This window comes from Cervus elaphus, chromosome X (assembly GCF_910594005.1).
Source record: "Cervus elaphus chromosome X, mCerEla1.1, whole genome shotgun sequence".
Lineage (NCBI taxonomy): Eukaryota > Metazoa > Chordata > Mammalia > Artiodactyla > Cervidae > Cervus > Cervus elaphus.
In genome coordinates this window covers 77,817,740-77,941,538 of record NC_057848.1, presented here as the reverse complement: position 1 = coordinate 77,941,538, position 123,799 = coordinate 77,817,740, and the positions used below count along the sequence as shown (strand labels likewise).

General features: G+C 47.9%; 1 protein-coding gene and 1 pseudogene across 3 annotated transcripts; one reads left to right on the top strand and one right to left on the bottom strand.

Moving 5' to 3' along the window:
• Nucleotides 1–37,520: 37,520 nt before the first annotated feature.
• Nucleotides 37,521–96,907, bottom strand: LOC122690368 (annotated as a pseudogene).
• LOC122689815 (melanoma-associated antigen 10-like) lies at nucleotides 42,440–44,738 on the top strand. Of its 3 annotated transcripts, XM_043896568.1 has the most exons (4): nucleotides 42,440–42,567; nucleotides 43,259–43,351; nucleotides 43,501–43,571; nucleotides 43,704–44,738. In XM_043896568.1, exon 4 carries the CDS (start codon nucleotides 43,724–43,726, stop codon nucleotides 44,516–44,518), a length of 795 nt encoding a protein of 264 aa, XP_043752503.1. In that variant the 5' UTR covers nucleotides 42,440–42,567; nucleotides 43,259–43,351; nucleotides 43,501–43,571; nucleotides 43,704–43,723; the 3' UTR covers nucleotides 44,519–44,738. The 3 variants fall into 3 exon arrangements, 2 of the variants coding, with proteins under 2 accessions (XP_043752503.1, XP_043752504.1); XR_006339934.1 differs by lacking the exon at nucleotides 43,501–43,571 and having other exon boundaries at nucleotides 43,937–44,066; XM_043896569.1 differs by lacking the exon at nucleotides 43,501–43,571 and having other exon boundaries at nucleotides 42,446–42,567.
• Nucleotides 96,908–123,799: the final 26,892 nt, after the last annotated feature.

Sequence of the window (123,799 nt, the reverse complement as noted above, 5' to 3'; positions counted from 1 at the left end):
AGCCAACCATTCTCTAATGATAACCTATTGTTTTATTTATTTGGGGAACATAAGTTACATGGAGTAAAATACACTATTTTCAATGTACACTGCTAAGTTTTGACAAACACATTAAGCTGTGTAACTGCCACTACAAGCAAACTGTGAGTACCTTCTATTGATAACCTAATACTAAAAATATTTTCCTTTCCATGTCTTAGGTTCAAGAAGAATAGCATCTAAACCTTGTATTGAAGAAGCAAGGGCAATATTCTTTTATATTTATATTCAATATAAGTGCACATTACCTGTTTTAGCAGTTTGAGATTTGCATGTTACTGCCCAACATGTTACTAGCATGTTACCAGCCCAACAAAATGCTTCATTACTTTTTTCAACAATATTCTTGATACTTCGCATTACAAACACATTCTTTTTTTTTCAATATTACCCAAGCCATAAATATACTTTCTTGCAAAAAAAAAAAATCATACAGCCCAGAAGTGGAAGGAGCAATCATTCCACACAGCCTGCCCCCACCCTCCTCCCCAGAGGAGGTAACACTGTTAACCACTCAGTCCTTCTGTTTCCAGCCTTTCTTTGCTCTCCCCCTTCTCACTCTCATGCTCAAACACACAGTGCTATTTGTTTATAATCTTCATATTAAGTGGGATTCCACTTTAGATTGCAGAGGGCCAGGAAGGAAATCATAAGTAGAAGAAGTCTCCCAAGGTAGTGGCAGGGCCCTGCTCCCCTATTTTCTCCTGCCCTCAGACACTGCTGGGGAAGGGATGCCTGCAAACCAGGTCTTTAAGCAGATCACTTTGAGTTTATTTTGTGAAATCCTCTGAAGAAAGGTGCTACATGAAGTTCAAAGACTATTTTTAAGAGTCAGGTGGGAAGCACCAGGCATTTGCATACAGGGCAGAGGAGGGGCAAGTTCCACATTTCTGGGTGGCCCACTTCATGACTGCCCACTTCCCCCACGAGTGGCAGCTGGCTCCATTCTTCTTGTTCTGCCCCTTAGGCTGCAGGGTGGAATGCCACATTGGCTGTCCAATGCTGCTGGTGTGGGTTGCTTTTGAACTGGAGACTTCCTCCCCTTACCTACAGAAAGCCCAAAGCCTATCTCTGTGGTCCTGACAGTGCTTCTAGACAGTTCCTCATCAGCAGTGTGGAGGACAGTTTTGAGGTCCTGGGAGTAGAGAGCAATTCAGTACAGTTCAGTCACTCAGTCATGTCCGACTCTTTGCGACCCCATGAACCGCAGCACGCCAGGTGTCCCTGTCCATCACCACCTCCCGGAGTCCACCCAAACCCATGTCCTTTGAGTCAGTGATGCCAACTAACCATCTCATCCTCTGCCGTCCTCTTCTCCTCCTGCTCTCAATCTTCCCCAGCATCAGGGTCTTTTCAAATGAGTCAGTTCTTCTCATCAAGTGGCCAAAGTATTGGAGTTTCAGCTTCGACATCAGTCTTTCCAATGAACACCCAGGAATAATCTTTAGGATGCACTGGTTGAATCTCCTTGCAGTCCAAGGGACTCTCAAGAGTCTTCTCCAACACCACAGTTCAAAAGCATCAATTCTTCAGCGCTCAGCTTTCTTTATAGTCCAACTCTCACATCCATACACGACTACTGGAAAAACCATAGCCTTGACTAGATGGACCTTTGTTGACAAAGTAATGTCTCTGCTTTTTAATATGTTGTCTATGTTGGTCATAACTTTCCTTCCAAGGAGTAAGCATCTTTTAATTTCATGGCTGCAATCACAATCTCCAGTGGTTTTGGAGCCCCCCAAAATAAAGTCAGTCACTGTTTCCACTGTTTTCAGCTGGAATTCCAGACAGAATAAAGTCCTGAATTCAGACCGTGGCCATGGGAGAAAGTGGGGTCGAAATATCTCTGTCTTAGAATTGGTGGACCTTGCTGGTTGGATGAGTGTGGAAGCTCAGGTACTGGAGTGGGTGGAAAAAGGCCAGGAGACACAAACCTGATCCACTTCTAGCTGGGTAAGAGGCCAGTGATGTCATTAACATGTCAGTGTCTCTGGGGACAGGAGGTTCCCTAAGCCTGTGTTCCTGGTTCTTGATAACATTGCTTCCTTGATTTTCCTTCCTCTCATCCTACTGCCCAATGTGTCTAACCAAGAGCCTGGCTCAGAGAGCAAAAGCCTAGTTATACCTCTTGAGGCTTCACTTATTGCTTTGGTTTCTGCAGAGGCCACTGGCTTTTTTCTCACTTGGCAAAGTTATTTGTGCCCACAGATGGGGTCTATGCAGCACTCATGGCATATTGACCAGAATATGTGTGAAAATCAGCTTATACACACAAACAGGTCCCTGTCTGACTGTAAAAACCAGAGCCTAACCCTCTCCTAACTCAACTTAAAGAACAGCCTCTGAACCAATTACAACAGCATGTTCAATCCTTGGTGTGTGACATGGATTATGGAGTTTTCCTTTCTTCCAATTCCTCCTTGAGAATGAACTTGTGTCTTGCAGCACTGAACAGCACATTTGAATCCCTGAAGCAGGTTAGTGAGCTTAGAAGTTCAACTGCACCCACCCCCAACTGCACACAGGTGCTATCACCCTAGAGTGCTGCTCCAAGGTTGGCCTCACTTACTGTCTGCTGGTGCTTGTTCAGGGAAGTTAACAAACACGATGGGTGCCAGGGACCCACACATTTGGGGTCCTGATGTTACTCTTGACATTGTACCTGACAAGCAGTCCGTGGATGCCTCACACAGGCTTTGGAATACCTGCACTTTTGCTATGTCCCTTCAGCCTGAACAGCGAGATCCCTGGGAATTCTGCTGCCCTCTCATGGATTGAAGGCTGTATCTGAGTTGCAGCTATTATCAGAGACAAGCAAATGACTAATATTTTACTAATATTGCACTTTCCTCATATTCTTCTCAAAGTTGTCCTTTATAAAATGTTATATCCCTCCTCTAGTTGTTGCATCAGTAAGTTCAGTCAGAGAGGACCTTTCACGTGTGTGTGTGTGTACATACATCAACTCCCAAGCCCTACCCAACATCTGATCCCCCTCTAGAAAATCACTAGCTGGAAATGACCCATCACATACTTCTCTGGAAAGAAAAGCCATTCTCTGGAAGCTACCCCCATTCAAATAGTTAAAGGATGGTTCGGGTTGGAACAAATATCAGTACTTCTTTCTTTTTTTCCCCTTAAGTTTTTAGTTCATACCATTCTAATGGTTGAATAATATGTCACTGAACAACTGAGCCATCAGGGAAGCCCTGCATAGATACACATTCTGTCTATTCATCAATTTTTGTACATTTGGTTTTATATGAGTATAAATTGGTACACTGCTATATACCAATATATTGGTATACACTAGTATATTGGTATTCATATACATATATCAAGAATGAGCAGAAGACTCTCTGAAGATTAGATAAGAAATGTCAAAGAGAGTCACTCATGGAGGACCAGAATAACCTAGCCTTTCCTGCCTGATGCAATCCCTCAGATTGCATTGCTGGGCTCAGAAGAGCACCAAAATGATGGAACTAATTAGAAGCTTGTCACAAATAATGAGTATTCCTGTTGATATGAATTTTCTACTCAGGCCAAGGCTCCTAGTTACCTCTGATATAACAGCAGGATGTGTTTGATGGGCAATGAAAGCACATGTCCATAAAATGGTGGTGGAAAAGGCATAAATGAGTATTTGGGGATGAGAAACACATGTCAGGGTGTTGATCTAGTGATACTTATGTATCTAAATGAGAAGAGGCTAAGGAATAGCAAACATCTGGTTTCACATCATTACTGTGACCTCTGTGATCTGAAAGGGCAGCAGAGGTGACTGGGAAACTGAAATGCAGCAAGTTATACCCTGAAGTTTAGCTATTGGAGGCTTAAGTCATGGGAAGGGAGACCATCCATGTGTTCTGTCAAAAACTCCAGGAAAATAACTCCCAAAGTATTTATTTGACTCGGGCTCAGTCAGAAGCCAGCATCTCAAGCCTACTGTGCCCTGTTGCTTGTTTTAGCAAAAGAGATCATCTCCGTGATCCACTGTATAACCTGCAATGTACTGGTAAGCAGTTACCATTGTTATTATGATGTATTTGTGCATCCCGCAGTAAGCTGGTGTAGTCATGGACTACATTCAGGATGTTAAGAGGCTTCACCAGAATTGACCACTGGGTGGCTGCAGAAACAGTAAGAACAGTTGAGAGGTGCAATAGCACACTCTGGAGCGTAGGAGGATCTGAGGGCTTCCAGGCGTCTGTCAAGGATAAGGATAACCATACAGCATGCTTTGCAGGGGGCTAAGTGTTTCAAGTTCATCACAGCTCAGTGGAGCACATGTTTTAGCCCTGTTTTACAGACTTTCCAAGTTCCACTTACTGAGCTGAATGAGATTCCTGAGGCTACATAGCAGTGTCTGGTGAGGTCAGAATTTGATTTAAACTGCACTCACTTGGCATTTTTATGTACCAGGTGCTGTTGAATGTGCTTTACAGATATTACCTGGTTTTGTCCTCATAACTGCCCCAGGAGTTAGGTACTATTGCTATCCATGGTTTACAGATGAGCAAACTGAGGCACAGAGAGGTCCAAAGCTTACACAAGATCACACAGCCAGGAAGTGGCAGAGTCAGGATTGAAATCCAGGCTGGCTGGACTCAGAGCCCTTGCTCATAGCCATGTGCTTTGCAAACTCCTTTAAACCTAAGTATGACTAAATATTTCATATATATATATATATATAGTTCAGTTCAGTTCAGTCGCTCAGTCCTGTCTGATACTTTGTGCCCCATGGACTGCAGCATGCAAGGCCACCCTGTCCATCACCAACTCCCGGGGTTTACTCTAAATCATGTCCATTGAGTCGGTGATGCCATGCAACCACCTCATCCTCTGTTGTCCCCTTCTTCTCAAGACTTCAATCTTTTCCAGCATCTGTATGTTTTCAAATAAGTCAGTTCTTCACATCAGGTGGCCAAAGTATTGGAGTTTAAGCTTCAGCATCACTCCTTCCAGTGAATATTCAGGACTGATTTCGTTTAGGATGGACTGGCTGGATCTCCTTACAGTCCAAGGGACTCTCAAGAGTCATCTCCAACACCACAGTTCAAAAGCATCAGTTATTTAGTGCTCAGCTTTCTTTATAATCCAACTCTCACAGCCACACATGACTACTGGAAAAACCAGAGCTTTGACTAGATGGACACTTGTTGGCAAAGTAATGTCTCTTCTTCTTAATAAGCTGTCTAGGTTGGTCATAACTTTTCTTCTCAGGAGCAAGTGTCTTAATTTCACAGCTGCAGTCAATAACTTCAGTGATTCTGGAGCCCACAAAAATAGTCTGTCACTGTTTCCTCATCTATTTGCCATGAAGTGATGGGACCAGATGCCATGATCTTAGTTTTCTGAATGTTGAGTTTTAAGTCAACTTTTTCACTCTCCACTTTCACTTTCATCAAGAGCCTCTTTAGTTCTTCTTTGCTTTTTGCCACAAGTGTGGTGTCCTCTGCATATCTGAGGCTGTTGATATTTCTCCCAGAAATCTTGATTCCAGCTTGTTATTCACCCAGTCCCACATTTCTCATGATGTTTCTCATTTATGCATATAAGTTAAATAAGCACAGTGACAATATACAGCCTTGACATACTCCTTTCCCGGTTTGGGACCAGTCTGCCGTTCCATGTCCAGTTCTAACTGCTGCTTCTTGACCTGCATACAGATTTCTCCGGATGCAGGTCAGGTGGTCTGTTATTCCCATATCTTTAAGAATTTTTCATAGTTTGTTGTGGTACACACAGTCAAAGGCTTTGGCATAATCAATAAGCCAGAAGTAGATGGTTTTCTGGAACTCTCTTGCTTTTTCATTGATCCACCGGATGTTGGCAATTTGATCTCCGGTTGCTCTGTCTTTTCTAAATCCAGCTTGAACATCTGGAATGTTCATGGTTTACGTATTGCTGAAGCCTGGCTTGAAGAATTTTTAGCTTACTTGACTATCAAGAGAGATGAGTGCAATTGTGCGGTAGATTGAACATTCTTCGGCATTGACTTTCTTTGGGCTTCCCTTGTGGCTCAGCTGGTAAAGAATCTGCCCGCATTGCGGGGGACCTGGGTTCAATCCCTTGGTTGGGAAGATCCCCTGGAGAAGGGAAAAGCTACCCACTCCTGTATTCTCTCCTGGAGAATTCCAAGGACTGTATAGTCCATGGGGTCACAAAGAGTCAGACATACTTAGCGTCTTTCACTTTCACTTTCTTTGGGATTGGAATGAAAACTGACCTTTTCCAGTCCTGTGGCCACTGCTGAATCTTCCAAATTTGCTGGCATATTGAGTGCAGTGTTTTCACAGCATCATTTTTAGGATTTGAAATAGCTCAACTGGAAATCCATCACTTTAACTAGCTTTGTTTGTAATGATGATTCCCAAGGCCTACTTGACTTCGCATTCCAGGATGTCTAGCTCTAGGTTAGTGGTTACACCATCATGAATATATGGGTCGTGAAGATCTTTTTTGTATAGCTCTTCTATGTATTCTTGCCACCTCTTCTTAATATCTTCTGCTTCTGTTAGGTCCATACCATTTCTGTCGTTTATTATACCCATCTTTGCATGAAAAGTTCCCTTGGTATCTCTAATTTTCTTAAAGAGTTTTGTTACAACTCTTCACTGTGACCTGTCCATCTTGGCTGGCCCTAAACGGCATGGCTCATAGTTTCATTGAATTAGACAAGGCTGTGGTCCATGTGATCAGATTGGTTAGTTTTCTGTGATTATGGTTTTCTGTTTGTCTGCTCTCTGATGGAGAAGGACAAAAGGCTTATGGAAGCTTCCTGACATATTTGGAATTATCCATTTTTATTGTCTATATGCCTTGGTACTTCTAGAATGTAAAGAAGGAACTTTATTATGTGGCCATTTATTGTTATTCAGTTGCTACGTCATGTATGACTCTTTGTGACCCCATGGACTGAAACACGCCAGGCAACTCTGTCCTCTATTATCTTGTGGAGTTTGCTCAAATTCAGGCCTATCGCTTGGGTGATGCTATCTAACCATCTCATCCTCTGCAGCTTCCTTCTCCTTTCGCCTTCAATCTTTCCTAGCATCAGGGTACCCTTCATGGATCACAGCCTTGTCGAGGCAAAAGGGCTTCCATAACTCAATGAAGCTATGAGCCATGGCATTCAGGGCCACCCAAGAAGGATGGGTCACAGTGAAGAGTTGTGACAACACATGGTCCACTGGAGGAGGAAATGGAAATCCACTCCAGTATTCTTGCCTTGAGAACCCCATGAAGAGTGTGTGGCCAGACCCCCTATTAGATCATGAGTTGCTCAACTCAGAGTTCAAATGCCATACTCTGTGGCCCTAGTGGCCACCACGGGCCTTGGCAGTCAGTAGAAGATCAGAAAATATCTCACAGATCACATGATCTGGTTGAATCAACTTTATTTAGCCCCCAATAAATGTCAACATGACCGTAAACACAAACAGGAACAATGGCACAAGTACATTCCTGCAAACATCTGTGGGAGAGGTGCCTGATACTTACACAGCCAACATAGACAAACCGTTTTAGCCCATGGGTAACTTTAAAACATCCCACTTTCAAGGAAAATCCAATCAATGCTATGAAAGAACAAGATGGTGGAAAGAGAGAGCTCCTCATAGAATGATAAACTGAGCCAGTGTCCCCCAAGTGCTGGGGGAATTGTGGTGGTATTTAAGAGGAAGTGACCCATCAAGCACAATAGGAAGGCAAGGTAAGCTTGGGGCTGGGAGTGGAGTGTGCTATAGAATGGTGACAGAAGTGCTAGATGGAGCCCTTCCCTAAAATATTCCTGAACAAACTCAAATTTTTTAACATCTAATTACTTTCATTGTAGTCCAAATAAGCTGATTTTCACCATTTAGAACCCGCCTTCTTGGTATACCCTGAAAAACTGTACCCCAACCTCAGATATGCAGGTGACACCACACTTGCCACAGAAAGTGAAGAACTAATGAAAGTGAAAGAGGAGAGTGAAAAAGTTGGCTTAAAACTCAACATTCAGAAAACTAAGATCATGGCATCTGGTCCCATCACTTCATGGCAAATAGATGGGGAAATATGACAGCTGTTATTTCTGTGGGCTCCAAAATCACTGCAGATGGTGACTGCAGACATGAAATGAAAAGATGCTTGCTCCTGGGAAGAAAAGTTATGACCAACCTAGACAGCTTATTAAGAAGCAGAGACATTACTTTGTAAAAAAAAAAAAAAAAAGTCCATCTAGTCAAAGCTATGGTTTTTCCAGTAGACATGTATGGCTATGAAAGTTGGATTATAAAGAAAGCTGAGCGTAGAACAATTGATGCTTTTGAACTGGGATGTTGGAGAAGACTCTTGAGTCCCTTGGACTGCAAGGAGATCCAACCAGTCCATCCTAAAGGAAATCAGTCCTGAATATTCACTGGAAGGAGTGATGCTGATGCTTAAACTCCAATGCTTTGACCATCTGATGTGAAGAACTGACTCATTTGAAAAGACCCTGATGCTGGGAAAGATTGAAGGCTTGAGGAGAAGGGGACAACAGAGAATGAGATGGTTGCATGGAATCACTGACTCAGTGGACATAGGTTTAAGTAAACTCCAGAAGTTGATGATGGACAGGGAGTCCTGGTGTGCTGCCGTCCATGGGGCAGCAAGAGTTGGACATGTCTGAATGACTAACACTAACTCTGATCTCAGGGGGCCCAAGTTTCCATGCTGTTTCCATTCTGGAGTTCTACCATTGGATTGCCATGTTTGCTGCTGAGTGAAAGACAAAGCGCAGAAATGGCATACTGGCTCCAGTCGTGACCAACAATGCTCCTGCTCGTATCTCAGTGGCAATGGCTAGTCAGAGGATGCTTCCTAACCACAAGGGGACAGACAATGAAGCATCCCCTGTGTCTGGGGTGGAAGAAAGACAGACAGGATATGGACAAGCACTTGTAGTCTCTCCCATACTGTGATCCAGAGTAGGTGCTCAATTCAGAGTGGCCATTATCATTTGTTATGACTAGCTTCTTCATTTCATGGAAGACTTTCTGAGAAGGACACATTTGCCTTGATATCCTCCAGATATCTAAGTGCCTCCTATATGTCAGATGTTTTCAAACACAATGTCACATTAATCTAAAGAGGATCATGTAAATATCAGTCAGGTGAATTTGCACGTTACCATATAGCACCTTTCTGTACTTCCCTTTGCGATCCTGACTATAACACTGACTGTATCGTCAGTTGACTGAGAATGATCTCTTTCCTTTTAATGCAAGGCTAACTTCTCCTGGGAGGCTGAGCTGCCTCCATACAACTGGACTTGCCTGAGCACCTGCCCAGGTACCATTAGGCACACTGACAACCATGAGCTTCCTGTGGGTCAGGTACCAGAAAAGAGGCCAAGGAAGGTTGGGTAATTACTTTTACTTTTAAAATCTGAGGTACCAAGGAACTATTTTTTCACCTCAGAGGAGGGTCCCACAGTTATCAAGATTTCAGCCTTGAAAACCTTGGCTCCACTTCTGTGGTCCTTCCTCATTTACCCCTAGCATGGACTATTTGGATTTTGACCACCTAGTAAGCTCATTCATCTGGGCATGTGTTCGGTGGCCTGTTTCAAAGATACCCCATTAAAATCCGGCTGCAAGTGTCAGGGAGGTATAAAAATCCCTCTCTTTAACTTCAGGTTTATATCCAAAGAACCAGCTGATTATGTGGCAAATCAGAGTACTCACAAATCCAAAGGGATAACATTTGGCAAATGTGTGGAAGTTGCCCAGAAGGATTACCAGGTGTCTAAAGGTTACTATCCAAAGCAAAGGGACTGTAGGTGTCAGAGGTGTTCCAGAGTGAGGGCTGGGACAGCCGGAGGACTTCTGCAGGAAGTTGGAATGCTCTGTGTGGGGAAGGACAGGAGATCCTCTTGTGCAGCCTTGAGAAGGGGCAGCAGCGAGGAGCTGGTCAGCCTGGCAGGTTCAGTTGGGCAGGAGGTCCCATGGCAGCAGTAGGGACAGGGTGCTGCCCTCACGCGGGAGGCACTGGCATGGGACAGAGATCCCGGCCCCCGGCAGAGTCAGTTCTCAGCAAAGCACAGAGCAGCCCCACAGTGTTTCTGATTCTCCTTGTCACTTTCCATAGTGGCCTAGGGTGGGCGGGAAGGGTGGGGGCTCTGGAGAAATTGAGACAGGGTCTCTCAGCCCATCCTGGCCCTCACTAGCACGTGATCCTGGGGAGATGCCCAAGCCCCACGGCCTCAGTTCTTCATTTGGGAGGTGAACTGGTGTGAGGAGCCCTGTGTGTTGGGCTGCAGGATGTGCCTGAGGGACGAGACAAGAGTTTGCAGTGCCTGGCAGCTGTTGGCACTGTGACAGCCAAGCAGGAATCTCTCACACTGTTGCCCCCAGACACTCCCCTGCTCTCTCCTCCTGCATTTTATTTTATTATCCTGTTCAACACAGAATTCACTCTCCTCCAGAGGCTTCTCATGTTTTGTTGTTTAGCTTTTGGGAACAGAAGACAGCAGACTACACTTCACCACCATCTTGAGTGGTACAGGAAAAGCACAAAATCTATAAATAATTTAAGCAGACTTGACCTCTTTATAACAGTTTTCCCCATAAATGAATATGGTATACTGCTAAAGACTTTTTTCTTACCCATATCTAACCACAAATCTGTATTGTAGCCTCTATTAAGATTTTACATGTTTTTGTTAGACTTCTTAGGCAATTTCTGTATTTTTGTTGTGAATGAGACATTTTTAAATTACATGTTCTAAATAGTCACTGCTTTGTGTGTGTCTGTGGTAAAGCTTTTGGTTTTGCTCTAGTAATCTTCCATACAAAGTTTTTTACCTGGTCTCTTATTAATTCAAGTATTCTGTGTATTGATTTCTGTGAATTCCCTATGTAGATTACCATATTGTCACAAATATTATCTTTTTCAATATTAATACTTCTTATTTTCTTTGATGTGGACAGTTCTAACTGTGTTCCAGTGAATTTTTGCGTTGTCCAAGGGAGAGCATACATCTTTGTCTTCTTCCTGTCTTTAATGGAAATGTATCAGACATTTCACATTTAAGTATGTTTGCTGTAGATATTAAGAAATGGAAGTTCCTTTCTAATCTTACTTTGTCAAAACCTGCACTCATGTTGAATTGATTTCAGAGGCTTTTTCCACATCCACTGGCATGCTTCAATGTTTTTCCCTAAGTTGTTATTGTGGAGAATTTTACTTTAGCTAATTTCAAGTTTGAATCATATTTTGATTCTTTAGTCATAACCTGTTTGTTCATGTAATTCACTACTATATTGAATATGCTATTAGTTTGCTTAGAATATTTGCTACTGTGTGGGTGAACTTTGCTCAAGTGTTCTTTTCATGGTAGGAGGGGGAGTACTCATCTGGTTTTATAGTCAAGGAGAGCTGGTCTGGGAAAATAAGTTTAATAAATTCCCAGTTTTCTTGTGTGCTTCACAAGAGTTTACATAAGCTGGAGACTAGTTTTCCCTGATCATTGGTAGAATTGGCCACCCAAACTGCCTGTCTTGGAACAGTTGAAGGTAGCTTGGGTGTTCACTACAGTTAACGTCTGTATTTTTTAAAGTTTTCTATTTCTTTATGGACTGATTTGGTCCTTTTTTTTTTAAAAAAGTGTCCATTTCACCCAGAATTTCCAATTTAACTGCATGATATTTATAATAAAACTGTATTATTGTAACAGAAACTATAAGACATATAGAGCAGTAGAGAATGGTATAAGGGACCCAATATACTTGGCAGAGAGCATCAATCATCTACAGTACATGGCTGGTCTGGTTCCAATGTATACTCACCTTCCCCACATCTCTGCCAATGGACTAATGTGAAGGTAGTCCAAGACATTAGGATGTTTCATCTCTAAGTATGTCAGTATGCATTTCTAAAAGACAAGGAATCTTTGATAAAACATAAACAGAAAACAATGATCATCCCTAAAAGTTTAAATGTTTTAACAAGAGCAAATATCTAGTAATTTTTCACATTTACCTTATAAATTAAAAAAATTAGTTTGGATCAGAAATAAGGTATATTTATTTTGATTTTCTTTATGTTCCATGAGTCCTTTTTAGTCAGGAGGTTTCCCCTGCATCATCTTTTATTCTTGTAGTTTTTGTTGTGAAAAAAGCATGTTTTGCATTTTTCAAGTTTTCCATTATATAGATTATGTTGAATGAAACAGCTTGATGTCATTTAACACGTTTGGCCACTCAACAGTTCTTTAAACAGGTAGTTACAGGTAGAAGCTTGATTAACTTGTTTATTTACAAGCCTGCTACCTAGGTGACACCATGTACTTCCATTAAGAACATAGTGTTTCTTGTCCTTTGTGCTGAGTTGGCAGTCATTGATGATCCTCACCTTCATTTACCCACTGGGGGTTGTAGAGGGGTAATTTTCAAATTCTCTCATTGAGTTTTAGTTTATTACCTGAAATGCTTTCATATAGAGAAACTTTTCCTTGACCACCGTTTGCTTATCTTGAGGGAATCATATAACATACTTGCTGTGTTTTTACATCATTTAAATATCTTTTGCATCTATAGTTTATAGAGTTTTAACTTATATGGTTTATGTATTATTTTTTTCTTTAGTATCTGGTCATATTTTTTTTTAAAAAATGTACATTTCATAAATATTTTCAAGTAATTAGCATTTGTCTTTTGTCCTTACTGCTTTCTAATTCATTATTTCCATACTTACCTACATTATTTCCTACCTTCTATGACTTAAGGTTTCCTATGATGTTCATACCTAGCTTCTTGGATTTCTTGGATGATTTAAATATTTCTTATTTTCTAATACATCTATTTAAGGCTATATATTTCCCTTTGAGTACCATTTTGTCCCTGTTGCACAAGTCACACTATTTAACTTCATGTATATTGCTGAATTCTTTTTTTTAAATTTGACTAAATCACTCTATAATCACTTATGTTATTAGAATTTTTCCATATATGCCCCAAAACTAGTGAGTGTAAAAATTACTTTTGAGAAGGCTGTGAAGATGATGATGAAAGATACATTATTTGGGGGAAGTTTCAGAGCCCAGGAGTATTTTGTTTTAGTATTTGTTTTAGTATTATTTTTATTAATTACAGAAGAGACAAACATATTTAACTGCTGGTGACAGAGCTGGGTTTATGCCAGGAATGTAAAGAAGTTTAACACTAGAAGATCAGTCATTATAACTGGCTGCATGTAACAGTCAAGGATTGTCCAGGAAAATAGAAGCCACTGCAAATATTTAACATGGAGGGAACTTAATGTGTGGGGTTGGTTACAAAAGTGGTAGGAAGCCAAGCAGGAGAGAATTGGGAAACCCAATTATTATAACATGAGGAAATCACTCACCTCTTGGATGGAACAACAAAGAAAGGAGATTGTGTTACTGGAACCTGGGTGTTGGATGCAACAGGATCCACAGCCAGGAGGGCTCAATCTCATGGCTGAATGGCTGGAGCCATGGAGAATATGGGACCATTGAAGGACAAGCCACCTGATGCAGAGGAAGGAGAAAAATCTTTGACTGCTCTGCTTTCCAGACTTCTAATCTCTTGCCAGTGTTTCTGGTTAGCTGAAGCAAAATGGCAGCCAACTGTTGGCTAGTTTGATTGCAGCCTGCCGGTGTCGGCCCCTGTATAATTTAGAACAGCACAAAGAGGAATGAGGGCTGGATCTGGGAGTGCATAATACCAGGATTGCCTTATTACAATAACAGATTGACTGAGAAAAATCAGACCTACATCGATACAGAAAAGCATCTAATAAATATCAACATCCAGACTTTGGACTCTGTGGGAGAAGGCGAGGGTGGGATGTTTCGAGAGAACGGCATCGAAACATGTATATTATCTATAGTGAAACAGATCACCAGCCCAGGTTGGATGCATGAGACAAGTGCTCGGGCCTGGTGCACTGGGAAGACCCAGAGGGATCGGGTAGAGAGGGAGGTGGGAGGGGGGATCGGGATGGGGAATACATGTAAATCCATGGCTGATTCATGCCAATGTATGACAAAACCCACTACAATATTGTAAAGTAATTAGCCTCTAACTAATAAAAATAAATGAAAATAAATAAATAAATAAATAAAAATATCAACATCCAGTCATCATAAAAATAAGTGTTAGTCCAAAGTATTCAAATGGGGCAATGAGTTTTGGGGAGGAAGACCAGAGAGACAAAGTGCAATTCTTATCACATCATATCAAGGGTACATACTATCAACATGATATATCACATGGATATTTACCTTGATCACCTAGCTGAAATAGTGTTTGTCAGGTTTTCTCCTCTCTTGAGCTCAGAGGCAGAAATAAGGAAGAGAGGAAGCTAGCACTTGGATCATTTCCTAAATAACCAGCCCAGAAATCACTGCTAACTGTAGCTAACTTGTGACACAAATTACAACCCAACAAAAAATATTCAGCCGATTTGTTGCAGTGAAACAGAAGTCTTCCAACATGGAAAGCAATAAATGGGATCATGGTGTAAATAGATAATATATGGGGGTTTGTGTCCAACTTAGAGTGGCCCTGAATATCAGAGGAAGTGGTGTGGACCTTACTTTACATGCTATGTCACTTCAGTCGTGTCAGACTCTCTGCAACCCTATGGACTATATTCCTCCAGGCTCCTCTGTCCATGGGATTCTCCAGGGAAGAATACTGGAGTGGGTTGCCATTTCCTTCTCCAGGAGATCTTCCCAATACAGGGATCCAACCTGCATCTCTTATGTCTCCAGGATTGGTAGGCAGGTTATTTTTCACTGGTGCCACCTGGGAAGCTTTTATTTCATGGGTGGTAGAGAATTAAGCAGCAGAGTGACATGATCACACCTGGGCTCCTCTCATCCTCCTCAGTTCCTTTTGGGTGTGGGATTTGGATCTGTTTTCTTCTATACTATCCTCACTGGGTATGAGGAAGGCTTAAATGTTCTCAGTTTGCGATGTACTTACGAATAGCTCAAAAGAAGGGCAGCATTTAAACTCCCATCTAAGAACAATCCTTTGCTCATTTTGAGGTCAAAGTGTTTCAATAAGACACCCTTTCAGTTCACCTATGTTCTCTTTATTCTTTCAGGTCAAACTCCATCCAGTGACTGCTCAACATCATGGCCCCAAACCCAGGAAAGCATGAAGTCTTCATGAGGAGCTGAAAACACCAGATGAGCATCCTCATTGTGTATTATGGTCTCCCTAACCTATGGTCATGTGAAATATTTCATTTCCATCTGAATTTTGGTCATACGCCTATTTTTGTGCTTAGGTATCTATCACCTTACTCTCTTGACCTCTCTGTTGCTAGAAGGGTGTATTTGCTAACTAAACACAGTCTCAGGTCCTTTTGACTTAAGCAAAAGTGAAACAGAATTACTAAATGCTTGTTTCATACACTCACTTTTCTGTAACAGTGACAGGAAAGCCAGGCCTGGAATTCGGACTGTGCAGACACTTGTTTCTTGTGTACTGACATTTAACACATACACTATCAGGGAAGGGCCAGAATGTTTATCCTGTTACAAGAGTCAAAGTTCTCTGTGTCTTGATATGTGCCAGAGAATACTTTAGGAAAGACTGGGTTTTATACTTCTGGAAGTCATCAGAATATTGTACTCCTCCAAACCTAAATTCCCTTTCTATTGTGCCTGGTTGGTCATTTCCTCCTAAATGCCACTTTGGTTACCCAGCACTTGGAGGACATGGGCTCAGATTGTCATTTTCTGAGGAGCTCTTTCTTGCCATCATTTTGTTCTTTCACAGCGGTGATCAGATTTTCATGAAAAATGGGATTTTTTTAAAGCTACCCTTGGGCTAAAATGTTTCTGTCTCTGTTGGCTATGTAAGTGTCAGGCACCTCTCCTACAGATGTTTGCAGAGGCGTAATTATGTCATTGCTCCTGTTTGTGTTTCTGGTCGTGTTGACCTGTTACATGTATTGGGGGCCAAATAAAGTTGATCCAACCAGATTGCAGGCACCGTGAGTAAGACATTATTTAGCAAACACTTTCTGATCTCCCATTGAGAGCCAAGGCTCATGGTGGACACCAGGACCACAGAGCATGACCAGTAACCCTTACCCAGAGGAGCTCACAATCTTGATAGCTTAGTTGCTACAAACTTTTGACTATTCTTCAGTTCTGATAAAGTTGGCTCTGACAATTTCTGCTTGAGTTTTTTGATATTTCTGAGGTTCTAAAGATTTTCTTTTTAGAAAGTTTGAAAATGTGATATCCATTCTCTAATAGTTGTAGTATTATAAATTGATGCATTTCATCAGGGATGAATAGGGTAGTTTCTGGATTTTGAGGAATTTTACAATTCCATTTAAGTTCTTGAATTTATGTCCTGTACATAGATCTGTTCTTAGTATTTCCTTTTTTTTTTCCTTCTAACATCTTTAGTGTCGGGCTTGTAGAATTGTAGCAATAGTCAGTATTTCATTTCTGATATTAGTCATTTGTCTTCTCTTTTTTGATTTTGTTTATCTGGCTAGAATTTTATCAATTTTGTTGATCTTTTCAATGAACCAGTTTTTTTTCCAGGATTTTTTTTTTCTTTATTTTCCCGATTTCAATTTCTCTCTCTTGTGTTTTTGGTTTGTTTGTTTTCAGATTGCTCTGGGTGAAGTTTTCTCTTCTTTATTTAATCTAAGGTGGAAGTGTAGATTATTGCTTGTGGTCTTTATTCTTTCTTAATTTAAACATTAAATTCTACAATTTTCCCTCTTAACACTGATTTAGCTGCGTGCCATGAATTGCAATATATGGCTCTTTCACTTTAATTCATTCCAATGCAGTTTCTACTTCCTTGAGATTCTCTCTTTGATCTATGAATGGTTGTTTAATTTCCAAGTGTTTTGAGATTTTTCTCCTCCTTCCGTAGTGTTTGATTTCTAGTTTGATTCTTTTCTTGTCAGAGAACAAACTCTGCATCATTTAAATTTTATAAATTTGTTTTGATGATAGAGGATGCTATCTTGGTGAATATTTCCCATGTGCTTGAAATAAATGTGCATGTTGCTGTGGTTGATGCAGTGATACTTAGATGCATAGTCTTTGTGATTCACACAGATCCCAGCCTGTCCATTGGGCAATGGTTCAGTTCTCCCTGCTTTTGGTATTCTGTCTATGGTGAGATTCCTACATGCATAGCTCAGGTTGAACTCAGGAGTTCCTACAGCTTGTTGGAATCCCTTGTTCATATTTGCTCTTCTCCACTCTCTGCCCACGCTCTTTGGCTACCAAGAGGCTCTCCTTCTGGTCCTCTCACTCAGAGTGGGGGTGATTTAGTTTCCTCACTCTGTTGTGTACTTCCCTTGAATGGATTCACCTAGATGACCAAGCAGTGAGGTAATACAAAATAGCACAACAGTCACGTCTCATGAAAGTTTTTCTTTACAGAGAGAAATACCTCCCTCCCTCAAAGTTTTAGGTGTCTGCCATGCTGTTACTGAGTCTCCCACCACAGGGTTACAGATCTAGGCCTGGGGCTTTTGCTTCTACCCATGTTATAAATCCCTCAGTATATTCATGCTATTTTTCTGCACACCAGGTATCAGCAAACTTTCCCAGTAAATGGCTAAATTGTAAATATTTTTGACTTTGTAGGCCATATTTTCTCTGAGATAGATAGATTTTGAATTTTATTTTTGTATTATATTCATAATAATTTTGTGTTTAATGTATTCATATTTGATGTTTATGACTAATTTAGTTACTTAATTGATTGATTTCCTTAGTATTAAGGCTTAATTTATTTAATATTTATAATATTATAATAGTAATTAGCTTATATTATCTTTTTTTATTTAGTCTTTACGTCATGTTCATTTTTGGTAGAGGATCATTTCACATCCAGCATACCACAGTCTATGTAGCTGTCATATTTCCTTAACTTCTCTTTGCAGTGACAGTTTCTCAGATTTTCCTCTTTTTTTTTTGATGACATTGACAATTTTGAGGCATCCTCGTTAAGAATATTGTAAGGACTTTCCTCATCGTCCAGTAGTTGGGACTCTGTGCTTCCACTGCAGGGGGCGCAGGATTGATCGTTGGATGGGGAACTAAGATCCTGTATGCTGAGTGACCAAAATAATTTAAAATATCCAACTAGGTTGTGGCAACCACAAGTCCCTCTTTATCCCTCACCACTTTACTCTTGAGCTCCACACAGTGCAGGACACTCTGACTGTCCACTGAGTTAAGGGTGGGGTGCACAGCTATTTGAGTATCTTGGTCTTTTTTTCAAATAAAAGGACAATTTCATGGACTCGTACAAGAAAGTGATGGAGTTCTAGGAAATCAATCACAACCACTCTCAGTTCAGCACAGCTTCTGCAGACATTGGTGCTTACTCATCACAGGAGCAACTGCTAACACTCGGTGGGAGACATGGAGTTACTATGTTAGAGATCATTTCTCCAGTTCCAAGAGCGGGGAAAGGCTGTCCTCAAGATCTCATCTTGGAGAGCCAGTTCTCTTTGCAGCCCCTTCCATCTGGCAGGGGTTGGGAGAAAGTGTTTTATGGAGGGAGAGTGGGAAAGACCCAGATACAATCAGAGCAGGGGTAGAGTGGCCCTTGTCCTGGCCTCTGTATACCTGGACTTTGGGTTCAACCCTAGAGCTGGGGAAATGGCCTGGGAAGCCCACGGTCAGGGCAATGTGACCTAGAACTAAGGCTCCTCTACATTAAGAATGAAGGTCTCTGTTTATTATCTCTACAGATATTGCAACATAGATGCTGATCTCTTTGGGAGTGATTCTGGCTCCTGACCCTTGGGCGGGGAGGCATTAGCTTTAATCCAGGGCAAGTGGGTCTCCCTCTGTATCTCTTCATTCAGATAACTGGAACCAAGAGTAATTCATCACTTTGTGAAGGATTAATCAAGTGTGTTTCAAGTTCACTTCAAAGACAGGTCAATTGATGAAAGTATAGAAGACCTATTACATTTGAGCGCCATAGACCAGGTGCAAAATTCAGAATAGGACTCTAGGAGAGCAGAGCACTATGGAGATACTGTTAGACAGCCTTCACCTATGTCTGCTGCTCTGTTACATCCTGCTCTGTCATGTGGTGTTTACTAAACTTGACTGTGTGGTCGTAGTTGTCAAAGCTGGAAAATGGACTCACATTGTTCTCTGTTTGTGTGTGGTGGGAGAGGTGACACTTTCTGAGTAACCGATCTTTGAACCAGGAAAGCGATTCTTAACCTGCATGTGTCCTCTAGTCCCATTAGGTATTCCTGCTGTTCAGTCAGGGAAGGTAAGGGAATTTGAAATTTAAAAAGTCTGACAGTGTACAGATGCCAACTGTAAAACATGAAAACAAGCAGAAAAGGATTCTGATCTGCAGACTGGTTTCCAGAGTGTCATGTGGGATGCTGCACTGGAGCCAGAAGCGACAATAGCTCCTAAGGGACGTTTAAAATTTCCCTCACACTGAGAACTGTTTCTTGCTGAAATCTGGAAGCATCACATGGGTGAATGACACCACCAGTGCAGTTAGGATTACTCCACTAGAAGAGAAGCCTCGCTAGCAAGGAGGGATGGAGTTCAAGCAAAAATCTTGACATGTTGCTATGATACATTTATAAATGGTGAAGTGATTACTGACATAGTGCTAGCTACCACCTCCATCCTGTCACATTTTTTTTTTTTTTTGTGGTGAGAATGTAGAAGTTCTATTCTCTTAGCAACAGTCAAGTATTTGACTCAGAATTGTGAGCTATTAGCATCCTGGTGTACACTGGATCCCAAAACTTGTTAGTATTATAAGTGGGGGCTGGTACCCTGTGAACAATCTCTCCCTATTTCCCCATCCCCTAACCCTTGGTAAGCACCACTCTCTTCTGTTTCTCTGTTTGTCTTTTTACTTTTTAAATTTATTTATATGTTTTTATTTTGTTATTTTTGGCCTTGCTGTTCAGCATGTGGGATGTTAGTTCCCTAACCAGGGATCAAATCCATGCTCCCTGAATTGGAAGTGCAGTGTCTTAGCCACTGGACTGCCAGGGAAGTCCTGGTTTGTCCTTTTTAGATTCCACCTATAATTGATAACAAACCATCTTTATCTGTTTCTGTCTCACTTACTTTACTTAGCATAATTCCCTAAAGCTCCTTCCAAGTTGTTGCAAACGACAGGATTCCCATCTCTCGTGTGGCTGTATATTGAATATGTCACATCTTCTTTATCCATTCACATCCACTGCTGGACCCTTATGTTGTATCCATATTTTGGATATTGTGAACATGCTGCAATAAATGTAGGAGTGCAGATATGTTTTCAATATCCTATTTTCATTTCCTTTTGAATATACACTCAGAAGTGGAATTGTTGGATCATACGGTAGCTTCCTTGATTATGTTCTTTGATGCACAGACTTTTTTTTTTATTTTGATGAGGTCCAATTTATCTGTTTGACTTTTTATTTTTTGCCGGTGTTTTTGGTGTCATATCCACGAAATCATTACCATCTAAAATATTTCTAGATATATAAATAAACACAGGATAAGAAGTACACATATAATTCTTTGCCCTGTCAACCAATGTGTGCCCAGAAGCAATGACTCTTCTGTACCAATGAGCATGCTTAGTGCACAGATCTAGTTTTGTCAATACCATTCGACAATAAAAAGAACAAGGGCTCCATGGAAAAATTGATGATTCTAGAATTGGGTCAGGAAATATGGAAAATCAGGCTGGAGCATCTTGTAGGTTGTGAAAAAATAGAAATGTTCAAAGAACTTTCAAAAAAGGAAGCAATATTTCTAGGGGTATGACAAAGGTATATACCAAGGGAGTTGAGAGGAAGAGCTCCCAGTGGCCAATATGAGAACAATTTGAAAATAAAAATATATAATGTTGTATTGGATTTTAACCCAAAGTGTAATAAAAATACCATGAGTCCATACTGAGAAACATAAATGATTTCTTAATTACGCAAACAAGGATAGACAAGTGTTCCACACAGAAGAATTCCAGTTTATGCAGACACTCCCACTTCTAGAAAGTGGAGCATAACTTCCCACCCCTGAAGCATAGACTGCACATTGTGGCTTTCTTCCAAAGAGGATAGGATGGAAAGGGGGCATAGGACAATCACTTTATCGCATGACACCTGACAAGCACTACCTCAGCCACATGATCAATGAGAGCATCATCAGGGATCAATGGTGCTAATAGTATATACACTTGACACAATGTGATGAGAATGGAATTTTACATCTGTAATATGCCTCCACCAAACTTGTAATCCCAGACTAGTCACGAGTAAAGTATCAGACAAATATCAGCCAAGGAACATTGTACCAAACATCTACTGAGTACTCCTCAAAACTGTCAAGATCATCCCAAACAAAGAAATGTTAAAGCTAAGAGGAACCCAAGGAGACATTACAGCTAAATGTTAGGGTGGTTTCCTGGCCAGGATCTGGGAGTGGGTAAAACCTATAGAAATCTGAGTAAAGTATGGGCTTTAATTGGTAATAAATAATGCATCAATACTTTTGCATTAATTGTAATAATGTATCATATTAATATTAGATATTAGGAATAGGGGAAACTGGGCGAGGGGCCTAAGAGATTTCTGCTATTTTCACAATTGTTTTTCCCAAATCTTAAAGGATCACAAGGGTTAAAAAGGTTACAAAGGAAAAGATGAAAATAAAGTCTATTTTCAAAATAAAAAAGACAATGAAACTTCGGGCAAAACATGCTGAGTAGGTTAAAAAACAAAATAGAAAGGAAACCAAACGCAAGCACACAGAACCTGTAAGTGTGAAACAACCCTTGCTACATTTTCTTACACTTTTCCTCTCCCTTACCTCCAATTCCATATAATATACTAACTGGGCCTCTTCCACCAGAGAAACATCTCTGGATCCACTTTCTTCTCAAGGTCCACAAACACTTCCCTAATCCAACCTCATCGATGTTTTGCAAGATATGCGACCCGCATATCTTGCATATCGGATATGGCAAGACCCACCAACCGAGGCCAGGTATAGACCCGGAACCTGTACTTGCTCAAAAACCACTTTAAGATGTCAGCCAGTGTTAGTTGCCACAGAAGAAGTCTGTCAAGATCCAGGCAGGGGTCAGTGTCTTGCCAAAGATACAAGGGTCCAGAGCAAATCTTTAGCTGTGCGTACGTGTGAGTATGCTTAGTCGCTCAGTCATGTCCAACTCTTTCTGACCTCATGGACCATAGTCCCCCCACCCCCACCACCCCCAGGCTCCTGACTCCATGGGATTTCCGAGGCAAGAAGAGTGGAGTGGGATGCCATTTTCTCCTCCAGAGTATCTTCCCACACAGGGATCGAACTTGTGTCTCCCACATTGCAGGCAGATTGTTTAATACTGAACCTCCAGGGAAGCCATGAGGAAACACAGGGACTTCTCAGAGGAGCAGAACATTCACTGAATCCTTAAGCCAGGGGAGGCGCCTGTCCAAGTGGTGATGGCCTGGGCAAGATAAGCTTGGGAACAGGGTGGTGTGTTTCCACAGAGAGGCAGCTGCTGAAGATGCTGGATCCTGGAAATGACCTCCAGATAAGTCGGTGGGGGCAGGGGGCAGTTTGGGCCTCCTAGCAGCCAAAGGCCTGAGGTTCTTATGTACCCAGAGCAAGATCCCAACTACACCTAACAGTCATATCCAATAAGGGGCATGAGGAGTACCTCTCATGAGAGCTGTCACGTGTCCATTCTGGAGTGCCCCCGGGGCTATGGTCCCGGTCTTGGCCCCAGAGCACGGATGTCCTCATGGAGGCCAGGGCAGCAGCTCACCTGCAGTGACCTCTGCTCCCCCCTCACTCTCCTGGCCAGCCCCAGGCAGGTCAGATGGATCTCCATGGGCTTGCTGCTTCCACCTCTCTGGAGTGGCCAATCCTCTTTGCAGCCTGCACCCCTGGGACTCCAGAGTCCTCTCCTGCCTGCTTCCTTTCTGAATCCTCATTGGATTCTGGGGACTCCGGCACCTGGATGAGTGTCCTCCCAGCCATCTGCTAGAGCCAGCCCTATGCTCAAACAGCCCGAGTGGGGACACCAAAGTCCTAGCTGGTTGTGTGGGTGGCTGACCAGACACACCTCTGCCTCTCACAGTCAGGCTCAAAAGCCAGGACCTCACAGTCACATTCACAAGACCCTGAGTTTACTCCAACACATGGGATTCCACAAGGAATGCTCTGATACTCCTCGGGATCAGAGAGATGTGACCTGGACTTCCATAGCAATGACTACGACTGACCCACCATAGAGCAGATTCGACCAGGGGCTGCGTCAAGTCCTGCCGGCTCCACCTGAAGCACCATGGAAGGGGATGCTGCTCTGGGACTTTCAGATAAAGATACACACATAAGGTAATCAGGGCCTAAGCCACTCTCAGTGGGGGGCAGGCAGGACAAAACCCAAGGCCAGGTTCCAGGGGACAGGGAGCATTGTGGGCAGCAGGGTTGGGGGGCCTTGGGGCTGGGGCCCACGAGGAGGATTCACCCAACCCCAACAGGGCCTTTTGGCAGCTAGCTGCTGCCCTCCTGATGGAGGCTGAGCACAGCCCTGAGGGGGCTGACAGTGCAGCTCAGGGGTAGGGAGAATTCCTGCAGCCAGCTCCTTGTGGGGCAGCCTCTCTCAAGGGCCAGAGATGCAGAACTTTAGTCTCTTGGAGAGGAACCACACTCCGAGTGGTCTGTGTCTGTGTGTTGTCCTGGCTTGAGGATTAACCCCCCTGTGCCTGTGTCCCTTCAAAACAAATATTTTTCTTCTCAAAATTCACTGGCCATGGGTCATCACACGATCCATCCTAAGTGAAGAGGTCTGGCAGGCTCATGACCCCATGTGTGCAGGGAGAGAGGAAGACAAAAGGTGGTGGAGCACCTGACATCTCTCCAATTCCACACTGCCTAGCAGATGCTCAACAACGAGCAGTGGTTAAAAATCTCCTTTGTTTTGAGGAGGAGAGTCTGAGCAGGTCACATGGGTCTTGAAATTCTCCACCATTTCCAAGTGTCCATTGACTATGTGGCAGGGGCCACATACGTGGCCAGAATCACATCTCCTGTTCCCATTGTTCTCTGGCACTCAGCAGGGAGAGCTGCCCCTTCAGCCCCCTGCACCTATCTGCACCCCCACTGCAGTGACCTCACTACCTCCTTAGGCCCGGAACTCGCTCCTGCCTTGTGATGCCAGGCACAGCCTTAACTTGTGAGTCTCTACTGCCTCCACACTTCTGAACCTGCCTGAACCTGGGGACGCTGGTTGATGTTGCATCTTTACTGGCTAGTACTTATTTCTCATGTTATTCAGATCTCAGACTCTGTCCCTCTCCCCTCTGGAAATTGTTTTGTTTTCAAGACACCTCAGAGAATTGGCAGCTCAATTGGAAATGGAATAAAAAGCCACTCAAAACTGCTGTTCTGTGTTTTCCTCCTGAAGGACATATTATTCAGTTTGGGTGTTTGTGTGTGCTTGGGGTGGGGAGCAGTGTCTTTCCCAGCTGGGCACAGCTCACTCAAAGATCCCAGGATTCTAGTCTAACAGCAGGTCTTGTCCACTCTTGCAGCTTCTCTTCACTCATTTTGTCCATATGAAAGCTAGACCATGCTCACAAGGGAAAAGAGTAAAATCCAGATGACCAAATAAATTGTCATTTCAAATGTACTTGGTAATCAGCTTCCCATGGCAGAGAGAGGAGTGCCTGCACAGGGAATACAGGGCCATACATAAAACAGCAAGATTCACATTTCTCTAGGATTCCTAGCAGATGGAGGGTAGAAAAAACCTATTTCATCCTTGTGGTCAACAGGTATGCGACAAGAGCCGGGACCCCTTCCTTCCTGCCCCAGAAAGAGATCTCTCTGGGGTTTATCCAAGAAGCAAAAGGACACCTCACAGCAATAATCCATTTCAGAGATTCCACTCACCCCCAAGACAAACCTCATGTGACTGCAGCTCCTAGACCATCGCTCTCAATGTGGGGGTGTCCTGCTTCTACAGTGTCCCCACTGCTAACATAGGGCATGTCATGGAGCAGAGTCCCCATAAAGATCTTTGGAATAAATGAGCCAGTGAGCAGGGGACTCAGATTGCCTGATACTTTCTTTAATAACCCAGGAAAATTGAATAAACAGAGATGGTTACGGGGAGTGACACACAAGAAGGAAACAAGCATGAATTCACTACAATTACTTTTATCATCTAATTCTTCTCCATTCAACACTATTGCTAAGTAAGTTCGTGTTTTCAAAACAGTTCCAATTCCAATTCCATTGTATCATGTTCAGGACCAGAAAACACAATAGAAGAGTTCCCAATCACTTTTCAGTTCAGTTCAGTCGCTCAGTCGTGTCTGACTCTTTGCAACCCCATGAACCGCAGCACACCAGGGCTCCCTGTCCATCACCAACTCCTGGAGTTTACACAAACTCATGTCCATCGAGTCAGTGATACCATCCAGCCATCTCATCCTCTGTCGTCCCCTTCTCCTCCTGCCCCCAATCCCTCCCAGCATCATCCTCTTCTCTAATGAGTCAGCTCTTCACATGAGGTGGCTAAAGCACTGGAGTTTCAGCTTTGGCATCAATCCTTCCATTGAACACCCAGGACTGATCTCCTTTAGGATGGACTGGTTGGATCTCCTTGCAGTCCAAGGGACTCTCAAGAGTCCTCCCCAACACCACAGTTCAAAAGCATCAATTTTTCCCTGCTCAACTTTCATCACAGTCCAACTCTCACATCCATACATGACCACTGGAAAAACCATAGCCTTGACTAGATGGACCTTTGTTGGCAGAGTAATGTCTCTGCTTTTTAATATGCTATCTAGGTTGGTCATAACTTCCCTTCCAAGGAGTAAGTGTCTTTTAATTTCATGACTGCAATCACCATCTGCAGGGATTTTGAAGCCCCCAAAAATACAGTCTGACACTGTTTCCACTGTTTCCCCATCTATTTCCCATGAAGTGATGGGACCAGATGCCATGATCTTAGTTTTCTGAATGTTGAGCTTTAAGCCAACATTTTCACTCTCCTCTTTCACTTTCATCAAGAGCCTCTTTAGTCCCTCTTCACTTTCTCCCATTAGGGTGGTGGCATCTGCATATCTGAGGTTATTGATATTTCTCCCGGCAATCTTGATTCCAGCTTGTGCTTCTTCCAGCCCAGCATTTCTCATGATGTACTCTGCATAGAAGTTAAATAAGCAGGGTGGCATTATACACCCTTGACGTACTCCTTTTCCTATTTGCAACCAGTTTGTTGGTCCATGTCCAGTTCTAACTGTTGCTTCCTGACCTGCATACAGGTTTCTCAAGAGGCAGGTCAGGTGGCCTGGTATTCCTATCTCTTTCAGAATTTTCCACAGTTTGTTGTGATCCACACAGTCGAAGGCTCTGGCATAGTCAATAAAGCAGAAATAGATGTTTTTCTGGCACTCTCTTGCTTTTTCGATGATCCAGGGGATGGTGGCAATTTGATCTCTGGTTCCTCTGCCTTTTCTAAAACCAGCTTGAACATCTGGAAGTTCACGGTTCACATATTGCTGAAACCTGGCTTGGAGAATTTTGAGCATTACGTTAGTAGCGTGTGAGATGAGTGCAATTGTGCGGTAGTTTGAGCATTCTTTGGCATTGCCTTTCTTTGGGGCTAAAATGAAAACTGACCTTTTCCAGTTCTGTGGCCATTGCTGAGTTTTCCAAATTTGCTGGCATATTGAGTGCAGCACTTTCACAGCATCATCTTTCAGGATTTGAAATAGCTCAACTGGAATTCCATCACCTCCACTAGCTTTGTTCATAGTGATGCTTTCTAAGGCCCAATTGATTTCACATTCCAGGATGTCTGGCTCCAGGTGAGTGGTCACACCATCGTGATTATCTGGGCCGTGAAGATCTTTTTTGTACAGCTTTTCTGTGTATCCTCGCCACCTCTTCTTAATATCTTCTGCTTCTGTTAGGTCCATACCATTTCTGTCCTTTATCGAACCCATCTTTGCATGAAATGTTTCCTTGGTATCTCTAATTTTCTTGACGAGATCTCTAGTCTTTCCCATTCTGCTGTTTTCCTCTATTTCTTTGCAATGATCGCTGAGGAAGGCTTTCTTATCTCTCCTTGCTATTCTTTGGAACTCTGCATTCAAATGGGAATATCTTTCCTTTTCTCCTTTGCTTTTTGCTTCTCTTCTTTTCACAGCTGTTTGTAAGTCCTCCTCAGACAACCATTTTGCCCTTTTTCATTTCTGTTCCAAGAGGATGGTCTTGATCTTTGTCTCCTGCACAATGTCACGAACCTCCATCCATAGTTCATTAGGCACTCTGTCTATCAGATCTAGTACCTTAAATCTACTTCTCACTTCCATTGTATAGCCATAAGGGATTTGATTTAGGTCATACCTGAATGGTCTAGTGGTTTTCCCTACTTTCTTAAATTTAAGTCTGTATCTGGCAATATGGAAGTCATGATCTGAGCCACCGTCAGCTCCCGGTCTTGTTTTTGCTGACTGTGTAGAGCTTCTCCATCTTTCGCTGCAAAGAATATAATCAATCTGATTTCGGTGTTGACCATCTGGTGATGTCCATGTGTAGAGTCTTCTCTTGTGTTGTTGGAAGAGGGTGTTTGCTATGACCAGTGCATTGCCTTGGCAAAACTCTATTAGCCTTTGCCCTGCTTCATTCTGTACTGCAAGGCCAAATTTGCCTGTTACTCCAGGTGTTTCTTGACTTCCTACCTTTGCATTCCAGTCTGCTATAGTGAAAAGGACATGTTTTTGGGGTGTTAGTTTTGAAAGGTCTTGTAGGTCTGCATAGAACCGTTCAACTTCAGGTTCTTCAGTGTTACTGGTTGGGGCATAGCCTAGGATTACCGTGATATTGAATGGTTTGCCTTGGTAACGAACAGAGATCATTTTGTCATTTTTGAGATTGCATCCAAGTACTGCATTTTGGACTCTTTTGTTGACCATGATGGCTACTCTATTTCTTCTATGGGATTCCTGCCCACAGTAGTAGATATAATGGTCATCTGAGTTAAATTCACCCATTTCAGTCCATTTTAGTTCGCTGATTCCTAGAATGTCGACATTCACTCTTGCCATCTCCTGTTTGGCCACTTCCAATTTGCCTTGATTCATGGACCTAACATTCCAGGTTCCTATGCAATATTGCTCTTTACAGCATCAGACCTTGCTTCTAACACCAGTCACATCCACAACTGGGTATTGTTTTTGCTTTGGCTCCATTTCTGCATCTTTTCTGGAGTTATTTCCCACTGATCTCCAGTAGCGTATTGGGCACCTACCGACCTGGGGAGTTCCCCTTTCAGTATCCTCTCATTTTGCCTTCTCATATTGTTCATGGGGTTCTCAAGGCAAGAATACTGAAGTGGTTTGCCATTCCCTTCTCCAGTGGACCACATTCTGTCAGACCTCTCCACCATGACCCGTCCGTCTTGGGTGGTCCCACAGGGCATGGCTTAGTTTCATTGAGTCAGACAAGCTGTGGTCCTGTGACCAGATTGGCTAGTTTTCTCTGATTATGGTTTCAGTGTGTCTGCCCTTTGATGCCCTCTCTCAGCACCTACCATCTTACTTGGTTTTCTCTTACCTTGGACGTGGGGTATCTCTTCATGGCTGCTCCAGGAAAGTGCAGCCGCTGCTCCTTACCTTGGATGAGGGGTATCTCCTCACGGCCGCCCCTCCTGAACCTTGAACATGGAATAGTTCCTCTTGGCCCTGCTGCACCAGCACAGCCGCAGCTCCTTGGACGTGGGGTTGCTCCTCTCAGCTTACACCCCTGACTTTGGGCATGGGATTGCTCCTCTCAGCCGCCGCCCCTGCCCTGGGGCAAGTGGTAGCTCCTCTTGGTGGCCGCCCCTGACCTCGGACGTGGGGTAGCTACTCTCGGCCGCACCTGCGCTGTCACAGCCTGGCGCTCTCGGTCGCTACCCCTGACCTTGGGCTAGGGGTAGCTCCTCAAGGCCACGCTTCTGCGCGGTCCATAGCAGCTGGCGTGCTTCAATCAATTTTACAAAATAGTAAAACTGTTGTTTGTGAACTGGGTAACCATAAACATACTGGGATTAACATCATTCACAAAGATAAGACACTGAAGTTAACATAGCCTTCTATGAAAACAGTCAAAGTTTGAAAATTTTCTAAAGAAATCAGAGATGAATCTCCATACCATGGTAAAGAACAGGAACCCAAAGATGCTACACACTGGTTCCCCCAACTGGCCTCAGCCCTCACTTCTGAGAAGGCTGACCACTCCCTGTTCAATCACAGAGGGAAGGACCAGCCTGGCTGTTGCTGTGGCTCAGGCTGCCTCATCCTCCTCCCTGGCAGCCTCTGCAGACAGGGGTGGGAAGGCCCTCAAAGCCCTTTGTTTGACCCTGAGCAGAAATGCCATGAATTGCCACTTGCTGGTCTCTGCATATGCCTGGGGACCCCACAGGAACTCATAGCAGGCAAGGTGGCTGTCAGGCAACTGCTGGTACTCCAGCTTCCCCTCCCGCACCCACATGTGGGGCAGCAGCTCCCTGGACTCCCCAAAGACGCAGTGCTCACTCTCAGCACACAACCACATCCTGCTGAGTGTTCCCCAGACCTCCTCCTCAGGGCCATGGTCTCTATTCCATATGGTGAGGCTGAGGACCAGCACCAGGAGGCTGGCTTTGGCCAGACCCTGCCTACCGCTATGCATCGTATTGCAGGTGAGGCCCAGGGTGCTGACCAGGATGTTGATGTGCTGCCTGGCATCTACCTCCTTCACCTCCATGCCAAAGTCCATCTGCATTCACTGCAAGGTTTGCCTGAAGACCACTGGGAAGTGCTCCTGGTTATCCCTGAAGACCTTCAGCATTTCTGCCTGGGAGGTCAGCTCCTTGGCTTGATAACTGAGGAGCAGGAACTTCATCAGGTTAGCCACCATCTCATTCAGAATTTCTTGGGGCAAGGCCTCCACAGGAGCAGAGGAGGATGCTGGGAGGTAGGAGGCCAAGTGGGATGTGGCCTCGTCCTCCTCAGCCTCCAAGAGCTATGCCTCCATTGGGCCCTGGGCCTCAACTGGGTCCTGAAGGTCTTCTTTGGGCTTGCTCAGCTCACTCATCTCGACCACGAGCATGATGCCTGGGATCAAACAAGACACGGAAGTTGAGGCAGAGGTACAGATGGGGACCACAGGCCTTGGGGCAGAGGGCATGTGAGCAGCCTCGGATGAGAAACGCATCCCAGGTGGTCTGACACAGGCCACTTATAGGTCTCCTCTTGAGGGGTGCTCTCAGACCTCACAGGGGTGCTCCTTCTAGGAAGACAGTCCCCTGGCTACCTGAAGGAGGAAGTGTGGTGGCTTCCCAGGGTGTGGTCAGCACAGCTTGAGATTTCCGGGGCCCACAATGTGGGGGGGGGATTAGGGCCTTCTTGTGCCCCCCTCTGTTCTGGGATGGGGAGCCTCTAGTACACACTCAGGGCACCCTCTCACCTTGACTCCAGATACTGCCTGGGCCTCCTCTGCTCTCTCATCTCCAGGACATAGGCTTTAGACCTCTGCCTTCACTTCCTGGTTCCTGGGGCTCCTGTGTGAGAAATGGAGGGAATATCTAGGGGCTATACAGTGGCACAGCCCTGGGCCTTCTGTGATGGTAAGAGGGGTGGACTCAGTGAGTACATCCAGTTGTGTGTTGGGAGGTGCCCTCGGGGTGCCCTTGTAGTGCTCACCTTTCCCCCCTGGCACGGCTTGGACCCTCCCCTTTGGAGGCACACAGGGAAACTCAGAACAAGACCCGAGACTGAATAGAAAGTGCTGAGGGGCCCCACATGTAGCCACACCTGCCCAAGGCCTCCCGCGGGTCCTTGGCTGGGGACATGCTCTGTCCTCAGCTCCTCCTCACGCCCTGCCTGGCCTCCCAGCACTCACCACAGGGGCGTGGGTCTGCTCAGTCCTCCATCTGGGTTGGGGAGTCCAGCCTCTGCCGACCTGAAGCCTCTGGCCTCTACCCGAGAAACCTTACCTCCCGAGGTCTCTACGCCAGAGGTCAAGAAACTGCTCACCCTGTGCACCCCACTCTGGGCCCTCCAAGACCTTTCTGCAACGGCCAAGATCCCTCCCTGTTGGGGTCTAACCTCCTCAGTCCTTCCTGGCATGGAGACTGGACTCCAGGCAGTACCGGGGATTGTCCTGTCCACCATTTTGAGACCCTGCTGTTTTCACGAGATCCCCAGTCTCTCTGAGACCCTCATGTGAGGAAGACAGACATGCCTAGTGTGCTCTTCTCACCCCAAGGGCTCCCAGGGCCGACTACAGGGGCGGGAATCTGTGGGGTTCCATCAGACCTCACCCAGGGTCCCCTCAGTCCTCACTCAGGGTCCCCTCAGTCCTCCTTCAGGCACCTCACTTTGCCTCTGGGCAGGACCTGGGATTCTCGCCTCTCCGCAACTGAAGCCCTGCCCCTTATACCTGGGACCCAGTCTCTCCAAGACCTGGATGTCAGGAAGTCAGACCATGCATGTTTGGCTCATCCTATCGCAGGGCCGCCAAGGACCAACTGCAGCTACAGCCTTCTCTGAGGTCTCCTCTGATTGGGTTCCAGGGTCCCCTCAGTCCTCCCTCAGGGTCCCCATGTTGAAACTCTGGGGGAGCTGGGCTTCTTCCCTCTGCTCACCTGAGGACACGCCCCCTTTCCCAGATCCTCAGTTTCTCTGAGACTTGGATGTCAGGAAATGCAGCATGAGCTCATCCACCTTCTGTGCTCCCTGAGCCTTGATGTGAGGGTCCCACCTCGGGTCAACACAAGGGGCATCCCCGGATCTGCCTGGGCTCTAGACGAGGTCCCGTAGGGGGGATATAAGGAACCTCACAGATGCCTAACCCTGCTGTTAGGCCTGGACGATCCTGGAGAGGGGATGAGCACTTGGCAGCCTGTTCTGACCTCCGCCTCTGCACCTCAGAGACATGAGGCAACTGTTAGAAGAAGTAGTGCCTCAGATGGGCAGAGGGGAAGATCTTAGTTCTTTGGAGGGTCAAGGTGAGGACGCTGAGGGAGGACTGAGGGGACCCTGGACCCCAGGGCAGAGTGGGCTCTGGGAGGACATAGGGCGGAAGGAACACATGCTGCATTTCCTGACATCTGGGTCTCAGAGAGACTGGGGAACCTGGTATAGGCGGCTGACTACCTAATATCTGGATTTCAGACTGGTGTCCTAGTATAGGGACTGGACTTCCTGACATCCATGTCTCAGAGAGACTGGAGTCCTGATATAAGGGATGGGGCATTAGTAGGGCAGAGGAGCGAATCCAAAGTCCTACACAGAGACAAGTTGAGGTCCCTGAGGGAAGACTGAAGGGACCCCTGAGTGAAGATTCTAGGGACCCCAAGGTAAGACTGATGGAACCCTACAGGTCCCAGGCCCTGTTATCAGCCCTGGGAGCCCTTTGGGTGAGAAGAGCATACTAAATCTGTCCTGACTTCCTGACATCGGGGTCTGTGAGACTGGGGACATGGTGTGAGGAGCAGGGACTATGGTGGGGAGAGGACAGAGCCTAGGTCCTACCAGAAGTCAAGGTGAACACCCTGAGGGAGGACTGAGGGTAGCTAGATCTGAGACCAGAGGGAACCCTGATAGTCCCCAGGCAGGAAGACCTTGTGCTGCATTGCCTGACATCCCTGTCAGAAAGACAGGTGAAAACAGCGGAGCCTCCAAATTGCAGACAGGACATTGCAGGTCTTGCCTGGAGTACAGGCTCCATAAAAGGAACGACCAAGGCAGGCTGCCCACAGATACCAGTCTTCGGCCCCCCCCTTCAGAGGAGTCACCAGGAGCCTCCATGGACAATCACAGCCTCCAGGGTCATGTACCAGTCAGATGAACCAACCTGAAGAAATGCTTTGTCAACCTGTTTAGAAGGGCAAAGGCAACGGAGCAAGCCCAAGTCGAGGCTGCAAGCTCCATTCTGGCCACCAGTCCTCAGGCTGAAATGCCCTGGGAGAGCCTCTTCCACACCCTCTTAGCTCTCCCCTTTCGGACACCAGGCTGTGGCCCTCACACAGGGCAAATGACCCTGCTGCATGGCAGAACTAATGGCAAACTGTCTCTAGGGGCACAGTGCCCTAGGGTCCTCACACGCGGGCCTTTCCAAGGTGCTGTTCTGTCCCCTACATGGTGATTTTGAAGAACAGTGGCCCACAAAGGTCTGAGAACATGCATCTCCAAACCCACTGCACTATCGTCCATGTGTAGTGAAGACAGGTGACTCTCACTTGGGTTTCATCCAGTCCCACACCCAGGCTCTCATCCGTTTTCAAATACAGGTAGACAGGGGCTTCTTTGGTCACATCTAGCTCAACAACTCAGAACTGTCCCTGGGAGTGAGTGTGTGTAAAGGAGGCCCCTTGAAAAGCACCTAACCTGTGAGGCAACAAAATCATTCAATGTACCAGCCATCTGGGTAAGGCAGAACAGGTCCACAGTGGTGGTGGGGACAGGGGCAGGGGCAGGGACAGAGAAGATCAGAGCTGGCCTTGGAGAGGACCAGTGAAGTGCTTGTTTTCAACAGAACAGGCTGTACCTTGAGCCCCCAGTCAACTCCTTCAAAGGGCATGTACCTACGTGACACCCAAGTTGGCCATGGGAGGCCAGGGCCGGGGACAGCAGAAGCCAAACCACCCCACTTATGAAAGGAAACAGAGATTTCGAGGCAGCCTCCAGCGAGTCTGAATCCAAGTCTGAGACTCTGGGAAGGGGGCGGGAAAAGCACACACCCAGGTGTTCCCAAGGTGAGCACTCTAGGGCTATGTGAGCGGTCTTTATAGGAAGAAATGGAAACTGAAGACGACTACCTGCAATATTCAGTGGGATGATGTCCGGGGGCGGGCAGAACTCAGGAAGCTGCAAGTTCAGCAGAGCACCTGGCTGTGCCCTCCCACACAGCATCGTGTGGAGTCTGTGTCTCAGGTGCTTGGGGAACAGTCAAGTGGAATGTGAGGTCATTCCCACTGTGCTCGAGCATGGCCCTACTCTGGGGAGAGCTCGACCTGGGGGGCGGTGGGGGCAGGACAACAGGACTCTGACTTTGGAGCCATCTGAGCAGGACCTACCTACCGGAAGCACCAGCTGGAAGAGACCAAAGCCCGAAGAGGGGCAAGGACAGGGATGGGGGTTGGGGGGGTGGGACCAACAACTCAGGCTAGGCCATCCAGCTTACTACAGACCCCATCTTCTGGGAGGGACATTCGCCAGGGGCCCATCTGAACCCTGGGGTCTCTCTCGGTAGAAGCTGAGCCAGGACTTGCCAGGGCCTGGCCCTTTAACAGAAGGCAGCCACAGGCCTGCTTGTTGGTAGGGAGGGGGGTGGAGCCAGGGGCACGTTTGTCAACCCATCCAGGGCCTGGCCCCCTGAAACAAGGTGCCTGGCAGCAGATGAGAGCCTTTGCAGGCAAACTGAAACACGCTTTTCTGTACTTTCAGACAAGAAACAAGCTGGGGACCCCATCTCTGTCCACATCCCTCCTCCCCCACACTGGGCCAGGGCTGCCTTTCCACATTACTTCTGTGACATCATGAAACAATTAAGGGAGCTGACCACTTAATTGGCTGCCAGATTCTAGAATCTCCAGAGATTACTTATGGGGCACCCCGACCCTGGTCTGAGGTCCTTCTGCCCTGAGTGTTCACTGCTTGGGTAGAGAATGCTCCTCAGCTAGACTGGCTCCATGGATAGTCAGAGTTCCAATGAAGCACACGCAGCCCTGCTGGCCCCATCACCTGACGGGGAGCCCGCAGCAGGGGACCCCCCTGATTCCTCCATAATGCAAATGTGCATTCAGGGGAGGTTTTGGCAAAGCAGGGTGACCAACGCAAGAGCCCAAATCTGGGCTCCCAATACAACCCTCCGCCCACAGGGCCCGAACCCAGAAACAGCCAACAAGCAAGAGAACAACACTGTCCTCAGGCTGTCCTTCCCCAGGAAGCTCTGGATGATCGTAGAGCATGTGGTCTTCACCTCTGTGTACTAGAACGACAAGGGAGACACAGTGGTCATCAAGGCAGATCTCTTCCAGACAGAGGTCCTCCAGGGCAGAGTTGTGGACAGGATCTTCCAGACAGACAGCATCCAGTTTCATCTGTGAACTGAACCTGTATGAGTTCAGTAAAATCCATCCTTCGGGTAGCTCTGTGGGGAAGAAGAGGATGATGGCACCAAAGAAATCCCTTCCAGGGAGACTAGACTAGATGAGCCGAGCGCTAGACAGGTTTAGTTTCCCAGGAGAACTTTTTTCTCATGAGAGGGTGGTCAAGGAAAGAGAAGAAAGCAGGGCCTTTCGTGTTCTACAAACCCCCTTAGACAGGATCCACATGGGTGCCTCCAGACCCTGAGAGGCCACTTGATGTCAGGGACGGCCAGTAACACCTCAAGTGAGGCTGGCCCCGGGGGAGCTCTAGGGAGCACACTCACTAGGGCCTCATAACCTACCAGGAATGAAGAGACCTTGTCTCCCTCCTTAGGGAAGTCCAGGGCTGTGGTGGGGAGGAAGGTGGCAAGGAATGGCTTTTCTCCCCCACATTGGCTAAAGTAATCCATTTCCTTTCAGATCTATCACAACTCCAACTTTCAGAGAGACAAGCCTCTCTTCCTGCAGAACATCTGGACAAAAGGCGACCCCATAACAACTGCTCAGCCCGCCACCAGCACAACAATGACTCCAAAGAGAAAGAAGCGAGTGTTGATGACCAGACACTCTCCTCGATTCCATCACAATGAGTCCACCCAAGAAGCTGACAAGAAGGCCCCGAAGGGATCCCCAACTGCTCACAGAACCCCCTGCACTCTTTCGTGTTCTGTGGCCTTTGGTTTATGGGCAGTGTAGCCGTGCAGGCCGGGGCAAACCATCTTCCCAGTGAGCAGGGTGGCCCCAGTGGAGAGGGTACATCCAGCAATGCCACGTCTGTACCCCCAGCTACTGCTGGAAGGGACACCACAGGGGAACTGCTGGAGAGTTCCCAGAGTACCCAGATTATGGTTCAGTGATGAGATGATTATGTACAGCACCTATTATTCCATCGTGAAGGCGGCTGTTTCAGTTGTGGCCCCAAACGAGGCCCCTGAAGTGGACAAGGAGAAGGAGTCCTCAGATTACAAGTGTGCCCTCTGTGAGCAGTTCAAGGACAACCCCAATCCCTGAGCTGCCAGGTCCCCAGGGACACTCAAAAGCACGGCCTTGTAACAAAACAATCTATTTCTGGCTCTAATAAAGTAAAGCAAAACTTCACTGGAGTAAATAAAGAATTGAACAAGAACTGTGAGTCTGTGTTCTTTCTGTCTGTCCATGCTATTCACACATGACACTGGATGAGCCATATGAGGCTGGAAGCCCACACCCCAGGCCAGCTTCAGTCCAGTCCTCAAGGTCCATTTTCATCTGAAGCAGCAGCATTTCACACGCTCGGCCAAAGTTCTGACCCACAAGCTGAGTGCTGATGCGAGCCCAGGACGGGCTGGTCCCTGTGCCTTGCCTGCCACTCAGCAGACAGCCCAGCCAGGCTCCTGACCTTGGGGGTGTCACCTTCCATGAGTCATGCACCCTAAAGCAGAAGGGGCTCCTCCTGGGTCCCCCAGTGATGCCACAAGTTTCTGATCAGTAGTTGAGAGTCTCTAGCTCCCAATCCAGGGGTCTCCCCAAGAGGCCTACTGGAAAGCAGGGTGACCCCGCCAGCCAAAGGCCTTGCAAACACATGACCCCAAACGCAAAGCCAAGTACAAGGTTTCCAAAGTCAAGTACAAGGGTGGTGAATGCCAGCCCTTGTCTTTGGACGTGGAATAGCCAAGCAGCACGTCCAATACACACTTTGTGAGCCAAGGGACACTCTACAGCAAGGCAAGGGCCACCTGCAAAGACAAACCACGGCCTGTTTCTGGGCCTGCAGACCTCTCCACGTGCCCGAGGCCTCGCTGGCTGCTGACACTCAGCCAAGCCCCTGGCCTTCCCCCATCACCTGCTGGACACTTCCAAAACTGGGGAGTTTGGACCAGAACATAGAGGGAAAAACACTAACTGGTTTCTTTTTTTTTTTTTTTAATTTATTCATTTATTTATTTTTTCAGTGGGTTTTGTCATACATTGACATGAATCAGCAATAGATTTACACGTATTCCCCATCCCGATCCCCCCTCCCACCTCCCTCTCCACCTGATTCCTCTGGGTCTTCCCCTAACTGGTTTCTTAACAACACATTCACAATCACCCAGACCCAGCAGGGCCAAAACGAGTGGCGATGCCATTTTTTCATAAAGGGCAAAGTCCCGGGGACTCTCGCTGAGTCCAGGGCAGCAACACACGATAGGAGTCTTGGGCCCAGCCCTGCCCCAAGTGGGCAGCCCACCACAGGGCGGGGCCAATTCAGACCAAACCAGACGAGCATGACTGGACGGTGTCACCATGACCTGGTCTCTCAGTCACCTTCCACTTGAAAACCTAGTCTGGACAGGCTTCCTGCCCAAAGGGGATCAGGTGCTCGGGGATGTCCACCTGGAAGATGTCCTTCCCAGCCCTCCCCGGGACAGGATGCAGCAGCCACTGGGAGTTGGCAAGCGCAGTCATTACTTCTGTTGCAGGTCGGGCAGCAGGGCTTGATTCTCCAGCTCCTCCACCTCGTCAGGACCTAGGTTTTCTGGGCACAGCAAAGTGACCCCAATGTCCACGAGATCTGTGTGTCAAGACAGGACACAGAAGGAGAACAAGGTGATTCAAAGTCACGCCTGCTAGAGAGTAAGATCGCATTACGGAAGGGAACCTTGGTGAACTGGATCCTCTGTCTGAGCCTTTCAGCGGGCTCACCTCGGCAAAGGGAATTCAGGGCAATGCCAAGTGAGGGAGGGAGAAAAATGAAAGGGAGAGGCCTGGCGCTCCAGGAACCCACCAGGATGTGGGCAGCTCTCAGTCTGACCACTGCAGGCCGCAGGGTCAGAGCAGGAGGGCCCCGGCGGGAAGCCTGTGGATATCAGGTCCCCAAGTGATTCACCAGCAGAGAGGTGTTGCTGTGGGGCCTCACCTCTGGGGAGTCAGGGGACTTGCTCAGGCCCTGCTGCACGCAGTGGGGATGGGGAACCCAGGCTGGGTGCTGTGGTGCCTCTCATGTTCTCTGCCGGGCACACACACACACACATATGTACATGCACAGAGACAAGTGCCACATGCAGACCTGGATCTGGGCGGGGCCCATCCCAAGCCTCTGCTCCAGGAGCTCCCATGAGGCCGCATCCTCCCAGTCCGCTGCCTGATGTGGACAGCCGGGGTACAGTGCCAGGTCTGCATAGCACAGGCCACGGACCGCGTTTCCAGGTTCTTGACATCATTTAAGAAGAAACCTGGATAAGTCTTTCAGGACAGACAACTGAACTTCATCTCCCAGGGCTCCCAGGGCCTCACATGGCTGTGGAAACACAGATCCACAAGGGCCAGCAGCCTGACACAGCGGCCTGCAAGCTCACAGCCTTGGGCCGGACATCAGCCCCACGTGTCTGAGCATCCTCCAAGCCTGCTGACACAGAGGGGAGGGTCACAGAGGGCTGGCTCCTTCCACCCATCTCCACACTGTCTGTTGACAGGGGTTGGCGAGCCAGAGGACCCATCCATCACATGCAGTCTGTGGGGAGGTCAGGAAGGAGGGCAGGACAGCGGGAGAGAGGCATGAGGTGAGTTTGAAGAAAGAGGGAGTTAAAACCCTGGGAGCACTCAGGAGGGAGGGTGGGTTCCCTGGCTTCACAGCCCAGTGGCTGGGCTCTGGTCCTCTCCCAGCACAGACAGGGACAGTCTTGGGCTTGGTTTCCCCCAACACTGGGCCCCACCCCACCCCTCAGCTCCCTGGCCCCATCACTGCCCATGCTCTGCAGATCCCCCATCTTAGCCCAGGGCTGCTGGGTGCAGATCTGTGCTAACCAATCTGGCCTCGACCCTGGGGCTGCCCTGGACCTCAGACGCCCTGCCAGGTGTCTTTCCTGGGTGTCTTCATCTTTGGGAGCCACCTTCCTCCCATCCCTTCTCACACCATGGCCTCCACTGTCAGCAGATGCCCTGGTCCCTGCCCAGAGCCTAGAGTAGAACAGAGAGCAGAAACTACTGGGACGGTCATGTCCTTGCCAGGGCCTGGGATGGCACCACACAAGGATCACAGAATTCAAACCTCAAATAACCCGCTAGGTTACTGTCACCTCATTTGACTGCTGAGGAGGAGCCGAGGGATAGAGAGATAGCCCATGACTGCGAGGGACCTGACCACTCGCCCCTCCATTCTCACTTCTTTCCTTGTACCTGGTTGGGGTTCCCTGTTTACTCGAGGGGGGTGGAGGCAGAGGAGCAGAGCCACGGGCCTGAACATCAGCAGCATCTCAGCACCTCGCACTGAGCCTCCGTTTCCAAGTTTCTGTGATGACGGGGACAAAGTCCCAGAGGCACCCAGCTCAGGGCCTTACAGGCCTTTCCTTCCCCGAACACAGCAAAGCCACAGCTCCCACAGACCCACAAGGCCCCACCTGATCTGGCTCCTATCCTAGTGGCCTGCTCTCCTCACCCCTGGATTCACCCCCAGTAGCTATGCAGGCCATCCTTTCATCCTTAGAACAATCCAGTGTGTTCTTACTTTAGAGCCTTTGTAGGGTGTGAGGAGTAACACCCTGTCCCCTCAGAGTCAGGTGCTGGAGTCTCAAGCCCAAGTACCTCGGCGTGACCTTACAGACAAAGGAAAGGTCTTCTCAGAGCTGACAGTGGTCAAGTGAGCTCATTCGGATGGAACCTCCTCTAACAGGACGGCTGTCTCCATACAAAGGACACATTTAGAGACAGACAGACACAGAGGAGAACTCCAGGTGAAGAGGAAAGTGGAGCTCTCCAAGCCCAGACACGGCCACCATGGCCAGCAAAGCCCCAGAAATGAGGGGGGAGAAATGGGACAGACCCTCCACCTCCGTCATGAGAACCAGCGTCAGTCAAAACCTTGACCTCAGTTGCTGGCCTCCTGAACCAACACGGTTCATAGTTTGAGCCACCCCCTCTGTGTGACCCTGACACAAAACCCTTTCTCCAAAGAAGACCCTTTCTTCAAAGACGACATAGATGGCCAACAGGCATGTGAAAAGAACCTCAACATTCCTAATTAACATCCAAATACAAATCAACACTCCAATGAAGTATCACCTTACACTGATCAGAATGGCCATCATCATAAAAACCTGTGAAGAATAAATGCTGGAGAGGGTGCAGAGAAAAGGGAACCTTTGTACACTGTTGGTGAAATGTAAATTGGTACAGTCAATAGGGAGAACCATATGGAGGATCCTTAAACAACTACAAACAGAACTACCAGATGATCCAACAATCCCACTCCTAAATATATACCTGGAAAAGACAGAAACTCTAATATGAAAATATACATGCACCCCAATGTTCCTTGCAACACTATTTACAGCAGACAAGATATGGAGGAACCTAAATGTCCATCAACGGATGATTAGATAAAGAAGGAAGAAGATGTGGTTTGCGCACACACACACATGCACGTGCGTGCGCGCACGCACACACACACACACAGGAATCCTTCTCAGCCACGGAAAATAATGAAGTAATACCATCTGTAGCAACATAAATGGACCTAGAAATTATCATATTAAGAGAAGTAAGTCAGAAAGAGAAAGACAAATATTGTATGGCATCACTTATATGTGGAATCTAAAAAGATGCTACAAAAGAAATTATTTACAGAGCAGAAACAGACGCAGAGAACAAATTTATGGTTACCAAAGAGGAAAAGCAGGGGAAGCGATAAATTAGGAGTTTGAGATTAACAGATACACACGACTATGTATAAAATAGTACTACTGTGGTGCTGGGGAAGACTCTTGAAAGTACCTTGGACAGCAAGGAGATCAAGCCAGCCCATCCTAAAGGATATCAACTGTGAATATCCATTGGAAGGACTGATGCTAAAGCTGGTCACCTGATGGGAAAAACCGACTCACCTGGGCTCTGTCCTCTCCGCCCCTGAGTCCCCACTCCTCACACCAGGTCCCCAATCTCTCAGAGACCGGGATGTCAGGAAGTCAGGACAGGTCTAGTGTGTTCTTCTCACCCCAGGGGCTCCCAGGGCTGACAACAGAGGCGGGAATCTGTGGGGTCCCTTCAGTCCTCCGCAGGGACCTCATCTTGTCTCTGGGTAGGTCTTCGGATTCTCTCCTCTCCCCTACTAAGCCCCCAGCCCTTAAACCAGGACTCCAGTCACCCTGAGAACCAGATGTCAGGAAGTCTGCTCCCTATATCAGGACCCCAGTCTGAACCCCGTATGTTAGGAAGCCAGTTGCCTATACCAGGTCCCCAGTTTGAGACTGGATGTCAGGAAGTCAGCCCCCTATACCAGGTCCCCAGTCTCTCTGAGACCTGGATGTCAGGAAATGCAGCATATGTTCATCCACCCTATGTCCTCCCAGAGCCCACTCTGCTTTGGGGTTCAGGGTCCCCTCAGTCCTCCCTCAGCATCCTCACCTTGACCCTCCAAAGAACTAAGATCTTCCCCTCTGCCCATCTGAGGCCCTGCCCCTTCTGACAGTTGCCTAATGTATCTGAGACACAGATGCGGAAGTCAGAACAGACTGCCAAGTGCTCATCCCACCAGCAGGGTGGCTCAGGGCTGACAGCAGGGGTAGGGATATGTGGGGTTCCTTATAATCTCCCTCAGGGACCTCATCTTGAGCCCTGGCAGATCCGGGGATGCCCCCTGTGTTGACCAGAGGTGGGACCCTCACATCAAGGCTCAGGGAGCACAGAGGGTGGATGAGCTCATGCTGCATTACCTGGCATCCAGGTCTCAGAGAAACTGAGGACCTGGGAGAGGGGGCGTGTCCTCAGGTGAGCAGAGGGAAGAAGCCCAGCTCCTGCGGAGTTTCAATTTGGGGACTCTGAGGGAGGACTGAGGGGACCCTGACCTCAATCAAAAGAGACCTCAGAGAAGCCTGTACCTGCTGTTGGTCCCTGGCGGCCGTGGGGTAGGATGAGCCCAACGTGCGTGGTCTCACTTCCTCACATCCGGATCTCAGACTGGGGACCTGGTATGGGGGCTGACTTCCTGACATCCGAGTCTCAGACTGGGTACCTTGCATATGGGGTGGGGCCTCAGGTGGTCCAATTCCCAGGTCCGGTGGGGTGTCAGGTTGAGGACCCTGAGGAGGAGAACTAGAGGACCCTGGACCCCAATCACAGGACACCTCAGAGAAGCTTGTTTCTGTTGTCAGTCCAGGGCAACCGTGGGGGTAGAATGAGTGCAGCAGGCATGGTCTGACTTCCTGACATCCGGGTCTTGGAGAGACCGGGCCCTGGTGTAAGGGGCGGGGCTTCAGGTGGGGAGAGCCGAGAATCCCAGGTCCTGCTCGGAGGCGAGGTGAGGTGCCTGAAGGAGGGCTGAGGGGACCCTGCGTGAGGACCGACGGAACCCCACAGATCCCCGCCCCTGTAGTCGGCCCTGGGAGAGCTTTGGGTAAGAAGAGCACACTGCCTGTCTGCCTTCCTCACATGCTGTTCTCAGAGACTGGGGATCTCGTGAAAGCGGCACGGTCTCAAAATGGTGGACGGGACAGTCCCCGGTCCTGCCTGGAGTCCAGGCTGCATGAGACGATGGAAGGAGGCAGAAACACCCCAACAGGGAGGCAGGGATCCTGGCCCTTATGTGGACTCTTGGAGGCCGTAGAGCGGGGTGAGCAGTTTCTTGGCCTCTGGCTTAGGGACCTTCGGAGGTGAGGTTTTTCCAGCGGAGGGTGGAGACTTCAGGTCGGCAGAGGCTGGACTCCCCAAACCCGAGGGAGGACTGAGGAGACCCCCGCCCCTGTGGTCAGTGCTGGGAGGCCAAGGCAGGACGTGAGGAGGAGTTGAGGACTGAGCATCTCCCCAGCCTAGGACCCACAGGAAACCCTGGGTAGGTGTGGCTGCATGTGGAGCCCCTCAGCGCTTTCTGTTCAGGCTCGGACCTTGTTCAGAATTTCCATGCAGGTCCCCAGAGGGGAGGAACCAGGTCGTGCTAGGGGAAAGGTGAGCACTACAAGGGAGCCCTGAGGGGACCTCCTACCACACAACTTGGGGGACCTCACAGAGTCTACCCCTCGTACTGTCATGGAAGGCTCAGGGCTGTGCCACAGGATACCGCAGAGCTGCCCCCTCCCTTTCTTTCACAGGAGCTCCAGGAACCAGGAGAGGAAGGCAGAGGACTGAGGCTCCAGTCCTGAGGTCAGAGGGCAGAGGTGGTCCAGGCAGTCCCAGGAGTCAAGGTGAGGAGGGTGCCCTGAGTGTGCACCAGGAGCTCCCCATCCCAGAACAGAGGGGACCCCACAAGGGCCTAATCCCCCACCTTGTCAGCCCTGGAAATCTCAGACTGTGCTGACTGCACCATGGGGAGACACCTCACTTCCTCTTTCAGGTAGCCAGCGGACTGGCAGCCCTGGAGGCTTGCCCCTGTGAGGTCTGAGAGCACCCCTCAAAAGGAGACCTGTAAGTGGCCTGTGTGAGACCGCCCAGGGTGTGGATCTCAGCTGAGGCCATTCACAGCCCCTCTCTCCCCTAGTCTGGCCTGTGATCCCCATCTATTCCCCTACCCCACTCCTGTCTGTGGTTTGATCCCAGGCATCGTGCTCGTGGTCGAGATGAGTGAGCTGAGCAAGCCCGAGGAAGACTTTCAGGACCCTGGCGAGGCCCAGTGCCCAGTGAATGTGCAGCTCTTGGGGGCTGAGGCAGGGGTGGCTGCATCCGCCTCAGCCTCCTCCCTCACAGTGTCCTCCGTAGCCACTGGGGAGTCCTTGCCCCAGGAGGCTCTGAAGGAGATGAAAGCTAACCTAATAAAGTTCCTGCTCTTCAAGTATCTAGCCAAGGAGCTGACCTCCCAAGCAGAAATACTGAAGAAGGTCCTCAGGGATAACCAGGAGCACTTCCCGGTGGTCTTCAGCCAAGCCTCACAGTGCCTGGAGCTGGTCTGTGGTGTGGAGGTGAAGGAGGTGGACCCCAGGGAGCACATCTACATCATGGTCCCCAACCTGGGCCTCACCTGTGATGTGATGCTGAGCGGTGGGCAGAGCATGCCCAAGGCCGGCCTCCTGGTGCTGATCCTCAGCCTGATCATGAGGAATGGAGACCGCGCCCCTGAGGAGAAGGTCTGGGGAGCACTCAGCAGATTGGGTGTGTGTGTTGGGAGTGTGCACTGTGTCTTTGGGGAGCCCAGGACACTTCTGACACACGTGTGGGCGCAGCAGGGATACCTGGAGTACCGGCAGGTGCCTTACAGCTACCCTGCTCGCTATGAATTCCTGTGGGGTCCCCGGGCCTATGCAGAGACCAGCAAACGGGAAGTCATGGCATTTCTGCTCAGGGTCAAAGAAAGGGCTTCGAGGGCCTTCCCACCCCTGCCTGTAGAGGCTGCAAGGGAGGAGGATGAGGCTGCCTGAGCCAGAGCAGGATCCAGGTGATCCTTCCCTCTGGGATTGAAGACGGAGCGGTCAGCCTTCTCAGTAGTGAGGCCCTGGGGCACTTTGGGGAACCAGTGTATAGCATCTTTGGGTTCCTGTTCTCTATGATGACTTGGAGATTCACCTGTTTTCCTTAGAAAAATTTCAAACTTTGCTTGTTTTCATAGAAGACTAAATAAACTTCAGTGTCTTAGCTTCATGAATGATGCTGATCACAGTGTGTTTGTGCTTATCCAATTCATGAACAAGAGTTTTGCTGTTTTGTAAAAGATAGTGGAAACTCTTCCATTGTGTTTTGTGGTCCTGAACAGAATGGAGTGGAATTGGAATTAGAACTGTTTTGGAAAAGTGAGCTTACTTAGCAGTAACATTGATGGGGGACGAACTAGATGATAAAAATAATTGTAGAGAATTCATGCTTCTGTCCTTCTTGTGTGTCATTTTCAAAAACTAAATTATCTCTTGTGCATTTGGATTTGCCTGGGTTATTTAAGGAAGTAGCAGATAATTAATTGAGCCCCCTGCTCACTGGCTCATGTATTCCAAAGACCTTTACGGAGCCTCTGCTCCGTGAAAGGCTGGGTTTGCAGTGGGGACACTAGGAGAAGCAGGACACCCCCACACCTAGAGCGATGCTCTAGTAGCCCTAGTCACACAAAGAAGGTGGAGAGAAGTCGTCTAGTCCCACTAAACAAGGCAGCATGGGGCGGGGCAGTGAGGCTCCAGGAGGAGCACTGGAATGTCAGTGTCTGAGCCAGGGTGTTCTGGGGCTTTGGGAAGCTGGGTTCCTTCTGTGGGAGGTCATCGTGATGAGGCTGCATGATGGCATCCCTCAGACCTGCCGACAGTCTATCTTGGGGGTGACAGGAAAGTCTGAAATGAATCGTTGGTGTGAGGTGTCCTTTTGCATCTTGGATAAAACACAGATCTCTTTCTGGGGTGGGGAGGAAGGGGTCCTGACAGTTGTTGCATTGCTGTTAACCACAGGGGCAAAGGAGGTGTTTTCTACCACTGCCCCACCATCTGCACAGAATCCTGGAGAAATGTGAATGTTGCTTTGAAGTATGGCCAAGTATTCCCTGGGTTGGCCCTCTTCTCTCTGTCCTGGGAAAGCTGATTACCAATATATTGAAATGAGCATTTACTTGGTCATCTGGACTTTATTTTGGCCACTTGTGAGCATGGTCTAGATTTCAGAGGGGTGAAATGAGTGAACATGGAGAAATCCTGCTGGCTGACTGGATCCTGGGAACTTTGATTCTCAGCCAGGAAAGACACTGTTTCCCACCCCCTCAAACACACACTAACAGCCAAATTGAATAATATAACCTCTAGGAGGAAAACACACAGAACAGCAATTTTGACTGGTTTTCTATTCCGTTTCCTATTGAGCTGCCAATCCTATGAGGTGTCTTGAAAACAAAACTATTTCCAGAGGAGAGAGGGACAGAGTCTGAGATCTGAATAACACGAGAAATAAGTGCTAGCCAGGAAAGATGCAACATCCACCAGCGTCCCTGGGTTCACGCAGGTTCAGAAGTGTGGAGACAGCAGAGACTCACAGGCTAAGACTGTGCCTGGCATCAAATGACAGGAGCGAGTTCTGGGCCTAAGGAGGTGGTGAGGTCACTGCAGTGGGGTGTGCGTGTGGGTGCAAGGGGCTGAAGGGGCAGCTCTAAGGGGTAGCTCTCCCTGCTGAGTGCCAGAGAACAACGGGAACAGGAGATGTGATTCTGGCCACACATGTGGTCACTGCCACATAGTCAATGGACACTTGGAAAAGGTGGAGAATTTCAAGACCCATGTGATCTGCTCAGACTCTCTTCCCCAAAACATAGGAGATTTTGTCATTTTTTTTTTTTTTAGATTTTGTCATTATAAATTCTAACTGCTGCTCTTTGTTGAGCATCTGTTAGGCAGTGTGGAATTGGAGAGATGTTAGGTGCTCCACCACCTCTTGTCTTCCTCTCTCCCTGCACACATGGGGACATGAGCCTGCCAGGCCTCTTCACTTAGGAAGGGTGATGCCATGACCCATGATCAGTGAACTTTGAGAAGAAGCATCTTTGTCATGACCATTTGTTTTGAAGGGACACAGGCACCTGGGAGTTAATCCTCAAGTCAGGACAACACTAAGACACAGAGCACTCCAAGTGAGGTTTTTCTTCCAAAGACTAAAGTCCTGCACTTCTGACCCTTGAGAGAGGCTTCCCGCGGGGTGCTGGCTACAGGAATTCCATGCACCCCCAACCCACAGCATGCCCCCACACCCGCTAAGCTGCACTGTCAGTCCCCTCGGGGTTCTGCTCGGTCTCCATCGGGAGGACAGCAGCCAGCTGTCAAAGGTCCCTGTTGGAGTTGGGAGCATCGTTCTCATGGGCCCCAGCCACGAGCCCCCCCCCGACACACCCCTGCTGCCCACAGTGCCCCCACTCCCTCAGAACCTGGCCTTGGGTTTTGTCCTACCTGCCCCCCACTGAGAGTGGCTTAGGCCCTGGTCCTGATGACCTCATGTGTGTATCTTTATCTAGAAGTCCCAGAGCAGCATCCCCTTCCACGGTGCTACAGGTGGAGCTGGCAGGACTTGACTCTCCTTATGGTCGGTCAGTAGTAATCATTGCCGTGGATTCATGGGGTGCATCTCTATGATCCTGAGGTGTATCAGACCATTCCCTGTGGAATCCCACGTGTTGGAGAAAACTCAGGGTCTTCTAAATGTGACTGTAAGGTCATGGCTTTTGAGCCTGAGTATGAGAGGCAAAGGGGTGTCTGGTCAGCCACCCGCAGAGCCAACTAGGAGCCAGTCGGGCTGTTTGAACAGAGGACAGGCTCTAGCAGATGGCAAGGGTGGTACCCAGGATGCCCTCCTAGGTGCCAGAGTCTCCAGACTCAAATGAGGATTTGGAAAGGAACCAGGCAGGAGTGGACACTGAGGTCCCAGGGGTGCAGGCTGCAATGAGAGTCGGCTGCCCCAGAGAGGTGGAAGCAGCAAGCCCCTGGAGATCCCATCTGACCTGCCCAGGGCTGGTCAGGAGAGGGAGGGGGGAGGAGATGCTGCTGCAGGTGAGCTGCCTCCCTGGCCTCCATGAGGACATCTGTGCTCTGAGGCCAAGGCTGGGACCACAGCCCCGGGGGGTCACTCCAGGATGGACATGTGACAGCCATCATAACAGGTACTCCTCATGCCCCTTATTGGATATGACTGTTAGGTGTGGATGGGATCTAGCTCTGGGTACATGAGAACCTCAGGCCTTTGGCTGCTAGGAGGCCCAAACTGCCCCCTGCCCCCACCGACTTATCTGGAGGTCATTTCCAGGATCCAACATCTTCAGCAGCCGCCTCTGTGTGAAAACACACCACCCTGTTCCCAAGCTTATCTTGTCCAGGCCATCACCACTTGGACAGGCGCCTCCCCTGGCTTAAGGATTCAGTGAATGTTCTGCTCCTCTGAGAAGTCCCTGTGTTTCCTCATGGCTTCCCTGGAGGCTCAGTGTTAAACAATCCACCTGCCATGTGGGAGACACAGGTTCGATCCCTGTGTGGGAAGATACTCTGGAGGAGGAAATGGCATCCCACTCCGGTATTCTTGCCTGGGAAATCCCATAGACTGGAGCCCAAGGGCGTGGGTGGGCTACAGTCTGTGGGGTCACAAAGAGTCGAACATACTGAGCGACTAAGCACGTTCACACATACGCACAGCTAAAGTGTTGCTCTGGACCCTTGTTTCTTTGGCAAGACACTGACCCCTGCCTGGAACTTGTCAGACATCTGTGGCAAATAACACTGGCAGACGTCTTAAAGTGGTTTTTGAGCAATACAGGGTTCTAGGTCTATACCTGGCCTCGATTGGTGGCTCTTGTCATATCCAGGGAAAACATCTATGAGTTTGGATAAGGGCAGTGTTTGTGGGGCTTGAGAAAAATTGGATCCAGAGATGTTTCTGTGGTGGAAGAGGCCCGGTTAGTGTATTATATGAGACTGGAGGTTAAGGGAGAGGAAAAGCTGAAGATAATTTAGGAAGGGTTGTTTCACACTTGCAAGTTCCGTGTGCTTGTGCTTGGTTTCCTTTCTATTTCCTTTTTTAACATACTCAGCATGTTTTGCCATAAGTTTCCTTGTGTCTTTTATTTTGAAACTGTCAATAGACTTTATTTTGACCTTTTCCTTTGTAATCCTTTAAGATTTGAATAATATTTGTGAAAATAGTGGAATTCTCATATGCCCTCTCCCAGTTTCCCCTATTCCTAATATCTTACATTAATATGATACATTTATTACAATTAATGAGGAAGTATTGATGCATTATTTATTATCAACTAAAGCCCACACTTTACTCAGATTTCTATAGGTTTTACCTGCTCCAGGATCCTGGCCAGGAAACCACCCTAACATTTAGTTGTAATGTCTCCTTGGGTTCCTCTTAGCTTTAACAGTTCTTTGTTTTGGATGATCTTGACAGTTTTGAGGAGTACTCAGTAGATGTTTTGAACAATGTCCCTTGATTGGGAGATTTATCTGATATTTTACTCATGACTAGTCTGGGATTACGAGTTTGGGGGAGGAATATTACAGATGTAAAATCCCATTCTCATCACAGCATAGCAAGTGTGTATTCTCTCAGTACAATTCATCATTGGTGATGCTCTCATTGATCATGTGGCTGAGGTAGTGCTTGTCAGGTGTCTATGCGATAAAGTGATTGCTTTATGTCCCCTTTCCATCTGTCCTCTTTGGAAGAAAGTCACGATGTATGGTCCATGGCTTCAGGGGTAGGGAGTTACGCTCCACTCTCTAGAAGTGGGAGTGTCTGCATAAACTGGAATTTTTCTCTGTGGGAGATTTGTCTATCCTTGTTTGTGTAATTAAGAAATCATTAATTTTTCTCAGTATGGACTCATGGTATTTACACTACACTTTGGGTTAAAATCCAATACAACGTTATATATTTTTATTTTCTAATTGTTCTCAGATTGGCTATTGGGAGTTCTTCCTGTCAGCTGCCTTTGTAAATAACTTTGTCATATCCCTGGACATTTTGCTTCCTTTTTTGAAAAAATTTTGAGTACTTTTTTTCACATGCTACAAAGATGCTCCAGGCTCATTTTCCATATTTCCTGAGCCAATTCTAGAATCATCAATTTTTCCATGGAACCCCTTGTTCCTTTTATTGTCAAAAGGTATTGGCAAATCTCGATCTGTACACTCATTGTGCTCATTGGTAGTGAAGGGTCATTGGTCTGGGGACCTCTTGGTTGAGAGAGCAAAGAATTATAGATGTACTTCTTATCATGTGTTTATGTATATATCTAGAAATATTTTAGGTGGTAAAGATTTCATGGATATGACACCAAAAACAAAGGCAAAAAAAAAAAGAAAGACATATATAAATTGGACCTGATCAAATAAATAAATAAATGAATAAAAGACTGTGAATCAAAGAACACTATCAAGGAAGCTACCATATGATCCAGCAATTCCACATCTGAGTGTATATTCAAAAGGAAATGAAAATAAGATATCGAAAAGATATTTTCACTCCTACATTTATTACAGCATTGTTCACAGTATCCAAAATATGGATACAATCTAAGTGTCCGTCAGTGGATGAACGGATAAAGAAGATGTGACATATTCAACATATTCTGCCATTTGCAACAACTTGAAAGGAGCTTGAGGGCATTATGCTAAGTAAAATAAGTGACATTGAAAAAGATAAATACGGTTTGTTATCACTTACATGTGGAATCTATAAAGGACAAACTGGGACTACCCCGGTAGTCCAGTGGCTAAGACTCTGCACTTCCAATCCCGGGAACATGAATTTGATCCCTGGTTGGAGAACTAAAAACCCACATGCTGAGCAACAAGGACAAAAATAAAATAACAATAAAAATAAATTTAAAAAGTACAAAGGACAAACAGAGAAATGGGGAAGAAAGAGGTGTTTACAAAGAATTAGGGGATGGGGAAATAGGGAGAGACTGTTCACAGGGTACTAGCCCCCACTTATCATACTAACAAGTTGTGGAATCCAGTGTACAGCAGGATGCTTATAGCATCAAATACTTGACTGTTGCTAAGAGAGTAGAACTTCTACATTCTGAACACACACACACACACACACACAAATGTGATAGAATGGAGGTGGTAGCTAATATGACGTCACCATTTATAAATGTATCATATCAACATGTCAAGATTTTTGCTTGAACTCCATCCCTCCTTGCTAGCAAGGCTTCTCTTCTAGTGGAGTAAACCTAACTGCAATGGTGGTGTCATTCACCCATGTGATACTTCCAGATTGGAGCAAGAAACAATGTGAGTGAAATTTTAAACGTCCCTTAGGAGCTACTGTCGCTTCTGGCTCCAGTACAGCATCCCACATGACACTCCCACATCCCACAAGGATTCTGCAGATCAGAATCCTTTTCTGCTTGTTCTAATTTCTTAAAGTTGGCATCTGTACACTGTCAGGCTTTTTAAATTTCAAATTCCCTTACCTTCCCTGACTGAACAGCAGGAATACCTAATGGGATTAGAGGACACATGCAGGTTAAGAATCGCTTTCCTGGTTCAAAGATCGATTACTCAGAAAGCGTCACCTCTCCCCCCACATGCAAATAGAGAACAACGTGAGTCCATTCCCCAGCTTTGACGATTACCACCACACAGTCAAGTTTAGTAAACACCACATGACAGAGCAAGATGCAACAGACCAGCAGACATGGGTGAAGACTGTCTAACAGTATTTCCATAGAGCTCCGCTCTCCTAAAGTCCGATTCTGAATTTTGCACCTGCCTATGGCCCTCATGTGTAATGGGTCTTGTATATTTTCATCAGTTGAACTGTCTTTGAAGTGAACTTGAAACACACTTGATTAATCCTTCACAAAGTGATGAATTACTCTTGGTTCCAGTTATCTGAATGAAGCGATACAAAGAGAGACCCACCTGCCTTGGATTAGAGCCAAGGCCTCCCTGCCCAGGAGTCAGGAGCCAGAATCACTCCCAAAGAGATGAGCATCTATGTTGCAATATCTGTAGAGATAATAAACAGAGACTTTCCTTCTTGATGTAGAGGAACCTTTGTTCTAGGTCACATTGCCCTGACTGTGGGCTTCCCAGGCTATTTCCCCCACTCTAGGTTTGAACACAATGTCCAGGTTTACAGAGGCCAGGACAATGGCCACTCTACCCCTGCTTCGACTTACCTGGGTCTTTCCCACTCTCCCTCCATAAAACACTTTCTCCCAACCCCTGCCAGATGGAAGGGGCTGCAAAGAGAACTGGCTCTCCAAGATGAGATCTTGAGGATGCCCATTTCCCCCCTCTTGGAACTGGAGAAATGATCTCTAACATAGTAACTTCATGTCTCCCATCGAGTGTTAGCAGTTGCTCCTGTGATGAGTAAGCACCAATGTCTGCAGAAGCTGTGCTGAACTGAGAGTGGTTGTGATTGATTTCCTAGAACTCCATCACTTTCTTGTACGAGTCCATGAAATTGTCCTTTTATTTGAGAAAAGGACCATGATATTCAAATAGCTGTGCACCCTACCCTTAACTCAGTGGACAGTCAGAGTGTCCTGCACTGTGTGGAGCTCAAGAGTAAAGTGGTGAGGGATAAAGAGGGAGTCATGTTTGCCACAGCCTAGTTGGATGTTTTAAATTATTTTGGCCACTCAGCATGCAGGATATTAGTTCCCTAACGAAGGATCAAACCCACACCCCGTGCGGTGGAAGCACAGAGTCCCAACTACTGGACCATGAGGGAAGTCCCTACAATATTCTTAATCAGGATGCCTCAAAATTGTCAAGGTCATCAAAAAAAAAAAAAAAAAAAAACCACGACGGTCTGAGAGACTGTCACTGCAAAGAGAAGTTTAAGGAAATATGACAGCTACATAGACTGTGGTATGCTCGATGTGAAATGATCCTCTAACAAAAAAAGAACACGGGGTAGAGACTAAATATTAAAATATAATATAAGCTAATTACTATTATAATATTATAATAAAGTAAATCGATCAATTAAGTAACAAATCATAAACATTAAATATGAATACATTAAACACAAAATTATTATGAATATAATAAAACATAAAATACAAAATCTGTCTATCTCACAGAAAATATGGCGTACAACGTCGAAGGTATTTACAACTTAGCCATTACCGGGAAAGTTTGCTGATCCCTGTAATAAAGCAAAATAGCATGAATATACTGAGGGATTTATAACATGGGTAGAAGCAAAAGCCCCAGGCCCAAATCTGTAACCCTGTGGTGGAAGACTCATTAACAGCATGGCAGACACCTAAAATTTTGAGGGAGGGTGGTATTTCTCTTTGTAAAGAAAACTTCTGTGAGAAGTGACTGTTGCACTGTTTTTGTATTCTCTCACCACTTGGTCATCTAGGCGAATCCATTCAAGTGAAGTACACAACAGAGTGAAGAAACTAAACCCACCCACCCACCCCCGCCACTCTGAGTGAGAGGACCAGAAGGAGAGCCTCCTGGTAGCCAAAGAGTGAGGGCAGAGAGTGGAGAAGACCAAATATGAACAAGGGATTCCAGCAAGCTGTAGGAACTCCTAAGTTCGACCTGAGCTGTGCATGTAGGACTCTCACCAGAGGCAGAATACCAAAAGCTTGGAGAACTGCACCATTCCCCAAGGGGCAGGCTGGGCCCTGTGTGATTCACAAACACTATGCATCTAAGTATCACTGTATCAACCAGAGCAAAATGCACATTTATTTCAAGCACATGGGAAACATTCACCAAGATAGCATCCTGTATCATCAAAACTAATTGAAAAAATTTAAATGATGCAGAGTTTGTTCTCTGACAAGAAAAGAATGAAACTGGAAGGCAAACAATATGGAAGGAGAAGAAAAATCTCAAAACACTTAGAAATTAATCAACCATCCATAGGTCAAAGAGAGATTCTCAAGGAAGTAGAAACTGCACTGGGATGAATTAAAAGGAAAGTGCAATGTATTACAATTTATGGGATGCAGCTAAATCAGTGTTAAGAGGGAAAATTATACCATTTAATGTTTAGATTAAGAAAGAATAAAGACTAATAGATCAATAATCTATGCTTGCACCTTAACTTAGAAAAAGAAGAGAAAACTTTACCCAAAGCAATCTGAAAACAAACAAACCAAAAACACAAGAGGAAAAGAAAAAACTAAAATCAAAAATAAGGAAAGGAATTATGGGGAAAAAAGAAAACTGATTCATTGAAAAGATCAACAAAATTGATAAAACTCTAGCCAGATAAGCAAAATTGAAAAAGAGAAGACAAATGACTAATATCAGAAATGAAATGCTGACTAGCACTACAATTCTACAAGCCCTACACTAAAGATGGTGGAAGGATAAAAAGGAAATACTAAGAACAAATTTATGTACAGTAGATAAATTCAAGAACTTAAATAGAATTGTACAATTCCTCAAAATCCAGAAACTACCCAACACACCCCTGATGAAATGCATAACCTGTATAGTACTACAACTATTAGTGGGAGATCAGAAAGTGTTCGCTAAGTAATGTCTTACTCACAGCTCCTGCAGTCTAGTTGGATCAACTTTATTTGGCTCCCAATACATGAAACAGGTCAACGTGACCACAAACACAAACAGGAGCAATGACAAGTACGCCTCTGCAAACATCTGTAGGAGAGGTGCCTGACACTTACATAGCCAACAGAGACAGAACTATTTTAAACCATGAGTAGCTTTATTTATTTTTTTTCCATTTATTTTTATTAGTTGGAGGCTAATTACTTTACAATATTGTAGTGGTTTTTGTCATACACTGGCATGAATCAGCCATGGATTTACATGTATTCCCCATTCCGATCCCCCCTCCCACCTCCCTCTCTACCCGATCCCTCTGGGTCTTCCCAGTGCACCAGGCCCGAGCACTTGTCTCATGCATCCAGCCTGGGCTGGTGATATGTTTCACCCTAGATAATATACATGTTTCGATGCTGTTCTCTCGAAACATCCCACCCTCGCCTTCTCCCACAGAGTCCAAAAGTCTGTTCTGTTTATCTGTGTCTCTTTTTCTGTTTTGCATATAAGGTTATCGTTACCATCTTTCTAAATTCCATATATATGTGTTAGTATACTGTAATGGTCTTTATCTTTCTGGCTTACTTCACTCTGTATAATGGGCTCCAGTTTCATCCATCTCATTAGAACTGATTCAAATGAATTCTTTTTAATGGCTGAGTAATATTCCATGGTGTATATGGAGCACAGCTTCCTTATCCATTCATCTGCTGATGGGCATCTAGGTTGCTTCCATGTCCTGGCTATTATAAACAGTGCTGCGATGAACATTGGTCGTAGGCCTATTTTTTGTGCTTAGGTATCTATCACCTTACTGTCTTGACCTCTCTGTTGCTAGAAGGGTGGATTTGCTAACCAAACACAGTCTCAGGTCCTTTTGACTTAAGCAAAAGTGAAACAGAATTACTAAATACTCGTTTCATACACTCACTTTTGTGTAATAGTGACAGGAAAGCCAGGCCTGGAATTCAGACTGTGCAGGCACTTGTTTCTTGTGTACTGACATTTAACACATACACTATCAGGGAAGGGCCAGAATGTTTATCCTGTTACAAGGGTCAAAGGTCTCTGTGTCTTGATATGTGCCAGAGAATACTTTAGGAAAGACTGGGTTTTATACTTCTGGAAGTCATCAGAATATTGTACTCCTCCAAACCTAAATTCCCTTTCTATTGTGCCTGGTTGGTCATTTCCTCCTAAATGCCACTTTGGTTACCCAGCACTTGGAGGACATGGGCTCAGATTGTCATTTTCTGAGAAGCTCTTTCTTGCCATCATTTTGTTCTTTCACAGCAGTGATCAGATTTTCATGAAAAATGGGATTTTTTAAAGCTACCCATGGCAGTTCTATTTCCAGTATTTTTAGATAGAAATGCAATATTGCACATGACCATAGTTTAGGGAGTCCATAATACACAATGTGGATGCTCATCTGGTGTTTTCAGCTCCTCATGAAGACTTCATGCTTTCCTGGGTTTGGGGCCGTGATGTTGAGCAGTCACTGGATGGAGTTTGACCTGAAAGAATAAAGAGAACACAGGTGAACTGAAAGGGTGTCTTATTGAAACACTTTAATCTCAAAATGAGCAAAGGATTGTTCTTAGATGGGAGTTTAAATGCTGCCCTTCTTTTGAGGTATTCGTAAGTACATTGCAAACTGAGAACATTTAAGCCTTCCTCATACCCAGTGAGGATAGTATAGAAGAAAACAGATCCAAATCCCACACCCAAAAGGAACTGAGGAGGATGAGAGGAGCCCAGGTGTGATCATGTCACTCTGCTGCTTAATTCTCTACCACCCATAAAAGAAAAAGCTTCACAGGTGTTGCCAGTGGAAACAAACCTTTCTGCCAATGCTGGAGACATAAGAGATGCAGGTTCGATCCTTGGGTTGGGAAGATCTCCTAGAGAAGGAAATGGCAACCCACTCCAGTATTCTTCCCTGGAGAATCCCATGGACAGAGGAGCCTGGAGGACTACAATCCATAGGCCTGCAAAGAGTCTGCCACGACTGAAGCCCCTTAACATGTAAAATAAGGTCCACACCCCTTCCTCTGATATTCAGGGTCCCTCTAAGTTGGACACAAACCCCCATATATTCTCTATTTACACCATGATCCCATTTATTGCTTTCCATGTTGGAAGACTTCTGTTCCACTGCAGGAAACAGGGCTTAATATTTTTTGTTGGGTTGTAATTTGTGTCACAAGTTAGCCATTGTTAATAGTGATTTCTGAGCTGGTTATTTAGGAAATGATCCAAGTGCTAGCTTCCTCTCTTCCTTATTTCTGCCTCTGAGCTCAAGAGAGGAGAAAACTTGACAAACACTACTTCAGCTAGGTGATCAAGGTAAATATCAATGGTGATAAATCATGTTGATAGAATGTACCCTTGATATGATGTAATAAGAGTGGCACTTTGTCTCTCTGGTCTTCCTTCCCAAAACACATTATCACAGTTGAATACTTTGGACTAACACTTATTTTTATGATGACTGGATGTTGATTTTTATTTGATGCTTTTCTGTATTGACATTGGTCTGATTTTTCTCACTCAATCTGTTATTGTAATAAGGCAATCCTGGGCTTATGCATTCCCAGATCCATCCCTCATTCCTCCTTGCTCTGTTCTAGTGTATACAGGAGCTGACTCCGACAGGCTGCAATCAAACTAGCAAACAGTTGGCTGCCATTTTGGTTCAGCTTACCAGAGACACCAGCAAGAGATTAGAATCCTGGGAGACAGAGAAGTCAAAGATTTTTCTCCTTCCTCTGACTTCTCCCCTGGTGGCTCAGATAGTAAAGTGTCTGCTTACAATACGGGAGACCCGGCTTCAATCTCTGGGTCAGGGAGATCTCCTGGAGGAGGAAATGGCAACCCACTCCAGTACTCTTGCCTGGAAAATCCCATGGACAGAAGAACCTGGTAGGCTACAGTCCATGCGGTGGCAGAAAGTCGGACATGACTGAGTGACTTCACTTTCACTTTCTGCATCAGGTGGCTTGTCCTTCAATGGTTCCATATTCTCCATGGCTCCTGCCATTCAACCATGAGATTGACCCATCCTGGCTCTGAATCCTGTTGAATCCAACACCCAAGTTCCAGTAACACGATCTCCTTTCTTTGTCCTTCCATCCTAGAGGTGAGTGATTTCCTCGTGTTGCTAATAATTGGGTTTCCCAATTCTCTCCTGCTTGGCTTCTTAGCACTTTTGTAACCAACCTCATGCATTAAGTTCCCTCCATTTTACATATTTGCAGTGGCTACTATTTTCCTGGACAATCCTTGGCTGTTACATGCAGCCAATTATAATGACTGACCTTCTAGTGTTAAACTCCTTTGCATTCCTGGCATAAACCCATCTCTGTCACCAGCAGTTAAAAATGTTTGTCTCTTCTGTAATTAATAAAAATAATAATAAAACAAAATACCCCTGGGCCCTGAAACTTGCCCCAAATAAAGTATCTTTCACCATCATCTTCACAGCCTTCTCAAAACTAATTTTTTACACTCACTCATTTTGGGGCATATATTGAAAAATTCAAATAGCATACATAATAGAGTGATTTAGTCAACTTGTAAAAAAATTCAAGCAATATACATGAAGTTAAATAGCATGGCTTGTGTAACAGAGCCAAAATGATACTCAAAGGAAAATATATAACCTTAAATAGATGTATTAGAAAACAAGAAATATTTAAATCACCCATGAAATTCAAGAACCTAGGTAATGAACATCATATGAAACCTTAAGTAATAGAAGGTAGGGGATAATGAGGATAAGTGTAGAAATAATGAATTAGAAAGCAGTAAGGCCAAACAAGAAATGCCAATTACTTGAAAATATTTATGAAAAAGACTTTTTTTTTCCAAAATATGACCAGATACTAAAGAAAAAATATAACATGTAAACAATATAAATTAAAAGTGTATAAACTATAGATGCAAAAGATATTTAAATGCTGTAAAAACACAGCAAATATGTTATATGATTCCCTCAAGATAAGCAAATGGTGATCAAGGAAAATTTTCTCCATACGAAAGTATTTCAGGTAATAAGGTAAAATTGAATGAGAGAATTTGAAAATTGCCCCTCTGCAACCTCCAGTGGGTAAATGAAGGTGAGGATCATCAATGACTGCCAACTCAGCACAAAGGACAACAGGCATTATGTTCTTAATGGAAGTACATGGTGTCACCTAGGTAGCAGGCTTGTAAATAAACAAGTTAATCAAGCTTCTACCTGTTACTACCAATTTAAAAAACTGTTGAGGGGCCAATCTGATTTTGGTGTTGATGATCTGGTGATGTCATGTGTAGAGTCTTCTCTTGTGTTGTTGCAAGAGGGTGTTTGCTATGACCAGTGCATGCTCTTGGCAAAACTCTATTAGCCTTGCCCTGCTTCATTCTGTACTCCAAGGCCATATTTGCCTGTTACTCCCGGTGTTTCTTGACTTCCTACTTTTGCATTCCAGTCCCTATAATAAAAAGGACATCTTTTTTGGGTGTTACTTCTAAAAGATCTTGTAGGTCTTCATAGAACTGTTCAACTTCAGGTTCTTCAGTGTTACTGGTTGGAGCATAGGCTTGGATTACCGTGATATTGAATGGTTTGCCTCGGAAACAAACACAGATCATTCTGTCGTTTTTGAGATTGCGTCCAAGTACTGCATTTTGGACTCTTTTGTTGGCCATGATGGCAGAGACATTACTTTGTCAACAAAGGTCCGTCTAGTCAAGGCTATGGTTTTTCCGGTGGTCATGTATGATGTGAGAGTTGGGCTGTGAAGAAAGCTGAGTGCGGAAGAATTGATGCTTTTGAACTGTGGTGTTGGAGAAGACTCTTGAGAGTCTCTTGGACTGCAAGGAGATGAGAGGTCAACAGGCAGGAAGGCCAGGGGTCTCCAAACGGAAGAAATAGGCTGTAAGTGCCAGACATTTTTATCTCTCTTAAGCGGCAGGAGGAAACAAACCAGCGATATTTTTTTCTTCTCTATACAAATTTAAAAGGAGGTTTCTCTTAAAATGCTGTGTTGCCATGACACCTGGTTTCACCTGAAGCTAACTATTCTCAAACCTTGAGTTAACCAATACATTTTTTATGGAAATGTTTATCGTAAAGCTATGTTGATTTACCCCAGACTCTGTAAGTTCCGCCAAATGGCCTAACCTACTTACTTAGATATCGTTCCCCTAATCTATGTAAACGAAACTATTTGTTTGGTAATCTGCCCTTCTACAAGATTCAAGTCAATTGTTTTATGGCCAGCGATGAATTATCTGGTGCCATTCTAAATTCTAAGACATTCCTTTCTTTTCATTAACAGACTGTGAGTGACTGTATAACTTACAGCTAAAGACTAGGAGGTGGGTACTCTTTCCTCCCCCTTCTGATGCCTATGTCAGAAGCTTTCTCTATTTCCTTTATACTTTAATAAAACTTTATTACACAAAAGCTCTGAACGATCCAGCCTCGTCTCTGGCCCTGGATTGAATTTGTCTCCTCCGGAGGCCAAGAATCCCACGTCTTATTGTTCAGCAACAACCTTTCAGAGATCCAACCAGTCCATCCTAAATGAGATCAGCTCTGGGTGTTCATTGGAAGGACTGATGCTGAAGCTGAAACTCCAATACTTTGGCCACCTCATGCGAAGAGTTGACTCATTGGAAACGACCCTGATGCTGGGAGGGATTGGTGGCGGGAGGAGAAGGGGACGGAAAAGGATGAGATGGCTGGATGGCATCACCAACTCGATGGACATGAGCTTGGGTAAACTCCGGGAGTTGGTGATGGACAGGGAGGCCTGCCATGGTGCGATTCATGGGTTTGCAAAGAGTCAGACATGACTGAGCGACTGAACTGAACTGAACTGAGGGGCCAAACGTGCTAAATGACATCAAACTGTTTCATTCAACATAATCTATATTATGGGAAACTTGAAAAATACAAAACCTGCTTTTTTTCACAACAAAAACTATAGGAAAAGAAGATGATGCAAAAAGTTTCCCTATTGATTAAAAAAGACTTAAGGAACATAAAAAAAAATTTTTTTTTTAGTTGATTTCAGAGGCTTTTCAGAATGAATACGGTCCTTCTGGTTGTTGTGATACAAACAAACTAAAAAACAAATTAAGGTATAAGATAAATGTGGGAAATTGCTATATATCTGCTCTTGTTAAAACATTTAAATTTGGGGGAATGATCATTGTTTTGGGTTTATGTTTTATAAAAGATTCCTTGTGTTTTAGATATGCATACTGACATACTTAGAGATGAAACACCCTGATGTCTTGGACTACCTTCACATTAGTCCATTGGCAGAGATGTGGAGAAGGTAAAGGTACATTGGAACCAGATTGGCCATGTACTGCAGATGATTGATGCTGGCTGCAAAGTATATTGGGTCCCTTAAGCCATTCTCTATTGCTCTATGTGTCTTGCAGTTTCTCTTATAATAATAAAGTTTTATTATAACTATCATGCAATTAAATTTGAAATTCTGGGTGAAATGGACAATTTTATTTTTTAAACGACTAAATTGGTCCATAAAGAAATAGAAAATTTTAAACAATATGAACTTTAACTGTACTCAACACCCAAGCTACCCTCTGATGTTCCAAGACAGGCAGTTTGGATGGCCAATTCTACCAATCGTCAGGGAAAGTTAATCACCGTCTTCAGTAAACTCTTGTGAAGCACACAAGAAAACTGGGGAATTATTTATTTTCTCAGACTAGCTTTCCTTTACCATAAAACCAGATGAGTACCCCCACTCCTGCCATGAAAAGAACACTTGAGCAAAGTTCACCCACACAGTAGCAAATATCCTAAGCAAACTAATAGCATATTCAGTATAGCAGTGAATTACATGAACAGACAGGTTATGGCTAAAGAATGAAAATATGATTCAAACTAGAAAATAGCTCAATTATAATTCTCCAAAATAGTAAATTAGGGGAAATCATTGAAGCATGTAAATGGATGTGGAAAAGTCTCTGAAATCAATTCAATATGAGCACAACTTTAACAAATTAAGATTAGAAAGGAACTTCCATTTCCTAATATCTACAGCAAACATACTTAAATGTGAAATGTTTGATGCATTCCCATCAGAGTGCCAACAGCCACCAGGCCCTGCAAGTTCTGCCCAGTTCCTCAGGCGCATCCTGCAGCCCAACACATGGAGCTCCCCACACCCGCTTGCCTCCCCGATGAAGAACTGAGGCCGCGGGGCTTGGGCATCTTCCCAGGACCAAATGCTAGTGAAGGCCAGGGTAGGCTCAGAACCCTGATCTCAATTCCTCTGGAGACCCCTCCCTTCCCGCCCACCCCAGGCCTCGGCCTGACCTTCCAACTTCTCACACCTTCCTCCTCTCAGTGCTATACGATGCCTCTGCCTCAGAGGTGACAAAAAGCAGGCCCGTGGAAGGAAGGGGACAAGGAGAATCAGAAGTGCTGTAGGGCTGCTCTGGGGTTTGCTGAGAGCTGACTCTACCAGCGGCCAGGATTTCTTTCCAGTCCCAGCGCCTCCTGTGTGAGGGCAGTGCCCTGTTCCTGCTGCTGCCATGGGACCTCCTGCCTAACTGAACCTGCCAGGCTGACCAGCTCCTCGCTGCTGCCCCTGCTCAATGCTGCACAGGAGGATCTCCTGTCCTTCCCTAGACAGAGCATTCCGACTCCCTGCAGAAGTCCTCCGGCTGTCCCAGCACTCACTCTGGAATCCCTCTGACATCTACAGTCCCTTTGCTTTGGCTAGTAAAATTTAGACACCTGGTAATCCTTCTGGGCAACTTTAACACATTCTCCAAATGCTTTCCCATTTGGTGTGTGAGTGCTCCCATTTGCCATGTAATCAGCTGGTTCCTTGGACATAAACCTGAAGTTAAAGAGAGGGATTTTTACTCTCCCCGCCCCCGACATTTGCAGCCAGATTTTAATGAGTGTCTTTGAAACTGGCCACCGGACCCATGCCCAGATGAATGAGCTTAGTAGGTGGTCAAAATCCAAAGCCTCCACCTTACGGGATAGATGAGGAAAGACCCCAGAAGTGGAGCCAAGGTTTTCAAAGCTGAACTCTTGAAAAGTGAGGGATCCTGCTCAGAGATGAAAATATAGTTCCTTGGTAGCTCAAATTTTAAAAGAAAAAATAATTAGCCAGGCTTCCTTGGCCTCTTGTCTGGTACCTGACCCACAGGAAGGTCATGGTAGTCAGTGTGTCTAATGGTACCCGGGCAGGTGCTCAGGGAAGTCCAGTTGTGTGGAGGCAGCCGAGACTCCCAGGAGAAGATACCCTTGCACAAAAGGAAAGAGACCCTTCTCAATCGACTGACGCTACAGTCAGTATTACAGTCAGGAACACAAAGGGAAGTACAGAAATGTGCTATGTGGTGATGTGCAAATCCACCTGACTGACATGTACATGCTCCTCTTAAGATTAATGTGACACAATGGAATATTACCTATTAAAAAGAATGCATTTGAATCAGTTCTAATGAGGTGGATGAAACTGGAGTCTATTTATTATACAGAGTGAACTCAGTCAGAAAGAAAAACACCAATATATATGGAATTTAGAAAGATGGTAACAATGACCCTATATGCAAGACAGCAAAAGAGAGACAGATGTAAAGAACAGACTTTTGGACTCTGTGGGAGAAGGCAAGGGTCGGATGATTTGAGAGAATATCACTGAAACATGTATATTACCATATGTGAAATAGATCGCCAATCCAGGTTCAATGCATGAGAGAGGGTGCTCAGGGCTGGTGCAATGGGATGACCCTGAGGGACAAGATGGGGAGGGAGGTGGGAGGAGGGTTCAGGATGGGAACACACGTTCACCCATGGCTGATTCATGTCAATGTATGGCAAAAAAAACCACTAGAATGTTGTAAAGTAATTAGCCTCAAATTAAAATTAATTAATTAATTTAAAAAAAAGATTAATGTGACATTGTGTTTGAAAACATTTGACATATAGAAGGCACTTAAATATCTGAAGAATATCAAGGCAAATATGGCCTTCTCAGAAACTCTTCCAAGAAATGAAGAAGCTAGTCATAACAAATGATAATGGCCACTCTTAATTGAGTGCATATTATGGATCACTGTATGAGAGGGACTACAAGTGCTCTTCCATATCTTGTCTTCCTTTCCTCCACCCCAGACACAGGGGACGCTACATCGCCTGTCCACTTGCAGTTAGGAAGGGTCATGGGACTAGCCATCGCCACCAAGATACAAGCAGGTGCATTGTTGGTCACATCTGAAGCCAGTATGCCATCTCTGTGCTTTCTCTTTCACTCAGCAGCAAACATGGCAGTCCAGTGGTAAAACTCCAGAATGGAAACAGCATGTGAACTTGGGCCCCCTGAGGTCAGAGTTAGTGTCAGGTGCTGTCATGTCCGATCCTTTGCAGCTCCGTGGATTGAGGTTCACCAGGCTCTTCTCGGATGCTCCAGGCAGGAATACTGGAGTGGATTGCCATTCACTTCTCCAGGGGATCTTCCCAAACTAGGGATAGAACCTGCATCTTCTGTCTCCTGTGTTGCAGGTGGTTTCTTTACAGTCTGAGCCACCAGGGCAGCCCACGTTGAGCCATTCAAATTTCAGGTTTTGCCTGTTGTGTCAACTAGCAGTTACTTTAGCTGATATATAGCTACTATTTTGGCTTTCCTGATGGCTCAGATGGTAAAGAAACCACCTGCAGTGCAGGAGACCTGGGTTCAATCCCTGGGTCGGAAAGATCCCTGGAGAAGAGCACGGCAACCCACTCCAGTATTCTTGCTCGGAGAATCCCATGGACAGAGGAGCCTGGCGAGCTACACCCATGGGGTCTCAAGGAGTTGGACATGACTGAGTGACTAACACTAACTAATAAAGGTGTTGTTAGAGTTACTTAAGTATTGTATTTACAGTGATAATAGTGCATGCACTCTTCTCGAAGAAACTTTTAATTAAAACTTCAGAGAAATCATATTTTTCCATCTACAAAGTTTCTTCAAATTTCAGCCTCATCTTCAGAAATATCCACAACTAACGATCTGGTGTATGTAATTTTAAAGCTGATTCTAGACTCACACAAATAATTGTTTGTGAGTCTGAGAATGTGAGGACTGATTATGACCATAGCATGGCAGTGGCATGTGACAAGTTTATGTGGGCAGTACTTCGACAAGATGGCAGGTGAAGGGAAGTCCCTCACAACAAGAGATCTTGCAGAGATATGGTGGCAAAAACTCAACACCCAGAAGGACAAGATGTAATGGAAGTCCCAGAGGAAAAGGAATCAGAGAGTGATGTCACCTTCTTGCACAGTGGGGAATCCCTGGGTCAGAGAGCTCCAAAAGGCAGCAGTGGCTTGAAGTCTTACGGTTGCAAGTTATATTTATCTCATCTATGCCCAGTTACTGTTATCTATGCCCAGCAGGTTTCAGTTCAGGTCAGTCCCTCAGTCATGTCCGATTCTTTGCAACCCCATGGACCACAGCAAGCCAGGCCTCCCTGTGCATCACCAACACCCAGAGTTTACTCAAACTCCTGTCCATTAAGTCAGTGATGCCATCCAACCCTCTCATCCTCTGTCATCCCCTTAGGTCCTCCCACCTTCAATCTTTCCCAGCAGCAGGGTCTTTGCAAATGAGTCAGCTCTTTGCATCAGGTGGCCAAAGTATTGGAGTTTCAGCTTCAACATTAGTCCTTCCAATGAACACTCAGGACCAATTTCCTTTAGGATGGACTGGTTGGATCTCCTTGCCACCCAAGGGACTCTCAAGAGTCTTCACCAACATCACAGTTCAAAAGCATCAATTCTTCGGCACTCAGCTTTCTTTATAGTCCAATTCTCACATCCATACATGACTACTGGAAAAACCATAGCTTTGACTAGACAGACCTTTGTTGGGAAAGTAATGTCTCTGCTTTTTAATTTTTTAATGTCTAGGTTGGTCATAACTTTTCTTACAAGGAACAAGTGTCTTTTAATTTCATGGCTGCAGTCACCATCTGCAGTGATTTGGGAGCCTCCAAGTCTGTTACCGTTTCCACTGTTTCCCCATCTATTTGCCATGAAGTGATGGGACCAGATGCCATGATCATATTTTTCTGAATGTTGAGTTTAAGCCAACTGTTTCACTCACCTCTTTCACTTTCATCAAGAAACTCTTTAGTTCTTCCTCACTTTCTGCCATAAGTGTGGTGTCATCTGCATATCTGAGGTTAGGGTGCAGTTTTTCAGGGTATGCCAAGAAAGCAGGTTCTAAATGGGGAAAATCAGTTTATCTGGGCTATATTCAAAGTAATTAGATGTTCAAAAATTTAATCTTCTTGGGGAATATTTTAGGGGAGGGCTCCATCTCACACTTCTGTAACCATTCTGTAGCACACTCCACTCCTAGCCCCAAGCTTAACTTGCCTTCCTATTGTGCCTGATGGGTCATTTCATCCTAAATGCAACCACAGTTCCCCCAGCACTTGTGTGACACTGGCTCAGCTTGTCATCCTATGAGGAGCTCTCTCTTGCCACCATCTTGTTGCTTCACAGATTTGATCTGAGTTTCCTGGAAAGTGGGACTTTTTACAGTTACCCATGGGCTAAAATGGTTTGTTGATGTTGGCTGTGTAAGTTTCAGGCATCTCTCCTACAGAGGTTTGCAGATATGTACTTGTGTCATTGCCCCCTTTTGTGTTTATGGTCATGTTGACATGTATTGGGAGCCAAATATACTGATCTGACCAGATCATGTGATCTGTAAGAAATTTTCTGATCTTCTACTGACCGCCAAGGCCCAAGGTGGCCACCAAGACCACAAAGCATGACATGTGAACTTTGACTTGAGCAACCATCATCTAATAGGGGATCTGGCCACATACTCTTCACGGAGTTCTAGAGGCAAGATTATGGAGTGGATTGCCATTTTCTCCTCCACTGGACCACGTTTTGTCACAACTGTTCACTGTGACCTGTCTGTTTTGGGTGGCCCTGAATGCCATGGCTCATAGCTTCATTGAGTTATGCAAGCCCCTTTGCCTCAACAAGGCTGTGATCCATAAAGGGTACCCTGATGCTGGGAAAGATTGAAGGCAAAAAGAGAAGGAGGCTGCAGTGGGGGAGATGGTTATATAGCATCACCGAATCAATGGGCATGAATTTGAGCAAACTCCGCGAGATAGCATAGGACAGAGGAGCTTGGTGTGCTGCAATCCATGGGATTACAAGGAGTCGGACAAGACTTAGCAACTGAATAACAATAAATGGCCACATAAGAAAGTTCCATCTTTATGTTCTAGAAGTGCCAAGGCATATAGACAACAAAAATGGGTAATTACATATATGTTTGTTTTTGAGTAAGAATATTTAGTCAGACTTAGGTTTAATGGAGTTGTCAAAGAACAGAGGCTCTGAATCCAGCCAGCCTGGATTTCAATCCTGACTCTGCCACTTGCTGGCTATGTGACCTTGTGTAAGCTTTCAGCCTCTCTGTTCCTCAGTTCCATCATCTGTAAACCACAGATAGCAATAGTACCTAACTCATGCAGCAGTTATGAGGACAAAACCAGGTAATATCTGTAAAGCACATTCAACAGCACCTGGCACATAGTAAATGCCAAGTGAGTGCTTATTAAATCAGCAAATTCTGACCTCACCAGACACTGCTGTGTAGGATTCTGTCATTCAGCTCGGTAAATGGAACTTGGAGAGTTTGTAAAACAGGGCTAAAACTTGTGCTCCACTGAGCTGTGATGAACTTGAAACACTAGGCCTTGTGCAAAGCATGCTGTATGGTTATCCTTAACGGAGGCCTGGAAACCCTCGGATCCTTCCATGCTCCAGAGTTTGCTATTGCACCTCTCGACTGTTCTTACTGTTTCTGCAACCACCCAGTGGTCAATTCTGTGAAGTCCCTTAACATCCTGAATGTAGTCCATGAATACACCGGCTTATTGCAGGATGCATAAATACATCATAATAACAATGGTAACTGCTTATCAGTACACTGCAGGTTATACAGTCCATCATGGAGATGATCTTATTTGCTAAAACAAGCAACAGGGCACAATAGACTTGAGATTCTGGCTTTTGACTGAGCTGGAACCAAATAAATACATCGGGAGCTTTATTCCTAGAGTTTTGACAGAACACATGGATGGCCTCCCTTCCCAAGACTTAAGCCTCTATTAGCTAAACTGCAGGGTATAACTTGTGTTTCACTGTCCCAGTCATCTCTGCTGCCATTTCAGATCACAGAGGTCACAGTAATGATTTGAAACCAGATGTTTGCTATTCCTTAGCCTCTTCTCATGTAAATAAATAAGTATCAGTAGATCAACATCCTGACATGTGCTGCTCATCCCCAAACACTCATTTATGCCTTTTCTACCACCCTCTCATGCTGGAATCAAGATTGCTGGGAGAAATACCAATAACTTCAGATATGCAGATGACACCACCCTTATGGCAGAAAGTGAAGAAAAACTGAAGAGCCTCTTGATGAAAGTGAAAGAAGAGAGTGAAAAAGTTGGCTTAAAGCTCAACTTTTTTGGCCTAAAGCTCAAAGATTCAGAAAACTAAGATCATGGCCTCCAGTACCATCACTTTACAGCAACTAGAGAGGAAAACAGTGGAAACAGTGGCTGAATTTATTTTTTGAGGCTCCAAAATCACTGCAGATGGTGACTGCAGCCATGAAATTAAAAGACACTTACTCCTTGGAAGGAAAGTTGTGACCAACCTAGGGAGCATATTAAAAAGCAGAGACATTACTTTGCCAACAAAGGTCCGCCTAGTCAAGGCTATGGTTTTTCCAGTAGTCACATATGGATGTGAGAGTTGGACTGTAAAGAAACCTGAGAGCCCAATAATTGATGCTTTTGAACTGTGATGTTGGAGAAGACTCTTGAGAGTCCCTTGGGTGGCAAGGAGATCCAACCAGTCCATCCTAAAGGAGATCAGTGCTGAGTGTTCACTGGAAGGACTGATGTTGAAGTTGAAACTCCAACAATTTGGCCACCTGATGCAAAGAGCTGACTCATTTGAAAAGACTCTGATGCTGGGAAAGATTGAGGGCAGGAGGAGAAGGGGACGACAAAGGATGAGAGGGTTGGATGGCATCACTGACTCAATGGACATGAGTTTGTGTAAACTCTGGGCATTGGTGATGGACAGGGAGGCCTGGCGTGCTGCAGTCCATGGGGTCACAGTCAGACAGGACTGAGGGACTGAACTGTATTGACCTGAACATCCTTCTCATGGGCATGTGCTTTTGTTGGCCATCAAACACATCCTGCTGCTATAGCAGAGGTAACTGGGAGCCTTGGCCCAAGTGGAAAATTCATATCTACAAGAATACTCATTGTTTGTGATCAGCTTCTAATTAGTTCCATCATTTCTGTGCTCTTCTGAGCCCAGCTCTGTGTTTTTCCATATGTCTGCTTCCCTGGTACCTGAAAATGCATGTTGCTTTCCAGCACTGGTGGTCAGTAGCCCAGGGTAGACAAAATAACCCAGCGCCTGCAAAGACAGTTCCCTACAGGGACGGAGCGCCAGTGAGATGAGCCAGACAGGCAGCTTCCTGTGATGCTCTCAGAAAAACAGCTCTTTTTAGGGGCCACTTCTGTTATAGGGACCCCAAACAAGTTGCTTTAAAATTAGTTGTGAATACATTAAAACTGCCATTACTCAAAATCACCCAGTGTCTCAAGAAACTTTGCAGGCCTTACCTTGGGGCTTAATTCCTGAATCACATCAAGAGCTGCCACACTTCCAGGCACGTGGGAGGTAGCCAATCAACTGTGACCCAATTTCCTGGGAGATGTCAGGCTGATGGAGAAGCTGAAGGATTCAAGGGCATGCTAGTAGGTTTGTCCACACTTGTGTTTTCACTTGTAACATAATGGAAACTCCTCCTTCCGTCTTCCCTGCCACCTTTGCTTTTAGATGTATATGATGTTGAACCTGGAAAGGCCCTGAGGGATTGTATATGGCAAGAAAAGTTATCTTGGTCCTCCTAGTTTATTCTAGGTTATTCTGGTTATTCTGGTCCTCCATGAATGACTCTCTCTGACTTCTCTGATCTAATCTTCAGATAGTCTGCTGCTCACTCCTGAAACATGTATATAATACCATTGTACCAGGGTATACCAGTATATTGGTATATACCAGTGTACCAATTTATACTGATGTAAACCCAAATGTACACTAATTGATGAATAAATAGAATGTGTATCTATGCAGGGCTTCCCAGTTAGCTCAGTTGCTCAATGACTTATTATTCAACCGTTAGAAACGAATGAACTAAAAACTTAAGGGGAAAAAAGAAGGAAGTACTGATACTTGTTCCAACCGGAACCAACCTTTAGCTAATTGAATGGGTTAGGTTCCAGAGAATGGCTTTTCTTTCTAGAGAAGGATGTGAAGGGTAATTTGTAGCTAGTCATTTTCTAGAAGGGGATTCAGATGTTGGGTAGGGCTTGGAAGTAGAGGTATATATACACTCACACACATGAAAGGTTCTCTCTGGTTGAGCTTACTGGTGCAACACCTAGAAGAGGGATGTAACATTTTAAAAGGACAACTTTTGGAAGGATATGAAGAAAGTGCAACCCATGGCTCTGATAACAGCTGAAACTCACCTACAGCCTCCAATCCATGACAGGGCAGCAGCATTCCCAGCATTCTTGCTGTTCAGGCTGAAGGGATGTAGCAAAAGGGCAGGTATTCCAAAGCCCTTGTGAGGCATCTGCTGACTGGCTATCAGCTGCAGTGTCAAGAGTAACATCAGCATCCCAAACACGAGGGTCCCTGGCACTCATCATGTGTGTTAACTTCCCTGAACAAGCACCAGCAGATGGTAGGGGAGGCCAGGCTTGGATCAACACTCTAGGGTGGTAACACCTGTTCGGGGTTTGGGAAGGGGGAGTTGAAGTTCTAAGCTCACTGACCTGCTTCAGAGATTCAGATCTGCTGTTCGATGCTGCAGGACACAAGTTCATTCTCAAGGAGGAACTGGAAGAAAGGAAGACTCCATAATCCATGTCACACACCAAGGTTTGAACACGCGGTTGGAATTGCTTCAGAGGCTGAGTTAGTAGTGGGGAGGCTCTGGTTTGCACAGTCAGGCAGGGACCTGCTTGTGTGTACAAGCTGACTCTCACACATATTCTGGTCAATATGCCATGGGCTCTGCGTAGGCCCCATCTATGGGGACAAATACCTTTGCCAAGTGAGAACAAAGGCAGTGGCCTCTACAGAAATGAAAGCTACAAGTGAAGCCTCAAGAGGTATAACTAGGCTACTGCTCTCTGAGCCAGGCCCTTGGTTGGACACATTGGGTGGTAGGATGAGAGGAAGGAAAATCAAGATGGCAATGTTATCAGGAGCCAGAAACACAGGCTTAGGGAACCGCCTTTTCCCCAGAGCCACTGACATGTTAAGTGGCCTCTTACCCGACTAGACTGGCCAAAACTGGATTGGCTTTGTGTTTCCTGTCTTTTTCCCACCCACGCCAGTACCTGAGCCTCCACACTCATCCAACCACCAATGTCCACCAATTCTAAGTCAGAGATGTCTCGACCCCGCTTTCTCCTATGGGCCATGGTCTGAATTCAGGCCCTCATTATTTCTGGTCTTCTAACTGCTGTCTACTCCCAGGACCTCAAATCTGCCTTCCACACTGCTGATGAGGAACTATCTAGGAGCACTGGCAGGACCACTGAGATAGGCTCTGGGCTTTCCGTAGGTAAGGGGAGGAAGTCTCCAATTCAAAAGCAACCCACATCAGCAGTGTTGGACAGCCAATCTGGCATTCCACCCTGCAGCCTAAGGGGCAGAACAAGAGGCACGGAGCTGGCTGGCACTCCCGGGGGAAGTGGACTCTCAAGAAATGGGCCACGCAGAAATGTGGGCCTTGCACCTCCTCTGCCCTGTATGGAAATACCCAGTGCTTCCCACCTGACTCTTAAAAAAGAGTCTTTGCACTTCATGTAACACCTTTCTTCAGAGGATTTCACAAAAGAAGCTCAAAGCAATCTGCTCATAGACCTGGTTCGCAGGCATCCCTTCCCCAGCAGTGTCTGAGGGCAGGAGGAGAGGACAGGGGAGCAGGGCCCTGGCACTTACTTGGGAGAGTTTCTTCTGCTTGAGAATTCCTTTCTGGTCCTCTGAAATCTAACATAGAATCCCATTTAATATGAAGAATATAAACGAATAGCACTGTGTGTTTGAGCGGGAGACTGAGAACGGGGTGGGGGGTGGGGCGCAAAGAAAGGCAGGAAACAGAAGGACTGAATGGTTAACAATGCTACCTCTTCTGGGAAGCAGGATGGGGGTGGGCTGTGTGGAAAGATTGCTCCTTTCAGTTTTGGGCTATATGATTTTTTGTTGTTGTTGTTGTTTTCAAGAAAGTTTTTTTTTTTTTCATTTGTTTTTATTAGTTGGAGGCTAATTACTTTACAATATTGTAGTGGTTTTTCTCATACATTGACATGAATCAGCCATGGATTTACATGTATTCCCCATCCTGATCCCCCCTCCCACCTCCCTCTCTACCCGATCCCTCTGGGTCTTCCCAGTGCACCAGGCCAGAGCACTTGTCTCATGCATCCAGCCTGGGCTGGTGATCTGTTTCACCATAGATAATATGTTACTCAGCCATTAAAAAGAATTCATTTGAATCAGTTCTAATGAGATGGATGAGACTGGAGCCCATTATACAGAGTGAAGTAAGCCAGAAAGATAAAGACCATTACAGTATACTAGCACATATATATGGAATTTAGAAAGATGGTAATGATAACCCTATATGCAAAACAGAAAAAGAGACACAGATGTACAGAACAGACTTTTGGACTCTCTGGGAGAAGGCAAGGGTGGGATGTTTCAAGAGAACAGCATCAAAACATGTATATTATCAAGAAAGTATTTTTATTGCTCGGGTGATGTAAAAAAAATACAATCTCTTTTTAACGTAAAGTATCATGAATATTGGTGAAAAATGTAATGAAGCATTTTCGTGGGGCAGTAAACCAATACCATGCAAATCTCAAACTGCTAAAATATTAAACAAGTAATGAACATTTATATTGAATATAAATATAAATGAATATTGCTCTTGCTACTTCAAAGCAAGCTTTAGATCCTGGTTTTCTTGAACTTAAAGACATGGAAAGGAAAATATTTTTAGTATTAGATTATCAATAGAAGGTACTCATATCTTGCTTGTAGTGGCAGTTACAGAGCTTAATGTGCTTGTCAAAACTTAGCAGTGTACACGGAATATAGTGAATTTTACTCCATGTAACTTATGCCCCCCAAATAAGTAAAAGAATAGGTTATCATTAGAGGATGGTTGGCTGTCCACAAGTAACTACCGCTGCTAATTGCAGATTTTCTGCATGTAAGACTGTTTATCAGTTTAAATATATTAGTTCAAGTAATCTCCTCAATAAGTGTGACATCAATGGGTCATTAATTTCCATTTACAGATAAAATAATAGATGTGTGGAGATGTACTGTGAGCAATGGCACAGCTGGCAATCAGCTGGTCTGGGACGGGAATCCAGCTCTCACACCATGCACCTGCACTGCCCTACACATGTCCATCCAGAGTGTCCATTGGTGATGCCATACTCCTTCCTGCTGGACATCCTTGGCCTCTCCAGGGAGAATCTGGGGTGAACTCCCTTCAAGTCACTGTTCAACCGTGTCTTTGGGTCCACCTTCATGTCTGAGTGATGCCAAGGCCACCAAAGGCAGCAGCCTTGCTCTCCCTGACCACGTTCCCACCTACTTCTCCCAGAGCAGCCTTAGTGGATGATGTCCCAGTGTCCACCTGGTCAAGTTCCAAATAACCATCTGCCCACAGATGGACCCGCCCCATTGGAAGAGCAAAGCTAGAAGGATTGATCTAACTAGCGTGGTCCAGCCTCTATTACTCCATGTCCACCAAAGAATTCATCCCTGGTGCACCCTTTAATCTCCAGGGTCGAGCTCAGCCCCAGTGTCAGGAACCTCTTTGTGGGAATGAACCTCATGTGAGGCAACTCAGGACACAGGAGCGATGTGTCCAATCACGATTTGCTTGCTGGTGTATAGGCTCAAGCAACTCCGGTGTTCTACTTCCAGGAGGGAGGAAAGCACATCAATGCCAGGGACAAGCAAGGGCAGTGTGGAAAGCCAATGGTGTGGGGGGTGGGTACAGGAGGGCCCTGGCCACCAAAAGTTCCCCCACTCACCTTCAGTCACCTGCTGCTCAGACACAGAACCCAACAGCAGAGTGGGAGGGGTAGTGAAGTGACTCTGTGCACCTGCCAGGAGCTAGAAAGGGGAGCAGGGACTGGGGCTGGGGACAGGGGTTGGTGGGGGCAGAATCCAGAGAAGAGCAACAGACCCCGGGAAGGGTACAAGCTTTGGAGAAGGCCCAGGTGCCCTGGGAAGGTCATGAGAGAGGGGGGCTCGGGGCCTGCGGAGGGACGAGGGGTGCTGGCCAGTGGCCTATGAGTTTTTGAAGACAGACGGTGGGCTTCTCCAGTGTCTGGAGAAAGCTGCAGAGTGTGGGGACAGAAGAGGATGCAGGGCTGTGGTGGGGAGTTGGGGCAATAAGCAGATTTCAGAGATGGGGAGAGGGCCTCAAGGCTTGGGAGAGGGAAGAGTGCTCCATGGAAGAGAGGGGTTCCGGGGAGAGGGCTCAGGATCAGAGGATCAGGATGGAGCCACAGGGTCTTGGGAAGAACTGGAGTCCTGGGAATTTCCAAGAGGACTCCAGGGGTCCAGGGAGGTCAACGGGGTCCAGGGAATGGATGCTGAGCTTAATATAGGGCACTAGGGTCTTGGGAAGGAATTCAGAAACAAGGGAATGGCAGGCGCTCTCAGGAGGAAGAAGCACGAGGTCAGAGATGGGAGCACCCAGAGTACGGGGAGGGATGCGGGACTGGGAGAGGGCTTGGGGTCCTGGGGAGCAACACAGAATCCATAGGAAGAGCGTGGGGTCTTGGGAAGAGATGCAGATTCCAGGGATGAATGCCGGTCAAAGGGCTGGGGCCTCAGGGGGCTGAGGCAGCGCTTTACCTGCTTCAGATGGGGTCGTTGTCCAGGTCCCAGCAAATGTACCACAGGTTCACGTAGAGGATGAGCAGGATAGCGAAGAGGAACAGAGCCACGAAGATGGCCTTGGTCACCGGAGAGACCAGGGTCTGCATGGTCCCCCCGAGGGGGCACCGTGGGGTCCTGGAGGAGGGACAGCAAAGAGAGCAGTGCGGGCTGCCACCTGCACCCATGGAGAGACGCCCTGACAGGGAGGAAACTTCTGTGGGCCAGCATCCCTGGGGCACCTGCGTGCTTGGGGCCAAGGACTTGCCTGGTCTGGTGGAGACATCAGGTCCCCTGGACCCCCAGCCCCCAGGACTCCTTCCGTGTGGTGCAGCCTGGAGGCTCTGCCCTTGGCCGGTGGGAATCAAAGAAGCTTAAGGATGAGGGAGAACTGTCAGGCGCTGCAGGGCGCCTCCAGAGTGGACCTGGGGTCTCCTTGAGGAGAGAGACTGGGGAGAGGTGTGGGGGTCTCCCCTATGTTCCCCAGGCCATCCCTAAAAGACGATCCCACTCATCTCCCTGGCACTTCGGGAAAGGACAGAGTGGGGAGATCATTCGCCAGACCCAGCCTGTCCCATCCTGTGGCCAACGCTACACACAGACATTTTCCTGCTCACAGTGACCGGTTCCAGGGCCATCACCATACTTTGGTGAATCTTTAGGAAAAAGTGAAAGTCACTGTGTTGTGTCCGACTCTCTGCCAGTCTCCTCCGTCCATGGAAATCTTGAGGCATCACTGGAATGAGTTTCCACTCCCTTCTTCAGGGAATTGAACCGGGGTCTCCTGCACTAACCCCGGAATTGAACCCAAGTCTCCTGCACTGCAGGCAGGTGCTTTACCATGATTCCTAGACACCAGGGAATCTGATCTCTAAGAAGGGAGGATCCAAAAGTAGCCGCGAGGAGCCAGGGCTGCTTGAACAAATCCCGAACCTCTCAAGGACCACCAGGGTGTGTCCACCTGTGTCTGGGGAGAGCCAAGGCCCACTCTGGCTGCTTTGTCTCCATTGCAACCCACGCCCCTACCCCCACCCCAACTCCTGCCCTCCTGTGCAGTCCACCGCTGGATTGGACCAATAGCATCCGCATCACCTGGGTGCAGAGAAGAGAACTGCTATCTCAGGCTCCACCCAGCTTCGCAGCGAGGATCTGCATATTAATGAGATCTCCAGAAGGCGGAGGGGCTTCCCTTGTGGCTCAATGGTAAAGAATCTGCCTGCAATGCGAGAGACCCAGGTTCGATCCCTGGGTCTGGAAGAAGCCCTGGAGACCGGAATGGCAACCCCAGAATTTTATGGACAGTGGAGACTGGCCAGGCTTCCATGGGGTCACAAAGAGTCAGACACGATTGAGAGACTGACATGTTCACTTCCAGGAGGGGAAGGGGGTAAGTTACCACGTGTTCACTGCCCCTTGTGCTGTGGTCCTCTGCCTTGTATAGTCTGTGAATGCAGGGTCATTGTGTCTTCCACAGTCAGGAGTGGTTTCCCCAGTGGCTCCTGCGTGCCTGCTATGTCGCTTCAAGCCAGTCCTGCGTTGGTCAGCGGGTTCTTTAACCCCTACCGCCACCTAGTGGCAAATAATTCGCCTAAATGCAGGAGCTGGGCTGGGAAAATTCCTTGCAGGAGCAAATGGCAACCCACTCCAGCATTCCTGCCTGGGAAATTCCATGGACAGAGGAGCCTGGTGGGCTCCATGAACAACTCAGCAAGAACGAATAGTCAGAAGTAATTGAGCCTGATTTCTTCAGTGGAGACTCTGGAAGCTCCAGTTAGTTACTCACCTAGCAAGAGTTGTTATCAGTTCCTTAGGAGCGTGATTTCATTCATTCTTGAGAAGAAATTTCTCCCTGACTGAAGAGCAAGGTCCACGGAGAAAAAAAATGATCTTAATGGTTTAAAGGAAAAGAGAAGTTAGGGATTCTCTTCCCAGCCCCATCCCACTTCCGAACCTCTGTTCTTGGCTTTCTCCTACTCTCCAGGTGGTTTCTCAGGTGGAGACAGGCAATAAATAGTGATTTCTGTGCTCTGTACATCAACCCTGCAGTCTAGCCTGTTCTAGTGGGAGGGAGAAGTAGCGCTTTGCCCATGGGATTGTCAGAAAGCATGATTGTCGTATTTGCAAGCACTGGCTGCACAGGCCAGGTCACCTTTCACTCCCTCAGCTGCCAACATACCATTTACCAGCCACTGTCAGCCACTGTTGGATGGAATGAGGCCACTTCCAATCTGAGTGAGATCCTGTGTGCTCAGTCGCTCAGTTGTGTCTAACTCTTTGCGACCCCATGGACTGCAGCCCGCCAGGCTCTTCTGTCCATGGGATTTCCCAGGCAAGGATACTAGAATGGGTTGTCATTTCCTCCTCCAAGGGCTCTTCCCAACCCAGGGATTGAACACTCATCTCCTGCATTGCAGGCAGATTCTTTACTGCTGAGCCACATCATGAGATATCTCTGAATTGTCATATCGCTGAACAAGCTTAGCTCAGTTCAAGCAAGACGTGTTTTCCCATTGTCTTTGCTGCTAAATCCCTTCACTTGTCACTGCTCCTCTGAGTTAGTGTACCATGAGTTTCTCTGCTGAATGTTTTCCTATGGTGATAGCAACTTTCCTTCCTCAGCATCAGGCCAGGTGAGCAGGACCATCCAGTGTGTCAAATATTAGGCACCTACTGATGAGATGGTTGGATGGCATCACCGACTCAATGGACATAAGTTTGAGTAAACTCTGGGAGTTGGCGATGGACAGGTAGGCCTAGCAAGCTTCTGTCCAATGGGTGGTAAGGAGTCAGACACGACTGAGGGAATGAACTGAACTGACTATGTGCAGGGTATCTAGGGGGTACGACAGAAACCAGGATGGGAGTCTAGTGAAGGCCTTAGAACAGCATGCAGATACCTAGGGCAGAGGCAGGTGTGGGGTTTGCCTACTCAGATCTGAGCAAAGTTCAGAAGAGAGACTGAAGAGTGAGGTCAGATATGGATGGCAGAATGGAAGGAGGCGTCGTGGAAGAGCTAGCAATAGGAGAGAGGGGGGAATGTCACTGCATGTACCACTAACCCAGAAGGGTCAAGTGCAGTCCTATGTGAGCAGTCCCAATAGGGTCATTCTGTGGCTAGAACAGAAGGTTGTGGTGCAGGGCAAGACAAATGGAACACAGAAATGCAGATGCTGGTGGGGGCTCGATGGCTGATAAAAATGCATGAAGCTGCCCAGCTGCAGGAGAAACACTGGCCCGACACAAGAGCCGAGTGGTGTCAGTGCTCCACCCCCACCATTTGTTTTTAATTGAGCTGTAAATCCAGATTTTGATGTGGCCTCTCCCAATTTTAAATGGTTAGCAACCGTTGTGGAAATGCTAAAAGCATCCTTTCTCTCATACTGACTTGTCTCCCAGTCCTGTTCCCCCACATATGACTCCCTTTGCTTTTCTCTTCTCTCCTTTCCCAGGGTCACACTGTGCCGAGCCAAGATGGTACCTGTGGGTAACAGGTGGTGGGTGGGAAAGGGTGAGGGGTAGAGAATGTGCCATGGTGATTGAAACTACCAAGCTCAGTTACTCTCCAGAGAGGCAAGCAACAAGTTCCTGGTAGGTGCTCATCCTCTCTACCAGTCAGAAATAGCACCCAGGAGACCAAGACGAACAACTGTTCTACCAATTTTATTGACATATATTTTACATACCAGAAATTTTACTCTTCCCTCATTTTCAGTGTATCATTCAATGCATCTCAGTATTGAGTATGATGTTTGCTCTAAGTTTTTCTTTATAGATACCCTTATCAGGTTGAGGAGTTATTCTCCTATTCTTAACTCATTGAATAGTTGTTATTATAAAAGGGTGTTGGATTTCGCCAAATGCTTTTCCTGTATATATTGAGGTAATCCCGTGGTTTTTGTCCTTTCTTCCATTAATAAATACATGACATTAATTGATTTGCACACGTTAAAACAACTGCATATCCGGGATAAACCCAACTTGACTATGCCGTATCATCCCTCTTATGTGGTGCTGGATCCAGTTGATCAGCATATCATTGAGCATTTTCTACATTTGTCATGGTGTATCATTGTCTTTCCTTGTGCTGACTTTATTCAGTTTGGTATATAATACTGGCTGGGTAGAAAGAGTTGGGAAGTGTTTCCCCTCTCTTTAACACTTTGGTACAGTCTGGAAAAATCAGTCTTCATTATTTTAATGCTTGGCGGAATTCACCAGTAAAGCCATCTGAACAAGGGCTTTTCTTTGTGGAAAGAATTTTTACATACTAATTCAAAATTCTTACTATTAAAAGAAATTTCTTTTATTTTTGACTGTGCTGGGACTTTTTTGCTGCATGCAGACTTTCTCTAGTTGCAGCTAATGGAGACTACTCTCTTGCTGTGGAGCATGGGCTCTAGGGTGCACGGGCTTCAGTACTTGGGGCACATGGGCCCAGTTGCTCCATGGCACACAGAATCTTCCAGAGATCAAACACCTGTTCCCCTCTGTGGCAGGCCGATACCTAATCATTGGATGACCAGGGAAGTCTCCAAAATCCTGACTTTTAATAGTTTCATTTAGATATTCTATTTCTTCTTTTTAAACATTCTTTGAAATATGTCTATTCATACAAATTCATATAGCACACAATTCACCCATTTAAAGTGTAAAATGCAATTATTTTTGGTGTGTTTGAAGAGTCAGACAAGCATAACCACAATCAATTTTAGAAAATTTCCAGCACACCAGTAAGAACCAAAGTGGATGAACATTTACAGAGACTGTATCCACCACCACCTTCCCCCAGCCCACCCCAGCCATGTATGTGTGTGTGTTCAGTTGCTCAGTCATGTCTGACTCTTTGCAATCCCATGGGCTGCAGCCTGCCAGGCTGTTCTGTCCATAGGATTTCCCAGCCAAGAATACTGGAGTGGGTAGCCATTTCCTTACCAGGGGATCTTCCCAAGCCAGGTATTGAACCTGTGTCTCCTGTATTGGCAGGCGGATTCTATACCACTGCACCACCTGGGAAGCCCCCAGCCTGAGGTAACCATTAATCTTCTTTCCTTATCTGTAGATTTCCCTATTCTGGATATTTCATATAAGTGGAATCATAATATGTGGTCTTTGGTGGCTGGCTTCCTTCACCCTAGCATGGTGTTTTCGAAGTTCACCCGCACTGTCTTTTTTCATTTTGTTCTTTATGCATTTGGTGTCACATCTAAGAATCTACTTCTGAAATCCAACGTCATAAAAATGTACCTCTGTTTAGAGACACAGATGGACAGAACAGAATTTTGGACTCTGTGGGAGAAGGCGAGGGTGGGATGTTTCAAGAGAACAGCATCGAAACATGTATATTATCTAGGGTGAAATAGATCACCAGCCCAGGCTGGATGCATGAGACAAGTGCTCGGGCCTGGTGCACTGGGAAGACCCAGAGGGAATGGGTGGAGAGGGAGGTGGGAGGGGGGACCAGGATGGGGAATACATGTAAATCCATGGCTGATTCATGTCAATGTATGAGAAAAACCACTACAATCTTGTAAAGTAATTAGCCCCCAACTAATAAAAATAAATGAAAAAAAAAACAGCAGAAAAAAAAATGTACTTTTGCATTTTCTTCTGAGAGTTTTAATGGCTCGAGTCTGGGGATTGATCAAAGGACTGAGACTCTCTGCTTTTGTCATTCAGAATAGACTTTTGTTCATTTGACTGGTGACATCTCTGCTTGTACAGATCATGTAAGAACTTACTGGGCTTCCTAACTCTTTTACTTCTAGGAAGATTGTGAACAGCTAGATAAAACCATAGAGCTGCCCAAGTCAGATTCTTCTGATTGGTGCTTTGACTCTGCTCTCCATTACTGTAACCAGGCCTACCATGCCCTTGGTGGTTGTGTGCAGCCACTTTGCTCTGGCCATCTGGGGATCTAAATACTCCCACTGCCTTTAGGTTTCCCAGTTCAGAGACTGCAGTTCCTACCGTGAGTTCTGGCCTGCAGAGAAGAGCAATCACAGAGTTCTTCAAGTGGCTCCCCTCACAGTCTTGGTAAAAGGCATGTCTTTGGGATTCTCCCAGTATGGGTGAACAGGTGTTAAATGACAAATCCACACCAACAGTCAAATCTCCATAAACCTCTGAATGGCTTCCTCTGTATTAAACCAACACAGGTCTGACATTTCCACTCACTGTGGGTCAACTTTTGGCGCATAGTTCAACCAACCGGACAAACTAGTAAGAGCCCTTTCTAACTCCCTGAGTTGCAATATTAAATACAGAATTTATGCTTAGTGAATCATTTTGGCCTGATCTAGCTTTATATGGGGAGGCTGATCCCACTGGGGTCAGGAGGCTGCTTCCCACAGACAGTGGGGAGGATTCTTCTACTGGCAAGAATGACTCACCAGACTCAATGGGCTCAGTGTCCCCAGCTTCATCAGGGTCTTCCCACACAGCTGTATCACAATGTACAGAATCCCATTCTTTCTAAGTCAGGGCCCTCATTTTAACTGGAAACTCTAGGGGCAGAATTCAAGTTCAAGTCTAATTCAACCAGTTGAATGATGAGCATTTGCATGTGATCATTAGCAATCTCAACCCTGTATCTATAGGAGATTCATGTCTCCTTATGGGTACACATAGAATCTTTTGGGTCTTTTACTGTAAACTGAGCTAATCCTTTTCTTTCACCACTCTTTCCAACTACACTGGGGGCAACCAGAAAGCTCATCATATGTTTCAATATTCCAAAAATGTTCATAAGTATCATATACACAGTCACAGAACACCTTGCATCCAGCACTTCTTTTAAGTGGTTCATCAGGCATATCCAAAGGAGATATTTTCCATATATCTGTTGCCATAGACTATCGATGCTGTCTTTAGTACAGAATCATTAGCACCTTTAATCCTAATCAGATTACAGAGCTAATTCTAGAAACCCCAGAACCAATTAAGAAAACTCACTTTTTAAATTAAGTATAGTGGTTATACAGAACTATATGTTACAGATGCACACTATAGTTATTTACAATTTTAAAGGTTATACACCATTTATAGCTATCACAAAATATTGGCTATATTCCCCATGTTTTGCAATATACCCTTGTAGCTTATTTTATACATAATAGTTTGTACCTCTTACTCCCCTATTCCTACCTTGCCCCTATCTCCTTCCCTCTCCCAACTGGTAACCACTAATTTGTTCTTTGTGTCCGTGAGTCAGCTTCTTCTATTTTAATATTCAGTTGTTGTTCAGTTGCTCAGTCATGTCCAACTCTTTGAGAACCCATGGACTGCAGCACTCCAGGCTTCCCAGTATTCACAATCTCCCGAAACTTGCTCAAACTCATGTCCACTGAGTTGGTGATGCCGTCCAAACATCTCACCCTCTTCCCTGCCCTTCTTCTGCTGAATTCAAGATTTCCCAACATCAGGGTCTTTTCTAATGGGTCAGTTCTTTGCATCAGGAGGCCAACATATTGGAGTTTCAGCTTCAGCATCAGTCCTTCCAGTGAAAACTCAGGACTGATTTCCTTTAGGATAGACTGGTTGGATCTCCGTGCAGTTCAAGGGACTCTGAAGATTCTTCTCCAATACCACAGTTCAAAAGCATCAAGTCTTCAGTGCTCAGTCTTCTATATGGTCCAACTCACACATCCATGCATGACTACTGGAAAAACCACAGCTTTTACTAGATGGACCTTTGTCAGCAAAGCAGTGTCTCTGTTTTTTCATACACTGTCTAGGTTTGTCATAGCTTTTCTATGTCCATGGAACTCTCCAGGCAAGAATACTGGAGTGGGTTGCCATGCCCTTCTCCAGGCTATCTTCCCAACTCAGTGATTGAAGCTTCTTCTCTTATGTCTTCTGCCTTGGCCAGCAAGTTCTTTACCAGTAGTGGCACCTGGGAAGCCCATTTGTTAATTTTTGCTGTTATTTCCTTTAATATAGGAGCAAGCATCTTTTAGTTTCATGGCTGCAGTCACCATCTTCAGTGGTTTTGGAGCCCAAGAAAATAAAGTCTGTACAGTTTCCATTGTTTCCCACCTATTTGCTGTAAAGTGATGGGACCGGATGCCATGATCTTCATTTTTTGAATGTTGAGTTTTAAGCCAGCTTTTTCACTCTCCTCTTTCATCTTCATCAAGAGTGTCTTTATTTCCTCTTCACTTTCTGACATAAGGGTAGTGTCATCTGCTTATCTGAGGTTATTAGTCTGTTTTATTTTTTAAATTCAACATCTAAGTGAGATCATGCAGTGTTTGTCTTTCTTGGTCTGACTCATTTCACTTAGCATATTGCCCTCAAGGTCCATCCATGTTGTTGCAAATGGCAAAATGCCATTCATTTTCATGGCTGTGTACTATTCCATTATGTGTATGTGGTGTGTGTGTGTGTGTGTGCGCGCGCCATGCCTTATTTATCCATTCATCCATTGATGGACACTTAGATTGCTTCCATATCTTAACAATTGTAAATAATTCTACTGTGAACATTGGGGTGCATGTATCTTTTCAAATTAGTGTTTTTGTTCTTTTCAGGTACATACCCAGGAATGAAATTGCTGGATCACATAGCTCAATTTATTTTTCTGAGAAACGTCCCTACTATTTTCCACAGTGACTGCACCAATTTACATTCCCATCAACAGTGCACAAAGATTCCCTTTTTGCCACATCCTTGGTACCATTTGTTATTTGTGTTCTTTTTGATGATAGCCATTCTCACAGGTATGAGGTGACATTTCATTGTGATTTTGGTTTGCATTTCCCTGATGGGTTAGTGATGTTGAACACCTTTTCATGTGCCTGTTAGCTGTCTGTATATCTCCTTTGGAAAAGTTTCTATTCAGTTTTTCTGCCCATTGTTAAAGTGTGTGTTTGTGTGTGTGTGGTTTTTTTTTTTTTTTTTTTACTGACACTGTGTTGTTGTTTTTTTTTGACCCTGTGTTTTTAAGCTATTTATATATGTTGGATATTAACCCCACATCAATCACTTGCAATATTTTCTCTCATTCAGTAGGTTCTTCTCACTTTTTTCAGTGGTTTCTTTTGTTATGCAGTGGCTCTTAGGTTTAATTAGGTCCCTGTGCTGTGTTAAGTAGCTTCAGTCATGTCTGACTCTCTGCCACTCTATGGACTGTAGCCCACCAGGCTCCTCTGTCCATGGAATTCTCCATGCAAGAATACTGGAGTGGGTTGCCATGCCCTTCTCCAAGGTATGTTCCCAACTCGGGGATTGAACCTTCTTCTCTTATGTATTCGGCCTTGGCAGGCAAGTTCTTTACCAGTAGTGCCACCTGGGAAGCCCATTTGTTTATTTTTGCTGTTATTTCAGTTACTATAGGAGATGGATCCAAAAACAAGGCTGTTGTGATTTATGTCAAAGAGTGTTCTGCCCATGTTTTCATGCAGAAGTTTTACATAATCAACCTTACACATCGGTCTTAAATCCATTTTGAGTTTGTTTTTGTATATAGTGTTAGATAATGTTCTAATTTCATTCTTTCACATGCAGCTGTCCAATTTTCCTAGCACCACTTACTGGAGAGAGTGTCTTTTCTCCGCTGTATACTGTATTCTTGCCTCCTTTGTTGTAGATTAATTGACCATAGGTGCATAGGTTTATTTCTATGATTTCTATCCTATTTCATTGATTTTTATGTCTGTTTTTGTGCCAGTACCATAGTGTTTTGATTCCTATAGCTTTGTAGTATAGTCTAAGTTCAAGAAGCTTGATTCCTCCAGTGCTGTTCTTTTTTTCTTTTTACTTTATTTGACAGAGCCTGGTCTTTGGTATGGCACATGGGATCTTTGATTTCATTGAGGCATGTGGGATCCTCAGGCATGGCATTCGGAACCCTCAGTTTTGGCACTTGGGGTCTTTTTAGATGTGGCATGCAGGGTCTTTACCTGCAGCCGCAGCATGTGAACTCTAAGTTGTGGCATGTGAATCTCAGTTGGAGCCTGCTAACTCTTAGTTGCTGCATGTGGAATCTAGTTCTCTGATCAGGGATCAAACCTGGGTCCCCTTTCTTTGAGAGAATGGAGTCTAAACCACTGGACCACCAGGGAAGTCCTTCCAAGGCTATTCTTTTTTCTATAGATGGTTTTGGCTATTTGGGGTCTTTTGTGTCCATGAAAATTTCTAGTTATGTGAAAAATGCCATTGGTAATTTGGTAGGGATTACATTGGATCTGTAGGTTGCCTTGGGTAGTATAGTTATCTTACAAAACTGATTCTTCCAATCCAAGAACATGGTATAATTTTCCATCTTGTGCTGTTATATTTCTCTCAATATCTTACAGTTTTCCAAGTACAGGTCTTTTACCTCCTTGAAGTGAAGTTGCTCAGTTGTGTCTGACTCTTTGCAACCCCATGGACTGAAGCCTACCAGACTCCTCGGTCCATGGAATTTTCCAGGCAAGAGTACTGGAGTGGATTGCCATTTCCTTCTCCAGGGGATCGTCCCAACCCAGGGATTGAACCCGGGTCTCCCTCATTGCAGGCAGATGCTTTACCATCTGACCCACCAGGGAAGCTTTACCTCCTTAGGTAGGTTTATTTCTGAGTAGTTTATTCTTTCGGATGCAGTTAAATGGGATTATTTAATGGTAAATGGGATAATATCCTGAAGTTATCTTTCTGCTTGTCACTGTTAGTGTACTGAAATATGAATCAACTTTTACATATTGATTTTGTATACTGTCACTTCACTGAATTCATCGGTGAGCTCTAGTAGTTTCTGGATGAAGAAGATGGGAGGTCTCTCGGCCAGAACAAAAGGGAACCTCAAGCTGCCATGGGCAGCCAAGGGGTGAAGGGGTGGTTGAGCATCTCTTAGGAGTATGCAGGGACAGCCAGAACATACAGAGAGGGAAGCGGGGCCTGGGGATTCAGCCATTGGCAGGGCGTGCCCTGCCACAATCCTGATAGCTGAGGAGGCAGCCGTGAGTGTTTGCGGGGTCCCAGACAGTCTAAAATGGAACTCGGCTTTTCAGGGATCTGAGGCATCCCTGGGTCACATAGGAGGCACTGAGTAGGGCTTCTGTCTATGGGAAACACTGGGCAATTCTATCTAGCTCACCTGAGCTGTCTCTAGAGACATTTAATTCAGGAGCTGTTTCAGCCCCCAGTTTGCAAGAATCGACAAGGAAGCCCCTCACTGATGATGGGAGGCTTCCAGCATGGAGTCAAGGTCCACTGGGAGATCAGTCCTTATGCAGACTTGCTGTGAGATACAGCCCACTTTCCCATAACCACATGGCAGGCTTAAGTGTCAGGAACCTCACCACCTCCTGTACCTCCCCTGAGTCCTCAGGACCCCGTGAGACAGGTGCCCCTAGGATTACCCATGTGGGGAAGCAGAGGTCACAGTGGGTGAGCCAGGCAGCTGGGGATCAACAGCACCGAGGTGCCTGCTTTGGCATCTCCTCACCTGAGCCCTCTCTCTCATCCACTGGGCTGGGCTCCTGGGCCCCAGCTGGCTGATACCTCAAGGTCAGAGGCATTTCTGATTCTGGAAATCTCAGGAAAATCCTCAACCCCAGGAGCGGAGTTGGAGTGGAGGGCATTAACAGGGTGGACCGCCCATGTGAGTTGCCCTGCATGCCTGCCTCTTTGATGCTAGAGCATCAGGCCCCAGAGCAGGACGGCAACTGTCACAGCCTGGACACAGAGCCAGATGGAGGTCCCATGGATGGCGGTCTCAAGAAAGGGAGCCACACTGTGTGTGAAGGCTCAGGTGACTGCCCCCTGCCATGTGCCTGGGACCGCGGTGTGCAGAGCAAGGGCAGCCGGGGGTGGACATGGGCAGGCTGTGGAGCCCAGAAGATGATGGCCTGTCCTCCTCCTGTGTCCCTGGGACTTTAGCCAATTTCTCTACAGCCCCTACCCTGGGGTTCCCGCAGACCAATGGCAGGGCCCGGAGAGGGTCTGTGTGGGGGCTGGCTGCTTGGCCAACAACAGTGCACAGAGGGCCGGGTGGCTGTACCCTTGACTATGGACCCCCCACCCTGGACGTGCCTGTGTTTGAGCCCAAGGTTGCCATGCACAACCCTCAAGTCAACCGTGAACACAGAGGAGGGGCTGACTTTGAGGGTCACACCTCTGTCTGTATGTGTCTGCCTGGCCCCAGGGCTCCAGGACCAGAATGCCATGCATGGTTTACACAAGGGCTGGGCCTGAAACTTCCCACCTGTGCACTAGTGTCATGGTGCCCACTGCCATGATGACCGTGGACCAGGAGGCTGGCACTCTGACTAGCCTGGGTGCAGCCGGCCCTTTATTAGGTCACTTAATGACTGTCTTGTGATGTCAGCCCCGAGCAAGCAGAGGCCTTTGGTGAGGGGCCAAGCACCCTTGTGAGCCTGGACTGCTCCTGGCCACTGTACTGTCCCTTTTCCAGGAAAGAGGGATGCACCGCAGTCCACATGGTTGTGGACAAGAAGGGCCCCGTGATGCACAGGGTGCCCGACTTCGGGGGGCTTTGCTTTCTTCCAAACACAGGGGCTCCAGCCCTCAGCTCAGGGAGCTGCACTCCTCCCTGTGGATCTTTCAGTTGCCCTGGCCTAGCCCGTGCCCACGGGCCACCGCAGCTTCAAGCTGCTGCTGGAAGAGAGTGCTTTCCTGGCTTTGAGTGGAAAGCGTTTGTTGAAGAGGCTGCACACCAATGTGGTGCCCTGCCTGAGGGGAGAGGGCAGCCTCCTCCCCCTCCCCTTTCCCAGGAAGAGGTGGACCATCGTCAACAGTCACTGCTTTGTGTCCATCTTCTGGGAGGACGGCACTTGCATAGGCATCAGTGAGGGGCTCTTAGAGAACCTTTTGGAGAGGGTGGGCTCAGACAAGCTGTTTGAGACAGACTGTATGAAGAGCTTCATCCACCAGCTTAGCCTGTATGGATTCAGCAAAGCGTGCCAGGGTTTGCTCACCTCGCTCTGCCTGACCAACCTGCTCACAGAGGAGCCCCCTGTCTATCTCCTGAGCAAGGTAAAGGCAGGGGAGTACCTGCTGGGCCCTGGGGGCAGGGTGGGTGCCAACCTCAGAGCCGCCAGGGACGGTGGCAGGTCTGCCGGGAAAGCTATGTGTAAAGATAGGACTGGGACCAGCGTATGGTCCCTGGGTGGAAGCAGGTGGGGAGAGGGGTTTGTGTGCCTCTATGACTCCCTCGTGGCTCAGACCTGAAATAATCCACCTGTAAGGAGGAAGACCTGGGATCTATCACTGGGTTGAGAAGATACCCTGGAGCAGGGCAGAGCAACCCACTCCTGTATTCTTGCCACGAGAATCCCCATGGACAGAGGAGCCTGGTGAGCTATTGTCCATGGGGTGGCAAAGAGTCACACATGACTTAGTGACTAAGCACACGACGCACATAGCTGTGGAACAGAAGTCTAGTGCAGGGAACACAGGCCCTTTCCTGGGAAGTGTCCTGGTCAGCCGAGGAAGTGCAGGCCAGGGATCAACAGCTGCAGAGAAAGCAGAGAAGCTTCTGCAGTCTGCCCGCTGCAAATGTCGAGTCCCCTCTCTGGGTCTTGTATCAATACTCTTGGGCCACTCTGAGTCATTTTCCAAGTGCGAGAGTCAATGTTGAGTTCATGAGTGTTGAGGATAGGCAAGCTGGGACAGTGCCTCCTGTGGGACAGGGTCCCACTTTCTCCATGAGGCCTGGGAATGGCTGGGTGGGAGCATCCAGGGGCCTAGCCGGGCAGGTGCTGGATTCAGTAAGTCTTGTGAGACTCGGACTTTGCTATTCTCTCTCTCTCTCTCTCTCTCTCAGTGAACCCCCATTACAGTTCTGCTGCAATTCCCTGATTAAGAGAGACAGCTCACACCTCCTGGGGCAGATGAAGAGGAGAGAGGGCATAAGTCTGCATCTCGGCAGGTGGAGGTCAGGAGGACAGCCCTGGGCATCGTTCCTGCACCAAACACCACACAGACACAGGACGGCCTTTCCCCTTGGCCTGAGGGTGCCCACGGGACTGCAAGCCACCTGGATCTTACCCCTGCCACCGCCATGGCCAGGACCTATGCCGTCCCTGCTGCTGGTCCGGGGACAGCAGCCACACCCCTCTTGATGGGTCCTGATGCCTGGCAGCCCTAGGGGACACAGACTCCAGTCTCAATAGTCCCTGTCCTGAGGAGGTGGCCCTGCCCATCGAGAGCCTGTGGCTCTGCTTCACCTGGCCTCCTGCCCAGATGGCTCCTTCTGTGATGGTGGTGGGCCCCACCACTGTGCCCACCCAGATCTTCAGCCTGCCCCCTGGCAGCTCCCAGTGGCCACGCTGGTGCTTCTGTGCACCTCCTTGATGCACATCGTGGCTCAGCCCCAGAACCCCTTCTATTACTGCTCAGGTAGCCCCTCTTTCCCATAATCTCCAGCCATTCTTTCCCGTAATCCCCACCCCCTTCAGGTGCGTCCCCAGAGGACGCCAAATATACACCCTATTCAGAGAGGTAGAGGCAGCCCTGTGGTCAGAACACTGCACGGCAATAAAGCGCTTGATAACATGAGGAATTTCCCGCCCAGCCCACGTCTTCAGTGCCTCCATCCTGGGCCTGGCTGATCATTTTGAGTCCCCTCAGGCAGCTGCTTGCCCTTGAAGGCAAAATAGATAGCCAGCCACCCTCAGCACAGTGCGCGCACCTCATATACAGCTGGGGAAGCCCTTCAGATGCTCTGGACCCACTCATTTAAAAGACACATCAAGGGCTTGACAAGAGCCTGGTGGAGTGACTTCACAGGTACAGGGACACTGTCCATCCAGCAGGCTACTCACCTGACAGAAGAGGAGAAATTAGGCCTCCCCTTCTTGGGGGCCCCAAAAGAGCCCTTACTGTCCTGAGATGCACAGGGCTGGAGCCTGTGGTCTCTGCCCGAGGCCTGCAGGTGTTCAGTTTGGGGGCTCGCTGGTGTCTGGACAGCAGGCTTGAGGCTTGGCTTCATTGCAGGGTCTGCACCTGGTGACATTTTCTTGTTTCTCTTTTCTTTTCCCTTTTCAGCTGAGCACTCCGAGGGTGTGACACATCAGCACACTTTGCTTGCTGGGGTGTCCAGTTTATAATGCAGTTTCTCTTAAAAGAGTGTTTGTCCTGAGGAGCATAGCAAATAGCCCTCCAGGGTCGTGCTGCAGAGGCAATGGCTCCAAAGTCAGGGGAGGGGAGAGCGCACACAGCAGATTACCGGAACCGGAAGGCTGGGTCTCCCTTGTTAGCAGTCTGCCACAGGCAGAGGAGGCCCCTGAGAAGTGACACAGGGCGATGCAGCCCAGGGCTCTGTCAGCCTCAGCACTGAGCTGCTGTGACGCCCGACCGGGCTGCTCAATTCCAAGCCAAAATGCAGCCCCTTATGAAGGTTCACAGCCTGGGGAAATGCTTAAATTCAGAAGGTTTCATTGGCTTTTCTGTCTTGACATCCATATGCCATATGTGACCTGGAATCACATGCAGACGCTGCTACTTAAAGACCACGTCCCCAGAAACCTCAGCATGTGTGGCACCTGCTTACCTTTAAATCTATAGAGAAAGGGGAGACGTGCAGATTGCAATCACAAGTCATCTGCTTGTCACAAAAAGCAACTTTTATTTACAAAGTCAAGACTGCCTGATATCAAAAGAGACCCATGTGGTACTTCACCCCCACCACTTCAGTCCTTGGTAGATTTTGACTGATGTCTGCAGAGTGAAGTGGCTAAGCACACATCCTCCTGGGCCAGGCAGAAGTGGCAGCCTGAGGTCACACAGGATTGCAGGGAGGGAGCATGGTCTTGATGAGCTGGCCCTGGACAATCAAACTGTCTCAAGCCCCACACATGCCCAGGTCACCAGCGAGGCCAGGCAGCTCCAGAGGCACAGGTTTAATTCAGTCCCCAGGGCCGAACAGGTGACAGTGTCTAGGAGAGTGGAAATGCAATTTAACCAGACAGGGTGTCTCAGAGAGGGGGCCTGCCTCACAAGGGCTCCAAATAGGTAACGGTGACCCTGGAGGCCCAACCAGGAAGACCCTGGGGAGCCAGTGATCCATGGCCAACTCACTTCCTACCAGCTTTGCCCGAGCCTCCCTCGGCCCAGTGTTCATCTTGGGTCCTCAGTGGCCCCTTCTTCCCCTGTGCTCCTTTGCTCTGTCCCTTCACAAAGGGAGGTGCCATGGCCAGACATGGATGAGGTGGGGAGGCTGGAAGAGGCTGATTTCTGGATGACAGAAACAAGGCTTAGCCTGTGGTGAGCAAAGCTGGCAGTGCTCTGGATTGCCAGGTCTCTGCAGGAGGAACCGCCTGGGACTCCCTGGGAACTGTCAAGAACCAAGGCCCTGGGATGACTTGAGCTACAAACTGCCAGGGGAGGGTGATGAGTCCCCACGGCCTGTGTCTTGTGAATGCCCGACCCCACAAGCAAGGCCTGTGACTGGGCAGCAAGGTGCTCAGCCATCTGCTGAGCCTCTGGAAAGGAAGGGAAGGTCCCCATCTCCAGGGTCTGAGGTCATGGCCAGGGGGCCTCCCAAGGCCCAATGCAAACCCCTCAGATGATGAGCTCTGCATGCCCCCACCCTCAGCAAACCTGGGGATGCTCAAGCCTCACTCAGGCAGCACCTCCAGCCTCTGAGCGTTGCTCTGGGGAGTTGTAGAGGGGAGACGGCAGCCAGGCTATCGTGGAGGCTGGGCCGAACTGCAGTTGGCCCTCAGAGGCCCCAAGGGCAGGGCAGGGCAGCGACCCACCCTCCTCCTGAACATCTCTCCTTCCTGGGGGAAGAGTCTAAAGTCGCCCGACCAGTGGGGACTCTGAACCCACGACTCACAAGTTGTGGCCCCCGAGTGACCCTCTGGCCACTCTGCACAAGAAGGGCTCATGGCGGGGGGGGGGGGGGGGGCATCCATGCAGACCAGCCGAAGAGAACCACCAGGAGACAACCCTGGGGATGCCCCAGAGAGGAGAAGTGTGAAGTCACTATGAGCGGCCAAGGCCATCTCCAGGCTGCTGAGTTCTTGCTAACTCACCTGCCGCTGCCCACACTCTTCAGCTAAAACATCATTTATACAAAAATTTCCAAAGTGTGGTGACACTGAGGGGCCCTGGTGGGAAGGTGAGTGGATCCCGGTGCTCCCCCAAGGTCATGGGCACCCCCCATCCAGCATCTGTGCTAGGACTGCAGCCTTCTCTCAAAGGTTAACGAGGTGCCCTCCTGAGAGAGGACAATGGGGTCCAGTCACCCCGGAACAGAGGATCCTATGAAACACAACTCCAGCCCAACTGGGACTCCTGGGGGCCCCGGTCTGGGCTGTCAGGCTGAGTCTCCACACCGCCCCCCCCCCCCACTTTGTCAGTTAACTCAGGGAGTCATAGGCTTGGTCTTTGGGGCCAGTCTCAGGTGGGCAGAGGGAGGGGCCCATGTGCTGTGGAGACTCGAGGTGAGGACCAGAGGAGACTGAGGGTCCCCAGGGGGTGCACGTGCAGCCCTGCTGACAGCCCTGGATGACTGTGGGGCGTGGTGTCCAGATGTAATGTCACTGATCCCGCTGGGAGGGGAGAGGTGAGGGCCTGGGTCAGGTGCCCGGGTTCAGGTCAGCAGAGTGAAGGAACCCAGCTATGCTAGGAGTCAAGGTAGAACCCTCTGGGGCCCCAGGACATCCAGGTCGACACTGCTCTCAGCCCTGGGAGACCACGGCAGGGTTGTAGGAATGAGCCCCCTACTCCCGCTTGCTTCTCAGGGGTCCTGGCTAGGGAGGGCCTGGTTCTAAGGGGAGCAAGGTCAGGGACAGAGGATGGTGCTCAGACCTGCTGAGAGTCAAAGTGAAGAGCAGAAGGAGAGTGGAACTGAGACCTCACATGTGAGGTGGGGACTCAGGAAGACAATTTCCCAGGTCCTGCGGGGTGTCAAGTTGAGGATCCTAGGAGGGACTAGGGGACCATGGACCCCAATCAGAGGGCACCTCAGAGAAGCCCATCTCCGTTGTCAGTCCAGGGCAACAGTGGAATAGAATGAGTGAAACAGGCATGGTCGGATTTCCTGACATCCGTGTCTTCGAGAGATTGGGGCCCTGGTATAAGGGACAAGGCTTCAGTTGGGGAGAGGCATGAATCCAGGTCCTGCCCGGGGGCAAGGTGAGGTGCCTGAGGAGAACTGAGAGGACCCTGAGGGAGGATTGATGGAACCCGAGAGATCCCTGCCCCTGAAGTCATACGTGGGAGCCCTTGAGGTGAGAAGAGCACACTAGGCCCGTCTGCCTTCCTCACATGCAGGTCTCAGAGAGACTGGGGGCCTCATGAGAGAGGGAGGGCCTCAAAATGGAGGACAGGATAATCCTGCATCCTGCCTGGAGCCCAGCCTCCATGAGAGGAAGGAATGAGGCAGTTAGACCCTAACATGAGGAGGGATCCTCGCCTTTGATGGGGGTCTTGGAGGCCGCAGAGTGGGGCGAACAGGGTGAGCAGTTTCTTGACCTCTGGCTTAGGGACCTCGAGACCTGAGGTGATCAGGCGGAAGGCTGAGGCTTCAGGTCCACAGAGGGTGGGCTTCCCCGACCCCGAGGGAGGACTGAGCAGACCCCCACCTCTGTGGTTAGTGCTGGAAGGACAGGCAGGATGTCAGGAGGAGCTGAGGGCCTACGGGAGGCCCTGAGCAGGTGTGGCCACATGTGGGGCTCTTTTGCACTTTCTGTTCTTTTTCTGAGTTTCTATGCAGGCCCCCAGAGGGAAGGGACCAGGTTGTGCCACGGGAAAGGTGAACATTACAAGGGAACCCCAAGGAGACCTCCCACCGCACAACTGGGAGGACCTCACAGAGTCCACCCCTTGTACCATCCCAGAACGCTCAGGGCTATGCCACAGGATACTGCTGAGGTGCCCCCTCCATGTTTCTCACAGGAACCAGAAGGCAAAGGCAGAAGTCTGAGGCCCATGTCCTGAGGTCAGAGAGTAGGGGAGGTCCAGCCAGTGCTAGGAGTCAAGTAAGGAGGGTGTCCTAAGTGTGCAACAGGGCTTCCCTTCCCAGAATAGAGGGGACCCCACAAGGGCCTAACCCTCACACCTTGTCAGCCCCAGAAATCTTGGACTGTGCTGTCTGCACCCTGGGGAGCCACCTCACATCCTCCTTCAGGCAGCCAGGGGACTGGTCGCCCCAGAGGCATGCCCCTGTGAGGTCTGAAAGCACCCCTCAAGGGAAGACCTGTAAGTGGTCTGTGTCAGACCACTAAGGATGCATTTCTCAGCCGAGGCCACTCACAACCCCTCTCTCCCCCAGGCCCATCATCCCCATCTATTCCCCTGCCTCACTCCTGTCTGTGGTTTGATCCCAGGCATCACACTCGTGGTCAGGATGACTGAGCTGAGCAAGCCCAAGGAAGACCTTTAGGATCCAGGCGAGGCCCAGGGCCCGGTGAATGTGCAGCTCTTGGGGGCTGAGGCGGGGGAGGCTGCATCCACCTCAACCTCCTCGCTCCCAGTCTCCTCCTTGCTCCTGCAGACAGAGGATGAGATGGTTGGATGGCATCACCGACTCAATGGAAATGGGTTTGGGTGGACTCCAGGAGTTGGTGATGGACAGGGAGGCCTGGCGTGCTGTGGTTCACAGGGTCGTAGAGTCGGACATGACTGAGCGACTGAACTGAACTGAACTGACACAAATTTTAAAAGGAGGTTTCTCTTAAAATACTGTGTTGCCATAATGACACCTGGTTCCACCTGAAGTTGACTATTCTCAAACCTTGAGTTAACCAATGCATTTTTCTTATGGAAATGCTTGTCTCAAGCTGTATTAACATACTATGCATTTACCCCAGACTCTAATGGCTCAGAACTGACTTGACAAACCATTATGTTATACTCAGACATTGTTCCCCTAACCTATGTAAACGAAACTATTTGTATGGTGATCTGCCCTTCTACAAGATTCAAGTCAATCGCTTTATGGCCTGGGATGACTCCTCTGGTGCCAAGAGTATCCCAAAATACATCTTATGGATGAGAGGCCTGGTGCCATTCTGAGTTTTAAGACATTCCTTTCTTTCATTAACAGACTGCTAGTGACTATATAACATCCAGCTAAAAACTAGCAGGGGCGAACTCTGTCTGCCGCCTTCAGATGCCTATGTCAGAAGCTTTCTCTATCTCGTTTATACTTTGATAAAACTTTATTACACAAAAGCTCTGAGCGATCAAGCCTTGTCTCTGGCCCCGGATTGAATTCTCCTCCGGAGGCCAAGAATCCCAGAGTCTTTTCATGGGTCAGCAACAACCTTTCAACCTGTTACTCCATCCTGATGGCGCTCTTTTCAGTCATGGTCCCAGTCGAAACCCCTGAGTCAAAGGAGGAGCAGGGAGAATCCTCAGATTATAAGTGTGCCCTCTGTGAGCAGGTCAAGAACAAGCCCAATCCCTGAGCTGCCAGATCCCTAGGGACACTCAAAAGCACTCTTTTGTAATCAAAATAGATTTCTGGCTCTAATAAAGTAAAGCAAAACTCCAGTGGAGATAATAAACAATCAAACAAGAACTGCGAGTCTGTGTTCTTTCTATCTGTCCATTGTATTCACACATGGCACAAGATGAGCCAGAAAAGGCTGGAAGCCCACGCCCCATGGAGGCTTTGGTCCAGTTCCCACGGTCCCTTTTCATTTGAAACAGCAGCATTTCACAGATTCATCCAAGCATCTGACTCATGAGCCGAGTGCTGAGGCAAGCCCAGGACGGACAGGTCCCTGGGCCTTGCCTGCCACTCAGCAGACGGCCCAACTGGGCTCCCGACCTTTGGGGTGTCACCTTCCATGAGTCATGCACCCTGAAGCAGAAGAGATCCTCAAGTGTCCCCCAACGATGCCACAAGTTTCTGATCAGCAGCTGAGTGTCCCAGCTCCCTATCCAGGGGCCTCCCCAGGAGACTCACTGGAAAGCAGGGTCACGCCAGCCGCCAAGTGCCTTGCAAACACATTACCCCAAACCCAAAGACAAGTACAAGGTTTCCACAAGGTGAACACCAGCCCTAGTCGCTCTGCCCTCACAGCTGTATTTAGGAGCCTCTCTTTGGGCGTGAGGCAGCCAGGCACTGTGTCCAACACACATGGTTTGAGAGCCAAGGGACACTTTACAGTAGGACAAGGGTCACGTGCAAGGATAACCAGTGGCCTGTTTCTGGGCCTGTGGGCCTCTCTGCCTGCCAATGTGCAGCCCTGCCCCCAGCCTTCCCCCATCACCCCCTGGTCATTGTTCCAACATCCAGGACTTTGGACCAGAACAGAGAGGGAAAAACACTAACCTGTTTCCACAACACATTTCTCTCAACCACCCAGATCCAGCAGGGCCAAAACAACTGGCAACGCCATCAATTCATAAAGGTCAAAGTCCCAGAGACTCTCACTGATTCCAGAGCAGCATCACATGAGGGGAGTCCCTGCCCCCAGCCCCGCGCCAAGTGGGCACCACAGCACAGGGCCGATTCAGACAGAACCAGATGGGCAAGTCCGAGCACAATGGTGACTGCATGTTATCAGCATGTCTGGTCTCTCGGTCACTTTCCTCTTGAGAGCCCAGTCTGGACAGGCCTCCTGCCCAAAGAGGATCAGGTGCTGGAGGATGTTCACCTGGAAGATGTCCTTCCTGCCCCTCCCATCGATGGGCTGCAGCAGCCAGCGGGGTTGGCAAGCGCAGTCATGTACTTCTGTTGCAGGTAGGGTAGCAGGCCTTGATTCTCCAGCTCCTCCACCTAGTCGGGACCTAGGTTTTCTAGGCACAGCAAAATGCCCCCGATGACCACGAGATGTGTGCAAAGACAGGACACAGAATGAGAACAAGGTCATTCAAAGTTGCACCTGCTTGAGACTAAGACCGTATCATGGAGGGAACCCGAGGTGAACTGGGTCCTCTGGCTGAGCATTTCAGACGGGCTCACCTCGGCAAAGGGAACTCACGGCGAGGCCAAGCGAGGGAGGGAGCAAAATGAAAGGGAGAGGCCTGGTGCCCCATGAACCCACCAGGCCACGGACAACTCTCAGTCTGCCCACTGCAGGCCACAGGGACAGAGCAGGAGGGCCCCAGCGGGGGCCAGCAGATATCAGGTCCCCAAGGGATTTACCAGCAGACAGGTGTTGCTGTGGGGCCTCACCCCTGGGGAGTCAGGGGACTTGCTTAGGCCCTGCTTCAGGCAGTGTGGGTATGGAACCCAGGCTGGGTGCTTCACTGCCTCTCACGGTCTCTGCCGGGCACACAGACACACGTGGGGACACAGACACACAGACAAGTGCCACGTGCAGACCTGGACCCACCTCTGCCTCAAGCACAAATGGGGACTGAGGCCCAGAGTGGTGATCAGGCACCTCGGGCAGCTGGTTCCCAGCCCAGGGACCCTTGCTGTCCCTCTGAAGAAACCTCAGCCGCCATGCCCAACCTCATAAACTAGTTCAACAGAAAACAAACAAGCACAATCCGGCCAAGATCCAGGGCAGTGCTGGGGGCCATGCGGGCAGCAGGAGGCAGGGCATCACTTACCCATGATCACTCCATGACTGAACTTTACCCCGTCCTGCAGCAAGGCCTGGATCTGGGTGGGGCTCATCCCCAGCCTCTGCTCCAGCAGCTCCCGCCAGGCCGCGTCCTCCCAGTCCCGGTGTGCCATGTGGACGGTGCTGGTGGCCATGTAGCATGGGCTGCCACGGCATCTCCATCTCCAGGGTCTTGACACCGTTTAAGACAAAACCTGCATAGGCCCGTCAGAAGAGCAGACAGCCGAACTTCATCTCCCAGGGCTCCCAGGTCTTCATGTGGCTGCAGAAACACAAAACCACAAAGGTCAGGAGTGTGATTCAGTGGCCTGCAAGCTCACAGCCCTGGGCTGGAACTCAGCCCCACGAGCCTGAGCATCCTCCAAATCTGCTGACACAGAAAGCATGGGTTGGAGAGAAGGCTGGCTCTTTCCATCTGTCTCCACGCAGTCCACTGATAGCAGGGTGGCAACCCAGAGGACCCATCCATCCCATGCAGTCTGTGGGGAGGTCAGCAAGGAGGGTGGGACAGCGGGAGAAAGGCATGAGGTGAATTCCAAGACAGAGGGCCCTGAAACCCTGAGAGCACTGAGGAGGGAGGGCAAGCCCCTGGCTTCACAGCCCAGAGGCCAGGCTCTGGTCCTCTCCCAGCACAGACAGGCATTGTCCTGGGCTTGGCTTCCCCCACTCCCTGCCACCACCCCACCTTTCAGCTCTGCGGCCCCATCATTGCCCATGCTCTGCAGATCCCCCGTCTTAGCCCAGGGATGATGAGGGCAGATCTATGCTAACCAATGTGGACTCGGCCATGGGGCACCCTGGACCTCAAAAGCCCTGCCAGGTGTCTTCCCTGTAACTTTGGGAGCCACTTTCCACCCAGTCCTTCCCATACCACTGCCTCCACTGTCAGCAGATGTCCCGGGCCCTGCCCAGAGCCTAGAGAAAGAACAAAGAAGAGCAGGAACTCCTGAGATGGGTGCACTCCATGTCACCACCAGGGCCTAGGATGGCACCATGCAGGGATCACAGAATTCAGACTTCAAATAATCCACTAGGTTATCGTCACCTTGTTCGATGGCTGAGGAGGCACAGAGGCATAGATATGTAGCCCATGACTTCAGGGGACTTGAACACACGCACCACCATTCTCACTTCTTTCCCTGTACCTGGAGGGGGGTGGTCCCTGCTCACTGGAGGCGGGTGGAGGCAGAGGAGCAGAGCTGTGAGCCTGAACGTCAGCAGGGTCTCAGCACCTTGCAAGGGGCCTCCGTTTCCACATGGCTGTGAGGATGGGGACAAGGTCCCAAGGGCACCCTGTTCAGGGCCTTCTGGGCCTTTTCCTCCCCGAGCACAGCAGAGCCACAGTTCTCACAGGCCCACGAGGCCCTACGTGATCTAGCTCCTACCCTGGTGGCCTGCTCTTCTCGACCCTGGGTTCACCCCCAGTGGCCACAAAGGCCATCTTTCCATCCTTGGAACATTCCAGTGTGTTCCTTCCTCAGAGCCTTTGTAGGGTATGAGGACTCACATCGTGTACCCTCAGAGTCAGGTGCTGGAGTCCCAATCCCAAATACCTTGGCGTGACCTTACAGACAAAGGAAAGTTCTTCACAGAGCTGATGGAGGTCAAGTGAGCACAATAAGGATGGACCCTCCTCTAACAGTAGAGCTGTCCCCATATAAAGGGCACATTTAAAGACAGACAGGCACACGAGGGAACTGGGGTGAAGAGGAAGGCAGAGCTCTCCAAGCCCAGACACACCCACCAAGGCCAGCAATGCCCTGGAAGAGATGGAGGAGAGATGGGAGAGACGCTCCACAGCCTTGATGAGAGCCAACATCAGCCAACACCTCGACCTTGGCTGCCGGGCTTCCTGAACCAACATGGATCCTAGTATGAGCCACCCAGTGTGATCCGGATGTGACTGCCAGCAAATGAAGCCAGAGGGTCAGCCCTGTCCGGACATCTCTCTGCAGGGGCAAGTGGGGAGTGGGGGGATGGCTTCTCCACTCCCAGCACCTCGGGCACACTCTTCCACGTCTGCGCATCTTCATGTGTCTGTTTACACCTGCCAGTGTCAGGGGTCCCACAAGTTACTGATGCTTCCCTCTTGATGGAAGGGAAGGGAAAGCTCATTCTGCCAATACAGCCACTCGACATGACCACACACTCATTGAAAAACCATGCAGGAGGTGGCCCAGGGCACATGGCACACACCCGAGGTGCTGACACACACCAGCAAATGGCCTCCCACAAAGGCTTCCCCTGTTTCCACTCCACCAACCACAGGCTAGGGTGTCATGGCCTCATGCACTGGCTGGCCCTGAGCATCATCATTCGGTTGAACGTTTGCCCACCTGCTGGGTGACAAAGGGTCACACTCTTCACCAGGTCTGGCTTGGTTACAAAGGACCTGGCTGGCGCCGGGGCTTGGCCATTGCTGTGTCACATACTGGGGTATGTGACTGGATCCCAGGCTTGCCCAGTGGCCAGCATTCAGTTTCTCAGCCAACCCAACCCCTTCCTCCAGAGAGCCTCCAAATCTCACCTGTGTGGGTGGAATCCCTGAGCAAGAAGTGGCTGCAAGCACTCCTACAGCCTGAAGCAGTGGGTGCCTGCTTGGTGGCCAGAGGAGAAAACACTCTTCTGCCTGCTTGACTGGGCATCTTCACCTGCACGAGGACCAGAGCAACAGGGAGAAAGTCACCAGTGACAATACAGCAATCTTGGACAACAGCTACCACGGTCTTCTCCTTGGCAGGGGCCTCAAGCCACGGGTTTCCAGGAGGGCCCAACTGATGAGAAACACACGAGCAGGTTCCCTCAGGGTGGGTTCTGCTCATCACAGCAGCTTGCCTGTCCTCATGTGGCTGGGACAGGGACCCCACGATGTCTCAGTCCATAGCACATAAGCCCATCTCCCAGGAGTGATTGTGATTTACAGCCCAGGAGACCCTGCAATACAGGAGAAAACAACTGCTTCCCTCACCCTGCCACTCTGGAAGGATCCAGGGGCCGCCACAGTCAGTGGGCTGCCCTCCATGGACTCGTGGTTGGGCCCCACCAGGAGGGGAACTGGGGACAAGCAGCTGAGCCCTGCAGGGTCAAGCTTGGGTCGGGACGACTCGCAGCGGGAGGGTGGGCCTTGTGTGAGGTCATAGTCCAGGGGCAGGGTAGGAGGCTGGAGGGCAAGTCTGCTGGCATCTTCCCATGTGGCCCAGGGCATCACTGGGATGCACACGTGGAAAGAAAGCGGGCAGGGACTGTGGCCCTGGAGGGGCCCAGACGGTCTGCCTCGGCCCCCTGGCAAGCACTCCTTGTCCCAGAGCCTGGAAACCCCCGCCTGGAGGTATCATCTATATATGAGGCAGGCTCCGCCTTCCTGCAAGCAGAGAGAGTCACAACCGCTTTGGGATGGCTGGGCTGCGGCCACCAGGCAGGACAGTGATCTGCCACTGGGACCGAGACAGCTGACAGCACCGGCTGGCCTCAGTCGCATCGTGCCCACAAACACTGACGCCCATCATTTCCAGTGTATATGGCTTCCCTTACTCACGTAGGCACGCAGGTACGTAGGCACGCAGGCACGCAGTTACATAGACACGCACGTAGGAACAAAGGTGCATTCCCTCACTGGCCCTGTCTGCTAGGAGACAAACTAAGATCCGCCAAGCTCTGAGGCACCTGGAAGGTCAGACGGGGAGGAGCCTCGAGACCAGGGGCCTGGAGTGGGACCCGGAGGAGGACCAGGAAGTGAGCAGCCGAGTGGAAGAGAGGGGAGGAGGTGGGAGGAGCAGTGTGGGAGGAAGAGTGTGGGAAAGACCGGGGTGAGGTGGAGCTTCTGGAGAAATACTTGGGGCTGGGGTGGGGCGGGGTGGAGCAGAGCTGGACTGGGAAGGAAAGGGGCTGGGGCTGGGCTGGGGTGGGGTGGGACTGGGGTGAGGCTCCTGCCGGGCTGTGGGTGGGGTGGAGCCATCAGAGGCAGGCGTGGCTGCAAAGATGGAGCTGTTTGCCTGGGAAACCCACGGAGAGTGGGCCTGTCCAGCTTCATGGCAGAGGCCAGGCTGTGCCCTTTTGAGTCCTTGCCATAGGTGTCCAGTCTGCGAGAATCGGCGAGAGTCAAAGTGACCATGACCCAGTGTCTTCAGCGACTGCACCTGAACTTCAGAGTGGACCCCAGGGGCCAGGGAAGCGGAGAGAGGCACGACCTCTGGGCAAAGTTCCCCATCGCTGGGCTGAGGCTGGCTCCCCTCCAAGCCACCCTGGGACTGCTGGCCCGGTGCTGAGCAAGTCTATCTGTTTTTTTGCAGAGGCAAAAGAAAATCCTCAATGTGTTTCCTGCTGCCCCTGGGACCTGAGATGTCTCAGAGAAAGGCAGCTTTGCCTTCAGAACTGTTTCCTGAACTCTTCCTTTCGTCTAGGAGCTCAGCTCACCCAGGGCAACCATCTGACTCTGTTCCTATCCACCGCCCTGCCAGCTGTGTCCCTGCCTCCCAAGTGCCTGATCACGGTAAATTCTCCTCTTCCTGTCCCCACTGCTACTAGCTGAACTCAGGCCTCATGGGCCAGGGTGGTGCTGTCAACCTAGGCCCCCCACCAGCCTGGAAACCTGTCTCTCCATCTCCAGCTGGTGTTGTACACACCATTGATTCTGTGTCACACTGCATGCACATCTGTCCTCAACCCCGGATGGAAACCACAGTTGAGCCCTCTCCTGTTTAAGCCCCAACCTGACTGTGGTGCCCTGGGGAGCTTCCTGTGGTCCCAGGTCTCCTTCCTCATCGCCCAGCACTCTGGGTGGCTGTGCTGGCCCTGGGCTCTGTGCAGAGCACATCCAGGACCCCACAGTTCAGCTCGTGCAGTTCCTGCCCCTAGACCGCTGGCTCCTCTTGTCCTGACAACCCTCTGTCCTCCTTCCAGGCACAACCGTAACATACATTTTCTGTCTGCCCGAGTGTCCCTTGCTCTCATCTGGTAGTTCTGGGGCGCCCTGCATCTTCCTGCTGATGCCTTTGCCCCCCTCTTCCACCCAGGCTGTGGCTGCTGTGCACCAGTCTGGACCCCTGAGGGTCACCGAGTCCCTGGAAGGCAGGGTCAGTGTCTCACTGGTTCCCGTTAGCTGGGCGCCCATGCAACTGCTGCTGTGGGAATGTTGAGTCCGAGCAGTGCTTTCCCTTCTAGCATGCAGCCTCCTCTCTCCATGCAGAAGCCTCCCAACCACGAGTTGAGGGGCAGAGGCTGCCTCCTGGATTTGAGGCCTCAGTGCTGCAGGGACCCAAGCGATCACCACACCCAACTCCCTCATGCTGGTGCTCTCCTCCTTGCCCCAAGAGTGGTTATCAGCTAACTCCATATACCCCAAAACTTGCTGGTAGTGGTTTCAGATCATGAGGGAGGGTCCTGTGAATGGTAGGTGAGCTGCTGCTGTTCTTCCCTCATCCTGGCTATGAACAAGACCTTGCCCACTGAACTGGACACCTATGATGTGTGGCTGCTGATGGGGGCAGCTGTGAGGACCTAATCTGTGGCATTTCTCTGTACCTGTCCCTTTCCAGCTGCTGGCGCCAGCTCTCCTCACGTGCCCAGATGTGCAGACTGAGCCCCGGGGAGTGCTGCCTCCCACCCCATCTGCGTCTCCGAGGTTTGGTGAGGGTTCCACTTTGCTCCTGCTCTGCATTTGCGGCAGCACTGACCTGGGAGCGCTCGATCCAGATTCTCGGTTTCCCTCGTGTCCTCCTTGGACGATGTGGTTTCCTCTCCGAAATGCCTGTTGCCCATTTCTTTGCTGAGCTGTGTGTCCTTTCTGTGCCGAGTTGTGGGCACTTCTTTTGGGCGCTCATCCCGCCCTGGTGTTTGTATTGCAGATTTGTCCTCTTCTGTTTGCAGGCTAGCAATGGACTCAGTATTTGCCTAGTGTCTCAGAGCCATAAGTGCCCCACAGGTCAGCATGTGTCCATCATTCCCTCCTAATGGGGGTCGCCATCCACCTCCAGGCTTGGCACCTGGGGCGAGCAGTCCCCAAGGAGACACTGCCCTGGTGTCCAGCACTCTGCCCATGAGAGAGGGGCCCTTCACATCCGTGTCAGTCCCTCGGTCCCTGCCTAGCTTTGGTTCTGGGTCTTGGACTCTCACATGCAGGACAAGCCCAGGGGCAGCTGTGTAGCTCCGGGAGGTCAGCCAGACCTACTTTCCCTCTGTCCCCAGGGCAGCTCCCGTTGACCACAGCCCTTTCCATACAGGCCAGATGGAGGGACCAGCCTGAGAACCAGACGCATTTCTGATTTCACCTCAGTTCCACTGCAGTTCTTTGAGAAGACGCAGCACACATGGGACCTGCGGACACGGGTGGCCATTCTGCTGCCGCTACTTGGGGTACTGATTGCCCAGGGGATGGGGCACCACCCAGGCTGACTGGGGGAGCTTTTGTAAGCCTCTGGTGCTGCCCTGCTCACATTCACATCACAGGCCTTTATATCACGTTTGACCCGGGGGTGTGAGGTGCTGGCTTGCACGTGTCCATCACTCCTAAGCTCTGGGGTCTACATGTTCTTCACTGTCCTCCATCTGGGCAGGTTGGCCACGACCCAGGTGCCACACCCCCCAGCACTGGAGGGGGCTTCCAGACACCATGCTCAGGCGCACAGACCAGATCCAGCTATTTAGTTTTTGAGAACGAGGAGCAGGGAGGGCAAACTGGAATGCACGTTGCCATCCCATACCAATGGTGAGAGGACTTCAGTGAGGGGACTCTTGTACTCTGGGTAGGAGCCCCATTGGTTATCCTTTGAGTACCTGTGTGCCCACTGTGGTGACTTGGCCAAGCAGAGTGGGTGTGAGGGGTCAGGAGCAGAGGATGCCCATGATTTGCCACCAGAGGTGAGAAGGTTCCCCAGTTCATGAGTGGGGCGTGTATCCCCCCTCTTTTTCTGTATTTCTCTTTCACTCACTGGAGTTCACACAAAGTTTCCATTTGGCCTTACCGTCTTTCCCTCACATCACATGTTCCCCCAGGTTCTGAAGGACTCCTCAACAGACGTCTCACTAAGCCCTGAACCTGGCTCTGGGGGATACTGCATTCTAGGCCTCAGGCCCTCCCAGCTCAACCAACTGACGAATCCTCAGGACTGGCCCCATGTCTCTTGACCGCTGAGCCCCTGTGCCCAGAAAGCCCAGCCCAGGGGGTCGTCCCAAAGAGGCCACAGAGTCAGAGTTAACCATGTCTCTCACATTGCTGTCAAGTTGACCCTGTGTCTGGCAACCTCCATTCCTCTGGTCGTCCCACCTGCCTGTGTGGGTTCACCATATCAGAGCCCGAGATCCCTTTGGGAGGGCCTAGGGTTGTTCCCATGTCTGTTTGCTGTGGTGTAGTAGCGTCCTTCATCCAGGGATCTGCCCCATCCCTGTTCCTCAGTTCCAGACCTGAGAACTGGCTCAGGGGCCAAACATGGGTGAGGTATTTTGACCTGTTTACCGGGGTGGCTGCCCTTGTCCTCAGTGTCGTTTTGGACTGTACCTTGATTGGTTGCCTACCTATCAAGGCTCTGGGAGCCCGCGTTGTATGGACCACCTTCCCTGCTCTGTGGGTCCGGCCTCCTGGGAGGCAGCAGCCCTCATCATGGTCCCTGGCTCCTGGCCGCCCAGTGCAACCCCATGACCTCTGCTGCAGTCTCTGCTTGGCGGCCGGGCAGTAGGTGGCCAGTTCTTCCCATGCTTCCTTGTTCTCGTCCTGGTAGTGCTGTGGGCCCTGCCACAGATCGGGGTGGCCAGTTCCCCTGCTTCCTGGGATGGAGGGCACCTGTGAGGGAGGCTTCCGGTCCAGTTTGCTCCATTGAGGGTGCGGGGCACCAGCTCTTTATGGGGTGGGGGAGTTGGGCTGCTGCCGCAGGCTCAGAAGTTCAGAGATGTCTGGGATGTCCCAGTCTTCTGGGGCTTGCCTTCCAGTCTCCCGGGCCTTTGTGTCACTGATGCATTTTTTCCTGAGAGGACATCTGATGCCAGTGGGTCAGTCCTGCCTTGGCGGAACATTCAGTGTCTTTAAGTTCAGCCGCTCCTGTCGAATCCTGGGCCAATGTTTAACCCTGCCTGAAGCTTTGTCAGCTACTGGGGAGACCCTGCCCCCTCCCTTGGTTCTCACTGTTCTTCCTCCTAGGCTGGTCAGCTCCCTGCAGACAGCAAAGCAAAGAAGTCACTTTCCTCTATTCCCCCCCTCCACGTTCCACACACCTAGATCTTCTCACCTGCCAGGGAATTCCTCTCCCCTTGCCAGCCCAGCACAAGTTCTAGCAGCTGGGCTGTGGCCTTGAGCCCAGGGCTGAGTACACACTGACTACCCCCAGGATGGGTCCTCATAACTCATGGGGCAGGGATGTCAACCCCCTACCAAGGCCCCATCATGCCACTTCTCCTCAGACCACTCCAGAGCCAGCCTTCTTGGGATGGGTCCTTCGTGAGGCTGTTCCCAGGGGTGGGGAGGGTAGGGAGTTGGTGCAAGAGGCTGGCTGGGGACTTATTACCAAGGGGACAGGGAGCAGACATGGCTGGGCAGGGCACCCATCACCTGCGATGCTGACCTGACAGTTCCTGCCAGCCCGTCGGGAGGTGCAGAGCACAGACAGGCATTGAGGTGTCCACAGTGGGCCCTGATGGTAGGGCGTGCAGGGCGTCGGGTGTCCATTCACACCTGCATCACTCAGGGCTGGGGATGGGGAGGCTGGAGTGCATCTTCCAGGCAGACCTGTAAAGCACAGAGCCTGAAATGAGGCAGAGGTTGGGGGGCATGAAGCCTGGGGAACCAATCCCTGAGTCACATCGAGGGGCCATGGAGGGCTTTTCAGATGGGAGGGCTGTCTGGGCTGGGTCTTGTAGTGAAGAGGGTCTCCTTGGCAGGGAAATGGGGGAAGGGCCCCCAGAAGGGTCAGACCAATGGAGGGAACTGAGCCCAGGTGTGTAGCTGGAGCAAGTGAGCTTGTGGAGGGCCCCCAGCCTGACACTATCTCTATAGGTTCCTTGAGGGATTTTCGGCAAAGGATTTCTAGAGCCTTTGATGCGCTGTGAAGTTTCATCCACTGCCTGCAGAGGCAAGGCTGCGTGCAGGCATGTGCAGCAGCCAGGTAGGCTGGGCAGGCTCTGGTCCTCCACAGAGGTGGTGTGGGAGGAAGCAGACACTCTGCTCTGCCATCTCAAAGCTGGATTGGTCCCCAGCACTACCATTGCTGGAGTGTGAGTCTCAGCAAATCACTCCCTCTCTGAGTCTCCGTTTCTTTATCTGAACGATGAGCACGGTGTGAAACGTCCCCATTAGGAATAGTCCTATTTGCCGGTGTATCTGATGAGAGTGAGGCAGTCTGGGATGATTCACACAAAAGCAGTCTGTAAACCAGAAAGCACCTACTCTGAATAGTAGTTGAAGAGGCATCTCTTGCCAAGAGAGGTTTCCCCAGAATGAGTGGGAATGCAGGCATGTACCTTGAAGCCTGCAGCTGGGAGACAGGGAGACAGTGAAGAGCCTCCAATTAGGAAAAGAGGAGAACATGGACACCATTGGCCCCCAGTGCCAAAGGTTCTATAGGATGTGGCCTGGGTTGGGACTTGAGGGCCATTGGCGGATTTTGAGCAAAGATGTACACAGTGGCACCTGGGACAGAAGGCAGTGTGAGCTGAGTCAAACTGCCAGGCTTTGTGAACTGGGGGCTGTAGCAGGACCAGGAATCCATGAAGCTGGAGGCCTCTTCCCTGAACTGTGCAGGAGACAGCATCTGGCTACTGCCTCAGGTCCACGATCTGCTTTCCACCACTCCATCACCCAGAACACTTCAGCAGCCAAGTGTTTTCACCAGCTTGACCTAAACACTTTTGGTAGTAAAACCAAAAATGGATGATACCAAGAAGCTATTTATAGTATCCCGAATTTTCCCTACGTAGCTCACTTGGCATTAAGAGTCACATGGTTCACTGCAGCCACGTCAGTGTGTTTGCCAGCCCCTGCCTGGGTGTTGATGATCTCTGTGTCCCCGTCAATGATTTCTAAATCCATAAACTCTTGTGGCCCCCAAGGCTTTTGGACAAAGCATTGGGAACAAGTGATCCTAGCCCCAATAAGACCCAACACTTTCAGAGGACTGACAGAGGCCCAGGGGTACTGGATGTGTTACCTTCCTCCAGCCTTCTTCCTAGAGGGATGCCCTTCCTGGGACAGGCAGGACCAAGGGCCAGCCCCAGGTCAACCTAGATAACTACACACCCCACCGTCTGCTAAACAACCTCAGTATGTGGTATCTTTTGGTACCAACCATGGTCTTCTGTGGTAGAAATGGGAGGACCTAGAGCAAAAAAGAAGGACCCTTGGCAAGCACGTGTAGTCACTAGTTTGTAATGCTGAAAACCTGTCCACTGTCTTGTTTCAGGAATCCAGAGCCCTGTGCGGCCTCCCAGTACAACCCCAGAAAACCTGGGTCCATGCACACAATTTTGGGGTGTTAACGTGATTCAGGAGTCTTTGGTTTTGAGATACAAGCAATGACACCGGAAGCTCAGGAGCATTAGGCTCACCTGGTTGACTTGCTTTCATAGCACACTTTTCAAGTGTCGATAGGAAATGCATGTAGAGGAGGTGAGCGGAAAGGGCACTGTGCTGCTGCTGGTGCTACTTGCCCTGCTGGGCTGCCTTCTCTGTCTCGGGGAAACCTGGGTGTTACCTCTGGACAGGATGGAAAGCTGCCTTTAGGGAGTGGCACCTGGGCCTCACTTGCTCCATGCTTGGTAAGTAATCATTTTCTTAGGATTAACCTGGACCCTAAATTGCAAAGGCCAGGTTTTTCCTGAGCAAAAGTGTGGTTTCCGGTCAGCCCATGATCTGGAAGCTGCCTCTTGCTTGCCCACCCCAACCGGCTTCTGTGCCCCAGTGATCCTCCAGGTACCCAGGTTATCCATGAGGGTGTATGGCCATCAGCCTCACAGCACGGGGCTGAGCAGCCCAGATCAGTGTCCTTGCCTGGGTTTGTCCTTGGCATTGTGGCATCATGGCTCAGAGGCCAGGGTTTTAGATCTTGAGCCAGTGATGACCCTTTTCCAGCCTCAGTTTTCACATCTGTATGCTGGGTGTAGTAGCATTGCACAGTCACTAGGATACCAGGGAGGGTTCCATGTGTTGAAAGGCTGGGATAAATTTGGTGCACAAAGATGTTATGGGGAAGGGGACCAGGAAAATTATGCTGGGGTCTTTCATCTGCTTTTGGGACTTACCTTTGGCTGACAAGGGCAGAAAAGTGTGCTCCATGCCACCTGGTCTCCAGCCTGCTATTGTGTCCCTCTGGGGATCTGGGCACTGGTTTTGAGCAGTTTGCTGTTGGCATAGCAACATTGCCAGGAGAAATATCAGTTACCTCAGATATGCAGATGACACAACCATTGTGACAGAAAGCAAAGAGGAGCTGAGGAGCATCTTGGTGAAAGTAAAAGAGGGGGATGAAAAAGCTGGCTAAAGACTCAACATTCAAAAAATTAAGATCATGGCATCTGGTCCCATCACTTCATGGCAAATAGATGGGGAAACAATGGTAACAGTGAGATTTTATTTTCTTGGACTCCAAAATCACTGCAGATGGTGACTGCAGCCATGAAATGAAAAGACGCTTGCTCCTCAGAAGAAAAGCTATGACCAACTTAAACTACATAGTAAAAAGCAGAGATATTACTTTGCTGACATAGATCTGTCTAGTCAAAGTTATGATTTTGCCATAAAGAAGGCTGAAGGCCAAAGAACTGATGCTTTTGAATTGTAGTGTTGGAGAAGACTCTTGAGAGTCCCTTGGACTCCAAGGAGATCCAACCAGTCAATCCTAAAAGAAATCAGTTCCAAACATTCATTGTAAGGACTGATGTTGAAGCTGAAACTCCAATACTTTGGAACCTGATGCAAAGAACTGACTCATTGGGAAAAAACCCTGATGATGGGAAAGAGTGAATGCAGGAGGAGATGGGGGTGACAGAGGATGAGATGCTTGGATGGCATCACCAGCTCGATGGACATGAGTTTGACCAAGCCCTGGGAGTTGGTGATGGACAGGGAAGCCTGGCGTTCTGCAGTCCATGGGGTCACAAAGAATTGGACACGACTGAGCAACTGAACTCAACTGATGGGTCCAGATGCTATGCTAAGCAAATCACACATACTGAGTGGTTGCTATAGATTTGAGTATATCATTACACCCACTTAACAGTTGAGGAAGCTAAGGTAACAGGTAGTAAAATCATAGTGACAAGATTTGAGCAAAGAACCTGTTGACCTTGTTAGTCCTCTGACTCACCATGAGACTCAGCCAAGTGACAGTGTCCCTGCTGCTCCAGGGCCCTGGCAGGTAGCTTGAAGAAGTGAGTCAGCGGGGGAAAACCACAGGGAGTGAGGGGGCTAGAACATACAGAGAGAGCATGATCTAGCCCAGGAGGAGTTGCCACTCACAATAGGCGGGTGTGCAGGCCAGGTGCCTGGTCTTTTGATTAGCCCAGAATGGCCAACAAACCTGAAGTTCAGTAAGAGATCTGGTTTTTGAATGTTGGCTTCCTAATTTTATAAAGGCACTCTCCATACCAACCGACTACACCCAGCACTCACACAGAGCCTACAGGTGGCCCTCTCCTTCCTCCACTGCACTGGCTCCACACAGTGTGCCCCTTGCCAGGGGTTTGCTCTCAGACATTGATCTTCTGTCTGAAAGTGCTCCCACCTGGGCTCAAACTGTCTGCTCAGCTTCAGGAACTTAACGCTGTTAAAGAATGGAGAAAGATTTGGGGAACCCGCCTGCTTCCATGTCTCTTGTGGTTTACTCAGCTCAGTTCGGACTGCACCTCCAAGCTTTCCCACATCCTCTCTGTAGGGATCAGTGTTCTCTTGGCCAAAGTTCTCCCAAGGCTTTGCACCGCATCTGGCTGTATCCTTTCTTTCTTTTACCTGGTCATTTTCTCCTCTCTCCCAGTTACACAGTCAACCTCTTGGGGCAAATCCAGCTCAATCCAGTTCAGTTCAGTTCAGCTCACTCAGTTGTGTCTGACTTTCTGCAACCCCATGGACCACAGCATGCCAGGCCTCCCTGTCCATCACCAACTCCCACAGTTTACCCAAAATCATGTCCATTGAGTCGATGATGCCATCCAACCATCTCATGCTCTGTCTTCCCCTTCTCTTCCTGCCTTCAATCTTTCCCAGCATCAGGGCCTTTTCACATGAGTCAACCCTTCACATCAGGTGGCCAAAGTACTGGAGTTTCAGCTTCAACATCAGTCCTTCCGATTACCTTTTAAGGACTGATCTCCTTTAGGGTGAACTGGTTGGATCTCCTTGCAGTCCAAGGGACTCTCAAGAGTCTTCTCCCACACCACAGTTCAAAAGCATCAATTCTTCAATGCTCCACTTTCTTTATAGTCCAACTCTACATCCAAACATGACTAATGGAAAAACCATAGCCTTAACTAGATGGACCTTTGTTGGTAAAGTAGTGTCTCTGATTCTTAATATGCTGTCTAGGATGGTCAAGACATCCAAGAAATAAGTGTCTTTTAATTTCATGGCTTCAGTCACCATCTGCAGTGACTTTGGAGCCTTAAAAAAAAAGTCAGCCACTGTTTCCACTGTTTCCCCATCTATTTGCCATGAAGTGATAGAACCAGATGCCATGATCTTAGTTTTCTGAATGTTGAGCTTTAAGCCAACTTTTTCACTCTCCTCTTTCACTTTCATCAAGAGGCTGTTTAGTTCTTCTTCACTTTCTGCCATAAGGGTGGTGTCATCTGCATATTTGAGGTTATTGATATTTCTTCCAGCCATCTTGATTCTAGTTTGTGCTTCATCTTGCCCAGTGTTTCTCATGATGTACTCTGCATATAAGTTAAATAAGCAGGGTGACAATATGCAGCCTTGACATACTCCTCTTCCTATTTGGGATCAGTCTGTTGTTCCATGTCCAGTTCTAACTGTTGCTTCCTGACCTGCCTACAGGCTTCTCAAGAGGCAGGTCAGGTGGTCTGGTATTCCCATCTCTTTCAGAATTTTCCACAGTATATTGTGAGCCATACAGTCAAAGGCTTTGGCATAGCCAAGAAAGCAGAAATAGATGTTTCTCTGGAACTCTCTTGCTTTTTCAATGATCCAGTGGATGGTGGCAATTTGATCTCTGGTTCCTCTGCCTTTTCTAACCAGCTTGAACATCTGGAAGTTCACAGTTCACATATTGCTGAAGCCTGGCTTTTGAGCATTACTTTACTAGCATGTGAAATGGGTGTAGTTGTGCAGTAGTTTGAGCATTCTTTGGCATTGTCATTTTGGGACAAGTCCAAAGTCTTACTAATTACCTCACTCTTCCCATCTTCCCCCAAGTCTGATCTCAGTGCTTAATAGGTTGACCTTTCTAATGCTTGCTGAATTAAATATTAAAAATTGCAGTACAGATGAGGCTTGCCTTCATATTCTTATTAATGACAAGGCACGTTCTGTTGTTTTAATAAAGAACTAAAAATACAGTTATGTTGCCTCTTTAAACCTGCTTTCCCATCTATTAAGTATTATCAAACCTATAGGAATCACTTAATAGGTGTAGATTGCATAGCACAGCACCTGATGCATAGAATGAACTCAGAAGAGGTCCATTCATCTTGTTGCCACAGCTTTTATGATTTAATACAATTGTTGTTTAGACTCTTTTCCATCCCATGAACTGTAGCAGTCCAGACTTCCCTGTCCTTCACCATCTACCGGAGCTTGCTCAAACTCATGTCCATTGAGTCGATGTTGCCATCCAACTGTCTGATCCACTGTTTTCCTTTCTCTTCTTACTGTCAGTTTTGCCCAGCAACAGGGTCTTTTGCAGTGAGTCAACTCTTGGCATCAGGTGGCCAGAGTATTGGATCTTCAGCTTCAGCATCAGTCCTTCCTATGAATATTCAGGGTTGCTTTCTTTAGGATTGAGTGGTTTGATCTCCTTGCAGTCCAAGAGTCTCTCAAGAGTCTTCTCCAACACCACAGCTCAAAAGCATCAATTCTTTGGCACCCAGCCTTTTTCTGGTCAAACTGTCACATCCACACATGACTACTGGAAAAACCATAGCTTTGACTAGACAGACCTTTGTCAGTCAAGTAATGTCCCTGCTTTTTACTGTGCTTTCTAGGTTGGTCATAGCTTTTCTTCCAAGGAGGAAGTGTCTTTTGGTTTCATGGCTGCACTCACCATCTGTAGTGATTTTGGAGCCCAAGAAAATAAAGTATGTCACTGTTTCCATTGTTCTCCCATCTATTCACCATGAAATTATAGGACTGGATGCCATTAGGTTCATTTTTTGAATGTTGAGTTTCAAGCCTGCTTTTTCATTCTCCTCTTTCACTTTTATCAAGAGGCTCTTTAGTTCCTCTCTCCTCTACCATAAGGGTCATTGTCAGCTGCATATCTGAGGTTATTGATATTTCTCCTGGCAATCTTGATTACAGCTCAGGCTTCATCCAGCCCAGAATTTCACATGATGTACTCTGCATAGAAGTTAAATGTGTGACAATATACAGCCTTGATATACTCTTTTCCCAATTTTGAACCAGTCCACTGTTCCATGTTGAGTTCTAACTCTTCCTTCCTGACCTGCCTACAGGTTTCTCAGGAGGAAAACAAGGTGGTCTCGTTTTGCCATCTCTTTAAGAATTTTCCACAGTTTGTTGTGATCCACACAGTCAAAGGCTTTATAACGTGGTCAATGAAGAAGACATAAATGTTTTTCTGGAGTTCTCTTGCTTTTTCTATGATCCAACAGAAGTTTGCCATTTGATCTCTTGTTCTTCTGCCTTTTCTAAATCCAACCTGTACACCTGGAATTTCTTGGTTAACATACTGTTGAAGCCTAGCTTGAAGGATTTTAAGCATTTTGAGTATTAACTTGCTAGCATGTGACATGAGCACAATTGTGCAGTAGTTTGAACACTCTTTGGCATTTCCCTTCTTTGGGATTGGAAAGAAAACTGTCCTTTTGCAGTCCTGTAGCCACTGCTGAGTTTTCCAAATTGGCTGGCTTATTGAGTGCAGCACTTTAACAGCATCACATTTTAAGATTTAAATAACTCAGCTGGAATTCCATCACCTCCACTAGCTTTGTTTGTAGTGATGATTCCTAAGGCCCACTTGACTTCGAATTCCAGAAAGTCTGGCTCTAGGTGACTGATCACACCGTTGTGATTATCTGGGTCATTAAGACATTTTCTGTATAGGTCTTCTGTGTGTTCTTGCCACCTCTTCTTAATCTCTTCTGCTCTGTTAGGTCCTTACCATTTCTGCATTTCAGGATTTAATACAATAGAGCTAAGATTTACTGAAAGGCAAGGCTGATCTTATTGAAGGTGATCCACACATCCTGAACTGAGATCCCAAGGAACTCATGAAAGTTCTCTTCCAAATTAAGACAGCAGTTAAAGTTCCACCTATTCGTTTTTTGCCTGTAATTATTTGCTTGAGACTGGTATAAACACTGCTTTCTTTCTTAACAGAAACTTTACAAATCTAAGTGTTGAATACGCTCATTACTCTCTGTCATAGGCTGAATTGTGTGCCCCCCTCCAAATTCACATGTTGAGGCCCTAAGCCCAGCAGTTGAGAGTGTGCTTCTGCTTGAAGATAGGGACTTTAAAAGGGTAATTAAGGTTAAATGAGGTCACATGAGTGGGCCCTAATTCATTCTGACTGTGGTTCTTATAAGAAGAGGAAGTTTGGAGAAATAAAGGGACACAGGGTTGGGCATGCACAGGGAAGGTGCCATATGAAGATTCAGGATGAAGACCACAATCTACAAGCCAAGAAGAGAGGCTTCAGGAGAAACCTGACCTGCTGACTCCTTAATCTTGGACTTCCAGCCTTCAGAACTGTCAGAAAATGAATTTCTGGGGCTTTCCTGGTAGCTCAATAGTACAGAACCTGCCTGCTAATGCAGAAAACACAGGTTTGATCGCTAATCTGAGAAGATCCTACATACTGAGAAGCAACTACCCCATGCACCACTACTGTTGAGTCTGTGCTCTAGAACCCATGGGCTGAAACAGTTGTAGGCTGTGTGCCCTAGAACCCATGCTCTGCAACAAGAGAAGCCACCACATGAGAAGCTTGTGCACTACAGCTAGAGAGTAACTGCCGCTCACCACAACTAGAGAAATGCCTGTGCAGCAACAAACACCCAGCACAGCCAAAATAAATTTTAATAATTATTTTTAACAACAGAAAATGAATTTCTGTTGTGCATGCTACCCAGTCTGTGACACTTTGTTCTGGCAGCCCTAGCAAACTAATACCTGTTTCTTCTTTTGGATCTTTGCCTCTTCCTAGTGATGTAACTCCAGAAAATGGGGATCTGCTTGAAGGAAATGGGAGAAAACTATACTTTGGGAGAAACAACACGTTTGCCTAAAAACTCTGTCTCCTGGCTTAATATTTGGGAGTTTTTCTGAGGAAGCCCTCTGTGGCAGATCCTGCCCATGTCCCCTCTGCCTCATGGCGATGGTACATACCAGCCAGACATTAAACTGCCAGCATCTCATCAGTGGCTTGAAGGATTATTCCTCATGCCTGAAACCTACTTTGTCAGTGCTCAAGGCAGACTGAAAATGTCAGAGAATTGATGCTTCATGACCCATAGGAACTGGAGTATAAATACCCCAGCTCCCTCATCCTCAAACATGATAACTCAGATAACTCTCCATAAGCTTGTGGAGTTCTCCAGCAGGATAGAGCTCCCTTAATCTTTCTTGAAATGCACCTTTTCTTGGCTCCCTTCCTATTTCTAGGGAAACTCTCCATCCTTCCTCTGCAAAGCACATCTCCAAAGGAAACAACTTGCTCTAGAATTCTTATCTTAGGCTGTGATTCTGGTGGACCCAGAACTAGGTCCATCTGCCTTCTAGCTACCTGTGTGTGCATATGAAACATCTACAGTTAAAGATGTTGCTGTGGTTTCTAATTTAACGAGATGAGATACTGCATTGGGGCTTTCCTGGTGGCTCAATGGTAAAGAATCTGACTGCCAATGCAGGAGACTCGGGCCCAGGCCCTAGGTCAGGAAGATCCCCTGGAAAAGCAAATAGCAACCCATTCCAGTATTCTTTCCTGGAGGATTCCATGGACACAGGAGCCTGTTAGGCTACAGTCCATGGGGTCATGAAAGAGTTAGACACGTCTTAGTGACTAAATAACAACATTGCATCAAATTCTTTCTGTGGTAAGGTAGTTGCTCATCAACTGATGAACACTGGGGCCTCTTCTTTCAGGAAAGGGTGTTCTAAAGTCCTGCCTTGTGGAAATGCCTTTGCATCAAATCAACTATGCTGCAGTTTTTTTCTTCTATAAACCCTAAAGCCCAATCTTTTCAGTACTTGTGAGCTTTTTCTTTTAAATTTTTTAAATAGAAGGATAATCGCTTTGCAGCATTTTGTGGTTTTCTGTCATCCATCAACAAGAATCAGCCATAGGTATACCCATGTCCCCTCCCTCCCGACCTCCCTCCCATCTCCCTCCTCATCCCACCCTTCAGTCTGTCTCAGAGCCCCTGTTTGAGTTACCTGAGTCATATAGAAAATTCCCATTGGCTGTCTATCTTACATGTGGTCTTGTAAATCTCTATGTTACTCTCTCCATGCATCTCACCCTCTCCCTCTTCTCCTCCCACCGTGTCCTCATTGGCTTTGCTTAGCCTGTGCTCTTGCATCACATCTCCATGATGGGTAGGTGTGTTTGTATCAGGGTGGGGTGGTTTTAGTAAGTTGTCTTGGGCCTGAACTGCAGCTTCCCTTATGCGGCTGCTCTAATACCTGCTGTGATGTTTTCATGGTCCATGGGGATGCAGTTGGGGGCGGGGGTGGTTGTTTCTGAAAAGGAGTCCAAGTGACTATGAGAGAAACAGACTTCTGAGGAAGAAAGCAAGCTGCCCTGGGTGTTCAGTAAAGCTTCTGCTAAGCCGGCTGACCCTAAGCCATTTCTCGTTACTCTCAGGCTGCTGTTGAGCATCTCAGAGTTTGAGGTCTTCTCATTGACTACTCAGAACAATGCTATGAATGCTCCACACTGAGTAACTTTCAACCTTCTAGGCTCCCCTACCCCCGTGAAAACTATTTATAGCCAGGCCCACAGTTCTCAAATGAGGAGCCCTGGGACAAGGCTGTGGATGAATATGTTAGCCAGGCCTCACCTGACCGTGCATGTACCCTCTGCAGCTGGTTTGCTGACAGGGTCACTTGTCTTTGCCCAGAGAGGAAAGGCTTTGTCAAAGAAGCTATTTCTCTGTCACAACTTTTGTGAACCTTTTTTAATTAGTGCATTAATCCTAACAAGTATTGCTGGCTTAGAGGATTTATGTGAGTCGGCCAGGGATCTACCATCATAGTGTTTAATCACCTTCATTGCCATGTGATCTTCAGCTCACAGGGGTTAAACAGCAGTTTAAAGGGCCATGAGTGTCTCACTCCATGCATCCCTGCCAAATTACTACCTTCTGCTCATTGACGTAAAAAGGATCCCAGGCTTGCCCAGTTTCCACCATTCAGTTTCTCAGCCAACCCAACCCATTCCTCCTGGACATCTCCTAATCTCAACTGTGTGGGTGGAACCCTGGAGCAAGAAGGGACTGCAAGCACTCCTACCTCTGGAAGCAAAAGGTGACTTCTTGGTGGCCAGAGGAGAAAACACTTTTCCACCTGCTTGTCTGGGTGTCTTCACCTGCACAAGGACCAGAGGAACAGGGAGAAAATCACCAGTGACAAAACAGCAGTGTTGGACAACAAGCCACCACAGTCTTCTCCTGGCCAGGGGCCGCAGGCCACAGAGACCCAGGAGGGCCCAAATGATGAGAAACACACGTGCAGGTTCCCTCAGGGTTGGTTCTGCTCATCACGGCAGCTGGCCTGTCCTCACATGGCTGGGACAGGGACCCCATGATACCTCAGGCCTCAGCATAGAAAGCCATCCCCCAGGAGTCTTGGTGATTTACAGCCCAGGAGAACCGTGCAACTAACAAGAGGACACAACTCCTCCCCTCACACTGCCACTCTGGAAGGATCCGAGGGCCACCACAGTCAGCTGTTCTCCATGCACTCATGGTTGGGCCCCACCAGGAGAGGAGATGCAGACAAGCAGCTGAGCCCTACATGGTCAGGCCCAGGTTGTGGCAGCTCACAGCAGCCCACCATTGGAGGGGTGTCCAGACACCAGGCTGCGACCCACTGAACTTGTTCAGCTGTTTAGTTTGTGAGACTGAGGAGCAGGGAGTGAGGTCTGGAGTGTGCCTTGCGACCCCATAGCCATGGTGAGAGGACTTCAGTGAGTTGACTCTCATGCATTCTAGGCTCTCCCAGCTCAAGACCAACTGACGAATCCTCGGGACTGGCCCCATGTACCCTTGCTCCTTGACTCCTTATGCCTAGAAACCCCAGCCCCTGGGGTTCTCCTGAAGTGACTGCAAAGTCAGAGTTAACTGGGTCTCTCATATCAGTGCCTAGGTGACCCAAAGTCTGGCAACCTGCACCCCTCTGGTGGTCCCACCTCCTTGGGTGGGTTCATCATTGCAGAGCCCGAGGTCCCTTTGGGAGGGGCTGGGGTTGTTGCTGTGTCAGTCTGCTGTGGTCCTTCCCCTGGGGACCCAACCCATCCCCGTTCCTTGGTGCCAGATCTGAGAACTGGCTTTGCAGCCGAACGTGGATGAGGGATTGTGACCTGTTTACTGGGGCGTCTGCCCTTGGCTTCAGTGTCATTTTGGACTGTACCTTGGTTGGTTGCCCATCCATCAAGCCCCCAGGAGGCCACATTGTATTGACCACATGCCCTGCTCTGTGGGCCCAGCCTCCTGGGGGGCGGCAGCCCTCGTCATGACCCCTGGCTCCTGGTCACTCAGTGTGACCCTGCGGCCTATGCTGTAGTCCCTGGGCAGTGAGGATGGGGATTGGGGGGTGTCATCCGTCTCCTCCGTCATGTGACCCAGTGAGCCCAGCCTGTGTTGCACAGTGTCTTTGCTCTGCTTGGCAGCTGGACAGTAAGTGACCAGCTCTTCCTGTGGTTCCTGGGCTCTTGTGCTGGTAGTGCTGTGGGCCTTGCCACAGATCAGGGCAGCCAGCTCCCCTGCTTCCCGGGATGTAGGGCACCTGTGAGGGAGGACTCCAGTGCCATTTGCTCTCTTGGTGGTGTGACTGGGGGGGGGTACCAGCTCTTTATGGGGTGAGGGGCTGGGCTGCTGCCACAGGCTCAGAAGATCAGAGATGTCTGAGATGTCCCAGTCTTCTGGGACCTGCCTCCTGGGCTCCCTGGCCCTCGTACCAGGGATGCAGGTTTTCCAAAGAGGACTTCTGATGCCAGCAGGTCAGGCCTGCCTTAGTGGAACATTCGGTGTCTTTAAGGTTCAGACACTCCTGTCAAATCATGAGCCCATGTAGGTCCACTGCCTGAAGCTTTCTCAGCTGCCAGGAAAACCCTGGGAAAGCCCCCCCCCACCCTGGTTCTCACTATTCTTCATCCTAGGCTGGTCATCCCCCTGTGGACAGCAAAGCAAAGAAGTCACTTCCCTCTATGCCACCCATGTTCCACATGCCTGGATCTTCTCACTTGCTAGGAAATGCCTCTCCCCTTGCCAGCCCAGCTAAAGTTGTAGGAGCTGGGCTGTGGCCTTGAGTCCAGGGCTGAGTACACACTGACTATCCCCAGGATGGGTCCTCATAAGCCGTGGGGCAGGGGATGTCAACCCTGTACCAAGGCCTCATCTCGCCACCTCTCCTCGGACCATGCCAGGGCCAGCCTTCTCAGGATGGGTCCTTCATGAGGCTGTTCCTGTGGGTGGGAGGAGGGTAGTTGGTGCCATAGGCTGGCTGGAGACTTACCACCAAGGACTGGGAGCAGACAGGAGTGGGTGGGGCATCCCTCTACCTGCGATGTTGATCTGATAGTTCCTGCCAGCCCATCAGGAAGTGCAGAGCATAGACAGGCATTGGAGGTGCCACACTGGGCCCCAGTGGTCAGGCCCTCACAGTGCCTGAGGCCTCGTGATTGCTATTGACCGAGTGGGAGAACTGAAACCAGGAACTGGTGCCTGAGTGGTGGCTGTGTGCACACACAGAACACCAAGTGCCTTTGCCTGGGTGGCACTGTGCTCTGCCCTGCATGCAGGCTGGAAGGAGGGGTTCTTGGTGTTTTTTGCATCAGACAACTGCTGGGTGGGGCAGGAGAACTGCTTCCAGTGTTCTGGCCACCCGGCCATCTGCTAGTTGTGGTGTAAGCACAGCCTGATGGGAGAGGGCAGGTCTGGGTACCAGAACTCACAAGGCAAAGTGCATTCAACTCCAAGGACATCCATCCTACAAGAGGCTCCTCCACCGCGCAGGGCATCAGGTGTCCACTCACCCCTGAATCACTCAGGGCTGGGGGGTGGGGAGGCTGGAGTGCATCTTCCTGGCAGACCTGTCAAGCTCAGTGCCTGAAACAAGGCAGAGGTTGGGGAGCATGAAGCGTGGGAAAGCAAACACTGACTCCCATTAAGGGACCATGGAGGCCTTTTTAATGGGAGGGCCATCTGAGCTGGGTCTTGTAATGAAGAGGGTCTCTTCGGCTGGGAAATTGGAGAAGGGCCCCTAGAAGTGTCAGACCCATGGAGGGAACTGAACCCAGGTGTTCAGCTGGAGCAAGGTCATGGGAAAGGGCTGGGATACTAGACTGGGTCAAACTCAGACGCGACTCTTAGGGCATCTGACCTGTGCCCTGCGTACAGTTGCCCTCATTTGCAGTTTTAAAGGTAAGCCATTGCTTCTCTCCCTGAGAAGAATTCATTGATTCAGTCATTTAGTTAGTCAGTGACTGGAAAAAAAAAAACTTTGTGTGCCTCCCATACACAGGGTCAGGCAACAAGTACACAGGTGAGTCAGGCGATGACCAGCATGGTTCTTTCCAGGATGAGCGGCCCTGGCAGCTGGTGCCTATCCTCACTAAACTAGACAAGGGCACTGTCTTCTTCAGGCTGACTTCTCCTGGCTTGTGTGGAGGTTTCCAATTCTTCCTGACTCCAGAATGAGGTTTAGAGAGATGACATTAGGTCTTTATGTTCTGAGAGTTATTGCTGGGATAGAGGGTGAGATTGTTAGATAGCATCACCAACTCAATGGATGTGAATTTGAGCAAACTCTGGGAGGTGGTGAAGGACAGGGAAGCCTAGCATGCTGCGGTCCATGGGGTCACAAAGAGTCACAAACGACTTGGTGACTGAACACACACAGAGGTGAAGGTGTTGAGCCCAGATTCTCCTGGCCCCCAGAAGAAGGTTGATTTGCCCTCTGTGGCACCCAGGGTCCCCCAGGCTGAGCAGAGTGGCTCCTGCTGATGCATTGTGCAGAGAAGGAAGATGTGGTACAGGTTTCCCCAGACCAACTCCCCAGCAGCATGAACCATGGTAGCTTCAAGTGCCAGGGGGAGTATAGCAGTGTGGGCCCCTCACTTACTGCCTTTGAAGGAATAGTGCAGGCAGTGAAGACAAGACGATATGGGAGGCTGGCCTTGGCCTGTTGTATTTCCCAACTAGAGTGTTCCCAAATGACACTTGGAGGAGGCTTTAGGAAAGGGGCCAGCTTGGTGTCTGAAATGACACTAGGGTTTGACAGTAATGTGCTGCTTGCTCATTGTGCCATTTGCTGGCCCACTCTTCCAACTTCACTTTTTTTTTAAATTGAAATATAGTTAGGGCTTCCCTCATAGCTCAGTTGGTAAAGAATCTGCCTGCAATGCAGGAACCCCAGTTCAATTCCTGGGTGGAAAAGATCCCCTGGAGAAGGGAAAGGCTACCCACTCCAGTATTTTGGCCTGGAGAATTCCATGAACTGTATACTGCATAGTTCACGGGGTTGCAAAGATTCTGACATGACTGAATGGCATTCACTCATATTCACATAGTTGATTAACAATGTTGTGTCCATCTGCTGTATAGCAAGGTGATTCACTTTATATATATATAAACACTTCCAGATTCTTTTCCATTATAGGTTATTGCAGATATTGAGTATAGTTTCCTGTTCTTTACAGTAGGACCTTATTTATGCATTTTATACATTTTTGTTCAGTCGCTCGGTTTTGTCTGACTTTGTGACCCCATGGACTGTAGCACACCAGGCTTCCCTGACTTTCACTGTCTCCCAGAGTTTACTCAAACTCCTGTCCATCGAGTCGATGATGCCATCCAATCATCTCACCCTCTAGCACCCTCTTCTCCTTCTTTCTTCAGTCTTTCCAAACATCAGGGTCTTTTCCAGTAAGTTGGCTCTTCACATCAGGTGGTCAAAATATTGGAGCTTCAGCTTTAGCATCAGTCCTTCCAATGAATATTCAGGCTTGATTTCTTTGGAATTGACTGACTTGGTCTCCTTGCTGTCCACAGGGCTATCAAGAGTCTTCTCCAGCATGACAGTAGTACTATTTTATACATAGTAGTGTGCATCTGTTAATCGTAAAGTCCTAATTTATCCCTTCCCCTTCTTTTTTCACTCTGGTAACCAAAATTTCTTCTCTGAGTCTGTTTCTGCTTTGCAAATAATTTCATTTGTACCATCATTTTAGATTCCATCAATATGTGATATCATAGAATATTTGTCTTTCTCTTTCTGACATACTCCACTTAGTATAATAACCCCTGGGTCAACACATGTTTCGGCAAATGGTATTACTTCATTATTTTTCAGGGCTGAGACGTATTCCTGTGTGAGTGTGTGTGTGTGTACCACATCTTCTTTATCCATTTATCTGTTGATGGACATTTACATTGTTTACATATCTTGGCTATTGTAAATATTGCTGCAATGAACATTGGGATGCATGTATCTTTTCAGAGTAGAGTTTTGCCTTTTCCAGGTGTATATGCAGGAGTGGGATTGCTGGATCATATGGTACTTCTATTTGTAGTTGTTTAAGGAACCTCCATACTGTTCTTCATATTGACTGTACCAGTTTACTTTTCCACCAACTGTGTACAAGGGTTCCCTTTTCTCTGCAACCTCTCCAGCATTTATTCTTTGTAGTTTTTTTGATGATGGCCATTCTTTCCAGTGTAAGGTGATACTTCATAGGAGTTTTGATTTGCATTTGTCTAGTAATTAGGAATGTTGAGGCATCTTTCATGTGTCTTTTGGCCATCTATGTCTTCTTTGGAGAAATATCTGTTCAGGTGTTCTGACCATTTTTTGATTGGATTGTCTTTTTTTTCTTTTTTTTTGCAGCTTAAGTTTTAATTAAAGGCGGTTAGTAATAAGAGCTTCCATGGCAAAAAGCTCCAGGCAGTGCTTGGAGGGTATGAATATAAAAATGAGGTGCTAAATAAATGTCAATACATTGTAAAATATTACTTTTCCCTTTCCTCCCCTGACCATTTCTGCCTTCTTAATCTTTCTAACTTTCCCAAGGCATGGAGATGTCAGATACATAGCAATGGATATTGAAATGGATTCTTAACTCTCATTACCACAAAGATATAGCAACCAAATTTGCATGTCCCTTGCCTTGCACTTATAGCAGGAGCCCAGGCATTGGCATAGATGCCCATTATTTGTATTCCAAAGGTCCATGAGTGTAGATGGCTCCTTTTTTGAGTGAATGTGTGTCTGTGTAGCTCATAGGCTGGGCCGATGCTTAGGGCACACAGAGGGGCTGTCTATTTGTGCTCATGATTCAAATGACATGATCCACAGCCTGGGCTTTGGGATCCAGGGGCCTAGGTTTGGACATCAGTTCCTCTCTTGCTGTGTAGCTTTGGCACTTACTATCTCTGGGTGTTTTTCTCCTCTGCTGAAAACCAGGTAGCACAAAATGCCACTCATGTCGCAGGGCTTTTCCAGGGCACAGCCTTGGACATCATGTTGTCTCCCACTGGGTCTCAGGGACTGTCTTTGCTTCTACTTCTGCAGGTGGGAGGTTATTCCAGCAACACTGCATATGAAGATTTTTCTTGATTCCCAGGCTTTGTAAACTTCAAAATTCTCTAACAGTGTTCAAGGGACTATAATGTGATTTTGGTAAAATTCCCTTATGTTATTTGGAAGATTTCGGTTGTGCATTTAGAAAATGAGATGATTGGTCCAGAACTGTGATTCTCCAAACTTTGTGTCCATGGGATATCTGACCGGGGGATAGGGTGGGGTTCAGCTTTCCAAACAAATCAGAGGCAAGCTGCTCAGCTGAAGTGAGGCCTGTTCTCCACCCGCCTTCTTCCTAATCTCTTCCCGGCCCACTCCTCGGATCAGTTCAGTTCAGTTCAGTTCAGTCGCTCAGTTGTGTCCGACTCTTTGCAAACCCATGAATCGCAGCACAGCAGGCCTCTCTGTCCTTCACAAACTCCCGGAGTTTACTCAAACACATGTCCCTTGAGTCGGTGATGCCATGCAGCCATCTCATCCTCTGTTGTCCCCTTCTCCTCCTGCCCACAATCCCTCCCAGCATCAGGGTCATTTCCATGAGTCAACTCTTTGCATCAGGTGGCCAAAGTATAGGAGTTTCAGCTTCAGCATCAGTCCTTCTAATGAACACCCAGGACTGATCTGCTTTAGAATGGACTGGTTGGATCTCCTTGCAGTCCAAGGGACTCTCAAGAGTCTGCTCCAACACCACAGTTCAAAAGCATCAATTCTTCGGTGCTCAGCTTTCTTCACAGTCCAACTCTCACATCCATACATGACCACTGGAAAAACCATAGCCTTGACTAGACGGACCTTTGTTAGCAAAGTAATGTCTCTGCTTTTTAATATGCTATCTAGGTTGGTCATAACTTTCCTTCCAAGGAGTAAGCATCTTTTAATTTCATGGCTGCAATCACCATCTGCAGTGATAGAGGTCCCCCAAAGAACACAGTTTGAAAACCAGTGACCTAGAACTCAGATTTCAGTGTGCATTCAGATCCCTTAGTGATCTTGTCAAATGTGGCCTCTGATTCACATGTTCTGAGGTGGACCTGAGATTCTGTGCTTCTGACCAGATCCCAGTTGATGCCTAAGTGTCTGGTGTATGGATAGCAATTTGAAAAGCAAGGGTCTGATCACAAACTGCCTTTGACCTTTCACATCCTTTGATTCAGAGTTCTTACTGTTATTCTGATAGTGTCATAAAATAAAAATCTGCATTGAATGAATGT

Coding starts and splice junctions, on each gene's coding strand:
- LOC122689815 (XM_043896568.1), top strand. CDS start 43,724: ATGAGTGAGCTGAGCAAGCCCGAGGAAGACTTTCAGGACCCTGGCGAG.